Below are 144,179 nucleotides of genomic sequence, written 5' to 3' on the forward strand. Positions count from 1 at the left end.
TCCAGGAAACTCACTTTAATTGTACCAGAACGCTGGCAAACTGATCGGAAGAGAACCTCGTCTTCTTCTCTCGCTGCGCGTGTTCTTCGTTGTTCTCTTGGCGCCGCTTATTCAATGTGGCATTTGCCCCCCTCCAGAGAGCAGCGTCCCGATGCTCTTCTACAAAAGACGGTGGAGTAGATGCATGGTGTAAATCAGTCCGAAAAGTAGGGCTTCATTCGCACAACCTGCACAATTTCTGGTTTTTGCTGGCGAGTTGTCGAGGGGCTGTCAGGAACGACCACGTAATTAACGTCGCTCAGGCGTTGTAAAACTGTGTAGGGGCCAAAATACTTCTTCAGCAATTTTTCGGACAGTCCCCGGCGGCGGATAGGACTCCATACCCAGACTTTGTCGCCGGCCCGATAGACGACATGTCGGTGTCGCAGATTATAACGTTGGGCGTCGTAATTTTGCTGCTGGGTGATTCGGACGCGCGCAAGCTGCCTCGCTTCTTCTGCTCGTTGGGTAAAAGATGCAGCGTCCAAATCAATGTCATTGCAGTCGTGCAGTAACATGGCGTCAAGCATCGTCGTCACTTCACGGCCATGAAGGAGACTGAACGGCGTTCTCCGTGTAGTCTCTTGCTGCGCTGTATTATAGGCGAACGTGATGTACGGTAGAATGTCGTCCCAGTTCTTGTGATCCACGTCAACGTACATACTCAACATGTCAGCAAGAGTCTTGTTGAGGCGTTCTGTTAAGCCGTTGGTTTGTGGATGATAGGAAGTGGTTTTCCGATGGGCTGTTCCACTGAGCTCAAGCACTGTCTTCAGGAGCGTGGCCGCGAAAGCGGCACCTCGATCTGTTATTATGATTGTTGGAGCACCGTGCCTCAGGACGATATTTTCTACGAAGAATCGTGCGGTTTCAATGGCGGTACCACTTGACAAAGCCTTTGTTTCCGCATAGCGCGTAAGATAATCAGTGGCGACTATTACCCACTTGTTGCCAGCATGGGAAGTCGGATATGGTCCAAGGAGATCCATTCCAATTTGGGCAAAAGGTACCGTGGGCACTTGAATTGGTTGTAATAGTCCAGCTGGTTTTAACGGTGGCGATTTTCGTCGTTGGCAATCGAGGCACGTGCGCACGTAATGCTTCACGATGGCGGGAAGTCTTGGCCAGTAGTATTTCTGTTGGATTCTGGCCAATGTGCGTGTGTATCCGAGATGACCAGACGTTGGCTCATCGTGGCAAGCACAAAGTATCTCCTCACGAAGTGACGTCGGAACGACAAGTAGGTGGGTGCTTCCTCTGGGGGAAAAGTTCTTCTTATAGAGAACACCACGACGTAAGCAGAATGACGGCAGGCTCCTTGCAAATCTTCTAGGGACGGTTGTTGTCCGGCCATTCAAAAATTCAATAAGAGGAAGCAACTCACTGTCTTCTTTCTGCTTGCACGAAATCGTAGTGGTGTCAACGACTCCTACAAACGCCATGCTCTCATCGTCTGTGTCATCGTCGCGCTTTATCGGTGACCTTGATAAGCAATCGGCGTCGGCGTGCTGCCGTCCGGACTTATACACGACCGTCATATCAAACTCTTGAAGGCGTAAGCTCCACCGTGCGAGCCGACCAGACGGGTCTTTCAAGTTGGTCAGCCAGCACAGGGAATGATGGTCGCTGACTACGTGGAAGGAACGACCATAGAGGTACGGACGAAACTTCATAACCGCCCATACGACAGCAAGACACTCTTTTTCCGTTGTGGAGTAGTTGGACTCGGCGCGGGAAAGCGTCCTACTAGCATATGCGATCACACGCTCGGCTGAGTCTTGCCACTGGACTAGTACAGCGCCTAAACCCACGTTGCTGGCATCTGTATGGACCATGGTAGGAGCATCTTCATCAAAGTGAGCAAGCACAGGCGGAGTCTGCAGGCGTTGTCGGAGATCGTCAAATGCCACCTGTTGATCGTCGCCCCATGTGAACGAAACGTCGTCTCTTGTGAGTCGTGTTAACGGCGAGGCTATGTGGGAGAAATTGGCAATAAACCTTCGGTAGTATGCGCATAGGCCAAGGAAACGCCTGACTGCTTTCTTGTCTTTTGGTACCGGAAATTTTTTGACGGCTGCAATTTTATCGGGATCAGGTCGAACACCTTCATGGCTCACCACATGGCCTAAAAATTGAAGCTCCTTGAAGCCGAAGTGACACTTCTCGGGTTTCAGTGTCAGGCCGGCAGATCTTATTGCCCTGAATACCGATAGCAGCCTGCTCAGGTGTTCCTCAAATGTTTTTGAAAAAACAATGACGTCGTCCAGATAGACCAGACATGTCTGCCACTTAAGGCCTGACAGAACGGTATCCATCAGTCTCTGAAATGTTGCGGGGGCTGAGCACAATCCAAATGGCAAGACTTTAAATTCATAAAGCCCGTCAGGCGTTACAAAAGCCGTTTTTTCTCTATCTCGCTCGTCGACCTCAATTTGCCAATACCCACTTTTGAGGTCCATTGACGAAAAGTAGCGTGCATACCTCAGCCTGTCGAGTGAATCATCGATGCGCGGTAATGGATATACGTCTTTCTTTGTTACGCGGTTCAGCCTGCGGTAGTCGACACAAAATCGCAAGCTTCCGTCTTTCTTTTTAACCAGCACTACCGGCGATGCCCAAGGACTTCTTGACGGCTGGATGACGTCATCATCGAGCATTTTCTTCACTTGTTCTTGGATTGCTTCACGCTCTTTCGGTGCTACGCGGTATGGGTTCTGTCGTATTGGCCTTGCCGTCTCCTCCGTTATTATCCGATGCTTCGTCAGTGGCGTTTGACTGACCCTCGAGGTCGATGAAAAACAGTCTTTGAACTGGTGCAGAAGATCTACTAGACGCTGTCTCTGCGGTGGTGACAAATCCGAGCTTACGTCAATAGGTGGTGGGGCTGACGTGGCTTGCGGCTCGTCCTGTTTTACTACACAGCACTCGCGGATTTCGGTGATCTCGTCGAAGTAGGCAACTGTAGTGCCTTGTGTAATGTGTCGTCGCTCGTTGGTAAAATTCGTCAACAGAACCTCTGCTTCACCGCACACAACATTGACGATACTTCTGGCAATTGCAACACCGCGAGAGAGTAGGAGCGTCAATACTTGTTCAGCGATTCCTTCTCCAGTATTCTGCTCGCTGCACGTGACTGAAACAAGGCGGCACGATAACGGAGGTACGGTCACATCGTCAATGACTCGTAGGGATTTTCGGTGTAGCGCTGCGCTTTGATCCGCTGAAAAGGTCAGTACACCGTCCGGAATATTGATGATGGCACCATATTCACGCAAGAAATCCATCCCCAAGATTGCCTGCTTGCAACACTCAGAAAGGATAACAAAAGTTGCGACGAAGGATGCATCCCCTATCATTCTTGCGGTGCACTTTCCGGTAGGTGTGAGTAGCTGCCCTCCAGCTCCTCTAATTTGCGGTCCTGTCCATTCCATTCTAACCTTCCTGAGCGTGTCTGCCAGACTTTCACTCATTATTGAGAAGTCCGCGCCAGTGTCGACCAATGCCATGACGTCATGTCCGTCAATCGTAATTGCAACTTCGGCAGTAACAACCCCATCTTTCGTCGATTCATTGAAAATGTGTCTCTCTTCGCTCGGCAGTAATGGGGGATTTTCAGCACTTCGACGATTCGCAACCTTCCCCCCTGAGGTCGCTGCTTTTAGTTTCCCCGGCGTGGACTAGGAGATCTCCCTCTTGGCATGTCAGTGGTGCTCCGTCTAGAAGATGGAGAATAACGCCCAGGAGAGGGTGAGCGTGACCGAAACCCAGGAGGAACATCCCGCGGGGTCATGACATTCGTGTCGACGTCAGGTGTTCCGTTGAAATGGCGGCGAGGAACCGTAGAAGGAAACCCTTGGTACCCTGCGGCGCGATACGGGCAATACCGAACGATGTGGCCTGCTTCCCCACAGTGAAAGCACAGGGGCCTATGATCAGGGGTACGCCAGATGTCAGTTTTGCGAAGTGGTGGCCGCCTCGGCATCGAAGTTTCTCTGTAGTACCAAGGCGCTGTCTGCGGATGTTGCTGGTGGTACTGATGTGGTGTAGGCACGTTCGATGGCTGTCGGCGAACTACGTCTGCATAGCTTGCCCTGGGAGTGCTCGTGTTCGGCTCAGGAAGCGAGAGCGCTTGCCTGATCTCCTGGCGTACAACTTCCGTTACTGAGGCGATCGCGCAGTCGTTCGGTTTGGCGACGAGTTTCTTGACCTCTTCTTGTACGATTTCTCGTATTAGTTGGCGCAAAGAACCTTCGTCGGGTGTTGTTGCTGTGGTAGAGGCTGCCACGCTGATCGGTGCACTGTGGGTTGGGCGGTCATACTGGCGATAACGTAGATGCAGTGCGCGTTCGATAGATGTCGCCTCCTTGGAGAATTCATCCACACTTGTGGGCGGGTTTCGTACGAGACCAGCGAACAGCTGCTCCTTAATGCCCCGCATGAGGTGGCTAACCTTTTTGGCTTCGGGCATATTAGGATCTGCTCGACGAAATAGCCGCGCCATGTCCTCAACAAACATCGTAACGGATTCATTCGGTTTCTGAATCCGTGACTCGAGGAGACGCTGTGCGATTTCTCGTCTTTCAGTGCTCGCGAACGTGTCGAGGAACTTCTGCCGGAACTCGTCCCAAGACGACCACACGCGATTTGTGAACCATGTTCGGGCTCCGTCTTGAAGCGGAAAATAAACGTAGCCCAATTTTTGTGTGGTGTTCCAACCGTTAACATTCGCTGTGTGCTCGAATTCCTCGAGCCAGTCATGTGCATCCTCATATACGTTTCCGTGGAAGTCAACCGGAAGTCGAGGATTCAAAACAGTCACCTGTGTCGTGCTTGGGCTGGACATGTTGGGGCCAGTGCTTCCAGGCGCCGTCATGCTTTCTGGCACAGTCACGCTTTCCGGCAATGGACCAAACTCCGGGCTGAGGCCTAACAGGCGCCGGCTGCTGCGGTGAACGGGGGTGTCGATGCGCGGAAGTCTTTCTTGACCAGATGCGGGGCTGTTGTCGGGCGTCCCGAACATGTACCCAGCTCCTCCACCAGTGTCACAATGCAGAAACACCAGCAGTCGAATCCAGGAAACTCACTTTAATTGTACCAGAACGCTGGCAAACTGATCGGAAGAGAACCTCGTCTTCTTCTCTCGCTGCGCGTGTTCTTCGTTGTTCTCTTGGCGCCGCTTATTCAATGTGGCAATATGACGCGCGGGATGGTGGTAGTCAGAGTGTTCTCTAGATGGACGCACGGACAGACGCATGGACGAACACAGACAGACTGGCAGACAGACGGACAGGTAGACGGACGCGTAAAGTGGCTATGTGCCACCGGGTATGCGAGATGGCGGTAAATTGGGCGTTCTCTAGATTGACGCACGGACGGACGCACGGACGGGCAGACAGACAGACTGGCAGACAGACGGAAATGTAGACGGACGCGTAAAGTGGCTGTTTCACAGGGTATTCGAGATGGCGGTACTTTGAGTGTTCTCTAGATGGACGCACGGATGGACGCACGGACGGACAGACAGACAGACTGGCAGACAGACCGACAGGTAGACGGACGTGTAAAGTGGCTGTTTCACAGGGTATACAAGATGGTGGTACTTTGAGTGTTCTCTAGATGGACGCACGGACGGACGCACGGACTGACAGACAGACAGACAGGCAAACAGATGGACAGCTACACGGATGTGTAAAGTGGCTATGTGCTACAAGGTATGCGAGATGGCGGTACTTTGAGTGTTCTCTTGATTGACGCACGGACGGACGCACGGACGGACAAGCAGACTGGCAGACAGACGAACAGGTAGACGGACGTGTGAAGTGGCTATATGCCACAGGGTATGCGAGATAGTGGTACTTTGAGTGTTCTCTAGATGGACGCACGGACGAACGCACGGACGGGCAGACAGACGGACTGGCAGAGAGACGGACAGGTAGACGGACGTGTAAAGTGGCTGTTTCACAGGGTATACAAGATGGTGGTACTTTGAGTGTTCTCTAGGTGGACGCACGGACGGACGCACGGACGGACAGACAGGCAGACTGGCAGACAGACGCACAGGTAGACGGACGCGTAAAGTGGCTATGTGCCACAGGGTATGCGAGATGGCGGTACATTGAGCGTTCTCTAGATTGACGCATGGACGGACACAAGGACGGACAGACAGAAAGACTGGCAGACAGACGGACAGGTGGACGGACGTGTAAAGCGGCTGGGTGCCCCAGGGTATGCAAGATGGCGGTACATTGAGTGTTCTCCAGATGGACGCACGGACGGACGCACGGACAGACAGATAGACAGACTGGCAGACAGACAGACAGGTAGACAGACGCGTAAAGCGGGTATGTGCCACAGGGTATAGGACGCGCGAGATGGTGGTACTAAGAGTGTTCTCTAGATTGACGCACGAACAGATGCATGGACCAACAGACAGACAGACTGGCAGACAGACGTACAGGTAGACGGACGTGTAAAGCGGCTATGTGCCACAGGGTATGCGAGATGGCAGTACTTTGAGTGTTCTCTAGATGGACGCACGGACGGACGCACGAACGGACGTACGGACGGACGCACGGACGGGCAGACAGACAGACTGGCAGACAGACGGACAGGTAGACGGACGTGTAAAGTGGCTGTTTCACAGGGTATGCGAGATGGCGGTACTTTGAGTGTTCTCTAGATGGACGCACGGATGGACGCACGGACGGACAGACAGACAGGCTGGCAGACAGACGTGTAAAGTGGCTATGTGCCACAGGGTATGCGAGAAGGCGGTACTTTGAGTGTTCTCTAGATGGACGCACGGACGGACAGACAGACAGACTGGCAGACAAACCGACAGGTAGACGGACGTGTAAAGTGGCTGTTTCACAGGGTATACAAGATGGTGGTACTTTGAGTGTTCTCTAGATGGACGCACGGACGGACGCACGGACGGACAGACAGGCAGACTGGCAGACAGACGGACAGGTAGACGTACGCGTAAAGTGGCTACGTGCCACAGGGTATGCGAGATGGCGGTACATTGAGCATTCTCTAGATTGACGCACGGACGGACACAAGGACGGACAGACAGAAAGACTGGCAGACAGACGGACAGGTGGATGGACGTGTAAAGCGGCTATGGGCCACAGGGTATGCAAGATGGCGGTACATTGAGTGTTCTCTAGATGGACGCACGGACGGACGCACGGACGGACAGACAGGCAGACTGGCAGACAGACGGACGAGTAGACGGACGTGTAAAGTGGCTATGTGCCACAATGCGAGATGGCGGTAGTTTGAGTGTTCTCTAGAAGGACCCACGGACGGATGCCCCGACGGACATACAGACAGGCTGGCAGACAGACGGACAGGTAGACAGACGTGTAAAGTGGCTATGCGCCACAGGGTATGCGAGATGGCGGTACTTTGAGTGTTCTATAGATGGACGCACAGACGGACGCACGGACGAATAGACAGACAAGCTGGCAGACAGCCGGACAGGTAGACAGATGTGTGAAGTGGCTGTGTGCCACAGGGTATATGACGCGCGGGATGGCGGTACTCAGAGTGTTCTCTAGATGGACGCACGGACAGACGCATGGACGAACACAGACAGACTGGCAGACAGACGGACAGGTAGACGGATGCATAAAGTGGCTATGTGCCACAGGGTATGCGAGATGGCGGTACATTGAGCGTTCTCTAGATTGACGCACGGACGGACACAAGGACGTAAAAACAGACAGACTGGCAGACAGACGGACAGGTGGACGGACGTGTAAAACGGCTATGTGCCACAGGGTATGCAAGATGGCGGTACATTGAGTGTTCTCTAGATGGACGCACGGACGGACGCACGAACAGACAGATAGACAGACTGGTAGACAGACAGACAGGTAGACAGACGCGTAAAGCGGGTATGTGCCACAGGGTATACGACGCGCGAGATGGTGGTACTAAGAGTGTTCTCTAGATTGACGCACGGACGGATGCAAGGACGGACAGACAGACAGACTGGAACACAGACGGACAGGTGGACGGACGTGTAAAGCGGCTATGTGCCACAGGGTATGCGAGATGGCGGTGCTTTGAGTGTTCTGTAGATGGACGCACGGACGGACGCACGGACGGACAGACAGACAGAGTGGCAGACAGACGTACAGGTAGACGGACGAGTAAAGCGGCTATGTGCCGCAGGGTATGCGAGATGGTGGTACTTTGAGTGTTCTCTAGAAGGACGCACGAATGGACGCATGGACAAACATTCAGCCAGACTGGCAGACAAGCGGAGAGGTAGACCGACGCGTAAAGATGGTATGTACCACTAGGTATGTGACGTGCGAGATGGCGGTACTCAGAGTGTTCTCCAGATTGATGCTCGAACAGACGCATGGACGGAGAGACCAACAGACTGGCAGACGGATAGACAGGTATACGGACGTGTAAAGCGGCTATGTGCCGCAGGGTATTCGAGATGGCGGTACTTTGAGTGTTCTCTAGGTGGACGCACGGACGGACAGATAGACAGACTGGCAGACAGACAGACAGGTAGACGGACGCGTAAACCGGTTTGTGCCACAGGGTATACGACGCGCGAGATGGTGGTACTAAGAGTGTTCTCTAGATTGACGCACGAACAGATGCATGGACGGACAGACAGACAGACTGGCAGACAGACGGACAGGTAGACGGACGTGTAAAGCGGCTATGTGCCACAGGGTCTGCGAGATGGCAGTACTTTGAGTGTTCTCTAGATGGACGCACGGATGGACGCACGGACGGACAGACAGACTGGCACAGACGGACAGGTAGACGGGCGTGTAAAGTGGCTATGTGCCACAGGGTATGCGAGATGGCGGTAGTTTGAGTGTTCTCTAGAAGGACGGACGGAAGGATGCCCGGACAGACAGACAGACAGACTGGCAGACAGACGGACAGGTAGACGGACCTGTAAAGTGGCTATTTGCCACAGGGTATGCGAGATGGCGGTAGTTTGAGTGTTCTCTAGATGGACGCACAGACGGACGCACGGACGAATAGACAGACAAGCTGGCAGACAGCCAGACAGGTAAACAGATGTGTGAAGTGGCTGTGTGCCACAGGGTATACGACGCGCGAGATGGTGGTACTCAGAGTGTTCTCTAGATGGACACACGGACAGACGCATGGACGAACACAGACAGACTGGCAGACAGACGAACAGGTAGACGGACGCGTAAAGCGGGTATGTGACACAGGGTATACGACGAGCAAGATGGCGGTAATCGGATTGTTGTCTAGATTTTGGCAGATAGACGGACAGGTAGACGGAGTTGTAAAGTGGCTATGTGCCACAGGGTATGCGAGATGGCGGTACTTTGAGTGTTCTCTAGATGGTCGCATGGATGGACGGACGCACGGACGGACAGACAGAGAGACTGGGAGACAGATGGACAGGTAGACGGACATGTAAAATGGCTATGTGCCACAGGGTATGCGAGATGGCGGTACTTTGAGTGTTCTCTAGATGGACGCACGGACGGACGCACGGTTGGACAGACAGACAGACTGGCAGAAAGTCGGACAGGTAGACTGACGGGTAAAGTGGCAATGTGTCACAGGGTATTCGAGATGGCGGTACTTTGAGTGCTCTTTAGATGGACGCACGGACGGACAGACAGACAGACGGGCAGACAGACAGACTGGCAGACAGACGGTTAGGTAGACGTGTAAAGTGGTTATCTGGCACCAGGTATTCGAGATGGCTGTACAATGAGTGTTCTCTTGATTGACGCACGGACGGACGCACGGACGGACAGACAGACTGGCAGACAGACGATAAGGTAGACGGACGTGTGAAGTGGCTATGTGCCACAGGGTATGCGAGATAGTGGTACTTTGAGTGTTCTCTAGATGGACGCACGGACGGACGCACGGAGGGGCAGACAGACAGACTGGCAGACAGACGGACAGGTAGACGGACGTGTAAAGTAGCTGTTTCACAGGGTATGCGAGATGGCGGTACTTTGAGTGTTCTCTAGATGGACGCACGGACGGACGCACGGACAGACAAATAGACAGACTGGCAGACAGACAGACAGGTAGACGGACGCGTAAAGCGGGATGTGCCACAGGGTATACGACGCGCGAGATGGTGGTACTAAGAGTGTTCTCCAGATTGACGCACGAACAGATGCATGGACGGACAGACAGACAGACTGGCAGACAGACGGACAGGTAGACGGGCGTGTAAAGCGGCTATGTGCCACAGGGTATGCGAGATGGCAGTACTTTGAGTGTTCTCTAGATGGACGCACGGATGGACGCACGGACGGACAGACAGACTGGCACAGACGGACAGGTAGACGGACGTGTAAAGTGGCTATGTGCCACAGGGTATGCGAGATGGCGGTAGTTTGAGTGTTCTCTAGATGGACGCACAGACGGACGCACGGACGAATAGACAGACAAGCTGGCAGACAGCCAGACAGGTAGACAGATGTGTAAAGTGGCTGTGTGCCACAGGGTATACGACGCGCGAGATGGTGGTACTCAGAGCGTTCTCTAGATGGACGCACGGACAGACGCATGGACGAACACAGACAGACTGGCAGACAGACGAACAGGTAGATGGAAGCGTAAAGCGGGTATGTGACACAGGGTATAAGACGCGCAAGATGGCGGTACTCGGATTGTTGTCTAGATTTTGGCAGATAGACGGACAGGTAGACGGAGTTGTAAAGTGGCTATGTGCCACAGGGTATGCGAGATGGCGGTACTTTGAGTGTTCTCTAGATGGACGCATGGACGGACGCACGGACTGACAGACAGACAGACAGGCAAACAGATGGACAGGTACACGGATGTGTAAAGTGGCTATGTGCTACAAGGTATGCGAGATGGCGGTACTTTGAGTGTTCTCTAGATGAACGCACGGACGGACGCGCGGATGGACAGACAGACAGACTGGCAGAAAGTCGGACAGGTAGACTGACGTGTAAAGTGGCAATGTGCCACAGGGTATGCGAGATGGCGGTACTTTGAGTGCTCTCTAGATGGACGCACGGACGGACAGACAGACAGACGGGCAGACAGACAGACTGGCAGACAGACGGTTAGGTAGACGTGTAAAGTGGTTATCTGCCACCAGGTATTCGAGATGGCGGTACAATGAGTGTTCTCTTGATTGACGCACGGACGGACGCACGGACGAACAGACAGACTGGCAGACAGACGAACAGGTAGACGGATGTGTGAAGTGGCTATGTGCCACAGGGTATGAGAGATAGTGATACTTTGAGTGTTCTCTAGATGGACGCACGGACGGACGTACGGACGGGCAGACAGACGGACTGGCAGACGGACAGGTAGACAGACGTGTAAAGTGGCTGTTTCACAGGGTATGCGAGATGGCGGTACTTTGAGTGTTCTCTAGATGGACGCACGGATGGACGCACGGACGGACAGACAGACAGGCTGGGAGACAGACGGACAGGTAGACAGACGTGTAAAGTGGCTATGTGCCACAGGGTATGCGAGAAGGCGGTACTTTGAGTGTTCTCTAGATGGACGCACGGACGGACAGACAGACAGACTGGCAGACAGACCGACAGGTAGACGGACGTGTAAAGTGGCTGTTTCACAGGGTATACAAGATGGTGGTACTTTGAGTGTTCTCTAGATGGACGCATGGACGGACGCACGGACGGACAGACAGGCAGACTGGCAGACAGACGGACAGGTAGACGGACGCGTAAAGTGGCTATGTGCCACAGGGTATGCGAGATGGCGGTACATTGAGCGTTCTCTAGATTGACGAACGGACGGACGCACGGACAGACAGATAGACAGACTGGCAGACAGACAGACAGGTAGACAGACGCGTAAAGCGGGTATGTGCCACAGGGTATACGACGCGCGAGATGGTGGTACTAAGAGTGTTCTCTAGATTGACGCACGAACAGATGCATGGACCGACAGACAGACAGACTGGCAGTCAGACGGACAGGTAGACGGACGTGTAAAGCGGCTATGTGCCACAAGGTATGCGAGATGGCGGTACTTTGAGTGTTCTCTAGGTGGACGCACGGACGGATGCACGGACGGACGGACAGACAGACTGGCAGAAAGTCGGACAGGTAGACTAACGTGTAAAGTGGCTATGTGCCACAGGGTATGCGAGATGGCGGTACATTGAGCGTTCTCTAGAATGACGCACAGACGGATGCAAGGACGGACAGACAGACAGACTGGCAGACAGACGGACAGGTGGACGGACGTGTAAAGCGGCTATGTGCCACAGGGTATGCAAGATGTCGGTACATTGAGTGTTCTCTAGATGGACGCACGGACGGACGCACGGACAGACAGATAGACAGACTGGCAGGCAGACAGACAGGTAGACAGACGCGTAAAGCGGGTATGTGCCACAGGGTATACGACGCGCGAGATGGTGGTACTAAGAGTGTTCTCTAGATTGACGCACGAACAGATGCATGGACCGACAGACTGACAGACTGGCAGACAGACGGACAGGTAGACTGACGTGTAAAGCGGCTATGTGCCACAGGGTATGCGAGATGGCGGTACTTTGAGTGTTCTGTAGATGGACGCACGGACGGACGCACGGACGGACAGACAGACAGACAGAGTGGCAGACAGACGGACAGGTAGACGGACGAGTAAAGCGCCTATGTGCCGCAGGGTATGCGAAATGGTGGTACTTTGAGTGTTCTCTAGAAGGACGCACGAATGGACGCATGGACAAACATACAGCCAGACTGGCAGACAAACGGAGAGGTAGACCGACGCGTAAAGATGGTATGTACCACTAGGTATACGACGCGCGAGGTGGCGGTACTCAGAGTGTTCTCTAGATTGACACTCGAACAGACGCATGGACGGAGAGACCAAAAGACTGGCAGACGGATAGACAGGTACGCGGACGTGTAAAGCGGCAATGTGCCGCAGGGTATTCGAGATGGCGGTACTTTGAGTGTTCTCTAGATGGACGCACGGACGGACAGATAGACAGACTGGCAGACAGACAGACAGGTAGACGGACGCGTAAACCGGGTATGTGCCACAGGGTATACGACGCGCGAGATGGTGGTACTAAGAGTGTTCTCTAGATTGACGCACGAACAGATGCATGGACGGACAGACAGACAGACTGGCAGACAGACGGACAGGTAGACGGACGTGTAAAGCGGCTATGTGCCACAGGGTATGCGAAATGGCGGTAGTTTGAGTGTTCTCTAGAAGGACGCACGGAAGGATGCCCGGACAGACAGACAGACAGACTGGCAGACAGACGGACAGGTAGACGGACCTGTAAAGTGGCTATTTGCCACAGGGTATGCGAGATGGCGGTAGTTTGAGTGTTCTCTAGATGGACGCACAGACGGACGCACAGACGAATAGACAGACAAGCTGGCAGACAGCCAGACAGGTAGACAGATGTGTAAAGTGGCAATGTGCCACAGGGTATGCGAGATGGCGGTACTTTGAGTGTTCTCTAGATGGACGCATGGACGGACGCACGGACTGACAGACAGACAAGCTGGCAGACAGCCAGACAGGTAGACAGATGTGTAAAGTGGCAATGTGCCACAGGGTATGCGAGATGGCGGTACTTTGAGTGTTCTCTAGATGGACGCATGGACGGACGCACGGACTGACAGACAGACAGACAGGCAAACAGATGGACAGGTACACGGACGTGTAAAGTGGCAATGTGCCACAGGGTATGCGAGATGGCGGTACTTTGAGTGCTCTCTAGATGGACGCACGGACGGACGCATGGACGGACGCACGGACGGACGCACGGACGGGCAGACAGACAGACTGGCAGACAGACGGACAGGTAGACGGACGTGTAAAGTGGCTGTTTCACAGGGTATGCGAAATGGCGGTACTTTGAGTGTTCTCTAGATGGACGCACGGATGGACGCACGGACGGACAGACAGACAGGCTGGCAGACAGACGTGTAAAGTGGCTATGTGCCACAGGGTATGCGAGAAGGCGGTACTTTGAGTGTTCTCTAGATGGACGCACGGACGGACAGACAGACAGACTGGCAGACAGACCGACAGGTAGACGGACGTGTAAAGTGGCTGTTTCACAGGGTATACAAGATGGTGGTAATTTGAGTGTTCTCTAGATGGACGCACGGACGGACGCACGGACTGACAGACAGACAAACAGGCAAACAGATGGACAGGTACACGGATGTGTAAAGTGGCTATGTGCTACAAGGTATGCGAGATGGCGGTACTTTGAGTGTTCTCTTGATTGACGCACGGACGGACGTACGGACGGACAGACAGACTGGCAGACAGACGAACAGGTAGACGGACGTGTGAAGTGGCTATATGCCACAGGGTATGCGAGATAGTGGTACTTTGAGTGTTCTCTAGATGGACGCACGGACGAACGCACGGACGGGCAGACAGACGGACTGGCAGAGAGACGGACAGGTAGACGGACGTGTAAAGTGGCTGTTTCACAGGGTATGCGAGATGGCGGTACTTTGAGTGTTCTCTAGATGGACGCACGGATGGACGCACGGACGGACAGACAGACAGGCTGGCAGACAGACGGACAGGTAGACAGACGTGTGAAGTGGCTATGTGCCACAGGGTATGCGAGAAGGCGGTACTTTGAGTGTTCTCTAGGTGGACGCACGGACGGACAGACAGACAGACTGGCAGACAGACCGACAGGTAGACGGACGTGTAAAGTGGCTGTTTCACAGGGTATGCGAGATGGCGGTACATTGAGCGTTCTCTAGATTGACGCACGGACGGACACAAGGATGGACAGACAGAAAGACTGGCAGACAGACGGACAGGTGGACGGACGTGTAAAGCGGCTAGGTGCCCCAGGGTATGCAAGATGGCGGTACATTGAGTGTTCTCTAGATGGACGCACGGACGGACGCACGGACAGACAGATAGACAGACTGGCAGACAGACAGACAGGTAGACAGACGCGTAAAGCGGGTATGTGCCACAGGGTATAGGACGCGCGAGATGGTGGTACTAAGAGTGTTCTCTAGATTGACGCACGAACAGATGCATGGACCAACAGACAGACAGACTGGCAGACAGACGGACAGGTAGACGGACGTGTAAAGCGGCTATGTGCCACAGGGTATGCGAGATGGCAGTACATTGAGTGTTCTCTAGATGGACGCACGGACGGACGCACGAACGGACGCACGGACGGACGCACGGACGGGCAGACAGATAGACTGGCAGACAGACGGACAGGTAGACGGACGTGTGCAGTGGCTGTTTCACAGGGTATGCGAGATGGCGGTACTTTGAGTGTTCTCTAGATGGACGCACGGATGGACGCACGGACGGACAGACAGACAGGCTGGCAGACAGACGTGTAAAGTGGCTATGTGCCACAGGGTATGCGAGAAGGCGGTACTTTGAGTGTTCTCTAGATGGACGCACGGACGGGCAGACAGACAGACTGGCAGACAAACCGACAGGTAGACGGACGTGTAAAGTGGCTGTTTCACAGGGTATACAAGATGGTGGTACTTTGAGTGTTCTCTAGATGGACGCACGGACGGACGCACGGACGGACAGACAGGCAGACTGGCAGACAGACGGACAGGTAGACGGACGCGTAAAGTGGCTACGTGCCACAGGGTATGCGAGATGGCGGTATATTGAGCGTTCTCTAGATTGACGCACGGACGGACACAAGGACGGACAGACAGAAAGACTGGCAGACAGACGGACAGGTGGATGGACGTGTAAAGCGGCTATGTGCCACAGGGTATGCAAGATGGCGGTACATTGAGTGTTTTCTAGATGGACGCACGGACGGACGCACGAACGGACGCACGGACGGACAGACAGGCAGACTGGAAGACAGACGGACGAGTAGACGGACGTGTAAAGTGGCTATGTGCCACAATGCGAGATGGCGGTAGTTTGAGTGTTCTCTAGAAGGACCCACGGACGGATGCCCCGACGGACATACAGACAGGCTGGCAGACAAACGGACAGGTAGACGGACGTGTAAAGTGGCTATGCGCCACAGGGTATGCGAGATGGCGGTACTTTGAGTGTTCTATAGATGGACGCACGGATGGACGCACGGACGGACAGACAGACAGGCTGGCAGACAGACGTGTAAAGTGGCTATGTGCCACAGGGTATGCGAGAAGGCGGTACTTTGAGTGTTCTCTCGATGGACGCACGGACGGACAGACAGACAGACTGGCAGACAGACCGACAGGTAGACGGACGTGTAAAGTGGCTGTTTCACAGGGTATACAAGATGGTGGTACTTTGAGTGTTCTCTAGATGGACGCACGGACGGATGCACGGACTGACAGACAGACAGACAGGCAAACAGATGGACGGGTACACGGATGTGTAAAGTGGCTATGTGCTACAAGGTATGCGAGATAGTGGTACTTTGAGTGTTCTCTAGATGGACGCACGGACGAACGCACGGACGGGCAGACAGACGGACTGGCAGAGAGACGGACAGGTAGACGGACGTGTAAAGTGGCTGTTTCACAGGGTATGCGAGATGGCGGTACTTTGAGTGTTCTCTAGATGGACGCACGGATGGACGCACGGACGGACAGACAGACAGGCTGGCAGACAGACGGACAGGTAGACAGACGTGTGAAGTGGCTATGTGCCACAGAGTATGCGAGAAGGCGGTACTTTGAGTGTTCTCTAGGTGGACGCACGGACGGACAGACAGACAGACTGGCAGACAGACCGACAGGTAGATGGACGTGTAAAGTGGCTGTTTCACAGGGTATACAAGATGGTGGTACTTTGAGTGTTCTCTAGATGGACGCACGGACGGACGCACGGACGGACAGACAGGCAGACTGGCAGACAGACGCACAGGTAGACGGACGCGTAAAGTGGCTATGTGCCACAGGGTATGCGAGATGGCGGTACATTGAGCGTTCTCTAGATTGACGCACGGACGGACACAAGGACGGACAGACAGAAAGACTGGCAGACAGACGGACAGGTGGACGGACGTGTAAAGCGGCTAGGTGCCCCAGGGTATGCAAGATGGCGGTACATTGAGTGTTCTCTAGATGGACGCACGGACGGACGCACGGACAGACAGATAGACAGACTGGCAGGCAGACAGACAGGTAGACAGACGCGTAAAGCGGGTATGTGCCACAGGGTATAGGACGCGCGAGATGGTGGTACTAAGAGTGTTCTCTAGATTGACGCACGAACAGATGCATGGACCAACAGACAGACAGACTGGGAGACAGACGGACAGGTAGACGGACGTGTAAAGCGGCTATGTGCCACAGGGTATGCGAGATGGCAGTACATTGAGTGTTCTCTAGATGGACGCACGGACGGACGCACGAACGGACGCACGGACGGACGCACGGATGGGCAGACAGACAGACTGGCAGACAGACGGACAGGTAGACGGACGTGTGCAGTGGCTGTTTCACAGGGTATGCGAGATGGCGGTACTTTGAGTGTTCTCTAGATGGACGCACGGATGGACGCACGGACGGACAGACAGACAGGCTGGCAGACAGACGTGTAAAGTGGCTATGTGCCACAGGGTATGCGAGAAGGCGGTACTTTGAGTGTTCTCTAGATGGACGCACGGACGGACAGACAGACAGACTGGCAGACAAACTGACAGGTAGACGGACGTGTAAAGTGGCTGTTTCACAGGGTATACAAGATGGTGGTACTTTGAGTGTTCTCTAGATGGACGCACGGACGGACGCACGGACGGACAGACAGGCAGACTGGCAAACAGACGGACAGGTAGACGGACGCGTAAAGTGGCTACGTGCCACAGGGTATGCGAGATGGCGGTACATTGAGCGTTCTCTAGATTGACGCACGGACGGACACAAGGACGGACAGACAGAAAGACTGGCAGACAGACGGACAGGTGGATGGACGTGTAAAGCGGCTATGTGCCACAGGGTATGCAAGATGGCGGTACATTGAGTGTTCTCTAGATGGAAGCACGGACGGACGCACGGACGGACAGACAGGCAGACTGGAAGACAGACGGACGAGTAGACGGACGTGTAAAGTGGCTATGTGCCACAATGCGAGATGGCGGTAGTTTGAGTGTTCTCTAGAAGGACCCACGGACGGATGCCCCGACGGACATACAGACAGGCTGGCAGACAGACGGACAGGTAGACGGACGTGTAAAGTGGCTATGCGCCACAGGGTATGCGAGATGGCGGTACTTTGAGTGTTCTATAGATGGACGCACAGACGGACGCACGGATGAATAGACAGACAAGCTGGCAGACAGCCGGACAGGTAGACAGATGTGTGAAGTGGCTGTGTGCCACAGGGTATATGACGCGCGGGATGGTGGTACTCAGAGTGTTCTCTAGATGGACGCACGGACAGACGCATGGACGAACACAGACAGACTGGCAGACAGACGGACAGGTAGACGGACGCATAAAGTGGCTATGTGCCACAGGGTATGCGAGATGGCGGTACATTGAGCGTTCTCTAGATTGACGCACGGACGGACACAAGGACGTAAAAACAGACAGACTGGCAGACAGACGGACAGGTGGACGGACGTGTAAAGCGGCTATGTGCCACAGGGTATGCAAGATGGCGGTACATTGAGTGTTCTCTAGATGGACGCACGGACGGACGCACGAACAGACAGATAGACAGACTGGTAGACAGACAGACAGGTAGACAGACGCGTAAAGCGGGTATGTGCCACAGGGTATACGACGCGCGAGATGGTGGTACTAAGAGTGTTCTCTAGATTGACGCACGGACGGATGCAAGGACGGACAGACAGACAGACTGGCAGACAGACGGACAGGTGGACGGACGTGTAAAGCGGCTATGTGCCACAGGGTATGCGAGATGGCGGTACTTTGAGTGTTCTGTAGATGGACGCACGGACGGACGCACGGACGGACAGACAGACAGAGTGGCAGACAGACGGACAGGTAGACGGACGAGTAAAGCGGCTATGTGCCGCAGGGTATGCGAGATGGTGGTACTTTGAGTGTTCTCTAGAAGGACGCACGAATGGACGCATGGACAAACATTCAGCCAGACTGGCAGACAAGCGGAGAGGTAGACCGACGCGTAAAGATGGTATGTACCACTAGGTATGCGACGTGCGAGATGGCGGTACTCAGAGTGTTCTCTAGATTGACGCTCGAACAGACGCATGGACGGAGAGACCAACAGACTGGCAGACGGATGGACAGGTATACGGACGTGTAAAGCGGCTATGTGCCGCAGGGTATTCGAGATGGCGGTACTTTGAGTGTTCTCTAGGTGGACGCACGGACGGACAGATAGACAGACTGGCAGACAGACAGACAGGTAGACGGACGCGTAAACCGGTTTGTGCCACAGGGTATACGACGCGCGAGATGGTGGTACTAAGAGTGTTCTCTAGATTGACGCACGAACAGATGCATGGACGGACAGACAGACAGACTGGCAGACAGACGGACAGGTAGACGGACGTGTAAAGCGGCTATGTGCCACAGGGTCTGCGAGATGGCAGTACTTTGAGTGTTCTCTAGATGGACGCACGGATGGACGCACGGACGGACAGACAGACTGGCACAGACGGACAGGTAGACGGGCGTGTAAAGTGGCTATGTGCCACAGGGTATGCGAGATGGCGGTAGTTTGAGTGTTCTCTAGAAGGACGGACGGAAGGATGCCCGGACAGACAGACAGACAGACTGGCAGACAGACGGACAGGTAGACGGACTTGTAAAGTGGCTATTTGCCACAGGGTATGCGAGATGGCGGTAGTTTGAGTGTTCTCTAGATGGACGCACAGACGGACGCACGGACGAATGGACAGACAAGCTGGCAGACAGCCAGACAGGTAAACAGATGTGTGAAGTGGCTGTGTGCCACAGGGTATACGACGCGCGAGATGGTGGTACTCAGAGTGTTCTCTAGATGGACACACGGACAGACGCATGGACGAACACAGACAGACTGGCAGACAGACGAACAGGTAGACGGACGCGTAAAGCGGGTATGTGACACAGGGTATACGACGAGCAAGATGGCGGTAATCGGATTGTTGTCTAGATTTTGGCAGATAGACGGACAGGTAGACGGAGTTGTAAAGTGGCTATGTGCCACAGGGTATGCGAGATGGCGGTACTTTGAGTGTTCTCTAGATGGTCGCATGGATGGACGGACGCACGGACGGACAGACAGAGAGACTGGGAGACAGATGGACAGGTAGACGGACATGTAAAGTGGCTATGTGCCACAGGGTATGCGAGATGGCGGTACTTTGAGTGTTCTCTAGATGGACGCATGGACAGACGCACGGACTGACAGACAGACAGACAGGCAAACAGATGCACAGGTACACGGATGTGTAAAGTGGCTATGTGCTACAAGGTATGCGAGATGGCGATACTTTGAGTGTTCTCTAGATGGACGCACGGACGGACGCACGGATGGACAGACAGACAGACTGGCAGAAAGTCGGGCAGGTAGACTGACGGGTAAAGTGGCAATGTGTCACAGGGTATTCGAGATGGCGGTACTTTGAGTGCTCTTTAGATGGACGCACGGACGGACAGACAGACAGACGGGCAGACAGACAGACTGGCAGACAGACGGTTAGGTAGACGTGTAAAGTGGTTATCTGGCACCAGGTATTCGAGATGGCGGTACAATGAGTGTTCTCTTGATTGACGCACGGACGGACGCACGGACGGACAGACAGACTGGCAGACAGACGATAAGGTAGACGGACGTGTGAAGTGGCTATGTGCCACAGGGTATGCGAGATAGTGGTACTTTGAGTGTTCTCTAGATGGACGCACGGACGGACGCTCGGACGGGCAGACAGACAGACTGGCAGACAGACGGACAGGTAGACGGACGTGTAAAGTGGCTGTTTCACAGGGTATGCGAGATGGTGGTACTTTGAGTGTTCTCTAGATGGACGCACGGACGGACGCACGGACAGACAGATAGACAGACTGGCAGACAGACAGACAGGTAGACGGACGCGTAAAGCGGGATGTGCCACAGGGTATACGACGCGCGAGATGGTGGTACTAAGAGTGTTCTCCAGATTGACGCACGAACAGATGCATGGACGGACAGACAGACAGACTGGCAGACAGACGGACAGGTAGACGGGCGTGTAAAGCGGCTATGTGCCACAGGGTATGCGAGATGGCAGTACTTTGAGTGTTCTCTAGATGGACGCACGGATGGACGCACGGACGGACAGACAGATTGGCACAGACGGACAGGTAGACGGACGTGTAAAGTGGCTAGGTGCCACAGGGTATGCGAGATGGCGGTAGTTTGAGTGTTCTCTAGATGGACGCACAGACGGACGCACGGACGAATAGACAGACAAGCTGGCAGACAGCCAGACAGGTAGACAGATGTGTAAAGTGGCTGTGTGCCACAGGGTATACGACGCGCGAGATGGTGGTACTCAGAGTGTTCTCTAGATGGACGCACGGACAGACGCATGGACGAACACAGACAGACTGGCAGACAGACGGTTAGGTAGACGTGTAAAGTGGTTATCTGCCACCAGGTATTCGAGATGGCGGTACAATGAGTGTTCTCTTGATTGACGCACGGACGGACGCACGGACGGACAGACAGACTGGCAGACAGACGAACAGGTAGACGGACGTGTGAAGTGGCTATGTGCCACAGGGTATGCGAGATAGTGATACTTTGAGTGTTCTCTAGATGGACGCACGGACGGACGCACGGACGGGCAGACAGACGGACTGGCAGACGGACAGGTAGACAGACGTGTAAAGTGGCTGTTTCACAGGGTATGCGAGATGGCGGTACTTTGAGTGTTCTCTAGATGGACGCACGGATGGACGCACGGACGGACAGACAGACAGGCTGGGAGACAGACGGACAGGTAGACAGACGTGTAAAGTGGCTATGTGCCACAGGGTATGCGAGAAGGCGGTACTTTGAGTGTTCTCTAGATGGACGCACGGACGGACAGACAGACAGACTGGCAGACAGACCGACAGGTAGACGGACGTGTAAAGTGGCTGTTTCACAGGGTATACAAGATGGTGGTACTTTGAGTGTTCTCTAGATGGACGCACGGACGGACGCACGGACGGACAGACAGGTAGACTGGCAGACAGACGGACAGGTAGACGGAGCCGTAAAGTGGCTATGTGCCACAGGGTATGCGAGATGGCGGTACATTGAGCGTTCTCTAGATTGACGCATGGACGGACACAAAGACGGACAGACAGAAATACTGGCAGACAGACGGACAGGTGGACGGACGTGTAAAGCGGCTATGTGCCACAGGGTATGCAAGATGGCGGTACATTGAGTGTTCTCTAGATGGACGCACGGACGGACGCACGGACAGACAGAAAGACAGACTGGCAGACAGACAGACAGGTAGACAGACGCGTAAAGCGGGTATGTGCCACAGGGTATACGACGCGCGAGATGGTGGTACTAAGAGTGTTCTTTAGATTGACGCACGAACAGATGCATGGACCAACAGACAGACAGACTGGCAGACAGACGGACAGGTAGACGGACGTGTAAAGTGGCTATGTGCCACAAGGTATGCGAGATGGCGGTACTTCGAGTGTTCTCTAGATTGACGCACGGACGGACACAAGGACGGACAGACAGAAAGACTGGCAGACAGACGGACAGGTGGATGGACGTGTAAAGCGGCTATGTGCCACAGGGTATGCAAGATGGCGGTACATTGAGTGTTCTCTAGATGGACGCACGGACGGACGCACGGACGGACAGACAGGCAGACTGGAAGACAGACGGACGAGTAGACGGACGTGTAAAGTGGCTATGTGCCACAATGCGAGATGGCGGTAGTTTGAGTGTTCTCTAGAAGGACCCACGGACGGATGCCCCGACGGACATACAGACAGGCTGGCAGACAAACGGACAGGTAGACGGACGTGTAAAGTGGCTATGCGCCACAGGGTATGCGAGATGGCGGTACTTTGAGTGTTCTATAGATGGACGCACGGATGGACGCACGGACGGACAGACAGACAGGCTGGCAGACAGACGTGTAAAGTGGCTATGTGCCACAGGGTATGCGAGAAGGCGGTACTTTGAGTGTTCTCTAGATGGACGCACGGACGGACAGACAGACAGACTGGCAGACAGACCGACAGGTAGACGGACGTGTAAAGTGGCTGTTTCACAGGGTATACAAGATGGTGGTACTTTGAGTGTTCTCTAGATGGACGCACGGACGGATGCACGGACTGACAGACAGACAGACAGGCAAACAGATGGACGGGTACACGGATGTGTAAAGTGGCTATGTGCTACAAGGTATGCGAGATAGTGGTACTTTGAGTGTTCTCTAGATGGACGCACGGACGAACGCACGGACGGGCAGACAGACGGACTGGCAGAGAGACGGACAGGTAGACGGACGTGTAAAGTGGCTGTTTCACAGGGTTTGCGAGATGGCGGTACTTTGAGTGTTCTCTAGATGGACGCACGGATGGACGCACGGACGGACAGACAGACAGGCTGGCAGACAGACGGACAGGTAGACAGACGTGTGAAGTGGCTATGTGCCACAGAGTATGCGAGAAAGCGGTACTTTGAGTGTTCTCTAGGTGGACGCACGGACGGACAGACAGACAGACTGGCAGACAGACCGACAGGTAGATGGACGTGTAAAGTGGCTGTTTCACAGGGTATACAAGATGGTGGTACTTTGAGTGTTCTCTAGATGGACGCACGGACGGACGCACGGACGGACAGACAGGCAGACTGGCAGACAGACGCACAGGTAGACGGACGCGTAAAGTGGCTATGTGCCACAGGGTATGCGAGATGGCGGTACATTGAGCGTTCTCTAGATTGACGCACGGACGGACACAAGGACGACAGACAGAAAGACTGGCAGACAGACGGACAGGTGGACGGACGTGTAAAGCGGCTAGGTGCCCCAGGGTATGCAAGATGGCGGTACATTGAGTGTTCTCTAGATGGACGCACGGACGGACGCACGGACAGACAGATAGACAGACTGGCAGGCAGACAGACAGGTAGACAGACGCGTAAAGCGGGTATGTGCCACAGGCTATAGGACGCGCGAGATGGTGGTACTAAGAGTGTTCTCTAGATTGACGCACGAACAGATGCATGGACCAACAGACAGACAGACTGGGAGACAGACGGACAGGTAGACGGACGTGTAAAGCGGCTATGTGCCACAGGGTATGCGAGATGGCAGTACATTGAGTGTTCTCTAGATGGACGCACGGACGGACGCACGAACGGACGCACGGACGGACGCACGGATGGGCAGACAGACAGACTGGCAGACAGACGGACAGGTAGACGGACGTGTGCAGTGGCTGTTTCACAGGGTATGCGAGATGGCGGTACTTTGAGTGTTCTCTAGATGGACGCACGGATGGACGCACGGACGGACAGACAGACAGGCTGGCAGACAGACGTGTAAAGTGGCTATGTGCCACAGAGTATGCGCGAAGGCGGTACTTTGAGTGTTCTCTAGATGGACGCACGGACGGACAGACAGACAGACTGGCAGACAAACCGACAGGTAGACGGACGTGTAAAGTGGCTGTTTCACAGGGTATACAAGATGGTGGTACTTTGAGTGTTCTCTAGATGGACGCACGGACGGACGCACGGACGGACAGACAGGCAGACTGGCAAACAGACGGACAGGTAGACGGACGCGTAAAGTGGCTACGTGCCACAGGGTATGCGAGATGGCGGTACATTGAGCGTTCTCTAGATTGACGCACGGACGGACACAAGGACGGACAGACAGAAAGACTGGCAGACAGACGGACAGGTGGATGGACGTGTAAAGCGGCTATGTGCCACAGGGTATGCAAGATGGCGGTACATTGAGTGTTCTCTAGATGGAAGCACGGACGGACGCACGGACGGACAGACAGGCAGACTGGAAGACAGACGGACGAGTAGACGGACGTGTAAAGTGGCTATGTGCCACAATGCGAGATGGCGGTAGTTTGAGTGTTCTCTAGAAGGACCCACGGACGGATGCCCCGACGGACATACAGACAGGCTGGCAGACAGACGGACAGGTAGACGGACGTGTAAAGTGGCTATGCGCCACAGGGTATGCGAGATGGCGGTACTTTGAGTGTTCTATAGATGGACGCACAGACGGACGCACGGATGAATAGACAGACAAGCTGGCAGACAGCCGGACAGGTAGACAGATGTGTGAAGTGGCTGTGTGCCACAGGGTATATGACGCGCGGGATGGTGGTACTCAGAGTGTTCTCTAGATGGACGCACGGACAGACGCATGGACGAACACAGACAGACTGGCAGACAGACGGACAGGTAGACGGACGCATAAAGTGGCTATGTGCCACAGGGTATGCGAGATGGCGGTACATTGAGCGTTCTCTAGATTGACGCACGGACGGACACAAGGACGTAAAAACAGACAGACTGGCAGACAGACGGACAGGTGGACGGACGTGTAAAGCGGCTATGTGCCACAGGGTATGCAAGATGGCGGTACATTGAGTGTTCTCTTGATGGACGCACGGACGGACGCACGAACAGACAGATAGACAGACTGGTAGACAGACAGACAGGTAGACAGACGCGTAAAGCGGGTATGTGCCACAGGGTATACGACGCGCGAGATGGTGGTACTAAGAGTGTTCTCTAGATTGACGCTCGAACAGACGCATGGACGGAGAGACCAACAGACTGGCAGACGGATGGACAGGTATACGGACGTGTAAAGCGGCTATGTGCCGCAGGGTATTCGAGATGGCCGTACTTTGAGTGTTCTCTAGGTGGACGCACGGACGGACAGATAGACAGACTGGCAGACAGACAGACAGGTAGACGGACGCGTAAACCGGTTTGTGCCACAGGGTATACGACGCGCGAGATGGTGGTACTAAGAGTGTTCTCTAGATTGACGCACGAACAGATGCATGGACGGACAGACAGACAGACTGGCAGACAGACGGACAGGTAGACGGACGTGTAAAGCGGCTATGTGCCACAGGGTCTGCGAGATGGCAGTACTTTGAGTGTTCTCTAGATGAACGCACGGATGGACGCACGGACGGACAGACAGACTGGCACAGACGGACAGGTAGACGGGCGTGTAAAGTGGCTATGTGCCACAGGGTATGCGAGATGGCGGTAGTTTGAGTGTTCTCTAGAAGGACGGACGGAAGGATGCCCGGACAGACAGACAGACAGACTGGCAGACAGACGGACAGGTAGACGGACTTGTAAAGTGGCTATTTGCCACAGGGTATGCGAGATGGCGGTAGTTTGAGTGTTCTCTAGATGGACGCACAGACGGACGCACGGACGAATAGACAGACAAGCTGGCAGACAGCCAGACAGGTAGACAGATGTGTAAAGTGGCAATGTGCCACAGGGTATGCGAGATGGCGGTACTTTAGTGTTCTCTAGATGGACGCATGGACGGACGCACGGACTGACAGACAGACAGACAGGCAAACAGATGGACAGGTACACGGATGTGTAAAGTGGCTATGTGCTACAAGGTATGCGAGATGGCGGTACTTTGAGTGTTCTCTAGATGGACGCACGGACGGACGCACGGATGGACAGACAGACAGACTGGCAGAAAGTCGGACAGGTAGACTGACGTGTAAAGTGGCAATGTGCCACAGGGTATGCGAGATGGCGGTACTTTGAGTGCTCTCTAGATGGACGCACGGACGGACAGACAGACAGACGGACAGACAGACTGGCAGACAGACGGTTAGGTAGACGTGTAAAGTGGTTATCTGCCACCAGGTATTCGAGATGGCGGTACGATGAGTGTCCTCTTGATTGACGCACGGACCGACGCACGGACGGACAGACAGACTGGCAGACAGACTATAAGGTAGACGGACGTGTGAAGTGGCTATGTGCCACAGGGTATGCGAGATAGTGGTACTTTGAGTGTTTCTAGATGGACGCACGGATGGACGCACGGACGGGCAGACAGACATACTGGCAGACAGACGGACAGGTAAACGGACGTGTAAAGTGGCTGTTTCACAGGGTATGCGAGATGGCGGTACTTTGAGTGTTCTCTTGATGGACGCACGGATGGACGCACGGACGGACAGACAGACAGGCTGGCAGACAGACGGTTAGGTAGACAGACGTCTAAAGTGGCTATGTGCCACAGGGTATGCGAGAAGGCGGTACTTTGAGTGTTCTCTAGATGGACGCACGGACGGACAGACTGACAGACTGGCAGACAGACGGAGAGGTAGACGGACGTGTAAAGTGGCTATGTGCCACAGGGTATGCGAGATGGCGGTAGTTTGAGTGTTCTCTAGATGGACGCACAGACGAACGCACGGACGAATAGACAGACAAGCTGGCAGACAGCCAGACAGGTAGACAGATGTGAAAAGTGGCTGTGTGCCACAGGGTATACGACGCGCGAGATGGTGGTACTCAGAGTGTTTTCTAGATGGACGCACGGACAGACGCATGGACGAACACAGACAGACTGGCAGACAGACGGACAGGTAGACGGACGCGTAAAGCTGGTATGTGACACAGGGTATACGATGAGCAAGATGGCGGTACTCGGATTGTTGTCTAGATTTTGGCAGATAGACGGACAGGTAGACGGAGTTGTAAAGTGGCTATGTGCCACAGGGTATGCGAGATGGCGGTACTTTGAGTGTTCTCTAGATGGACGCATGGACGGATGCACGGACTGACAGACAGACAGACAGGCAAACAGATGGACAGGTACACGGATGTGTAAAGTGGCTATGTGCTACAAGGTATGCGAGATGGCAGTACTTTGAGTGTTCTCTAGATGGACGCACGGACGGACGCACTGATGGACAGACAGACAGACTGGCAGAAAGTCGGACAGGTAGACTGAAGTGTAAAGTGGCAATGTGCCACAGGGTATGCGAGATAGTGGTACTTTGAGTGTTCTCTAGATGGACGCACGGACGAACGCACGGACGGGCAGACAGACGGACTGGCAGAGAGACGGACAGGTAGACGGACGTGTAAAGTGGCTGTTTCACAGGGTATGCGACATTGCAGTACTTTGAGTGTTCTCTAGATGGACGCACGGATGGACGCACGGACGGACAGAGAGACAGGCTGGCAGACAGACGGACAGGTAGACAGACGTGTGAAGTGGCTATGTGCCACAGGGTATGCGAGAAGGCGGTACTTTGAGTGTTCTCTAGATGGACGCACGGACGGACAGACAGACAGACTGGCAGACAGACCGACAGGTAGACGGACGTGTAAAGTGGCTGTTTCACAGGGTATACAAGATGGTGGTACTTTGAGTGTTCTCTAGATGGACGCACGGACGGACGCATGGACGGACAGACAGGCAGACTGGCAGACAGACGGACAGGTACACGGACGCGTAAAGTGGCTATGTGCCACAGGGTATGCGAGATGGCGGTACATTGAGCGTTCTCTAGATTGACGCACGGACGGACACAAGGACGGACAGACAGAAAGACTGGCAGACAGACGGACAGGTGGACGGACGTGTAAAGCGGCTAGGTGCCCCAGGGTATGCAAGATGGCGGTACATTGAGTGTTCTCTAGATGGACGCACGGACGGACGCACGGACATACAGATAGACAGACTCGCAGACAGACAGACACGTAGACAGACGCGTAAAGCGGGTATGTGCCACAGGGTATAGGACGCGCGAGATGGTGGTACTAAGAGTGTTCTCTAGATTGACGCACGAACAGATGCATGGACCAACAGACAGACAGACTGGCAGACAGACGGACAGGTAGACGGACGTGTAAAGTGGCTGTTTCACAGGGTATGCGAGATGGCGGTACTTTGAGTGTTCTCTAGATGGACGCACGGATGGACGCACGGACGGACAGACAGACATGCTGGCAGACAGACGTGTAAAGCGGCTATGTGCCACAGAGTATGCGAGATGGCAGTACTTTGAGTGTTCTCTAGCTGGACGCACGGACGGACGCATGGACGGACGCACGGACGGGCAGACAGACAGACTGGCAGACAGACCGACAGGTAGACGGACGTGTAAAGTGGCTGTTTCACAGGGTATACAAGATGGTGGTAATTTGGGTGTTCTCTAGATGGACGCACGGACGGACGCACGGACTGACAGACAGACAAACAGGCAAACAGATGGACAGGTACACGGATGTGTAAAGTGGCTATGTGCTACAAGGTATGCGAGATGGCGGTACTTTGAGTGTTCTCTTGATTGACGCACGGACGGACGCACGGACGGACAGACAGACTGGCAGACAGACGAACAGGTAGACGGACGTGTGAAGTGGCTATATGCCACAGGGTATGCGAGATAGTGGTACTTTGAGTGTTCTCTAGATGGACGCACGGACGAACGCACGGACGGGCAGACAGACGGACTGGCAGAGAGACGGACAGGTAGACGGACGTGTAAAGTGGCTGTTTCACAGGGTATGCGAGATGGCGGTACTTTGAGTGTTCTCTAGATGGACGCACGGATGGACGCACGGACGGACAGACAGACAGGCTGGCAGACAGACGGACAGGTAGACAGACGTGTGAAGTGGCTATGTGCCACAGGGTATGCGAGAAGGCGGTACTTTGAGTGTTCTCTAGGTGGACGCACGGACGGACAGACAGACAGACTGGCAGACAGACCGACAGGTAGACGGACGTGTAAAGTGGCTGTTTCACAGGGTATACAAGATGGTGGTACTTTGAGTGTTCTCTAGATGGACGCACGGACGGACGCACGGACGGACAGACAGGCAGACTGGCAGACAGACGGACAGGTAGATGGACGCGTAAAGTGGCTATGTGCCACAGGGTATGCGAGATGGCGGTACATTGAGCGTTCTCTAGATTGACGCACGGACGGACACAAGGACGGACAGACAGAAAGACTGGCAGACAGGCGGACAGGTGGACGGACGTGTAAAGCGGCTAGGTGCCCCAGGGTATGCAAGATGGCGGTACATTGAGTGATCTCTAGATGGACGCACGGACGGACGCACGGACAGACAGATAGACAGACTGGCAGACAGAGAGACAGGTAGACAGACGCGTAAAGCGGGTATGTGCCACAGGGTATAGGACGCGCGAGATGGTGGTACTAAGAGTGTTCTCTAGATTGACGCACGAACAGATGCATGGACCAACAGACAGACAGACTGGCAGACAGACGGACAGGTAGACGGACGTAAAAAGCGGCTATGTGCCACAGGGTATGCGAGATGGCAGTACTTTGAGTGTTCTCTAGATGGACGCACGGACGGATGCACGAACGGACGCACGGACGGACGCACGGACGGGCAGACAGACAGACTGGCAGACAGACGGACAGGTAGACAGACGTGTAAAGTGGCTGTTTCACAGGGTATGCGAGATGGCGGTACTTTGAGTGTTCTCTAGATGGACGCACGGATGGACGCACGGACGGACAGACAGACAGGCTGGCAGACAGACGTGTAAAGTGGCTATGTGCCACAGGGTATGCGAGAAGGCGGTACTTTGAGTGTTTTCCAGATGGACGCACGGACGGACAGACAGACAGACTTGCAGACAGACCGACAGGTAGACGGACGTGTAAAGTGGCTGTTTCACAGGGTATACAAGATGGTGGTACTTTGAGTGTTCTCTAGATGGACGCACGGACGGACAGACAGGCAGACTGGCAGACAGACGGACGAGTAGACGGACGTGTAAAGTGGCTATGTGCCACAATGCGAGATGGCGGTAGTTTGAGTGTTCTCTAGAAGGACCCACGGACGGATGCCCCAACGGACATACAGACAGGCTGGCAGACAGACGGACAGGTAGACGGACGTGTAAAGTGGCTATGCGCCACAGGGTATGCGAGATGGCGGTACTTTGAGTGTTCTATAGATGGACGCACAGACGGATGCACGGACGAATAGACAGACAAGCTGGCAGACAGCCGGACAGGTAGACAGATGTGTGAAGTGGCTGTGTGCCACAGGGTATATTGTCACAATGCAGAAACACCAGCAGTCGAATCCAGGAAACTCACTTTAATTGTACCAGAACGCTGGCAAACTGATCGGAAGAGAACCTCGTCTTCTTCTCTCGCTGCGCGTGTTCTTCGTTGTTCTCTTGGCGCCGCTTATTCAATGTGGCATTTGCCCCCCTCCAGAGAGCAGCGTCCCGATGCTCTTCTACAAAAGACGGTGGAGTAGATGCATGGTGTAAATCAGTCCGAAAAGTAGGGCTTCATTCGCACAACGTGCACAATTTCTGGTTTTTGCTGGCGAGTTGTCGAGGGGCTGTCAGGAACGACCACGTAATTAACGTCGCTCAGGCGTTGTAAAACTGTGTAGGGGCCAAAATACTTCTTCAGCAATTTTTCGGACAGTCCCCGGCGGCGGATAGGACTCCATACCCAGACTTTGTCGCCGGCCCGATAGACGACATGTCGGTGTCGCAGATTATAACGTTGGGCGTCGTAATTTTGCTGCTGGGTGATTCGGACGCGCGCAAGCTGCCTCGCTTCTTCTGCTCGTTGGGTAAAAGATGCAGCGTCCAAATCAATGTCATTGCAGTCGTGCAGTAACATGGCGTCAAGCATCGTCGTCACTTCACGGCCATGAAGGAGACTGAACGGCGTTCTCCGTGTAGTCTCTTGCTGCGCTGTATTATAGGCGAACGTGATGTACGGTAGAATGTCGTCCCAGTTCTTGTGATCCACGTCAACGTACATACTCAACATGTCAGCAAGAGTCTTGTTGAGGCGTTCTGTTAAGCCGTTGGTTTGTGGATGATAGGAAGTGGTTTTCCGATGGGCTGTTCCACTGAGCTCAAGCACTGTCTTCAGGAGCGTGGCCGTGAAAGCGGCACCTCGATCTGTTATTATGATTGTTGGAGCACCGTGCCTCAGGACGATATTTTCTACGAAGAATCGTGCGGTTTCAATGGCGGTACCACTTGACAAAGCCTTTGTTTCCGCATAGCGCGTAAGATAATCAGTGGCGACTATTACCCACTTGTTGCCAGCATGGGAAGTCGGATATGGTCCAAGGAGATCCATTCCAATTTGGGCAAAAGGTACCGTGGGCACTTGAATTGGTTGTAATAGTCCAGCTGGTTTTAACGGTGGCGATTTTCGTCGTTGGCAATCGAGGCACGTGCGCACGTAATGCTTCACGATGGCGGGAAGTCTTGGCCAGTAGTATTTCTGTTGGATTCTGGCCAATGTGCGTGTGTATCCGAGATGACCAGACGTTGGCTCATCGTGGCAAGCACAAAGTATCTCCTCACGAAGTGACGTCGGAACGACAAGTAGGTGGGTGCTTCCTCTGGGGGAAAAGTTCTTCTTATAGAGAACACCACGACGTAAGCAGAATGACGGCAGGCTCCTTGCAAATCTTCTAGGGACGGTTGTTGTCCGGCCATTCAAAAATTCAATAAGAGGAAGCAACTCACTGTCTTCTTTCTGCTTGCACGAAATCGTAGTGGTGTCAACGACTCCTACAAACGCCATGCTCTCATCGTCTGTGTCATCGTCGCGCTTTATCGGTGACCTTGATAAGCAATCGGCGTCGGCGTGCTGCCGTCCGGACTTATACACGACCGTCATATCAAACTCTTGAAGGCGTAAGCTCCACCGTGCGAGCCGACCAGACGGGTCTTTCAAGTTGGTCAGCCAGCACAGGGAATGATGGTCGCTGACTACGTGGAAGGAACGACCATAGAGGTACGGACGAAACTTCATAACCGCCCATACGACAGCAAGACACTCTTTTTCCGTTGTGGAGTAGTTGGACTCGGCGCGGGAAAGCGTCCTACTAGCATATGCGATCACACGCTCGGCTGAGTCTTGCCACTGGACTAGTACAGCGCCTAAACCCACGTTGCTGGCATCTGTATGGACCATGGTAGGAGCATCTTCATCAAAGTGAGCAAGCACAGGCGGAGTCTGCAGGCGTTGTCGGAGATCGTCAAATGCCACCTGTTGATCGTCGCCCCATGTGAACGAAACGTCGTCTCTTGTGAGTCGTGTTAACGGCGAGGCTAAGTGGGAGAAATTGGCAATAAACCTTCGGTAGTATGCGCATAGGCCAAGGAAACGCCTGACTGCTTTCTTGTCTTTTGGTACCGGAAATTTTTTGACGGCTGCAATTTTATCGGGATCAGGTCGAACACCTTCATGGCTCACCACATGGCCTAAAAATTGAAGCTCCTTGAAGCCGAAGTGACACTTCTCGGGTTTCAGTGTCAGGCCGGCAGATCTTATTGCCCTGAATACCGATAGCAGCCTGCTCAGGTGTTCCTCAAATGTTTTTGAAAAAACAATGACGTCGTCCAGATAGACCAGACATGTCTGCCACTTAAGGCCTGACAGAACGGTATCCATCAGTCTCTGAAATGTTGCGGGGGCTGAGCACAATCCAAATGGCAAGACTTTAAATTCATAAAGCCCGTCAGGCGTTACAAAAGCCGTTTTTTCTCTATCTCGCTCGTCGACCTCAATTTGCCAATACCCACTTTTGAGGTCCATTGACGAAAAGTAGCGTGCATACCTCAGCCTGTCGAGTGAATCATCGATGCGCGGTAATGGATATACGTCTTTCTTTGTTACGCGGTTCAGCCTGCGGTAGTCGACACAAAATCGCAAGCTTCCGTCTTTCTTTTTAACCAGCACTACCGGCGATGCCCAAGGACTTCTTGACGGCTGGATGACGTCATCATCGAGCATTTTCTTCACTTGTTCTTGGATTGCTTCACGCTCTTTCGGTGCTACGCGGTATGGGTTCTGTCGTATTGGCCTTGCCGTCTCCTCCGTTATTATCCGATGCTTCGTCAGTGGCGTTTGACTGACCCTCGAGGTCGATGAAAAACAGTCTTTGAACTGGTGCAGAAGATCTACTAGACGCTGTCTCTGCGGTGGTGACAAATCCGAGCTTACGTCAATAGGTGGTGGGGCTGACGTGGCTTGCGGCTCGTCCTGTTTTACTACACAGCACTCGCGGATTTCGGTGATCTCGTCGAAGTAGGCAACTGTAGTGCCTTGTGTAATGTGTCGTCGCTCGTTGGTAAAATTCGTCAACAGAACCTCTGCTTCACCGCACACAACATTGACGATACTTCTGGCAATTGCAACACCGCGAGAGAGTAGGAGCGTCAATACTTGTTCAGCGATTCCTTCTCCAGTATTCTGCTCGCTGCACGTGACTGAAACAAGGCGGCACGATAACGGAGGTACGGTCACATCGTCAATGACTCGTAGGGATTTTCGGTGTAGCGCTGCGCTTTGATCCGCTGAAAAGGTCAGTACACCGTCCGGAATATTGATGATGGCACCATATTCACGCAAGAAATCCATCCCCAAGATTGCCTGCTTGCAACACTCAGAAAGGATAACAAAAGTTGCGACGAAGGATGCATCCCCTATCTTCATTCTTGCGGTGCACTTTCCGGTAGGTGTGAGTAGCTGCCCTCCAGCTCCTCTAATTTGCGGTCCTGTCCATTCCATTCTAACCTTCCTGAGCGTGTCTGCCAGACTTTCACTCATTATTGAGAAGTCCGCGCCAGTGTCGACCAATGCCATGACGTCATGTCCGTCAATCGTAATTGCAACTTCGGCAGTAACAACCCCATCTTTCGTCGATTCATTGAAAATGTGTCTCTCTTCGCTCGGCAGTAATGGGGGATTTTCAGCACTTCGACGATTCGCAACCTTCCCCCCTGAGGTCGCTGCTTTTAGTTTCCCCGGCGTGGACTAGGAGATCTCCCTCTTGGCATGTCAGTGGTGCTCCGTCTAGAAGATGGAGAATAACGCCCAGGAGAGGGTGAGCGTGACCGAAACCCAGGAGGAACATCCCGCGGGGTCATGACATTCGTGTCGACGTCAGGTGTTCCGTTGAAATGGCGGCGAGGAACCGTAGAAGGAAACCCTTGGTACCCTGCGGCGCGATACGGGCAATACCGAACGATGTGGCCTGCTTCCCCACAGTGAAAGCACAGGGGCCTATGATCAGGGGTACGCCAGATGTCAGTTTTGCGAAGTGGTGGCCGCCTCGGCATCGAAGTTTCTCTGTAGTACCAAGGCGCTGTCTGCGGATGTTGCTGGTGGTACTGATGTGGTGTAGGCACGTTCGATGGCTGTCGGCGAACTACGTCTGCATAGCTTGCCCTGGGAGTGCTCGTGTTCGGCTCAGGAAGCGAGAGCGCTTGCCTGATCTCCTGGCGTACAACTTCCGTTACTGAGGCGATCGCGCAGTCGTTCGGTTTGGCGACGAGTTTCTTGACCTCTTCTTGTACGATTTCTCGTATTAGTTGGCGCAAAGAACCTTCGTCGGGTGTTGTTGCTGTGGTAGAGGCTGCCACGCTGATCGGTGCACTGTGGGTTGGGCGGTCATACTGGCGATAACGTAGATGCAGTGCGCGTTCGATAGATGTCGCCTCCTTGGAGAATTCATCCACACTTGTGGGCGGGTTTCGTACGAGACCAGCGAACAGCTGCTCCTTAATGCCCCGCATGAGGTGGCTAACCTTTTTGGCTTCGGGCATATTAGGATCTGCTCGACGAAATAGCCGCGCCATGTCCTCAACAAACATCGTAACGGATTCATTCGGTTTCTGAATCCGTGACTCGAGGAGACGCTGTGCGATTTCTCGTCTTTCAGTGCTCGCGAACGTGTCGAGGAACTTCTGCCGGAACTCGTCCCAAGACGACCACACGCGATTTGTGAACCATGTTCGGGCTCCGTCTTGAAGCGGAAAATAAACGTAGCCCAATTTTTGTGTGGTGTTCCAACCGTTAACATTCGCTGTGTGCTCGAATTCCTCGAGCCAGTCATGTGCATCCTCATATACGTTTCCGTGGAAGTCAACCGGAAGTCGAGGATTCAAAACAGTCACCTGTGTCGTGCTTGGGCTGGACATGTTGGGGCCAGTGCTTCCAGGCGCCGTCATGCTTTCTGGCACAGTCACGCTTTCCGGCAATGGACCAAACTCCGGGCTGAGGCCTAACAGGCGCCGGCTGCTGCGGTGAACGGGGGTGTCGATGCGCGGAAGTCTTTCTTGACCAGATGCGGGGCTGTTGTCGGGCGTCCCGAACATGTACCCAGCTCCTCCACCAGTGTCACAATGCAGAAACACCAGCAGTCGAATCCAGGAAACTCACTTTAATTGTACCAGAACGCTGGCAAACTGATCGGAAGAGAACCTCGTCTTCTTCTCTCGCTGCGCGTGTTCTTCGTTGTTCTCTTGGCGCCGCTTATTCAATGTGGCAATATGACGCGCGGGATGGTGGTAGTCAGAGTGTTCTCTAGATGGACGCACGGACAGACGCATGGACGAACACAGACAGACTGGCAGACAGACGGACAGGTAGACGGACGCGTAAAGTGGCTATGTGCCACCGGGTATGCGAGATGGCGGTAAATTGGGCGTTCTCTAGATTGACGCACGGACGGACGCACGGACGGGCAGACAGACAGACTGGCAGACAGACGGAAATGTAGACGGACGCGTAAAGTGGCTGTTTCACAGGGTATTCGAGATGGCGGTACTTTGAGTGTTCTCTAGATGGACGCACGGATGGACGCACGGACGGACAGACAGACAGACTGGCAGACAGACCGACAGGTAGACGGACGTGTAAAGTGGCTGTTTCACAGGGTATACAAGATGGTGGTACTTTGAGTGTTCTCTAGATGGACGCACGGACGGACGCACGGACTGACAGACAGACAGACAGGCAAACAGATGGACAGGTACACGGATGTGTAAAGTGGCTATGTGCTACAAGGTATGCGAGATGGCGGTACTTTGAGTGTTCTCTTGATTGACGCACGGACGGACGCACGGACGGACAAGCAGACTGGCAGACAGACGAACAGGTAGACGGACGTGTGAAGTGGCTATATGCCACAGGGTATGCGAGATAGTGGTACTTTGAGTGTTCTCTAGATGGACGCACGGACGAACGCACGGACGGGCAGACAGACGGACTGGCAGAGAGACGGACAGGTAGACGGACGTGTAAAGTGGCTGTTTCACAGGGTATGCGAGATGCCGGTACTTTGAGTGTTCTCTAGATGGACGCACGGATGGACGCACGGACGGACAGACAGACAGGCTGGCAGACAGACGGACAGGTAGACAGACGTGTGAAGTGGCTATGTGCCACAGGGTATGCGAGAAGGCGGTACTTTGAGTGTTCTCTAGGTGGACGCACGGACGAACAGACAGACAGACTGGCAGACAGACCGACAGGTAGACGGACGTGTAAAGTGGCTGTTTCACAGGGTATACAAGATGGTGGTACTTTGAGTGTTCTCTAGGTGGACGCACGGACGGACGCACGGACGGACAGACAGGCAGACTGGCAGACAGATGCACAGGTAGACGGACGCGTAAAGTGGCTATGTGCCACAGGGTATGCGAGATGGCGGTACATTGAGCGTTCTCTAGATTGACGCATGGACGGACACAAGGACGGACAGACAGAAAGACTGGCAGACAGACGGACAGGTGGACGGACGTGTAAAGCGGCTGGGTGCCCCAGGGTATGCAAGATGGCGGTACATTGAGTGTTCTCCAGATGGACGCACGGACGGACGCACGGACAGACAGATAGACAGACTGGCAGACAGACAGACAGGTAGACAGACGCGTAAAGCGGGTATGTGCCACAGGGTATAGGACGCGCGAGATGGTGGTACTAAGAGTGTTCTCTAGATTGATGCACGAACAGATGCATGGACCAACAGACAGACAGACTGGCAGACAGACGTACAGGTAGACGGACGTGTAAAGCGGCTATGTGCCACAGGGTATGCGAGATGGCAGTACTTTGAGTGTTCTCTAGATGGACGCACGGACGGACGCACGAACGGACGTACGGACGGACGCACGGACGGGCAGACAGACAGACTGGCAGACAGACGGACAGGTAGACGGACGTGTAAAGTGGCTGTTTCACAGGGTATGCGAGATGGCGGTACTTTGAGTGTTCTCTAGATGGACGCACGGATGGACGCACGGACGGACAGACAGACAGGCTGGCAGACAGACGTGTAAAGTGGCTATGTGCCACAGGGTATGCGAGAAGGCGGTACTTTGAGTGTTCTCTAGATGGACGCACGGACGGACAGACAGACAGACTGGCAGACAAACCGACAGGTAGACGGACGTGTAAAGTGGCTGTTTCACAGGGTATACAAGATGGTGGTACTTTGAGTGTTCTCTAGATGGACGCACGGACGGACGCACGGACGGACAGACAGGCAGACTGGCAGACAGACGGACAGGTAGACGTACGCGTAAAGTGGCTACGTGCCACAGGGTATGCGAGATGGCGGTACATTGAGCATTCTCTAGATTGACGCACGGACGGACACAAGGACGGACAGACAGAAAGACTGGCAGACAGACGGACAGGTGGATGGACGTGTAAAGCGGCTATGGGCCACAGGGTATGCAAGATGGCGGTACTTTGAGTGTTCTCTAGATGGACGCACGGACGGACGCACGGACGGACAGACAGGCAGACTGGCAGACAGACGGACGAGTAGACGGACGTGTAAAGTGGCTATGTGCCACAATGCGAGATGGCGGTAGTTTGAGTGTTCTCTAGAAGGACCTACGGACGGATGCCCCGACGGACATACAGACAGGCTGGCAGACAGACGGACAGGTAGACAGACGTGTAAAGTGGCTATGCGCCACAGGGTATGCGAGATGGCGGTACTTTGAGTGTTCTATAGATGGACGCACAGACGGACGCACGGACGAATAGACAGACAAGCTGGCAGACAGCCGGACAGGTAGACAGATGTGTGAAGTGGCTGTGTGCCACAGGGTATATGACGCGCGGGATGGCGGTACTCAGAGTGTTCTCTAGATGGACGCACGGACAGACGCATGGACGAACACAGACAGACTGGCAGACAGACGGACAGGTAGACGGACGCGTAAAGTGGCTATGTGCCACCGGGTATGCGAGATGGCGGTAAATTGGGCGTTCTCTAGATTGACGCACGGACGGACGCACGGACGGGCAGACAGACAGACTGGCAGACAGACGGAAATGTAGACGGACGCGTAAAGTGGCTGTTTCACAGGGTATTCGAGATGGCGGTACTTTGAGTGTTCTCTAGATGGACGCACGGATGGACGCACGGACGGACAGACAGACAGACTGGCAGACAGACCGACAGGTAGACGGACGTGTAAAGTGGCTGTTTCACAGGGTATACAAGATGGTGGTACTTTGAGTGTTCTCTAGATGGACGCACGGACGGACGCACGGACTGACAGACAGACAGTTAGGCAATCAGATGGACAGGTACACGGATGTGTAAAGTGGCTATGTGCTACAAGGTATGCGAGATGGCGGTACTTTGAGTGTTCTCTTGATTGACGCACGGACGGACGCACGGACGGACAAGCAGACTGGCAGAGAGACGGACAGGTAGACGGACGTGTAAAGTGGCTGTTTCACAGGGTATGCGAGATGCCGGTACTTTGAGTGTTCTCTAGATGGACGCACGGATGGACGCACGGACGGACAGACAGACAGGCTGGCAGACAGACGGACAGGTAGACAGACGTGTGAAGTGGCTATGTGCCACAGGGTATGCGAGAAGGCGGTACTTTGAGTGTTCTCTAGGTGGACGCACGGACGAACAGACAGACAGACTGGCAGACAGACCGACAGGTAGACGGACGTGTAAAGTGGCTGTTTCACAGGGTATACAAGATGGTGGTACTTTGAGTGTTCTCTAGGTGGACGCACGGACGGACGCACGGACGGACAGACAGGCAGACTGGCAGACAGACGCACAGGTAGACGGACGCGTAAAGTGGCTATGTGCCACAGGGTATGCGAGATGGCGGTACATTGAGCGTTCTCTAGATTGACGCATGGACGGACACAAGGACGGACAGACAGAAAGACTGGCAGACAGACGGACAGGTGGACGGACGTGTAAAGCGGCTGGGTGCCCCAGGGTATGCAAGATGGCGGTACATTGAGTGTTCTCTAGATGGACGCACGGACGGACGCACGGACAGAAAGATAGACAGACTGGCAGACAGACAGACAGGTAGACAGACGCGTAAAGCGGGTATGTGCCACAGGGTATAGGACGCGCGAGATGGTGGTACTAAGAGTGTTCTCTAGATTGACGCACGAACAGATGCATGGACCAACAGACAGACAGACTGGCAGACAGACGTACAGGTAGACGGACGTGTAAAGCGGCTATGTGCCATAGGGTATGCGAGATGGCAGTACTTTGAGTGTTCTCTAGATGGACGCACGGACGGACGCACGAACGGACGTACGGACGGACGCACGGACGGGCAGACAGACAGACTGGCAGACAGACGGACAGGTAGACGGACGTGTAAAGTGGCTGTTTCACAGGGTATGCGAGATGGCGGTACTTTGAGTGTTCTCTAGATGGACGCACGGATGGACGCACGGACGGACAGACAGACAGGCTGGCAGACAGACGTGTAAAGTGGCTATGCGCCACAGGGTATGCGAGATGGCGGTACTTTGAGTGTTCTATAGATGGACGCACAGACGGACGCACGGACGAATAGACAGACAAGCTGGCAGACAGCCGGACAGGTAGACAGATGTGTGAAGTGGCTGTGTGCCACAGGGTATATGACGCGCGGGATGGCGGTACTCAGAGTGTTCTCTAGATGGACGCACGGACAGACGCATGGACGAACACAGACAGACTGGCAGACAGACGGACAGGTAGACGGATGCATAAAGTGGCTATGTGCCACAGGGTATGCGAGATGGCGGTACATTGAGCGTTCTCTAGATTGACGCACGGACGGACACAAGGACGTAAAAACAGACAGACTGGCAGACAGACGGACAGGTGGACGGACGTGTAAAACGGCTATGTGCCACAGGGTATGCAAGATGGCGGTACATTGAGTGTTCTCTAGATGGACGCACGGACGGACGCACGAACAGACAGATAGACAGACTGGTAGACAGACAGACAGGTAGACAGACGCGTAAAGCGGGTATGTGCCACAGGGTATACGACGCGCGAGATGGTGGTACTAAGAGTGTTCTCTAGATTGACGCACGGACGGATGCAAGGACGGACAGACAGACAGACTGGAACACAGACGGACAGGTGGACGGACGTGTAAAGCGGCTATGTGCCACAGGGTATGCGAGATGGCGGTGCTTTGAGTGTTCTGTAGATGGACGCACGGACGGACGCACGGACGGACAGACAGACAGAGTGGCAGACAGACGTACAGGTAGACGGACGAGTAAAGCGGCTATGTGCCGCAGGGTATGCGAGATGGTGGTACTTTGAGTGTTCTCTAGAAGGACGCACGAATGGACGCATGGACAAACATTCAGCCAGACTGGCAGACAAGCGGAGAGGTAGACCGACGCGTAAAGATGGTATGTACCACTAGGTATGCGACGTGCGAGATGGCGGTACTCAGAGTGTTCTCCAGATTGATGCTCGAACAGACGCATGGACGGAGAGACCAACAGACTGGCAGACGGATAGACAGGTATACGGACGTGTAAAGCGGCTATGTGCCGCAGGGTATTCGAGATGGCGGTACTTTGAGTGTTCTCTAGGTGGACGCACGGACGGACAGATAGACAGACTGGCAGACAGACAGACAGGTAGACGGACGCGTAAACCGGTTTGTGCCACAGGGTATACGACGCGCGAGATGGTGGTACTAAGAGTGTTCTCTAGATTGACGCACGAACAGATGCATGGACGGACAGACAGACAGACTGGCAGACAGACGGACAGGTAGACGGACGTGTAAAGCGGCTATGTGCCACAGGGTCTGCGAGATGGCAGTACTTTGAGTGTTCTCTAGATGGACGCACGGATGGACGCACGGACGGACAGACAGACTGGCACAGACGGACAGGTAGACGGGCGTGTAAAGTGGCTATGTGCCACAGGGTATGCGAGATGGCGGTAGTTTGAGTGTTCTCTAGAAGGACGGACGGAAGGATGCCCGGACAGACAGACAGACAGACTGGCAGACAGACGGACAGGTAGACGGACCTGTAAAGTGGCTATTTGCCACAGGGTATGCGAGATGGCGGTAGTTTGAGTGTTCTCTAGATGGACGCACAGACGGACGCACGGACGAATAGACAGACAAGCTGGCAGACAGCCAGACAGGTAAACAGATGTGTGAAGTGGCTGTGTGCCACAGGGTATACGACGCGCGAGATGGTGGTACTCAGAGTGTTCTCTAGATGGACACACGGACAGACGCATGGACGAACACAGACAGACTGGCAGACAGACGAACAGGTAGACGGACGCGTAAAGCGGGTATGTGACACAGGGTATACGACGAGCAAGATGGCGGTAATCGGATTGTTGTCTAGATTTTGGCAGATAGACGGACAGGTAGACGGAGTTGTAAAGTGGCTATGTGCCACAGGGTATGCGAGATGGCGGTACTTTGAGTGTTCTCTAGATGGTCGCATGGATGGACGGACGCACGGACGGACAGACAGAGAGACTGGGAGACAGATGGACAGGTAGACGGACATGTAAAATGGCTATGTGCCACAGGGTATGCGAGATGGCGGTACTTTGAGTGTTCTCTAGATGGACGCACGGACGGACGCACGGTTGGACAGACAGACAGACTGGCAGAAAGTCGGACAGGTAGACTGACGGGTAAAGTGGCAATGTGTCACAGGGTATTCGAGATGGCGGTACTTTGAGTGCTCTTTAGATGGACGCACGGACGGACAGACAGACAGACGGGCAGACAGACAGACTGGCAGACAGACGGTTAGGTAGACGTGTAAAGTGGTTATCTGGCACCAGGTATTCGAGATGGCTGTACAATGAGTGTTCTCTTGATTGACGCACGGACGGACGCACGGACGGACAGACAGACTGGCAGACAGACGATAAGGTAGACGGACGTGTGAAGTGGCTATGTGCCACAGGGTATGCGAGATAGTGGTACTTTGAGTGTTCTCTAGATGGACGCACGGACGGACGCACGGAGGGGCAGACAGACAGACTGGCAGACAGACGGACAGGTAGACGGACGTGTAAAGTAGCTGTTTCACAGAGTATGCGAGATGGCGGTACTTTGAGTGTTCTCTAGATGGACGCACGGACGGACGCACGGACAGACAAATAGACAGACTGGCAGACAGACAGACAGGTAGACGGACGCGTAAAGCGGGATGTGCCACAGGGTATACGACGCGCGAGATGGTGGTACTAAGAGTGTTCTCCAGATTGACGCACGAACAGATGCATGGACGGACAGACAGACAGACTGGCAGACAGACGGACAGGTAGACGGGCGTGTAAAGCGGCTATGTGCCACAGGGTATGCGAGATGGCAGTACTTTGAGTGTTCTCTAGATGGACGCACGGACGGACGCACGGACTGACAGACAGACAGACAGGCAAACAGATGGACAGGTACACGGATGTGTAAAGTGGCTATGTGCTACAAGGTATGCGAGATGGCGGTACTTTGAGTGTTCTCTAGATGAACGCACGGACGGACGCGCGGATGGACAGACAGACAGACTGGCAGAAAGTCGGACAGGTAGACTGACGTGTAAAGTGGCAATGTGCCACAGGGTATGCGAGATGGCGGTACTTTGAGTGCTCTCTAGATGGACGCACGGACGGACAGACAGACAGACGGGCAGACAGACAGACTGGCAGACAGACGGTTAGGTAGACGTGTAAAGTGGTTATCTGCCACCAGGTATTCGAGATGGCGGTACAATGAGTGTTCTCTTGATTGACGCACGGACGGACGCACGGACGGACAGACAGACTGGCAGACAGACGAACAGGTAGACGGATGTGTGAAGTGGCTATGTGCCACAGGGTATGCGAGATAGTGATACTTTGAGTGTTCTCTAGATGGACGCACGGACGGACGTACGGACGGGCAGACAGACGGACTGGCAGACGGACAGGTAGACAGACGTGTAAAGTGGCTGTTTCACAGGGTATGCGAGATGGCGGTACTTTGAGTGTTCTCTAGATGGACGCACGGATGGACGCACGGACGGACAGACAGACAGGCTGGGAGACAGACGGACAGGTAGACAGACGTGTAAAGTGGCTATGTGCCACAGGGTATGCGAGAAGGCGGTACTTTGAGTGTTCTCTAGATGGACGCACGGACGGACAGACAGACAGACTGGCAGACAGACCGACAGGTAGACGGACGTGTAAAGTGGCTGTTTCACAGGGTATACAAGATGGTGGTACTTTGAGTGTTCTCTAGATGGACGCATGGACGGACGCACGGACGGACAGACAGGCAGACTGGCAGACAGACGGACAGGTAGACGGACGCGTAAAGTGGCTATGTGCCACAGGGTATGCGAGATGGCGGTACATTGAGCGTTCTCTAGATTGACGCACGGACGGACACAAAGACGGACAGACAGAAATACCGGCAGACAGACGGACAGGTGGACGGACGTGTAAAGCGGCTATGTGCCACAGGGTATGCAAGATGGCGGTACATTGAGTGTTCTCTAGATGGACGCACGGACGGACGCACGGACAGACAGATAGACAGACTGGCAGACAGACAGACAGGTAGACAGACGCGTAAAGCGGGTATGTGCCACAGGGTATACGACGCGCGAGATGGTGGTACTAAGAGTGTTCTTTAGATGGACGCACGAACAGATGCATGGACCAACAGACAGACAGACTGGCAGACAGACGGACAGGTAGACGGACGTGTAAAGTGGCTATGTGCCACAAGGTATGCGAGATGGCGGTACTTCGAGTGTTCTCTAGATGGACGCACGGACGGACGCACGGACGGACAGACAGGCAGAGTGGCAGACAGACGGACAAGTAGACGGACGAGTAAAGCGGCTATGTGCCGCAGGGTATGCGAGATGGTGGTACTTTGGGTGTTCTCTAGAAGGACGCACGAATGGACGCATGGACGAACAGACAGCCAGACTGGCAAACAAACGGAGAGGTAGACTGACGCGTAAAGATGGTATGTACGACAGGGTATGCGACGCGCGAAATGGCGGTACTCAGATGTTCTCTAGATTGACGCTTGAACAGACGCATGGACGAACAGACAGCCAGACTGGCAGACAAACGGAGAGGTAGACCGACGCGTAAAGATGGTATGTACCACTAGGTATACGACGCGCGAGATGGCGGTACTCAGAGTGTTCTCTAGATTGACGCTCGAACAGACGCATGGACGGAGAGACCAACAGACTGGCAGACGGATAGACAGGTATACGGACGTGTAAAGCGGCTATGTGCCGCAGGGTATTCGGGATGGCGGTACTTTGAGTGTTCTCTAGATGGACGCACGGACGGACAGATAGACAGACTGGCAGACAGACAGACAGGTAGACGGAAACGTAAAGCGGGTATGTGCCACAGGGTATACGACGCGCGAGATGGTGGTACTAAGAGTGTTCTCTAGATTGACGAACGAACAGATGCATGGACGGATTGACAGACAGACGGACAGGTAGACGGACGTGTAAAGCGGCTATTTGCCACAGGGTATGCGAGATGGCAGTACTTTGAGTGTTCTCTAAATGGACGCACGGATGGACACACGGACGGACAGACAGACAGAGTGGCAGCCAGACGGACAGGTAGACGTGTAAAGTGGCTATCTGCCACAGGGTATTCGAGATGGTGGTACAATGAGTGTTCTCTAGATTGACGCACGGACGGACGCACGGACGGACAGACGGACTGGCAGACAGACGGACAGGTAGACGGACGTGTAAAGTGGCTGTTTGACAGGGTATGCGAGATGGCGGTACTTTGAGTTTTCTCTAGATGGACGCACGGATGGACGCACGGACGGACAGACAGACAGGCTGGCAGACAGACGGACAGGTAGACAGACGTGTAAAGTGGCTATGTGCCACAGGGTATGCGAGAAGGCGGTACTTTGAGTGTTCTCTAGATTAACGCACGGACGGACAGACAGACAGACTGGCAGACAGACGGACAGGTAGACGGACGTGTAAAGTGGCTGTTTGACAGGGTATGCGAGATAGCGGCACTTTGAGTTTTCTCTAGATTGACGCACAAATGGACACATGGACGGAGAGACAGACAGACTGGCAGAAAGACGGACAGGTGGACGGACGTGTAAAGCGGCTGTGCCACAGGGTATGCAAGATGGTGGTACATTGAGTGTTCTCTAGATGGACGCACGGACGGAAGCACGGACGGACAGATAGACAGACTGGAAGACGAACGGAGAGGTAGACCGACGCGTAAAGATGGTATGTACCACAGGGTATACGACGCGCGAGATGGCGGTACTCAGAGTGTTCTCTAGATGGACGCTCGAACAAACGCATGAACTTAGAGACCAACAGACTGGCAGACGGATAGACAGGTATACGGACGTGTAAAGCGGTTATGTGCCACAGGGTATTCGAGATGGTGGTACTTTGAGTGTTCTCTAGATTGACGCACGGACGGACGCATGGACGGACAGACAGACTGGCACAGACGGACAGGTAGACGGACGTGTAAAGTAGATATGTGCCACAGGGTATGCGAGATGGCGGTAGTTTGAGTGTTCTCTAGAAGGACGCACGGACGGATGCCCGGACGGACAGACAGACAGACTTGCAGATAGACGGACAGGTAGACGGACGTGTAAAGTGGCTATGTGCCACAGGGAATGCGAGATGGCGGTAGTTTGAGTGTTCTCTAGATGGACGCACGGACGGACGCACGGACGAATAGACAGACAAGCTGGCAGACAGCCGGACAGGTAGACAGACGCGTAAAGCGGGTATGTGACACAGGGTATACGACGCGCAAGATGGCGGTACTCGGATTGTTGTCTAGATTTACGCATGAAAGGACACATGGACGGACAGAAAGACAGACTGGCAGTAAGACGGACAGGTAGACGGAGTTGTAAAGTGGCTATGTGCCACAGGGTATGCGAGATGGCGGTACTTTGAGTGTTCTCTAGATGGACGCATGGACGGACGGACGCACGAACGGACAGACAGACGGACTGGGAGACAGACGGACAGGTAGACGGACATGTAAAGTGGCTATGTGCCACAGGGTATGCGAGATAGCGGTACTTTGAGTGTTCTCTAAATGGACGCACGGACGGACGCACGGACGGACAGAGAGACAGGCTGGCAGACAGACAGACAGGTAGACAGACGTGTAAAGTGGCTATGTGCCACAGGCTATGCGAGATGGCGGTACTTTGGGTGTTCTCTAGAAGGACGCATGGACGGACGCACGGACGGACAGACAGACAGACTGGCAAACAGATGGACAGGTAGACGGATGTGTAAAGTGGCTATGTGCTACAAGGTATGCGAGATGGCGGTACTTTCAGTGTTCTCTAGATGGACGCACGGACGGACGCACGGACGGACAGACTGCCAGAAAGTTGGACAGGTAGACTGACGTTTAAAGTGGCTATGTGCCACAGGGTAGGCGAGATGGCGGTACTTTGAGTGCTCTCTAGATGGACGCACGGACGGACAGACAGACAGACGGCAGACAGACAGACTGGCAGACAGACGGACAGGTAGACGTGTAAACTGGTTATCTGCCACAGGGTATTCGAGATGGCGGTACAATGAGTGTTCTCTAGATTGACGCACGGATGGACGCAAGGACGGACAGACAGACTGGCAGACAGACGAACAAGTAGACGGACGTGTGAAGTGGCTATGTGCCACAGGGTATGCGAGATAGTGGTACTTTGAGTGTTCTCTAGATGGACGCACGGACGGACGCACGGACGGGCAGACAGACAGGCTGCAAGAGAGACGGACAGGTAGACGGACGTGTAAAGTGGCTGTTTCACAGGGTATGCGAGATGGCGGTACTTTGAGTGTTCTCTAGATGGACGCACGGACGGACGCACGGACGGGCAGACAGACAGACTGCAAGAGAGACGGACAGGTAGACGGACGTGTAAAGTGGCTGTTTCACAGGGTATGCGAGATGGCGGTACTTTGAGTGTTCTCTAGATGGACGCACGGATGGACGCACGGACGAACAGACAGACAGGCTGGCAGACAGACGGACAGGTAGACAGACGTGTAAAGTGACTATGTGCCACAGGGTATGCGAGAAGGCGGTGCTTTGAGTGTTCTCTAGGTGGACGCAAGGAGGGACAGACAGACAGACTGGCAGACAGACGGACAGGTAGACGGACATGTAAAGTGGCTATGTTTCACAGGGTATACGAGATGGTGGTACTTTGAGTGTTCTTTAGATGAACGCACGGAAGGACGCACGGACGGACAGACAGGCAGACTGGCAGACAGACGGACAAGTAGACGGACGTGTACACTGGCTATGTGCCACAGGGTATGCGAGATGGCGGTACTTTGAGTGTTCTCTAGATGGATGCACAAAGGGACGCATGGACGGACAGACAGACAGACTGGCAGAAAGACTGACGTGTACAGTGGCTATGTGCCACAGGGTATGCGAGATGGTGGTACTCAGACTGTTCTCTAGGTGGACGCACGGACGGACGCAAGGACGAACAGACAGACAGGCTGGCAGACAGACGGACAGGTAGACGGACGCGTAAAGCGGGTATGTGACACAGGGTATACGAGCGCGAGATGGCGGTACTCGGAGTGTTCTCTAGAAATAAGCACGAATGGACGCATGGGCGTACAGAAAGACAGACTTGCAGACAGACGGAAAGGTAGACGGACGTGTAAAGCGGCTATGTGCCACAGGGTATGCGAGATGACGGTGCTTTGAGTGTTCTCTAGATGGACGCACGGACGGACAGACACAGACTGGCAGACAGGCGGACAGGTAGACAGACGTGTAAAGTGGCTATGTGCCACAGGGTATACGAGCGCGAGATGGCGGTACTCGGAGTGTTCTCTAGAATTACGCACGAATGGACGCATGGACGTACAGAAAGACGGACTGGCAGACAGACGAACAGGTGGACGGACGTGTAAAGCGGCTATGTGCCACAGGGTATGCAAGATGGCGGTACAATGAGTGTTCTCTAGATGGACGCACGGATGGACAGATAGACAGACTGGCAGACAGACAGACAGGTAGACGGACGCGTAAAGCGGGTATGTGCCACAGGGTATACGACGCGCGAGATGGTGGTACTAAGATTGTTCCCTAGATTTACGCACGAACAGATGCATGGACGGACAGACAGACAGACAGACTGGCAGACAGACGGACAGGTAGACATACGTGTAAAGCGGCTATGTGCCACAGGGTATGCGAGATGGCGGTACTTTGAGTGTTCTCTAGAAGGACGCACGAATGGACGCATGGACGATAAGACAGCCAGACAGGCAGACAAACGGAGAGGTAGACCGACGCGTAAAGATGATATTGCCACGAGGAATTGTTAAGGCGCAGTACAACGCAGACGTTGTTAAAAGAGGAACGCTGACGGCATCGCTACGACTCATGAAGCCCGCCGGAAGGCACGAGCCGGCCCAGCCTGTGCACGAGCTGCTACCGAGCAGCGGAAAAGAAGAGAAGAAGAGGACGACGAGCGTTCGCTGCTTTCTCCCAGCTACTGTGTAGTTCTTTTGGCTTTGGGCACAAGTTCGCCCTTATTAAACCTTGTAAATAGGACGTCCCGGTTGTGAGGTTGTTATATCCGTTACATTTTCTGGTGGAGGCGCTGGGTACATGATTCCGAGCCCCACGCAAGAGCGAAGTCCAAGCACTGACCAGCCGCAACCAGTGGAGCTTACACCGGTGCACCAACGAGTCAGCCGCCGTATCCGAGGAGAGTTGCCAGAATTTGGGCCACTCCCTTCTGTATCAAGGGCATCGGTGACGGAGACAAGCGCCGCCACCACCATGACGAGCCAAGTTACGCCGGCACAACTCATCGTAAGCCAACCGGTCATCCCAAAGGTGTTTCATGGTGACCCATACGAGGACGCCGAAGACTGGTTAGAGCATTTCGAGAGAGTGGGAAATCTAAATCAGTGGAACGAGGAAGGCAAGCTGCGTAACGTCTACATTGCGTTGGAAGACTCTGCACGAGTGTGGTACGAAAACCACGAGGCATCTCTGACGTCGTGGCAAGAGTTTCGGCGGCAGCTACTGAGTACGTTCGCCAACAGTGATCGCCGGGAAAAGGCGGAAGCAGCTCTCCGCACACGGATTCAACGAACGAACGAAACTGTCGCGATGTACATCGAAGACATGTCCCGCCTTTTCAAGCGAGCTGATCCTGGCATGACGGAAGACAAGAAAGTGCGCCACCTCATGCACGGGGTAAAGCAAGAATTGTTCGCGGGACTCATCCGCAATCCGCCCCGTACTGTTGCTGAGTTTCGGTCGGAAGCAACAACCATCGAAACGACGCTTCAGCAGAGAGCCCGACAGTACAACCGCGACGTAGCCGGTGCATCCGCAGGAGTCTACTCAGCAGGCGTCGTGGATAATCTTGACACATTGCGCGAGCTCGTCCGGTCTGTTGTCAGGGAAGAATTAAGGAAACTGCAGTCACCTGATGTCACCCCCGAGCTGTCTCTTGCTGAAGTTGTCCGAGACGAAATTCGACAGGCCATGCGGGAGCCGCGGAGTGATGTGCCGGCGACACGACGGGCGGTAACGTACTCCGAGGTGCTCAGGCGACCTACTCTGCACTGTTCGCCGATCGAGACACCAAGTACTTATGTGCAGACAATGCGCAGCCCGCCTGAAATCGTAGAGGCAACACACACTCCACCTCGTGCGAGAGAGATGATGCCACGGAAGAGCGATGTGTGGCGAGATGCCACACGTAGGCCCTTGTGTTTCCACTGTGGAGAGGCTGGCCACCTGTACCGATTCTGCCGATATCGTCAAGCTGGTCTTAGGGGATTCGCCATCAATGCACCGTGTCCGCGAAACGGCGAAAGACCTTCCGAGATTGAAGAATACCTATGCTCACGTCGGGAATTTGACCCGCCTCGTCGTCATCAACCACGCTCACCATCCCCTATGCGCTACCGCTCGTCTAGCCCACGTCCCTTCCCAAGCACGTCTAGGCAGCGTTCGCCTAGCCCAAATCCGGGAAACTGAAGAGGGCGACCTGTGGAGGCGAGGCCGCTGGCGACTTGGGATATGAAGATCCTCCACTGCGGTACAAGCCTGATAACGACGACTGTTTCCGGGTAAAGGAGTGCAGTACAGAGAAAATTACTTCAGACTTGCCGTTGGTGATTGACGGACTAGAGCTCAATGCTTTGATCGATACTGGTGCGGATTATTCTGTGATAAGTTACGAATTAGCGAAGCGACTCAAGAAAGTTCTGACCGAATGGGGTGGACCTCAAGTACGTACTGCAGGTGGTCACCTCATAACCCCTTCCGGCCGATGTACCGCAAGGGTCATGATACGGGGCTTCACTTACGTCGGTGACTGTCGTCCTGCCTGTGTGCTCGAGGGAAGTGATACTGGGAATGGATTTCCTACAAGCTAATGGTGCGATTATCAATTTACAGAGGTCGAGCGTGTCCTTTTCGACGGAGCAAGCTTTAAAGGTAGCACGATCAGATGAACGATGTACCACTCCACTGCGCGTCGTCGACGATGATGTGACTGTACCGCCACGGAGCAGTATAATGGTTCTCGTGCATAATGATGCATTCAGCGACTACGAGGGTGTGGCGGAGAGCAACGTGGATGTTTTCTTGAAAAGAGGCGTTTGTGTGGCACGAGGGATTATCCAGCTGCGAAACGGGTGCACAGACATCCTCTTGACGAATTTCGGTAACGAATTCCAGCACATCGCAAAAGGGACGGCAATAGCGTTTCTTCATGAGTTCTGTGAAGTGACAGAAATATGCAGTCTTGAAACGACGTCACCGAATGTGAAACTTCCATCTGATGCCTGCGACACAATATACGTAAATCCTAATCTTTCAGAGATTCAACGTCAACAGCTATACGACCTCGTGCGGGAATTTGGCAGCTGTTTCTCCAACAGTTCAAAGGTACGGCGCACGAGCATTACAAAACACAGGATCATAACGGACGAGACAACCAGGCCGGTATGCCAGCACCCGTATCGTGTTTCCCCTAAGGAAAGGGAAGTCATCAAGAAGCAGGTACGAGAAATGCTTGAAGATGATGTTATCCAGCCTTCTAACAGCCCGTGGTCATCTCCCGTGGTGCTTGTCAAGAAGAAGGATAACACGCTACGGTTTTGTGTCGACTACAGGAAACTGAATGCTGTGACTAAACGGGATGTATATCCCCTTCCACGCATCGACGACACGTTAGATCGACTTCGGTGTGCCAAGTTCTTCTCATCACTAGATCTGAAAAGTGGATACTGGCAGATCGAGGTTGATGAACGTGATCGCGAAAAGACTGCTTTTGTTACCCCGGACGGACTTTACGAATTTAAGGCTCTCCCGTTTGGTCTCTGTTGTGCGCCGGCAACGTTCCAACGCATGATGGACACTGTGCTTTCCGGATTGAAGTGGCAGTGTTGCCTAGTGTACCTAGACGACGTGGTCATCTTCGCGGCTACATTTGAGGAGCACATCAAGCGCCTTCGGTCAGTGTTAGAGGCAATCCGTTCGGCAGATTTGACAATCAAGCCAGAGAAGTGCCGATTAGCTTTCGAAGAGCTTCGTTTTCTTGGGCATGTCGTCAGCGCCCAAGGTGTTCGCCCTGATCCTGATAAGACGGCCGCCGTCGCAAGGTTTCCGGTGCCAACAGACAAAAAGTCAGTACGGAGATTTCTAGGTCTATGTGCGTACTATAGACGATTTGTGAGAAATTTTTCAAAGATCGCAGAACCCTTAACGAGACTTACGAGAGAAGATGTGCCTTTCCAGTGGCAAAACGAGCAACAAAGCGCCTTCAACGAATTGAGAAAGAGGTTAGAAAACCCCCCGATTCTTTCTCACTTTGATGAGACAGCCGACACGGAAATACACACAGATGCCAGTAACATCGGCCTTGGATGCGTTCTAATACAGTGGCAGAAAGATGAAGAAAAAGTGATAGCTTATGCCAGTCGGACTCTAACAAAAGCAGAGACAAACTATTCGGCCACGGAAAAAGAATGCCTTGCCGTCGTCTGGGCCATCAGTAAATTTCGGCCGTACCTATATGGTAGACCATTCAAGGCAGTCAGCGATCACCATGCGCTTTGCTGGCTGGCGAACATAAAGGAACCATCTGGACGACTAGCAAGGTGGAGCCTCAGACTGCAAGAATACGATATAACAGTGGTATACCGATCTGGCAAAAAACATACCGATGCCGACTGTTTGTCACGGGCTCCTACAGACACACCACTATCAGCAGAAGACGACTTTCCGTTCGTAGGAATTGTCGAGACCACTCAAATAGCCGAACTCCAACGTACAGACAAAGAATTACTCCCGCTTATCGAACACCTGCAAGGAATTGACGTACAAGTACCCCGTATATTTTCTCGAAGCCTCGCATTGTTCTGCCTCCGAGGAAACGTTCTCTACAAGAGAAACTTCAAGCCCAACCGCGAAAAGTTCCTGCTTGTCGTTCCAGCAACTATGCGACAAGAAATACTTCGAGCGTGTCACGATGAGCCCACATCTGGACATTTGGGTGTGACGCGAACGCTTGCAAGGATCAGTCTCCATTATTATTGGCCCAAGCTACTAGCTTCAGTGCAACACTACGTCAAAACATGCCGCGAGTGCCAAAGACGAAAAACACCACGTTCTAAACCAGCGGGCCTTCTACAACCTATAGATCCACCGAAAGCGCCTTTCCGCCAAGTTGGAATGGACCTCCTTGGACCCTTCCCGACATCTTTACTCGGCAAGAAATGGATCGTTGTGGCCACTGATTATTTAACTAGATACGCCGAAACAGACTCTTTGGAACGAGGAACGGCAGCAGAAGTGGCCCAATTCTTCGTACACAAAATAGTCCTGCGACATGGCGCTCCAACGGTTGTAATCACCGATCGCGGAACGGCTTTCACGGCGCAACTTTTGAAGTGCCTGCTCAACATGACTCACACTGTTCATAGGAAAACCACTGCATATCATCCTCAATGCAATGGCCTGACCGAACGCCTTAACAGAACTTTAGCGGACATGATATCCATGTATGTGGATGTCGAGCACAAAAAGTGGGACGAAATTTTACCATACGTCACTTTCGCCTACAATACGGCTGTGCAAGAGACCACCAAAATCACCCCATTTGAACTAGTTTACGGTCGTGCTGTTACCACAACACTGGATGCTATGTTACCAATAGACCAAGATGACTACCCCCCCGATCTTGACGACTTTCTACAAAGAGCGGAAGAAGCCCGCCAGTTAGCAAGATACCGAATACGCCACCAACACCGCATCGATGCCGACCGCTACAACCGAGGAAGACTTGACACGCGATATGACGTTGGCGACAAAGTGTGGATATGGACTCCAGTACGACGACGAGGCCTCTCCGAAAAACTCATTTCCCGGTATTTTGGCCCCTACGAGATCGTACAGCGACACAATGACCTCGTCTACGAAGTCAAGGCCACCTGCATTCGAGGCGACGCAATCCCACGGAGCGTGTACACATTGTACGGATGAAACCGTACTACGACCGATTCCAAACCTAGCCACCCCAATACCTTGACGTACTGCAACCTCATTTTTACAAACTTGCACACAAAAAAAAAAAAAAAACAGCCTCATCGCAAGCATCGGGGCGATGCCGCTTGAGAGGGGGGATAATGCCACGAGGAATTGTTAAGGCGCAGTACAACGCAGACGTTGTTAAAAGAGGAACGCTGACGGCATCGCTACGACTCATGAAGCCCGCCGGAAGGCACGAGCCGGCCCAGCCTGTGCACGAGCTGCTACCGAGCAGCGGAAAAGAAGAGAAGAAGAGGACGACGAGCGTTCGCTGCTTTCTCCCAGCTACTGTGTAGTTCTTTTGGCTTTGGGCACAAGTTCGCCCTTATTAAACCTTGTAAATAGGACGTCCCGGTTGTGAGGTTGTTATATCCGTTACAATATGTACCACAGGGTATACGACGCGCGAGAAGGCGGTACTCAGAGTGTTCTCTAGATTGATGCTCGAAGAGACTCATGGATGAAGAGACCATCAGACTGGCAGACGGATAGACAGGTAGACGGACGTGTAAAGCGGCTATGTGCCACAGGGTATTCGAGATGGCGGTACTTGTGTTGTCTACATTGACGCATGGATGGACGCACAGACGAACAGACAGACTGGCACAGACGGACAGGTAGACGGACGTGTAAAGTGGCTATGTGCCACAGGGTATGCGAGATGGCGGTAGTTTGAGTGTTCTCTAGAAGGACGCACGGACGGATGCCCGGGCAGACAGACAGACAGACTGGCAGACAGACGGACAGGTAGACGGACCTGTAAAGTGGCTATATGCCACAGGGTATGCGAGATGGCGGTAGTTTGAGTGTTCTCTAGATGGACGCACAGACGGACGCACGGACGAATAGACAGACAAGCTGGAAGACAGCCGGACAGGTAGACAGATGTGTAAAGTGGCTGTGTGCCACAGGGTATACGACGCGCGAGATGGTGGTACTCAGAGTGTTCTCTAGATGGACGCACGGACAGACGCATGGACGAACACAGACAGACTGGCAGGCAGACGCACAGGTAGACGGACGCGTAAAGCGGGTATGTGACACAGGGTATACGACGCGCAACATGGCGGTACTCGGATTGTTGTCTAGATTTTGGCAGATAGACGGACAGGTAGACGGAGTTGTAAAGTGGCTATGTGCCACAGGGTATGCGAGATGGCGGTACTTTGAGTGTTCTCTAGATGGACGCATGGACGGACGCACGGACGGACAGACAGACAGGTAGACGGACATGTAAAGTGGCTATGTGCCACAGGGTATGCGAGTTGGCGGTACTTTGAGTGTTCTCTAGATGGACGCATGGACGGACGCACGGACAGACAGACAGAGAGGCAAACAGATGGACAGGTAGACGGACATGTAAAGTGGCTATTTGCTACAAGGTATGCGAGATGGTGGTACTTTGAGTGTTCTCTAGATGGACGCACGGACGGACGCACGGATGGACAAACAGACAGACTGGCAGAAAGTCGGACAGGTAGACTGACGTGTAAAGTGGCAATGTGCCACACGGTATGCGAGATGGCGGTAGTTTGAGTGTTCTCTAGAAGGACCCACGGACGGATGCCCGGACAGACAGACAGACAGACTGGCAGACAGACGGACAGGTAGACAGACGTGTAAAGTGGCTATGCACCACAGGGTATGCGAGATGGCGGTACTTTGTGTGTTCTCTAGATGGACGCACAGACGGACGCACGGACGAATAGACAGACAAGCTGGCAGACAGCCGGACTGGTAGACAGATGTGTGAAGTGGCTGTGTGCCACAGGGTATACGACACGCGAGATGGTGGTACTCAGAGTGTTCTCTAGATGGACGCACGGACAGACGCATGGACGAACACAGACAGACTGGCAGACAGACGGACAGGTAGACGGACGCGTAAAGCGGGTATGTGACACAGGGTATACGACGCGCAAGATGGCGGTACTCGGATTGTTGTCTAGATTTACGCATGAACGGAGGCATGGACGGACTGAAAGACAGACTGGCAGATAGACGGACAGGTAGACGGAGTTGTAAAGTGGCTATGTGCCACAGGGTATGCGAGATGGCGGTACTTTGAGTGTTTTCTAGATGGACGCATGGACGGACGGACGCACGAACGGACAGACAGACAGACTGGGAGACAGACGGACAGGTAGACGGACATGTAAAGTGGCTATGTGCCACAGGGTATGCGAGATGGCGGTACTTTGAGTGTTCTCTAAATGGACGCACGGACGGACAGACAGACAGGCTGGCAGACAGGCAGACAGGTAAACAGACGTGTAAAGTGGCTATGTGCCACAGGGTATTCGAGATGGCGGTACTTTGGGTGTTCTCTAGATGGACGCATGGACGGACGCACGGACGGACAGACAGACAGACTGGCAAACAGAAGGACAAGTAGACGGATGTGTAAAGTGGCTATGTGCTACAAGGTATGCGAGATGGCGGTACTTTGAGTGTTCTCTAGATGGGCGCACGGACGAACGCATGGACGAATAGACAGACAAGCTGGCAGACAGCCGCACAGGTAGACAGATGTGTAAAGAGCTGTGTGCCACAGGGTATACGACGCGCGAGATGGTGGTACTCAGAGTGTTCTCTAGATGGACGCACGAACAGACGCATGGACGAACACAGACAGACTGGCAGACAGACGGACAGGTAGACGAACGTGTAAAGTGGCTGTTTCACAGGGTATGCGAGATGGCGGTACTTTGAGTGTTCTCTAGATAGACGCACGGATGGACGCACGGACGGACAGACAGACAGGCTGGCAGACAGACGGACAAGTAGACAGACGTGTAAAGTGGCTATGTGCCACAGGGTATGCGAGATGGCGGTACTTTGTGTGTTCTCTAGATGGACGCATGGACGGACGGACGCACCAACGGACAGACAGACAGACTGGGAGACAGACGGACAGGTAGACAGACATGTAAAGTGGCTATGTGCCACAGGGTATGCGAGATTGCGGTACTTTGAGTGTTGTCTAAATGGACGCATGGACGGACGCACGGACAGACAGACAGACAGGCTGGCAGACACACAGACAGGTATACAGACGTGTAAAGTGGGTATGTGCCACAGGGTATGCGAGATGGCAATACTTTGGGTGTTCTCTAGATGGACGCACGGACGGACGCACGGATGGACAGACAGGCAGACTGGCAAACAGCCGGACAAGTAGACGGATGTGTAAAGTGGCTATGTGCTACAAGGTATGCGAGATGGCGGTACTTTGAGTGTTCTCTAGATGGGCGCACGGACGAACGCATGGACGGACGGACAGACAGACTGGCAGAAAGTCGGACAGGTAGACTGACGTGTAAAGTGGCTATGTGCCACAGGGTATGCGAGATGGCGGTACATTGAGCGTACTCTAGATTGGCGCACGGACGGACGCAAGGACGGACAGACAGACAGACTGGCAGACAGACGGACAGGTGGACGGACGTGTAAAGCGGCTATGTGCCACAGGGTATGCAAGATGGCGGTACTTTGAGTGTTCTCTAGATGGACGCACGGACGGACGCACGGACGGACAGACAGACAGAGTGGCAGACAGACGGACAGGTAGACGGACGAGTAAAGCGGCTATGTGCCGCAGGGTATGCGAGATGGTGGTACTTTTAGTGTTCTCTAGATTGACGCACGAATGGACGCATGGACGAAGAGACAGCCAGACTGGCAGACAAACGGAGAGGTAGACCGACGCGTAAAGATGGTATGTACCACAGGGTATACGACGCGCGAGATGGCGGTACTCAGAGTGTTTTCTAGATTGACGCTCGAACAGACGCATGGACGGAGAGACCAACAGACTGGCAGACGGATAGACAGGTGTGATTAGCGAAGAAAACGACAACGACGGAAGTGTGGGGCAAGGCGCGTGTATTGTGCGCGTGGGTGTCAGCGAATCAGCTGATGACCTGTGGTGGCCCATAGAGGTGGCGTGCCACGATTGCGCCACGGGCGACCATCACGTGGAAGTGGGCTTTGTGGCTGGGGACGAGCCGAAGCAGCGGCAGACGGGAGACAGCGGGCCGAAGCGTCGGACGCAGGCGATCCAGGTTCCGGCCAGGGAACGCGGCCGTCCACGCTACTGCCGTCCAACTACCAGCTGGGGCGGCGTTGCCGGCACGAGTACTGCATCTCGGGGCGCGGCCTGGCCTGCTGTTCTTGCCGAGGGCATCGCGGATCTCGGCGAGGCGTCTCCACGGTCAGCCGTTCGACACAGCGAGGGGCTCGCTCGGAGGATTTCAAGCTGGACGGTTGTGCCCTCGCGATCTCCGACTTCAGCGTAGCTCCCGCCGACTGGTTCGCCCTCCGCGGTCTCCTGATGCCGTGCAGCTCTCGCATTGTGGCACCCCTCCCTTGGACTGCTTCGACCGGATCCCCACTTTCCTATCTCCTTCTTTTTTCCTCTCGTTGGCTGGCGGCTTCTTCTCCGTCTATTTTCCTTCTATTCTTTTTATCCCTCCTTCCTTCTCCCTATATCTTTTATTCCCCAAATCCCATTCCTCTGCTGACCTGTTGAGGTGTCCTCGTAAGGAGAGACAGTTACGGGTCGGCACCTTCCTTTTCTTTTCTTCTGATATAACCACTTATATTTCTAGGCGCCCCCCCCTTCCTTTGCTCGCTCTCTCCTTTCTCTTTCCTCTCTTCGCTCAAGTCTATTATCCCCCATTCCCCTTCCCATGTGAACCACTGCTGAGGTGTCGCACTTAGCTGCAGACAGTTGCGGGGTTCACTTTTCTTTTCTTTTCCAATTTTAAGAACCACTTCCCCCCCGACACAGCGATGAACGTGGCCTGGCTAATGGTCACGGATGCGTCGAGCATCGCGTCTCGGCGCACGCTCTTCGCTGGACGGGCTGGCCATGCCCCGCATGGAGCATCGCGTCTCCGATGCTGGTTGACTGCTCCGTGGCCGCACCCATGCCATCAAGCGCCGGTGTCACGAGAGCGTCGCACTTCGGCAAGGGACGAGCGAGATGTTCTGCCGGGCGAGACGCGGGAGTGCGCACAGAGGAGCACGGAGCCGGGTGAGGATTCAGGGTGGCCGAGGATTCAGATGCCAGGGGAGAGACTGACTGAATCTAGGATCGCCGAGCGGTGCCGAGCGACGGGCCAGACTCGGACGTGGGCCACGAGCTGATGAGCTGCAGGGTGCACCCGAGGGTACCTGGCGGTGCCCTGGCCAAGAAGGAACGTGCGGAGAAGAGAGCTCGAGCGTGGAGGCCTCGAAGGCAGACGAAACAGTGCGCCGCTCGAGAAAACGAGTTCCTGGGAGCGTTCCTGAGCCGGACGTGGGACCCGTACGTGTCGGCCAGGTCGAGCTCCGGCGTGTTCGTTCGGGGTCGAGTCCGCCGGCTTGTACAAGGTGCAAGGACGGGGCCTGCTGAACGGCTCCTGCCTGGGTGCAGTGGCCGGGAGCAGGTTCGTGGCGAGGCCTACCGGGCGTGGTCCTCGTGAGCCGGGGCCTGACCCTGAACCTCAGGAGTTGCGACCCTGACTGCTGGCCGCGACGTTTGACTAAACGGCGCTGCACACGGTAGCGTATCCGTGCGTCGTCAGCCGTTCCACCCATGCCATGAAATAAAAAGTTCATGTTAATGATTTCTCGTCCGCTATCAACAAACATAGTGACGAACGTCCCTTAACCATCACAATAATATGGCGAGCCTGCCAGGATCAAGCTCTCGCGTTACCTCTGAGAGCCTCACGTTGTTTGTGTGTGGCGGACGAGAATGGACGACAAGAGAAAGCTAGTTGAGCTAGGGAAGGAGATGGAACTGAGTGGAGAGGCTTTGCTGGCAAGGGTGAGCGCTGAGGAAAAAGAAATGAGGGACCAGAGAGCTCGGAAACGAGGCCCGAGGCCGCGCTGGTCCAGGCATCTCCGCCACCACTGCTCGAGAGTCGTGAGTCCACGGGACTGTTCTTCCTCATCACTGTGTATTGTGAGAAAAGTTGTTTGACTGGAACAACTTTCTTGTGTGGGGGGTTATTGTGATGAGCGAAGAAAACGACAACGACGGAAGTGTGGGGCAAGGCGCGTGTATTGTGCGCGTGGGTGTCAGCGAATCAGCTGATGACCTGTGGTGGCCCATAGAGGTGGCGTGCCACGATTGGGCCACGGGCGACCATCACGTGGAAGTGGGCTTTGTGGCTGGGGACGAGCCGAAGCAGCGGCAGACGGGAGACAGCGGGCCGAAGCGTCGGACGCAGGCAATCCAGGTTCCGGCCAAGGAACGCGGCCGTCCACGCTACTGGCGTCCAACTACCAGCTGGGGCGGCGTTGCCGGCACGAGTACTGCATCTCGGGGCGCGGCCTGGCCTGTTGTTCTTGCCGAGGGCTTCGCGGATCTCGGCGAGGCGTCTCCACGGTCAGCCGTTCGACACAGCGATGAACGTGGCCTGGCTAATGGTCACGGATGCGTCGAGCATCGCGTCTCGGCGCACGCTCTTCGCTGGACGGGCTGGCCATGCCCCGCATGGAGCATCGCGTCTCCGATGCTGGTTGACTGCTCCGTGGCCGCACCCATGCCATCAAGCGCCGGTGTCACGAGAGCGTCGCACTCCGGCAAGGGACGAGCGAGATGTTCTGCCGGGCGAGACGCGGGAGTGCGCACAGAGGAGCACGGAGCCGGGTGAGGATTCAGGGTGGCCGAGGATTCAGATGCCAGGGGAGAGACTGACTGAATCTAGGATCGCCGAGCGGTGCCGAGCGACGGGCCAGACTCGGACGTGGGCCACGAGCTGATGAGCTGCAGGGTGCACCCGAGGGTACCTGGCGGTGCCCTGGCCAAGAAGGAACGTGCGGAGAAGAGAGCTCGAGTGTGGATGCCTCGAAGGCAGACGAAGCAGTGCGCCGCTCGAGAGGACGAGTTCCTGGGAGCGTTCCTGAGCCGGACGTGGGACCCGTACGTGTCGGCCACGTCGAGCTCCGGCGTGTTCGTTCGGGGTTGAGTCCGCCGGCTTGTACAAGGTGCAAGGACGGGGCCTGCTGAACGGCTCCTGCCTGGGTGCAGTGGCCGGGAGCAGGTTCGTGGCGAGGCCTACCGGGCGTGGTCCTCGTGAGCCGGGGCCTGACCCTGAACCTCAGGAGTTGCGACCCTGACTGCTGGCCGCGACGTTTGACTAAACGGCGCTGCACACGGTAGCGTATCCGTGCGTCGTCAGCCGTTCCACCCATGCCATGAAATAAAAAGTTCATGTTAATGATTTCTCGTCCGCTATCAACAAACATAGTGACGAACGTCCCTTAACCATCACAATAATATGGCAACAGGTATGCGGACGTGTAAAGTGGCTATGTGCCGCAGGGTATTCCAGATGGCGGTACTTTGAGTGTTCTCTAGATGGACGCACGGACGGACAGATAGACAGACTGGCAGACAGACAGACAGGTAGACAGACGCGTAAAGCGGGTATGTGCCACAGGGTATACGACGCGCGAGATGGTGGTACTAAGAGTGTTCTCTAGATTAACGCACAAACAGATGCATGGACGGACAGACAGACAGACTGGCAGACAGACGGACAGGTAGACGGACGTGTAAAGCGGCTATGTGCCACAGGGTATCCGAGATGGCAGTACTTTGAGTGTTCTCTAGATGGACGCACGGATGGACGCACGGACGGACAGAGTGGCAGACAGACGGACAAGTAGACGGACGAGTAAAGTGGCTATGTGCCACAGGGTATGCGAGATGGCGGTACTTTGAGTGCTCTCTAGATGGACACACGGACGGACAGACAGACAGACTGGCAGACAGACAGACTGGCAGACAGACGGACAGGTAGACGTGTAAAGTGGCTATCTGCCACAGGGTATTCGAGATGGCGGTACAATGAGTGTTCTCTAGATTGACGCACGGACGGACGCACGGACGGACAGACTGGCAGACAGACGAACAGGTAGACGGACGTATGAAGTGGCTATGTGCCACAGGGTATGCGAGATAGTGGTACTTTGAGTGTTCTCTAGATGGACGCACGGACGGACGCACGGACGGGCAGACAGACAGACTGGCAGACAGACAGACAGGTAAACGGACGTGTAAAGTGGCTGCTTCACAGGGAATGCGAGATGGCGGTACTTTGAGTGTTCTCTAGATGGACGCACGGATGGACGCACGGACGGACAGACAGACAGGCTGGCAGACAGACGGACAGGTAGACAGACGTGTAAAGTGGCTATGTGCCACAGGGTATGCGAGAAGGCCGTACTTTGAGTGTTCTCTAGATGGACGCACGGACGGATAGACAGACAGACTGGCAGACAGACGGACAGGTAGACGGACGTGTAAAGTGGCTTTTTCAAAGGGTATACGAGGTGGTGGTACTTTGAGTGTTCTCTAGATGGACGCACGGACGGACGCACGGACGGACAGACAGGCAGACTGGCAAACAGCCGGACAAGTAGACGGACGTGTAAAGTGGCTATGTGCCACAGGGTATGCGAGATTGCAGTACTTTGAGTGTTCTCTAGATGGACGCACGGACGGATGGACAGACAGACTGGCAGACAGACGGACAGGTAGACGGACGTGTAAAGTGGCTATGTGCCACAGGGTATGCGAGATAGCGGCACTTTAAGTGTTCTCTAGATTGACGCACGAATGGACGCATGGACGGAGAGACAGACAGACTGGCACACAGACGGACAGGTAGACGGACGTGTAAAGTGGCTAAGTGCCACAGGGTATTAGAGGTGGCGGTACTTTGAGCGTTCTCTAGATTGACGCACGGACGGGTGCAAGGACGGACAGACAGACAGACTCGCAGACAGACGGACAGGTGGACGGACGTGTAAAGCGGCTATTTGCCACAGGGTATGCAAGATGGTGGTACATTGAGTGTTCTCTAGATGGACGCACGGAAGGAAGCACGGACGGACAGATAGACAGACTGGAAGACAGACAGACAGGTAGACGGACGCGTAAAGCGGGTATGTTCCAGAGAGTATACGACGCGCGAGATGGTGGTACTAAGAGTGTTCTCTAGATTGACTCACGAACAGATGCATGGACCGACGGACAGACTGGCAGACAGACGGACAGGTAGACGGACGTGTAAAGTGGCTATTTGCCACAGGGTGTGCGAGATGGCGGTACTTTGAGTGTTCTCTAGATGGACGCACAGACGGACGCACGGACGAATAGACAGACAAGCTGGCAGACAGCCGCACAGGTAGACAGATGTGTAAAGAGCTGTGTGCCACAGGGTATACGACGCGCGAGATGGTGGTACTCAGAGTGTTCTCTAGATGGACGCACGAACAGACGCATGGACGAACACAGACAGACTGGCAGACAGACGGACAGGTAGACGGACGTGTAAAGTGGCTGTTTCACAGGGTATGCGAGATGGCGGTACTTTGAGTGTTCTCTGGATGGACGCACGGATGGACGCACGGACGGACAGACAGACAGGCTGGCAGACAGACGGACATTTAGACAGACGTGTAAAGTGGCTATGTGCCACAGGGTATGCGAGATGGCGGTACTTTGAGTGTTCTCTAGATGGACGCATGGACGGACGGACGCACCAACGGACAGACAGACAGACTGGGAGACAGACGGACAGGTAGACAGACATGTAAAGAGGCTATGTGCCACAGGGTATGCGAGATTGCGGTACTTTGAGTGTTCTCTAAATGGGCGCATGGACGGACGCACGGACAGACAGACATACAGGCTGGCAGACAGACAGACAGGTATACAGACGTGTAAAGTGGGTATGTGCCACAGAGTATGCGAGATGGCGGTACTTTGGGTGTTCTCTAGATGGACGCACGGACGGACGCACGGACGGACGCACGGATGGACAGACAGGCAGACTGGCAAACAGCCGGACAAGTAGACGGACGTGTAAAGTGGCTATGTGCCACAGGGTATGCGAGATGGCAGTACTTTGAGTGTTCTCTAGATTGACGCACGAATGGACGCATGGACGGAGAGACAGACAGACTGGCACACAGATGGACAGGTAGACGGACGTGTAAAGTGGCTATGTGCCATAGGGTATTAGAGGTGGCGGTACTTTGAGCGTTCTCTAGATTGACGCACGGATGGGTGCAAGGACGGACAGACAGACAGACTGGCAGACAGACGGACAGGTGGACGGACAGGTAAAGCGGCTATGTGCCACAGGGTATGCAAGATGGTGGTACATTGAGCGTTCTCTAGATGGACGCACGGACGGAAGCACGGACGGACAGATAGACAGACTGGAAGACAGACAGACAGGTAGACGGACATGTAAAGTGGCTATGTGCCACAGGGTATGCGAGATTGCGGTACTTTGAGTGTTCTCTAAATGGGCGCACGGACGGACGCACGGACAGACAGACAGACAGGCTGGCAGACAGACAGACAGGTAGACAGACGTGTAAAGTGGGTATGTGCCACAGGGTATGCGAGATGGCGGTACTTTGGGTGTTCTCTAGATGGACACATTGACGGACGCACGGACGGACGGACAGACAGACTGGCAAACAGATGGACAGGTAGACTGATGTGTAAAGTGGCTATGTGCCACAGGGTATGCGAGATGGCGGTACTTTGAGTGCTCTCTAGATTGACGCACGGGCGGGACAGACAGACAGACTGGCAGACAGACAGACTGGCAGACAGACGGACAGGTAGACGTGTAAAGTGGCTATATGCCACAGGGTATTCGAGATGGCGGTACAATGAGTGTTCTCTAGATTGACGCACGGATGGACGCACGGACGGACAGACAGACTGGCAGACAGACGAAGTAGACGGACGTGTGAAGTGGCTATGTGCCACAGGGTAGGCGAGATGGCGGTACTTTGAGTGTTCTCTAGATGGACGCACGGATGGACGCACGGACGGACAGACAGACAGGCTGGCAGACAGACGGACAGGTAGACAGACGTGTAAAGTGGCTATGTGCCACAGGGTATGCGAGAAGGCGGTACTTTGAGTGTTCTCTAGATGTACGCACGGACAGACAGACAGACAGACTGGCAGACAGACGGACAGGTAGACGGACGTGTAAAGTGGCTATGTGCCACAGGGTAGGCGAGATGGCGGTACTTTGAGTGTTCTCTAGATGGACGCACGGACGGACAGACAGACACACTGGCAGACAGACGGACAGGTAGACGTGTAAAGTGGCTATCTGCCACGGGGTATTCGAGATGGCGGTACAATGAGTGTTCTCTAGATTGACGCACGGACGGACGCACAGACGGACAGACAGACTGGCAGACAGACGAACAGGTAGACGGACGTGTGAAGTGGCTATGTGCCACAGGGTTTGCGAGAGAGTGGAACTTTGAGTGTTCTCTAGATGCACGCACGGACGGACGCACGGACGGGCAGACAGACAGACTGGCAGACAGACGGACAGGTAGACGGACGTGTGAAGTGGCTGTTTCACAGGGTATACGAGATGGTGGTATTTTGAGTGTTCTCTAGAAGGACGCAAGGACGGAGGCACAGACGGACAGTCAGGCAGAAGGGCAGACAGACGGACAAGTAGACGGACGTGTAAAGTGGCTATGTGCCACAGGGTATGCAAGATGGCAGTACTTTGAGTGTTCTCTAGATGGACGCACGGACGGACGGACAGACAGACTGGAAGACAGACGGACAGGTAGACGGACGTGTAAAGTGGCTATGTGCCACAGGGTATTAGAGGTGGCGGTACTTTGAGCGTTCTCTAGATTGACGCACGGACGGACGCAAGGACGGACAGACAGACAGACTGGCAGACAGACGGACAGGTAGACGGACGCGTAAAGCGGGTATGTGCCACAGGGTATACGACGCGCGAGATGGTGGTACTAAGAGTGTTCTCTAGATTGACGCACGAACAGATGCATGGACCGACAGACAGACAGACTGGCAGATAGACGGACAGGTAGACGGACGTGTAAAACGGCTATGTGCCACAGGGTATGCGAGATGGCGGTACTTTGAGTGTTCTCTAGATGGACGCACGGACGGACAGACAGACAGAGTGGCAGACAGACGGACAGGTAGACGGACGAGCAAAGCGGCTATGTGCCGCAGGGTAAGCGAGATGGTGGTACTTTGAGTGTTCTCTAGAAGGACGCACGAATGGACGCATGGACGAACAGACAGCCAGACTGGCAGACAAACGGAGAGGTAGACCGACGCGTAAAGATGGTATGTACCACAGGGTATACGACACTCGAGATGGCGGTACTCAGAGTGTTCTCTAGATTGATGCTCGAACAGACGCATGGACGGAGAGACCAACAGACTGGCAGAAGGTTAGACAGGTATACGGACGTGTGAAGCGGCTATGTGCCGCAGGGTATTCGAGATGGCGGTACTTTGAATGTTCTCTAGATGGACGCACGGACGGACAGATAGACAGACTGGCAGACAGACAGACAGGTAGACGGACGCGTAAAGCGGGTATGTGCCACAGGGTATACGACGCGCGAGATAGTGGTACTAAGAGTGTTCTCTAGATTGACGCACGAACAGATGCATGGACGGACAGACAGACAGACTGGCAGACAGACGGACAGGTAGACGGACGTGTAAAGTGGCTATGTGCCACAGGGTATGCGAGGTGGCAGTACTTTGAGTGTTCTCTAGATGGACGAACGGACGGACAGACAGACAGACTGGCAGACAGACGGACAGGTAGACGGACGCGTAAAGCGGGTATGTGCCACAGGGTATACGAGGCGCGAGATGGTGGTTTTAAGAGTGTTCTCCAGATTGACGCATGAACAGATGCACGGACGGACAGACAGACAGAGTGGCAGACAGACGGACAGGTAGACGGACGAGTAAAGTGGCTATGTGCCACAGGGTATGCGAGATGGCGGTACTTTGAGTGCTCTGAAGATGGACGCACGGACGGACAGACAGACAGACTGGCAGACAGACGGACAGGTAGACGTGCAAAGTGGCTATCTGCCACTGGGTATTCGAGATTGCTGTACAATGAGTGTTCTCTAGATTGAAGCACGGACGGACGCACGGACAAACAGACAGACTGGCAGACAGACGAACAGGTAGACGGACGTGTGAAGTGGCTATGTGCCACAGAGTATGCGAGATAGTGGTATTTTGAGTGTTCTCTAGATGGACGCACGGACGGACGCATGGACGTCGGACAGACAGACTGGCAGACAGACGGACAGGTAGACGGACGTGTAAAGTGGCTATGTGCCACAGGGTATGCGAGAAGGCGGTACTTTGAGTGTTCTCTAGATGGACGCACGGACGGACAGACAGACAGACTGGCAGGCAGACGGACAGGTAGACGGACGTGTAAAGTGGCTGTTTCACAGGGTATACGAGATGGTGGTACTTTGAGTGTTCTCTAGGTGGACGCACGAACGGACGCACGGACGGAGAGACAGGCAGACTGGCAGACAGACGGACAAGTAGACGGACGTGTAAAGTGGCTATGTGCCACAGGGTATGCGAGATGGCAGTACTTCGAGTGTTCTCTAGATGGACGCACGGACGGACGGACAGACAGACTGGCAGGCAGAAGGACGGGTAGACGGACGTGTAAAGTGGCTATGTGCCACAGGGTATGCGAGATAGCGGCACTTTGAGTGTTCTCTAGATTGACGCACGGACGGACGCAAAGACGGACAGACAGACAGACTGGCAGACAGACGGACAGGTGGACGGAAGTGTAAAGCGGCTATGTGCCACAGGGTATGCAAGATGGCGGTACATTGAGTGTTCTCAAGATGGACGCACGGACGGAAGCACGGACGGACAGATAGACTGGCAGACAGACAGACAGGTAGACGGACGCGTAAAGCGGGTATGTTGCACAGGGTATGCGAGATGGCGGTACTTTGATTGTTCTCAAGATGGACGCACGGACGGACGCACGGACGGACAGACAGACAGAGTGGCAGACAGACGGACAGGTAGACGGACGAGTAAAGCGGCTATGTGCCGCAGGGTATGCGAGATGGTGGTAATTTGAGTGTTCTCTAGAAGGACGCACGAATGGACGCATGGACGAACAGACAGCCAGACTGGCAGACAAACGGAGAGGTAGACCGACGCGTAACGATGGTATGTACCACAGGGTTTACGACGCGCTAGATGGCGGTACTCGGATTGTTGTCTAGATTTACGCATGAACGGACGCATGGACGGACAGAAAGACAGACTGGCAGATAGACGGACAGGTAGATGGACATGTAAAGTGGCTATGGGCCACAGGGTATGCGAGATGGCCGTACTTTGAGTGTTCACTAAATGGACGCACAGACGGACGCACGGACGGACAGACAGACAGACTGGGAGACAGACGGACAGGTAGACGGACATGTAAAGTGGCTATGTGCCACAGGGTATGCGAGATGGCCGTACTTTGAGTGTTCTCTAAATGGACGCACAGACGGACGCACGGTCGGACAGACAGACAGACTGAGAGACAGACGGACAGGTAGACGGACATGTAAAGTGGCTATGTGCCACAGGGTATGCGAGATGGCAGTACTTTGAATGTTCTCTAGATGGACGCATGGACGGACGCACGGACGGACAGACAGACTGGCAAACAGATGGACAGGTACACGGATGTGTAAAGTGGCTATGTGCTACAAGGTATGCGAGATGGCGGTACCTTAAGTGTTCTCTAGATGGACGCACGGACGGACGCACGGACGGACAGATAGACAGACTGGCAGACAGACAGACAGGTAGACGGACACGTAAAGCGGGTATGTGCCACAGGGTATACGACGCGCGAGATGGTGGTACTAAGTGTGTTCTCTAGATTGACGCACGAACACATGCATGGACCGACAGACAGACAGACTGGCAGACAGACGGACAGGTAGACGGACGTGTAAAGTGGCTATGTGCCACAGGGTATGCGAGATGGCGGTACTTTGAGTGTTCTCTAGATGGACGCACAGACGGACGCACGGACGGACAGACAGACAGAGTGGCAGACAGACGGACAGGTAGACGGACGAGTAAAGCGGCTATGTGCTGCAGGGTATGCGAGATGGCGGTACTTTGAGTGTTCTCTAGATGGACGCACAGATGGACGCACGGACGAATAGACAGACAAGCTGGCAGACAGCCGGACAGGTAGACAGATGTGTAAAGTGGCTGTGTGCCACAGGGTATACGACGCGCGAGATGGTGGTACTAAGAGTGTTCTCTAGATTGACGCACGAACAGATGCATGGACCGACAGACAGACAGACTGGCAGACAGACGGACAGGTAGACGGACGTGTAAAGCGGCTATGTGCCACAGGGTATGCAAGATGGTGGTACATTGAGTGTTCTCTAGATGGACGCACGGACGGAAGCACGGACGGAAGCACGGACGGACAGATAGACAGACTGGAAGACAGACAGACAGGTAGACGGACATGTAAAGTGGCTATGTGCCACAGGGTATGCGAGATTGCGATACTTTGAGTGTTCTCTAAATGGGCGCACGGACGGACGCACGGACAGACAGACAGACAGGCTGGCAGACAGACAGACAGGTAGACAGACGTGTAAAGTGGGTATGTGCCACAGGGTATGCGAGATGGCGGTACTTTGGGTGTTCTCTAGATGGACACATTGACGGACGCACGGACGGACGGACAGACAGACTGGCAAACAGATGGACAGGTAGACTGATGTGTAAAGTGGCTATGTGCCACAGGGTATGCGAGATGGCGGTACTTTGAGTGCTCTCTAGATTGACGCACGGGCGGGACAGACAGACAGACTGGCAGACAGACAGACTGGCAGACAGACGGACAGGTAGACGTGTAAAGTGGCTATATGCCACAGGGTATTCGAGATGGCGGTACAATGAGTGTTCTCTAGATTGACGCACGGATGGACGCACGGACGGACAGACAGACTGGCAGACAGACGAAGTAGACGGACGTGTGAAGTGGCTATGTGCCACAGGGTAGGCGAGATGGCGGTACTTTGAGTGCTCTGAAGATGGACGCACGGACGGACAGACAGACAGACTGGCAGACAGACGGCCAGGTAGACGTGCAAAGTGGCTATCTGCCACTGGGTATTCGAGATTGCTGTACAATGAGTGTTCTCTAGATTGAAGCACGGACGGACGCACGGACAAACAGACAGACTGGCAGACAGACGAACAGGTAGACGGACGTGTGAAGTGGCTATGTGCCACAGAGTATGCGAGATAGTGGTATTTTGAGTGTTCTCTAGATGGACGCACGGACGTACGCATGGACGTCGGACAGACAGACTGGCAGACAGACGGACAGGTAGACGGACGTGTAAAGTGGCTATGTGCCACAGGGTATGCGAGAAGGCGGTACTTTGAGTGTTCTCTAGATGGACGCACGGACGGACAGACAGACAGACTGGCAGGCAGACGGACAGGTAGACGGACGTGTAAAGTGGCTGTTTCACAGGGTATACGAGATGGTGGTACTTTGAGTGTTCTCTAGGTGGACGCACGAACGGACGCACGGACGGAGAGACAGGCAGACTGGCAGACAGACGGACAAGTAGACGGACGTGTAAAGTGGCTATGTGCCACAGGGTATGCGAGATGGCAGTACTTTGAGTGTTCTCTAGATGGACGCACGGACGGACGGACAGACAGACTGGCAGGCAGAAGGACGGGTAGACGGACGTGTAAAGTGGCTATGTGCCACAGGGTATGCGAGATAGCGGCACTTTGAGTGTTCTCTAGATTGACGCACGGACGGACGCAAAGACGGACAGACAGACAGACTGGCAGACAGACGGACAGGTGGACGGAAGTGTAAAGCGGCTATGTGCCACAGGGTATGCAAGATGGCGGTACATTGAGTGTTCTCAAGATGGACGCACGGACGGAAGCACGGACGGACAGATAGACAGACTGGCAGACAGACAGACAGGTAGACGGACGCGTAAAGCGGGTATGTTGCACAGGGTATGCGAGATGGCGGTACTTTGATTGTTCTCAAGATGGACGCACGGACGGACGCACGGACGGACAGACAGACAGAGTGGCAGACAGACGGACAGGTAGACGGACGAGTTAAGCGGCTATGTGCCGCCGGGTATGCGAGATGGTGGTAATTTGAGTGTTCTCTAGAAGGACGCACGAATGGACGCATGGACGAACAGACAGCGAGACTGGCAGACAAACGGAGAGGTAGACCGACGCGTAAAGATGGTATGTACCACAGGGTTTACGACGCGCTAGATGGCGGTACTCGGATTGTTGTCTAGATTTACGCATGAACGGACGCATGGACGGACAGAAAGACAGACTGGCAGATAGACGGACAGGTAGATGGACATGTAAAGTGGCTATGTGCCACAGGGTATGCGAGATGGCCGTACTTTGAGTGTTCTCTAAATGGACGCACAGACGGACGCACGGACGGACAGACAGACAGACTGGGAGACAGACGGACAGGTAGACGGACATGTAAAGTGGCTATGTGCCACAGGGTATGCGAGATGGCCGTACTTTGAGTGTTCTCTAAATGGACGCACAGACGGACGCACGGACGGACAGACAGACAGACTGGGAGACAGACGGACAGGTAGACGGACATGTAAAGTGGCTATGTGCCACAGGGTATGCGAGATGGCCGTACTTTGAGTGTTCTCTAAATGGACGCACAGACGGACGCACGGACGGACAGACAGACAGACTGAGAGACAGACGGACAGGTAGACGGACATGTAAAGTGGCTATGTGCCACAGGGTATGCGAGATTGCAGTACTTTGAATGTTCTCTAGATGGACGCATGGACGGACGCACGGACGGACAGACAGACTGGCAAACAGATGGACAGGTACACGGATGTGTAAAGTGGCTATGTGCTACAAGGTATGCGAGATGGCGGTACCTTAAGTGTTCTCTAGATGGACGCACGGACGGACGCACGGACGGACAGATAGACAGACTGGCAGACAGACAGACAGGTAGACGGACACGTAAAGCGGGTATGTGCCACAGGGTATACGACGCGCGAGATGGCGGTACTTTGAGCGTTCTCTAGATTGACGCACGGATGGGTGCAAGGACGGACAGACAGACAGACTGGCAGACAGACGGACAGGTGGACGGACAGGTAAAGCGGCTATGTGCCACAGGGTATGCAAGATGGTGGTACATTGAGCGTTCTCTAGATGGACGCACGGACGGAAGCACGGACGGACAGATAGACAGACTGGAAGACAGACAGACAGGTAGACGGACATGTAAAGTGGCTATGTGCCACAGGGTATGCGAGATTGCGGTACTTTGAGTGTTCTCTAAATGGGCGCACGGACGGACGCACGGACAGACAGACAGACAGGCTGGCAGACAGACAGACAGGTAGACAGACGTGTAAAGTGGGTATGTGCCACAGGGTATGCGAGATGGCGGTACTTTGGGTGTTCTCTAGATGGACACATTGACGGACGCACGGACGGACGGACAGACAGACTGGCAAACAGATGGACAGGTAGACTGATGTGTAAAGTGGCTATGTGCCACAGGGTATGCGAGATGGCGGTACTTTGAGTGCTCTCTAGATTGACGCACGGGCGGGACAGACAGACAGACTGGCAGACAGACAGACTGGCAGACAGACGGACAGGTAGACGTGTAAAGTGGCTATATGCCACAGGGTATTCGAGATGGCGGTACAATGAGTGTTCTCTAGATTGACGCACGGATGGACGCACGGACGGACAGACAGACTGGCAGACAGACGAAGTAGACGGACGTGTGAAGTGGCTATGTGCCACAGGGTAGGCGAGATGGCGGTACTTTGAGTGTTCTCTAGATGGACGCACGGATGGACGCACGGACGGACAGACAGACAGGCTGGCAGACAGACGGACAGGTAGACAGACGTGTAAAGTGGCTATGTGCCACAGGGTATGCGAGAAGGCGGTACTTTGAGTGTTCTCTAGATGTACGCACGGACAGACAGACAGACAGACTGGCAGACAGACGGACAGGTAGACGGACGTGTAAAGTGGCTATGTGCCACAGGGTAGGCGAGATGGCGGTACTTTGAGTGTTCTCTAGATGGACGCACGGACGGACAGACAGACAGACTGGCAGACAGACGGACAGGTAGACGTGTAAAGTGGCTATCTGCCACGGGGTATTCGAGATGGCGGTACAATGAGTGTTCTCTAGATTGACGCACGGACGGACGCACAGACGGACAGACAGACTGGCAGACAGACGAACAGGTAGACGGACGTGTGAAGTGGCTATGTGCCACAGGGTTTGCGAGAGAGTGGAACTTTGAGTGTTCTCTAGATGCACGCACGGACGGACGCACGGACGGGCAGACAGACAGACTGGCAGACAGACGGACAGGTAGACGGACGTGTGAAGTGGCTGTTTCACAGGGTATACGAGATAGTGGTATTTTGAGTGTTCTCTAGAAGGACGCAAGGACGGAGGCACAGACGGACAGTCAGGCAGAAGGGCAGACAGACGGACAAGTAGACGGACGTGTAAAGTGGCTATGTGCCACAGGGTATGCAAGATGGCAGTACTTTGAGTGTTCTCTAGATGGACGCACGGACGGACGGACAGACAGACGGGAAGACAGACGGACAGGTAGACGGACGTGTAAAGTGGCTATGTGCCACAGGGTATTAGAGGTGGCGGTACTTTGAGCGTTCTCTAGATTGACGCACGGACGGACGCAAGGACGGACAGACAGACAGACTGGCAGACAGACGGACAGGTAGACGGACGCGTAAAGCGGGTATGTGCCACAGGGTATACGACGCGCGAGATGGTGGTACTAAGAGTGTTCTCTAGATTGACGCACGAACAGATGCATGGACCGACAGACAGACAGACTGGCAGATAGACGGACAGGTAGACGGACGTGTAAAACGGCTATGTGCCACAGGGTATGCGAGATGGCGGTACTTTGAGTGTTCTCTAGATGGACGCACGGACGGACAGACAGACAGAGTGGCAGACAGACGGACAGGTAGACGGACGAGTAAAGCGGCTATGTGCCGCAGGGTAAGCGAGATGGTGGTACTTTGAGTGTTCTCTAGAAGGACGCACGAATGGACGCATGGACGAACAGACAGCCAGACTGGCAGACAAACGGAGAGGTAGACCGACGCGTAAAGATGGTATGTACCACAGGGTATACGACACTCGAGATGGCGGTACTCAGAGTGTTCTCTAGATTGATGCTCGAACAGACGCATGGACGGAGAGACCAACAGACTGGCAGAAGGTTAGACAGGTATACGGACGTGTGAAGCGGCTATGTGCCGCAGGGTATTCGAGATGGCGGTACTTTGAATGTTCTCTAGATGGACGCACGGACGGACAGATAGACAGACTGGCAGACAGACAGACAGGTAGACGGACGCGTAAAGCGGGTATGTGCCACAGGGTATACGACGCGCGAGATAGTGGTACTAAGAGTGTTCTCTAGATTGACGCACGAACAGATGCATGGACGGACAGACAGACAGACTGGCAGACAGACGGACAGGTAGACGGACGTGTAAAGTGGCTATGTGCCACAGGGTATGCGAGGTGGCAGTACTTTGAGTGTTCTCTAGATGGACGAACGGACGGACAGACAGACAGACTGGCAGACAGACGGACAGGTAGACGGACGCGTAAAGCGGGTATGTGCCACAGGGTATACGAGGCGCGAGATGGTGGTTTTAAGAGTGTTCTCCAGATTGACGCATGAACAGATGCACGGACGGACAGACAGACAGAGTGGCAGACAGACGGACAGGTAGACGGACGAGTAAAGTGGCTATGTGCCACAGGGTATGCGAGATGGCGGTACTTTGAGTGCTCTGAAGATGGACGCACGGACGGACAGACAGACAGACTGGCAGACAGACGGACAGGTAGACGTGCAAAGTGGCTATCTGCCACTGGGTATTCGAGATTGCTGTACAATGAGTGTTCTCTAGACTGAAGCACGGACGGACGCACGGACAAACAGACAGACTGGCAGACAGACGAACAGGTAGACGGACGTGTGAAGTGGCTATGTGCCACAGAGTATGCGAGATAGTGGTATTTTGAGTGTTCTCTAGATGGACGCACGGACGGACGCATGGACGTCGGACAGACAGACTGGCAGACAGACGGACAGGTAGACGGACGTGTAAAGTGGCTATGTGCCACAGGGTATGCGAGAAGGCGGTACTTTGAGTGTTCTCTAGATGGACGCACGGACGGACAGACAGACAGACTGGCAGGCAGACGGACAGGTAGACGGACGTGTAAAGTGGCTGTGTCACAGGGTATACGAGATGGTGGTACTTTGAGTGTTCTCTAGGTGGACGCACGAACGGACGCACGGACGGAGAGACAGGCAGACTGGCAGACAGACGGACAAGTAGACGGACGTGTAAAGTGGCTATGTGCCACAGGGTATGCGAGATGGCAGTACTTCGAGTGTTCTCTAGATGGACGCACGGACGGACGGACAGACAGACTGGCAGGCAGAAGGACGGGTAGACGGACGTGTAAAGTGGCTATGTGCCACAGGGTATGCGAGATAGCGGCACTTTGAGTGTTCTCTAGATTGACGCACGGACGGACGCAAAGACGGACAGACAGACAGACTGGCAGACAGACGGACAGGTGGACGGAAGTGTAAAGCGGCTATGTGCCACAGGGTATGCAAGATGGCGGTACATTGAGTGTTCTCAAGATGGACGCACGGACGGAAGCACGGACGGACAGATAGACTGGCAGACAGACAGACAGGTAGACGGACGCGTAAAGCGGGTATGTTGCACAGGGTATGCGAGATGGCGGTACTTTGATTGTTCTCAAGATGGACGCACGGACGGACGCACGGACGGACAGACAGACAGAGTGGCAGACAGACGGACAGGTAGACGGACGAGTAAAGCGGCTATGTGCCGCAGGGTATGCGAGATGGTGGTAATTTGAGTGTTCTCTAGAAGGACGCACGAATGGACGCATGGACGAACAGACAGCCAGACTGGCAGACAAACGGAGAGGTAGACCGACGCGTAACGATGGTATGTACCACAGGGTTTACGACGCGCTAGATGGCGGTACTCGGATTGTTGTCTAGATTTACGCATGAACGGACGCATGGACGGACAGAAAGACAGACTGGCAGATAGACGGACAGGTAGATGGACATGTAAAGTGGCTATGTGCCACAGGGTATGCGAGATGGCCGTACTTTGAGTGTTCTCTAAATGGACGCACAGACGGACGCACGGACGGACAGACAGACAGACTGGGAGACAGACGGACAGGTAGACGGACATGTAAAGTGGCTATGTGCCACAGGGTATGCGAGATGGCCGTACTTTGAGTGTTCTCTAAATGGACGCACAGACGGACGCACGGTCGGACAGACAGACAGACTGAGAGACAGACGGACAGGTAGACGGACATGTAAAGTGGCTATGTGCCACAGGGTATGCGAGATGGCAGTACTTTGAATGTTCTCTAGATGGACGCATGGACGGACGCACGGACGGACAGACAGACTGGCAAACAGATGGACAGGTACACGGATGTGTAAAGTGGCTATGTGCTACAAGGTATGCGAGATGGCGGTACCTTAAGTGTTCTCTAGATGGACGCACGGACGGACGCACGGACGGACAGATAGACAGACTGGCAGACAGACAGACAGGTAGACGGACACGTAAAGCGGGTATGTGCCACAGGGTATACGACGCGCGAGATGGTGGTACTAAGTGTGTTCTCTAGATTGACGCACGAACACATGCATGGACCGACAGACAGACAGACTGGCAGACAGACGGACAGGTAGACGGACGTGTAAAGTGGCTATGTGCCACAGGGTATGCGAGATGGCGGTACTTTGAGTGTTCTCTAGATGGACGCACAGACGGACGCACGGACGGACAGACAGACAGAGTGGCAGACAGACGGACAGGTAGACGGACGAGTAAAGCGGCTATGTGCTGCAGGGTATGCGAGATGGCGGTACTTTGAGTGTTCTCTAGATGGACGCACAGATGGACGCACGGACGAATAGACAGACAAGCTGGCAGACAGCCGGACAGGTAGACAGATGTGTAAAGTGGCTGTGTGCCACAGGGTATACGACGCGCGAGATGGTGGTACTAAGAGTGTTCTCTAGATTGACGCACGAACAGATGCATGGACCGACAGACAGACAGACTGGCAGACAGACGGACAGGTAGACGGACGTGTAAAGCGGCTATGTGCCACAGGGTATGCAAGATGGTGGTACATTGAGTGTTCTCTAGATGGACGCACGGACGGAAGCACGGACGGAAGCACGGACGGACAGATAGACAGACTGGAAGACAGACAGACAGGTAGACGGACATGTAAAGTGGCTATGTGCCACAGGGTATGCGAGATTGCGATACTTTGAGTGTTCTCTAAATGGGCGCACGGACGGACGCACGGACAGACAGACAGACAGGCTGGCAGACAGACAGACAGGTAGACAGACGTGTAAAGTGGGTATGTGCCACAGGGTATGCGAGATGGCGGTACTTTGGGTGTTCTCTAGATGGACACATTGACGGACGCACGGACGGACGGACAGACAGACTGGCAAACAGATGGACAGGTAGACTGATGTGTAAAGTGGCTATGTGCCACAGGGTATGCGAGATGGCGGTACTTTGAGTGCTCTCTAGATTGACGCACGGGCGGGACAGACAGACAGACTGGCAGACAGACAGACTGGCAGACAGACGGACAGGTAGACGTGTAAAGTGGCTATATGCCACAGGGTATTCGAGATGGCGGTACAATGAGTGTTCTCTAGATTGACGCACGGATGGACGCACGGACGGACAGACAGACTGGCAGACAGACGAAGTAGACGGACGTGTGAAGTGGCTATGTGCCACAGGGTAGGCGAGATGGCGGTACTTTGAGTGCTCTGAAGATGGACGCACGGACGGACAGACAGACAGACTGGCAGACAGACGGACAGGTAGACGTGCAAAGTGGCTATCTGCCACTGGGTATTCGAGATTGCTGTACAATGAGTGTTCTCTAGAATGAAGCACGGACGGACGCACGGACAAACAGACAGACTGGCAGACAGACGAACAGGTAGACGGACGTGTGAAGTGGCTATGTGCCACAGAGTATGCGAGATAGTGGTATTTTGAGTGTTCTCTAGATGGACGCACGGACGGACGCATGGACGTCGGACAGACAGACTGGCAGACAGACGGACAGGTAGACGGACGTGTAAAGTGGCTATGTGCCACAGGGTATGCGAGAAGGCGGTACTTTGAGTGTTCTCTAGATGGACGCACGGACGGACAGACAGACAGACTGGCAGGCAGACGGACAGGTAGACGGACGTGTAAAGTGGCTGTTTCACAGGGTATACGAGATGGTGGTACTTTGAGTGTTCTCTAGGTGGACGCACGAACGGACGCACGGACGGAGAGACAGGCAGACTGGCAGACAGACGGACAAGTAGACGGACGTGTAAAGTGGCTATGTGCCACAGGGTATGCGAGATGGCAGTACTTTGAGTGTTCTCTAGATGGACGCACGGACGGACGGACAGACAGACTGGCAGGCAGAAGGACGGGTAGACGGACGTGTAAAGTGGCTATGTGCCACAGGGTATGCGAGATAGCGGCACTTTGAGTGTTCTCTAGATTGACGCACGGACGGACGCAAAGACGGACAGACAGACAGACTGGCAGACAGACGGACAGGTGGACGGAAGTGTAAAGCGGCTATGTGCCACAGGGTATGCAAGATGGCGGTACATTGAGTGTTCTCAAGATGGACGCACGGACGGAAGCACGGACGGACAGATAGACAGACTGGCAGACAGACAGACAGGTAGACGGACGCGTAAAGCGGGTATGTTGCACAGGGTATGCGAGATGGCGGTACTTTGATTGTTCTCAAGATGGACGCACGGACGGACGCACGGACGGACAGACAGACAGAGTGGCAGACAGACGGACAGGTAGACGGACGAGTAAAGCGGCTATGTGCCGCAGGGTATGCGAGATGGTGGTAATTTGAGTGTTCTCTAGAAGGACGCACGAATGGACGCATGGACGAACAGACAGCCAGACTGGCAGACAAACGGAGAGGTAGACCGACGCGTAAAGATGGTATGTACCACAGGGTTTACGACGCGCTAGATGGCGGTACTCGGATTGTTGTCTAGATTTACGCATGAACGGACGCATGGACGGACAGAAAGACAGACTGGCAGATAGACGGACAGGTAGATGGACATGTAAAGTGGCTATGTGCCACAGGGTATGCGAGATGGCCGTACTTTGAGTGTTCTCTAAATGGACGCACAGACGGACGCACGGACGGACAGACAGACAGACTGGGAGACAGACGGACAGGTAGACGGACATGTAAAGTGGCTATGTGCCACAGGGTATGCGAGATGGCCGTACTTTGAGTGTTCTCTAAATGGACGCACAGACGGACGCACGGACGGACAGACAGACAGACTGGGAGACAGACGGACAGGTAGACGGACATGTAAAGTGGCTATGTGCCACAGGGTATGCGAGATGGCCGTACTTTGAGTGTTCTCTAAATGGACGCACAGACGGACGCACGGACGGACAGACAGACAGACTGAGAGACAGACGGACAGGTAGACGGACATGTAAAGTGGCTATGTGCCACAGGGTATGCGAGATTGCAGTACTTTGAATGTTCTCTAGATGGACGCATGGACGGACGCACGGACGGACAGACAGACTGGCAAACAGATGGACAGGTACACGGATGTGTAAAGTGGCTATGTGCTACAAGGTATGCGAGATGGCGGTACCTTAAGTGTTCTCTAGATGGACGCACGGACGGACGCACGGACGGACAGATAGACAGACTGGCAGACAGACAGACAGGTAGACGGACACGTAAAGCGGGTATGTGCCACAGGGTATACGACGCGCGAGATGGTGGTACTAAGAGTGTTCTCTAGATTGACGCACGAACAGATGCATGGACCGACAGACAGACAGACTGGCAGACAGACGGACAGGTAGACGGACGTGTAAAGCGGCTATGTGCCACAGGGTATGCGAGATGGCGGTACTTTGAGTGTTCTCTAGATGGACGCACAGACGGACGCACGGACGGACAGACAGACAGAGTGGCAGACAGACGGACAGGTAGACGGACGAGTAAAGCGGCTATGTGCTGCAGGGTATGCGAGATGGCGGTACTTTGAGTGTTCTCTAGATGGACGCACAGATGGACGCACGGACGAATAGACAGACAAGCTGGCAGACAGCCGGACAGGTAGACAGATGTGTAAAGTGGCTGTGTGCCACAGGGTATACGACACGCGAGATGGTGGTACTAAGAGTGTTCTCTAGATTGACGCACGAACAGATGCATGGACCGACAGACAGACAGACTGGCAGACAGACGGACAGGTAGACGGACGTGTAAAGCGGCTATGTGCCACAGGGTATGCAAGATGGTGGTACATAGAGTGTTCTCTAGATGGACGCACGGACGGAAGCACGGACGGACATATAGACAGACTGGAAGACAGACAGACAGGTAGACGGACATGTAAAGTGGCTATGTGCCACAGGGTATGCGAGATTGCGGTACTTTGAGTGTTCTCTAAATGGGCGCACGGGCGGACGCACGGACAGACAGACAGACAGGCTGGCAGACAGACAGACAGGTAGACAGACGTGTAAAGTGGGTATGTGCCACAGGGTATGCGAGATGGCGGTACTTTGGGTGTTCTCTAGATGGACACATTGACGGACGCACGGACGGACGGACAGACAGACTGGCAAACAGATGGACAGGTAGACTGATGTGTAAAGTGGCTATGTGCCACAGGGTATGCGAGATGGCGGTACTTTGAGTGCTCTCTAGATTGACGCACGGGCGGGACAGACAGACAGACTGGCAGACAGACAGACTGGCAGACAGACGGACAGGTAGACGTGTAAAGTGGCTATATGCCACAGGGTATTCGAGATGGCGGTACAATGAGTGTTCTCTAGATTGACGCACGGATGGACGCACGGACGGACAGACAGACTGGCAGACAGACGAAGTAGACGGACGTGTGAAGTGGCTATGTGCCACAGGGTAGGCGAGATGGCGGTACTTTGAGTGCTCTGAAGATGGACGCACGGACGGACAGACAGACAGACTGGCAGACAGACGGACAGGTAGACGTGCAAAGTGGCTATCTGCCACTGGGTATTCGAGATTGCTGTACAATGAGTGTTCTCTAGATTGAAGCACGGACGGACGCACGGACAAACAGACAGACTGGCAGACAGACGAACAGGTAGACGGACGTGTGAAGTGGCTATGTGCCACAGAGTATGCGAGATAGTGGTATTTTGAGTGTTCTCTAGATGGACGCACGGACGGACGCATGGACGTCGGACAGACAGACTGGCAGACAGACGGACAGGTAGACGGACGTGTAAAGTGGCTATGTGCCACAGGGTATGCGAGAAGGCGGTACTTTGAGTGTTCTCTAGATGGACGCACGGACGGACAGACAGACAGACTGGCAGGCAGACGGACAGGTAGACGGACGTGTAAAGTGGCTGTTTCACAGGGTATACGAGATGGTGGTACTTTGAGTGTTCTCTAGGTGGACGCACGAATGGACGCACGGACGGAGAGACAGGCAGACTGGCAGACAGACGGACAAGTAGACGGACGTGTAAAGTGGCTATGTGCCACAGGGTATGCGAGATGGCAGTACTTTGAGTGTTCTCTAGATGGACGCACGGACGGACGGACAGACAGACTGGCAGGCAGAAGGACGGGTAGACGGACGTGTAAAGTGGCTATGTGCCACAGGGTATGCGAGATAGCGGCACTTTGAGTGTTCTCTAGATTGACGCACGGACGGACGCAAAGACGGACAGACAGACAGACTGGCAGACAGACGGACAGGTGGACGGAAGTGTAAAGCGGCTATGTGCCACAGGGTATGCAAGATGGCGGTACATTGAGTGTTCTCAAGATGGACGCACGGACGGAAGCACGGACGGACAGATAGACAGACTGGCAGACAGACAGACAGGTAGACGGACGCGTAAAGCGGGTATGTTGCACAGGGTATGCGAGATGGCGGTACTTTGATTGTTCTCAAGATAGACGCACGGACGGACGCACGGACGGACAGACAGACAGAGTGGCAGACAGACGGACAGGTAGACGGACGAGTAAAGCGGCTATGTGCCGCAGGGTATGCGAGATGGTGGTAATTTGAGTGTTCTCTAGAAGGACGCACGAATGGACGCATGGACGAACAGACAGCCAGACTGGCAGACAAACGGAGAGGTAGACCGACGCGTAAAGATGGTATGTACCACAGGGTTTACGACGCGCTAGATGGCGGTACTCGGATTGTTGTCTAGATTTACGCATGAACGGACGCATGGACGGACAGAAAGACAGACTGGCAGATAGACGGACAGGTAGATGGACATGTAAAGTGGCTATGTGCCACAGGGTATGCGAGATGGCCGTACTTTGAGTGTTCTCTAAATGGACGCACAGACGGACGCACGGACGGACAGACAGACAGACTGGGAGACAGACGGACAGGTAGACGGACATGTAAAGTGGCTATGTGCCACAGGGTATGCGAGATGGCCGTACTTTGAGTGTTCTCTAAATGGACGCACAGACGGACGCACGGACGGACAGACAGACAGACTGAGAGACAGACGGACAGGTAGACGGACATGTAAAGTGGCTATGTGCCACAGGGTATGCGAGATGGCAGTACTTTGAATGTTCTCTAGATGGACGCATGGACGGACGCACGGACGGACAGACAGACTGGCAAACAGATGGACAGGTACACGGATGTGTAAAGTGGCTATGTGCTACAAGGTATGCGAGATGGCGGTACCTTAAGTGTTCTCTAGATGGACGCACGGACGGACGCACGGACGGACAGATAGACAGACTGGCAGACAGACAGACAGGTAGACGGACACGTAAAGCGGGTATGTGCCACAGGGTATACGACGCGCGAGATGGTGGTACTAAGAGTGTTCTCTAGATTGACGCACGAACAGATGCATGGACCGACAGACAGACAGACTGGCAGACAGACGGACAGGTAGACGGACGTGTAAAGCGGCTATGTGCCACAGGGCATGCGAGATGGCGGTACTTTGAGTGTTCTCTAGATGGACGCACAGACGGACGCACGGACGGACAGACAGACAGAGTGGCAGACAGACGGACAGGTAGACGGACGAGTAAAGCGGCTATGTGCTGCAGGGTATGCGAGATGGCGGTACTTTGAGTGTTCTCTAGATGGACGCACAGATGGACGCACGGACGAATAGACAGACAAGCTGGCAGACAGCCGGACAGGTAGACAGATGTGTAAAGTGGCTGTGTGCCACAGGGTATACGACGCGCGAGATGGTGGTACTAAGAGTGTTCTCTAGATTGACGCACGAACAGATGCATGGACCGACAGACAGACAGACTGGCAGACAGACGGACAGGTAGACGGACGTGTAAAGCGGCTATATGCCACAGGGTATGCAAGATGGTGGTACATTGAGTGTTCTCTAGATGGACGCACGGACGGAAGCACGGACGGACAGATAGACAGACTGGAAGACAGACAGACAGGTAGACGGACATGTAAAGTGGCTATGTGCCACAGGGTATGCGAGATTGCGGTACTTTGAGTGTTCTCTAAATGGGCGCACGGACGGACGCACGGACAGACAGACAGACAGGCTGGCAGACAGACAGACAGGTAGACAGACGTGTAAAGTGGGTATGTGCCACAGGGTATGCGAGATGGCGGTACTTTGGGTGTTCTCTAGATGGACACATTGACGGACGCACGGACGGACGGACAGACAGACTGGCAAACAGATGGACAGGTAGACTGATGTGTAAAGTGGCTATGTGCCACAGGGTATGCGAGATGGCGGTACTTTGAGTGCTCTCTAGATTGACGCACGGGCGGGACAGACAGACAGACTGGCAGACAGACAGACTGGCAGACAGACGGACAGGTAGACGTGTAAAGTGGCTATATGCCACAGGGTATTCGAGATGGCGGTACAATGAGTGTTCTCTAGATTGACGCACGGATGGACGCACGGACGGACAGACAGACTGGCAGACAGACGAAGTAGACGGACGTGTGAAGTGGCTATGTGCCACAGGGTAGGCGAGATGGCGGTACTTTGAGTGTTCTCTAGATGGACGCACGGATGGACGCACGGACGGACAGACAGACAGGCTGGCAGACAGACGGACAGGTAGACAGACGTGTAAAGTGGCTATGTGCCACAGGGTATGCGAGAAGGCGGTACTTTGAGTGTTCTCTAGATGTACGCACGGACAGACAGACAGACAGACTGGCAGACAGACGGACAGGTAGACGGACGTGTAAAGTGGCTATGTGCCACAGGGTAGGCGAGATGGCGGTACTTTGAGTGTTCTCTAGATGGACGCACGGACGGACAGACAGACAGACTGGCAGACAGACGGACAGGTAGACGTGTAAAGTGGCTATCTGCCACGGGGTATTCGAGATGGCGGTACAATGAGTGTTCTCTAGATTGACGCACGGACGGACGCACAGACGGACAGACAGACTGGCAGACAGACGAACAGGTAGACGGACGTGTGAAGTGGCTATGTGCCACAGGGTATGCGAGAGAGTGGAACTTTGAGTGTTCTCTAGATGCACGCACGGACGGACGCACGGACGGGCAGACAGACAGACTGGCAGACAGACGGACAGGTAGACGGACGTGTGAAGTGGCTGTTTCACAGGGTATACGAGATGGTGGTATTTTGAGTGTTCTCTAGAAGGACGCAAGGACGGAGGCACAGACGGACAGTCAGGCAGAAGGGCAGACAGACGGACAAGTAGACGGACGTGTAAAGTGGCTATGTGCCACAGGGTATGCAAGATGGCAGTACTTTGAGTGTTCTCTAGATGGACGCACGGACGGACGGACAGACAGACTGGCAGACAGACGGACAGGTAGACGGACGTGTAAAGTGGCTATGTGCCACAGGGTATTAGAGGTGGCGGTACTTTGAGCGTTCTCTAGATTGACGCACGGACGGACGCAAGGACGGACAGACAGACAGACTGGCAGACAGACGGACAGGTAGACGGACGCGTAAAGCGGGTATGTGCCACAGGGTATACGACGCGCGAGATGGTGGTACTAAGAGTGTTCTCTAGATTGACGCACGAACAGATGCATGGACCGACAGACAGACAGACTGGCAGATAGACGGACAGGTAGACGGACGTGTAAAACGGCTATGTGCCACAGGGTATGCGAGATGGCGGTACTTTGAGTGTTCTCTAGATGGACGCACGGACGGACAGACAGACAGAGTGGCAGACAGACGGACAGGTAGACGGACGAGTAAAGCGGCTATGTGCCGCAGGGTAAGCGAGATGGTGGTACTTTGAGTCTTCTCTAGAAGGACGCACGAATGGACGCATGGACGAACAGACAGCCAGACTGGCAGACAAACGGAGAGGTAGACCGACGCGTAAAGATGGTATGTACCACAGGGTATACGACACGCGAGATGGCGGTACTCAGAGTGTTCTCTAGATTGATGCTCGAACAGACGCATGGACGGAGAGACCAACAGACTGGCAGAAGGTTAGACAGGTATACGGACGTGTGAAGCGGCTATGTGCCGCAGGGTATTCGAGATGGCGGTACTTTGAATGTTCTCTAGATGGACGCACGGACGGACAGATAGACAGACTGGCAGACAGACAGACAGGTAGACGGACGCGTAAAGCGGGTATGTGCCACAGGGTATACGACGCGCGAGATAGTGGTACTAAGAGTGTTCTCTAGATTGACGCACGAACAGATGCATGGACGGACAGACAGACAGACTGGCAGACAGACGGACAGGTAGACGGACGTGTAAAGTGGCTATGTGCCACAGGGTATGCGAGGTGGCAGTACTTTGAGTGTTCTCTAGATGGACGAACGGACGGACAGACAGACAGACTGGCAGACAGACGGACAGGTAGACGGACGCGTAAAGCGGGTATGTGCCACAGGGTATACGAGGCGCGAGATGGTGGTTTTAAGAGTGTTCTCCAGATTGACGCACGAACAGATGCACGGACGGACAGACAGACAGAGTGGCAGACAGACGGACAGGTAGATGGACGAGTAAAGTGGCTATGTGCCACAGGGTATGCGAGATGGCGGTACTTTGAGTGCTCTGAAGATGGACGCACGGACGGACAGACAGACAGACTGGCAGACAGACGGACAGGTAGACGTGCAAAGTGGCTATCTGCCACTGGGTATTCGAGATTGCTGTACAATGAGTGTTCTCTAGATTGAAGCACGGACGGACGCACGGACAAACAGACAGACTGGCAGACAGACGAACAGGTAGACGGACGTGTGAAGTGGCTATGTGCCACAGGGTATGCGAGATAGTGGTATTTTGAGTGTTCTCTAGATGGACGCACGGACGGACGCATGGACGTCGGACAGACAGACTGGCAGACAGACGGACAGGTAGACGGACGTGTAAAGTGGCTATGTGCCACAGGGTATGCGAGAAGGCGGTACTTTGAGTGTTCTCTAGATGGACGCACGGACGGACAGACAGACAGACTGGCAGGCAGACGGACAGGTAGACGGACGTGTAAAGTGGCTGTTTCACAGGGTATACGAGATGGTGGTACTTTGAGTGTTCTCTAGGTGGACGCACGAACGGACGCACGGACGGAGAGACAGGCAGACTGGCAGACAGACGGACAAGTAGACGGACGTGTAAAGTGGCTATGTGCCACAGGGTATGCGAGATGGCAGTACTTTGAGTGTTCTCTAGATGGACGCACGGACGGACGGACAGACAGACTGGCAGGCAGAATGACGGGTAGACGGACGTGTAAAGTGGCTATGTGCCACAGGGTATGCGAGATAGCGGCACTTTGAGTGTTCTCTAGATTGACGCACGGACGGACGCAAGGACGGACAGACAGACAGACTGGCAGACAGACGGACAGGTGGACGGAAGTGTAAAGCGGCTATGTGCCACAGGGTATGCAAGATGGCGGTACATTGAGTGTTCTCAAGATGGACGCACGGACGGAAGCACGGACGGACAGATAGACAGACTGGGAGACAGACGGACAGGTAGACGGACATGTAAAGTGGCTATGTGCCACAGGGTATGCGAGATGGCCGTACTTTGAGTGTTCTCTAAATGGACGCACAGACGGACGCACGGACGGACAGACAGACAGACTGAGAGACAGACGGACAGGTAGACGGACATGTAAAGTGGCTATGTGCCACAGGGTATGCGAGATGGCAGTACTTTGAATGTTCTCTAGATGGACGCATGGACGGACGCACGGACGGACAGACAGACTGGCAAACAGATGGACAGGTACACGGATGTGTAAAGTGGCTATGTGCTACAAGGTATGCGAGATGGCAGTACCTTAAGTGTTCTCTAGATGGACGCACGGACGGACGCACGGACGGACAGATAGACAGACTGGCAGACAGACAGACAGGTAGACGGACACGTAAAGCGGGTATGTGCCACAGGGTATACGACGCGCGAGATGGTGGTACTAAGAGTGTTCTCTAGATTGACGCACGAACAGATGCATGGACCGACAGACAGACAGACTGGCAGACAGACGGACAGGTAGACGGACGTGTAAAGCGGCTATGTGCCACAGGGTATGCGAGATGGCGGTACTTTGAGTGTTCTCTAGATGGACGCACAGACGGACGCACGGACGGACAGACAGACAGAGTGGCAGACAGACGGACAGGTAGACGGACGAGTAAAGCGGCTATGTGCTGCAGGGTATGCGAGATGGCGGTACTTTGAGTGTTCTCTAGATGGACGCACAGATGGACGCACGGACGAATAGACAGACAAGCTGGCAGACAGCCGGACAGGTAGACAGATGTGTAAAGTGGCTGTGTGCCACAGGGTATACGACGCGCGAGATGGTGGTACTAAGAGTGTTCTCTAGATTGACGCACGAACAGATGCATGGACCGACAGACAGACAGACTGGCAGACAGACGGACAGGTAGACGGACGTGTAAAGCGGCTATGTGCCACAGGGTATGCAAGATGGTGGTACATTGAGTGTTCTCTAGATGGACGCACGGACGGAAGCACGGACGGACAGATAGACAGACTGGAAGACAGACAGACAGGTAGACGGACATGTAAAGTGGCTATGTGCCACAGGGTATGCGAGATTGCGGTACTTTGAGTGTTCTCTAAATGGGCGCACGGACGGACGCACGGACAGACAGACAGACAGGCTGGCAGACAGACAGACAGGTAGACAGACGTGTAAAGTGGGTATGTGCCACAGGGTATGCGAGATGGCGGTACTTTGGGTGTTCTCTAGATGGACACATTGACGGACGCACGGACGGACGGACAGACAGACTGGCAAACAGATGGACAGGTAGACTGATGTGTAAAGTGGCTATGTGCCACAGGGTATGCGAGATGGCGGTACTTTGAGTGCTCTCTAGATTGACGCACGGGCGGGACAGACAGACAGACTGGCAGACAGACAGACTGGCAGACAGACGGACAGGTAGACGTGTAAAGTGGCTATATGCCACAGGGTATTCGAGATGGCGGTACAATGAGTGTTCTCTAGATTGACGCACGGATGGACGCACGGACGGACAGACAGACTGGCAGACAGACGAAGTAGACGGACGTGTGAAGTGGCTATGTGCCACAGGGTAGGCGAGATGGCGGTACTTTGAGTGTTCTCTAGATGGACGCACGGATGGACGCACGGACGGACAGACAGACAGGCTGGCAGACAGACGGACAGGTAGACAGACGTGTAAAGTGGCTATGTGCCACAGGGTATGCGAGAAGGCGGTACTTTGAGTGTTCTCTAGATGTACGCACGGACAGACAGACAGACAGACTGGCATACAGACGGACAGGTAGACGGACGTGTAAAGTGGCTATGTGCCACAGGGTAGGCGAGATGGCGGTACTTTGAGTGTTGTCTAGATGGACGCACGGACGGACAGACAGACAGACTGGCAGACAGACGGACAGGTAGACGTGTAAAGTGGCTATCTGCCACGGGGTATTCGAGATGGCGGTACAATGAGTGTTCTCTAGATTGACGCACGGACGGACGCACAGACGGACAGACAGACTGGCAGACAGACGAACAGGTAGACGGACGTGTGAAGTGGCTATGTGCCACAGGGTATGCGAGAGAGTGGAACTTTGAGTGTTCTCTAGATGCACGCACGGACGGACGCACGGACGGGCAGACAGACAGACTGGCAGACAGACGGACAGGTAGACGGACGTGTGAAGTGGCTGTTTCACAGGGTATACGAGATGGTGGTATTTTGAGTGTTCTCTAGAAGGACGCAAGGACGGAGGCACAGACGGACAGTCAGGCAGAAGGGCAGACAGACGGACAAGTAGACGGACGTGTAAAGTGGCTATGTGCCACAGGGTATGCAAGATGGCAGTACTTTGAGTGTTCTCTAGATGGACGCACGGACGGACGGACAGACAGCCTGGCAGACAGACGGACAGGTAGACGGACGTGTAAAGTGGCTATGTGCCACAGGGTATTAGAGGTGGCGGTACTTTGAGCGTTCTCTAGATTGACGCACGGACGGACGCAAGGACGGACAGACAGACAGACTGGCAGACAGACGGACAGGTAGACGGACGCGTAAAGCGGGTATGTGCCACAGGGTATACGACGCGCGAGATGGTGGTACTAAGAGTGTTCTCTAGATTGACGCACGAACAGATGCATGGACCGACAGACAGACAGACTGGCAGATAGACGGACAGGTAGACGGACGTGTAAAATGGCTATGTGCCACAGGGTATGCGAGATGGCGGTACTTTGAGTGTTCTCTAGATGGACGCACGGACGGACAGACAGACAGAGTGGCAGACAGACGGACAGGTAGACGGACGAGTAAAGCGGCTATGTGCCGCAGGGTAAGCGAGATGGTGGTACTTTGAGTGTTCTCTAGAAGGACGCACGAATGGACGCATGGACGAACAGACAGCCAGACTGGCAGACAAACGGAGAGGTAGACCGACGCGTAAAGATGGTATGTACCACAGGGTATACGACACGCGAGATGGCGGTACTCAGAGTGTTCTCTAGATTGATGCTCGAACAGACGCATGGACGGAGAGACCAACAGACTGGCAGAAGGTTAGACAGGTATACGGACGTGTGAAGCGGCTATGTGCCGCAGGGTATTCGAGATGGCGGTACTTTGAATGTTCTCTAGATGGACGCACGGACGGACAGATAGACAGACTGGCAGACAGACAGACAGGTAGACGGACGCGTAAAGCGGGTATGTGCCACAGGGTATACGACGCGCGAGATAGTGGTACTAAGAGTGTTCTCTAGATTGACGCACGAACAGATGCATGGACGGACAGACAGACAGACTGGCAGACAGACGGACAGGTAGACGGACGTGTAAAGTGGCTATGTGCCACAGGGTATGCGAGGTGGCAGTACTTTGAGTGTTCTCTAGATGGACGAACGGACGGACAGACAGACAGACTGGCAGACAGACGGACAGGTAGACGGACGCGTAAAGCGGGTATGTGCCACAGGGTATACGAGGCGCGAGATGGTGGTTTTAAGAGTGTTCTCCAGATTGACGCACGAACAGATGCACGGACGGACAGACAGACAGAGTGGCAGACAGACGGACAGGTAGACGGACGAGTAAAGTGGCTATGTGCCACAGGGTATGCGAGATGGCGGTACTTTGAGTGCTCTGAAGATGGACGCACGGACGGACAGACAGACAGACTGGCAGACAGACGGACAGGTAGACGTGCAAAGTGGCTATCTGCCACTGGGTATTCGAGATTGCTGTACAATGAGTGTTCTCTAGATTGAAGCACGGACGGACGCACGGACAAACAGACAGACTGGCAGACAGACGAACAGGTAGACGGACGTGTGAAGTGGCTATGTGCCACAGGGTATGCGAGATAGTGGTATTTTGAGTGTTCTCTAGATGGACGCACGGACGGACGCATGGACGTCGGACAGACAGACTGGCAGACAGACGGACAGGTAGACGGACGTGTAAAGTGGCTATGTGCCACAGGGTATGCGAGAAGGCGGTACTTTGAGTGTTCTCTAGATGGACGCACGGATGGACAGACAGACAGACTGGCAGGCAGACGGACAGGTAGACGGACGTGTAAAGTGGCTGTTTCACAGGGTATACGAGATGGTGGTACTTTGAGTGTTCTCTAGGTGGACGCACGAACGGACGCACGGACGGAGAGACAGGCAGACTGGCAGACAGACGGACAAGTAGACGGACGTGTAAAGTGGCTCTGTGCCACAGGGTATGCGAGATGGCAGTACTTTGAGTGTTCTCTAGATGGACGCACGGACGGACGGACAGACAGACTGGCAGGCAGAATGACGGGTAGACGGACGTGTAAAGTGGCTATGTGCCACAGGGTATGCGAGATAGCGGCACTTTGAGTGTTCTCTAGATTGACGCACGGACGGACGCAAGGACGGACAGACAGACAGACTGGCAGACAGACGGACAGGTGGACGGAAGTGTAAAGCAGCTATGTGCCACAGGGTATGCAAGATGGCGGTACATTGAGTGTTCTCAAGATGGACGCACGGACGGAAGCACGGACGGACAGATAGACAGACTGGCAGACGGACAGACAGGTAGACGGACGCGTAAAGCGGGTATGTGCTACAGGGTATGCGAGATGGCGGTACTTTGATTGTTCTCAAGATGGACGCACGGACGGACGCACGGACGGACAGACAGACAGAGTGGCAGACAGACGGACAGGTAGACGGACGAGTAAAGCGGCTATGTGCCGCAGGGTATGCGAGATGGTGGTAATTTGAGTGTTCTCTAGAAGGACGCACGAATGGACGCATGGACGAACAGACAGCCAGACTGGCAGACAAACGGAGAGGTAGACCGACGCGTAAAGATGGTATGTACCACAGGGTTTACGACGCGCTAGATGGCGGTACTCGGATTGTTGTCTAGATTTACGCATGAACGGACGCATGGACGGACAGAAAGACAGACTGGCAGATAGACGGACAGGTAGATGGACATGTAAAGTGGCTATGTGCCACAGGGTATGCGAGATGGCTGTACTTTGAGTGTTCTCTAAATGGACGCACAGACGGACGCACGGACGGACAGACAGACAGACTGGGAGACAGACGGACAGGTAGACGGACATGTAAAGTGGCTATGTGCCACAGGGTATGCGAGATGGCCGTACTTTGAGTGTTCTCTAAATGGACGCACAGACGGACGCACGGACGGACAGACAGACAGACTGAGAGACAGACGGACAGGTAGACGGACATGTAAAGTGGCTATGTGCCACAGGGTATGCGAGATTGCAGTACTTTGAATGTTCTCTAGATGGACGCATGGACGGACGCACGGACGGACAGACAGACTGGCAAACAGATGGACAGGTACACGGATGTGTAAAGTGGCTATGTGCTACAAGGTATGCGAGATGGCGGTACCTTAAGTGTTCTCTAGATGGACGCACGGACGGACGCACGGACGGACAGATAGACAGACTGGCAGACAGACAGACAGGTAGACGGACACGTAAAGCGGGTATGTGCCACAGGGTATACGACGCGCGAGATGGTGGTACTAAGAGTGTTCTCTAGATTGACGCACGAACAGATGCATGGACCGACAGACAGACAGACTGGCAGACAGACGGACAGGTAGACGGACGTGTAAAGCGGCTATGTGCCACAGGGTATGCGAGATGGCGGTACTTTGAGTGTTCTCTAGATGGACGCACAGACGGACGCACGGACGGACAGACAGAGTGGCAGACAGACGGACAGGTAGACGGACGAGTAAAGCGGCTATGTGCTGCAGGGTATGCGAGATGGCGGTACTTTGAGTGTTCTCTAGATGGACGCACAGATGGACGCACGGACGAATAGACAGACAAGCTGGCAGACAGCCGGACAGGTAGACAGATGTGTAAAGTGGCTGTGTGCCACAGGGTATACGACGCGCGAGATGGTGGTACTAAGAGTGTTCTCTAGATTGACGCACGAACAGATGCATGGACCGACAGACAGACAGACTGGCAGACAGACGGACAGGTAGACGGACGTGTAAAGCGGCTATGTGCCACAGGGTATGCAAGATGGTGGTACATTGAGTGTTCTCTAGATGGACGCACGGACGGAAGCACGGACGGACAGATAGACAGACTGGAAGACAGACAGACAGGTAGACGGACATGTAAAGTGGCTATGTGCCACAGGGTATGCGAGATTGCGGTACTTTGAGTGTTCTCTAAATGGGCGCACGGACGGACGCACGGACAGACAGACAGACAGGCTGGCAGACAGACAGACAGGTAGACAGACGTGTAAAGTGGGTATGTGCCACAGGGTATGCGAGATGGCGGTACTTTGGGTGTTCTCTAGATGGACACATTGACGGACGCACGGACGGACGGACAGACAGACTGGCAAACAGATGGACAGGTAGACTGATGTGTAAAGTGGCTATGTGCCACAGGGTATGCGAGATGGCGGTACTTTGAGTGCTCTCTAGATTGATGCACGGGCGGGACAGACAGACAGACTGGCAGACAGACAGACTGGCAGACAGACGGACAGGTAGACGTGTAAAGTGGCTATATGCCACAGGGTATTCGAGATGGCGGTACAATGAGTGTTCTCTAGATTGACGCACGGACGGACAGACAGACTGGCAGACAGACGAAGTAGACGGACGTGTGAAGTGGCTATGTGCCACAGGGTAGGCGAGATGGCGGTACTTTGAGTGTTCTCTAGATGGACGCACGGATGGACGCACGGACGGACAGACAGACAGGCTGGCAGACAGACGGACAGGTAGACAGACGTGTAAAGTGGCTATGTGCCACAGGGTATGCGAGAAGGCGGTACTTTGAGTGTTCTCTAGATGTACGCACGGACAGACAGACAGACAGACTGGCAGACAGACGGACAGGTAGACGGACGTGTAAAGTGGCTATGTGCCACAGGGTAGGCGAGATGGCGGTACTTTGAGTGTTCTCTAGATGGACGCACGGACGGACAGACAGACAGACTGGCAGACAGACGGACAGGTAGACGTGTAAAGTGGCTATCTGCCACGGGGTATTCGAGATGGCGGTACAATGAGTGTTCTCTAGATTGACGCACGGACGGACGCACAGACGGACAGACAGACTGGCAGACAGACGAACAGGTAGACGGACGTGTGAAGTGGCTATGTGCCACAGGGTATGCGAGAGAGTGGAACTTTGATTGTTCTCTAGATGCACGCACGGACGGACGCACGGACGGGCAGACAGACAGACTGGCAGACAGACGGACAGGTAGACGGACGTGTGAAGTGGCTGTTTCACAGGGTATACGAGATGGTGGTATTTTGAGTGTTCTCTAGAAGGACGCAAGGACGGAGGCACAGACGGACAGTCAGGCAGAAGGGCAGACAGACGGACAAGTAGACGGACGTGTAAAGTGGCTATGTGCCACAGGGTATGCAAGATGGCAGTACTTTGAGTGTTCTCTAGATGGACGCACGGACGGACGGACACACAGACTGGCAGACAGACGGACAGGTAGACGGACGTGTAAAGTGGCTATGTGCCACAGGGTATTAGAGGTGGCGGTACTTTGAGCGTTCTCTAGATTGACGCACGGACGGACGCAAGGACGGACAGACAGACAGACTGGCAGACAGACGGACAGGTAGACGGACGCGTAAAGCGGGTATGTGCCACAGGGTATACGACGCGCGAGATGGTGGTACTAAGAGTGTTCTCTAGATTGATGCACGAACAGATGCATGGACCGACAGACAGACAGACTGGCAGATAGACGGACAGGTAGACGGACGTGTAAAACGGCTATGTGCCACAGGGTATGCGAGATGGCGGTACTTTGAGTGTTCTCTAGATGGACGCACGGACGGACAGACAGACAGAGTGGCAGACAGACGGACAGGTAGACGGACGAGTAAAGCGGCTATGTGCCGCAGGGTAAGCGAGATGGTGGTACTTTGAGTGTTCTCTAGAAGGACGCACGAATGGACGCATGGACGAACAGACAGCCAGACTGGCAGACAAACGGAGAGGTAGACCGACGCGTAAAGATGGTATGTACCACAGGGTATACGACACGCGAGATGGCGGTACTCAGAGTGTTCTCTAGATGGATGCTCGAACAGACGCATGGACGGAGAGACCAACAGACTGGCAGAAGGTTAGACAGGTATACGGACGTGTGAAGCGGCTATGTGCCGCAGGGTATTCGAGATGGCGGTACTTTGAATGTTCTCTAGATGGACGCACGGACGGACAGATAGACAGACTGGCAGACAGACAGACAGGTAGACGGACGCGTAAAGCGGGTATGTGCCACAGGGTATACGACGCGCGAGATAGTGGTACTAAGAGTGTTCTCTAGATTGACGCACGAACAGATGCATGGACGGACAGACAGACAGACTGGCAGACAGACGGACAGGTAGACGGACGTGTAAAGTGGCTATGTGCCACAGGGTATGCGAGGTGGCAGTACTTTGAGTGTTCTCTAGATGGACGAACGGACGGACAGACAGACAGACTGGCAGACAGACGGACAGGTAGACGGACGCGTAAAGCGGGTATGTGCCACAGGGTATACGAGGCGCGAGATGGTGGTTTTAAGAGTGTTCTCCAGATTGACGCACGAACAGATGCACGGACGGACAGACAGACAGAGTGGCAGACAGACGGACAGGTAGACGGACGAGTAAAGTGGCTATGTGCCACAGGGTATGCGAGATGGCGGTACTTTGAGTGCTCTGAAGATGGACGCACGGACGGACAGACAGACAGACTGGCAGACAGACGGACAGGTAGACGTGCAAAGTGGCTATCTGCCACTGGGTATTCGAGATTGCTGTACAATGAGTGTTCTCTAGATTGAAGCACGGACGGACGCACGGACAAACAGACAGACTGGCAGACAGACGAACAGGTAGACGGACGTGTGAAGTGGCTATGTGCCACAGGGTATGCGAGATAGTGGTATTTTGAGTGTTCTCTAGATGGACGCACGGACGGACGCATGGACGTCGGACAGACAGACTGGCAGACAGACGGACAGGTAGACGGACGTGTAAAGTGGCTATGTGCCACAGGGTATGCGAGAAGGCGGTACTTTGAGTGTTCTCTAGATGGACGCACGGACGGACAGACAGACAGACTGGCAGGCAGACGGAGAGGTAGACGGACGTGTAAAGTGGCTGTTTCACAGGGTATACGAGATGGTGGTACTTTGAGTGTTCTCTAGGTGGACGCACGAACGGACGCACGGACGGAGAGACAGGCAGACTGGCAGACAGACGGACAAGTAGACGGACGTGTAAAGTGGCTATGTGCCACAGGGTATGCGAGATGGCAGTACTTTGAGTGTTCTCTAGATGGACGCACGGACGGACGGACAGACAGACTGGCAGGCAGAAGGACGGGTAGACGGACGTGTAAAGTGGCTATGTGCCACAGGGTATGCGAGATAGCGGCACTTTAAGTGTTCTCTAGATTGACGCACGGACGGACGCAAGGACGGACAGACAGACAGACTGGCAGACAGACGGACAGGTGGACGGAAGTGTAAAGCGGCTATGTGCCACAGGGTATGCAAGATGGCGGTACATTGAGTGTTCTCAAGATGGACGCACGGACGGAAGCACGGACGGACAGATAGACAGACTGGCAGACAGACAGACAGGTAGACGGACGCGTAAAACGGGTATGTGCTACAGGGTATGCGAGATGGCGGTACTTTGATTGTTCTCAAGATGGACGCACGGACGGACGCACGGACGGACAGACAGACAGAGTGGCAGACAGACGGACAGGTAGACGGACGAGTAAAGCGGCTATGTGCCGCAGGGTATGCGAGATGGTGGTAATTTGAGTGTTCTCTAGAAGGACGCAGGAATGGACGCATGGACGAACAGACAGCCAGACTGGCAGACAAACAGAGAGGTAGACCGACGCGTAAAGATGGTATGTACCACAGGGTTTACGACGCGCTAGATGGCGGTACTCGGATTGTTGTCTAGATTTACGCATGAACGGACGCATGGACGGACAGAAAGACAGACTGGCAGATAGACGGACAGGTAGATGGACATGTAAAGTGGCTATGTGCCACAGGGTATGCGAGATGGCCGTACTTTGAGTGTTCTCTAAATGGACGCACAGACGGACGCACGGACGGACAGACAGACAGACTGGGAGACAGACGGACAGGTAGACGGACATGTAAAGTGGCTATGTGCCACAGGGTATGCGAGATGGCCGTACTTTGAGTGTTCTCTAAATGGACGCACAGACGGACGCACGGACGGACAGACAGACAGACTGAGAGACAGACGGACAGGTAGACGGACATGTAAAGTGGCTATGTGCCACAGGGTATGCGAGATGGCAGTACTTTGAATGTTCTCTAGATGGACGCATGGACGGACGCACGGACGGACAGACAGACTGGCAAACAGATGGACAGGTACACGGATGTGTAAAGTGGCTATGTGCTACAAGGTATGCGAGATGGCGGTACCTTAAGTGTTCTCTAGATGGACGCACGGACGGACGCACGGACGGACAGATAGACAGACTGGCAGACAGACAGACAGGTAGACGGACACGTAAAGCGGGTATGTGCCACAGGGTATACGACGCGCGAGATGGTGGTACTAAGAGTGTTCTCTAGATTGACGCACGAACAGATGCATGGACCGACAGACAGACAGACTGGCAGACAGACGGACAGGTAGACGGACGTGTAAAGCGGCTATGTGCCACAGGGTATGCGAGATGGCGGTACTTTGAGTGTTCTCTAGATGGACGCACAGACGGACGCACGGACGGACAGACAGACAGAGTGGCAGACAGACGGACAGGTAGACGGACGAGTAAAGCGGCTATGTGCTGCAGGGTATGCGAGATGGCGGTACTTTGAGTGTTCTCTAGATGGACGCACAGATGGACGCACGGACGAATAGACAGACAAGCTGGCAGACAGCCGGACAGGTAGACAGATGTGTAAAGTGGCTGTGTGCCACAGGGTATACGACGCGCGAGATGGTGGTACTAAGAGTGTTCTCTAGATTGACGCACGAACAGATGCATGGACTGACAGCCAGACAGACTGGCAGACAGACGGACAGGTAGACGGACGTGTAAAGCGGCTATGTGCCACAGGGTATGCAAGATGGTGGTACATTGAGTGTTCTCTAGATGGACGCACGGACGGAAGCACGGACGGACAGATAGACAGACTGGAAGACAGACAGACAGGTAGACGGACATGTAAAGTGGCTATGTGCCACAGGGTATGCGAGATTGCGGTACTTTGAGTGTTCTCAAAATGGGCGCACGGACGGACGCACGGACAGACAGACAGACAGGCTGGCAGACAGACAGACAGGTAGACAGACGTGTAAAGTGGGTATGTGCCACAGGGTATGCGAGATGGCGGTACTTTGGGTGTTCTCTAGATGGACACATTGACGGACGCACGGACGGACGGACAGACAGACTGGCAAACAGATGGACAGGTAGACTGATGTGTAAAGTGGCTATGTGCCACAGGGTATGCGAGATGGCGGTACTTTGAGTGCTCTCTAGATTGACGCACGGGCGGGACAGACAGACAGACTGGCAGACAGACAGACTGGCAGACAGACGGACAGGTAGACGTGTAAAGTGGCTATATGCCACAGGGTATTCGAGATGGCGGTACAATGAGTGTTCTCTAGATTGACGCACGGATGGACGCACGGACGGACAGACAGACTGGCAGACAGACGAAGTAGACGGACGTGTGAAGTGGCTATGTGCCACAGGGTAGGCGAGATGGCGGTACTTTGAGTGTTCTCTAGATGGACGCACGGATGGACGCACGGACGGACAGACAGACAGGCTGGCAGACAGACGGACAGGTAGACAGACGTGTAAAGTGGCTATGTGCCACAGGGTATGCGAGAAGGCGGTACTTTGAGTGTTCTCTAGATGTACGCACGGACAGACAGACAGACAGACTGGCAGACAGACGGACAGGTAGACGGACGTGTAAAGTGGCTATGTGCCACAGGGTAGGCGAGATGGCGGTACTTTGAGTGTTCTCTAGATGGACGCACGGACGGACAGACAGACAGACTGGCAGACAGACGGACAGGTAGACGTGTAAAGTGGCTATCTGCCACGGGGTATTCGAGATGGCGGTACAATGAGTGTTCTCTAGATTGACGCACGGACGGACGCACAGACGGACAGACAGACTGGCAGACAGACGAACAGGTAGACGGACGTGTGAAGTGGCTATGTGCCACAGGGTATGCGAGAGAGTGGAACTTTGAGTGTTCTCTAGATGCACGCACGGACGGACGCACGGACGGGCAGACAGACAGACTGGCAGACAGACGGACAGGTAGACGGACGTGTGAAGTGGCTGTTTCACAGGGTATACGAGATGGTGGTATTTTGAGTGTTCTCTAGAAGGACGCAAGGACGGAGGCACAGACGGACAGTCAGGCAGAAGGGCAGACAGACGGACAAGTAGACGGACGTGTAAAGTGGCTATGTGCCACAGGGTATGCAAGATGGCAGTACTTTGAGTGTTCTCTAGATGGACGCACGGACGGACGGACAGACAGACTGGCAGACAGACGGACAGGTAGACGGACGTGTAAAGTGGCTATGTGCCACAGGGTATTAGAGGTGGCGGTACTTTGAGCGTTCTCTAGATTGACGCACGGACGGACGCAAGGATGGACAGACAGACAGACTGGCAGACAGACGGACAGGTAGACGGACGCGTAAAGCGGGTATGTGCCACAGGGTATACGACGCGCGAGATGGTGGTACTAAGAGTGTTCTCTAGATTGACGCACGAACAGATGCATGGACCGACAGACAGACAGACTGGCAGATAGACGGACAGGTAGACGGACGTGTAAAACGGCTATGTGCCACAGGGTATGCGAGATGGCGGTACTTTGAGTGTTCTCTAGATGGACGCACGGACGGACAGACAGACAGAGTGGCAGACAGACGGACAGGTAGACGGACGAGTAAAGCGGCTATGTGCCGCAGGGTAAGCGAGATGGTGGTACTTTGAGTGTTCTCTAGAAGGACGCACGAATGGACGCATGGACGAACAGACAGCCAGACTGGCAGACAAACGGAGAGGTAGACCGACGCGTAAAGATGGTATGTACCACAGGGTATACGACACGCGAGATGGCGGTACTCAGAGTGTTCTCTAGATTGATGCTCGAACAGACGCATGGACGGAGAGACCAACAGACTGGCAGAAGGTTAGACAGGTATACGGACGTGTGAAGCGGCTATGTGCCGCAAGGTATTCGAGATGGCGGTACTTTGAATGTTCTCTAGATGGACGCACGGACGGACAGATAGACAGACTGGCAGACAGACAGACAGGTAGACGGACGCGTAAAGCGGGTATGTGCCACAGGGTATACGACGCGCGAGATAGTGGTACTAAGAGTGTTCTCTAGATTGACGCACGAACAGATGCATGGACGGACAGACAGACAGACTGGCAGACAGACGGACAGGTAGACGGACGTGTAAAGTGGCTATGTGCCACAGGGTATGCGAGGTGGCAGTACTTTGAGTGTTCTCTAGATGGACGAACGGACGGACAGACAGACAGACTGGCAGACAGACGGACAGGTAGACGGACGCGTAAAGCGGGTATGTGCCACAGGGTATACGAGGCGCGAGATGGTGGTTTTAAGAGTGTTCTCCAGATTGACGCACGAACAGATGCACGGACGGACAGACAGACAGAGTGGCAGACAGACGGACAGGTAGACGGACGAGTAAAGTGGCTATGTGCCACAGGGTATGCGAGATGGCGGTACTTTGAGTGCTCTGAAGATGGACGCACGGACGGACAGACAGACAGACTGGCAGACAGACGGACAGGTAGACGTGCAAAGTGGCTATCTGCCACTGGGTATTCGAGATTGCTGTACAATGAGTGTTCTCTAGATTGAAGCACGGACGGACGCACGGACAAACAGACAGACTGGCAGACAGACGAACAGGTAGACGGACGTGTGAAGTGGCTATGTGCCACAGGGTATGCGAGATAGTGGTATTTTGAGTGTTCTCTAGATGGACGCACGGACGGACGCATGGACGTCGGACAGACAGACTGGCAGACAGACGGACAGGTAGACGGACGTGTAAAGTGGCTATGTGCCACAGGGTATGCGAGAAGGCGGTACTTTGAGTGTTCTCTAGATGGACGCACGGACGGACAGACAGACAGACTGGCAGGCAGACGGACAGGTAGACGGACGTGTAAAGTGGCTGTTTCACAGGGTATACGAGATGGTGGTACTTTGAGTGTTCTCTAGGTGGACGCACGAACGGACGCACGGACGGAGAGACAGGCAGACTGGCAGACAGACGGACAAGTAGACGGACGTGTAAAGTGGCTATGTGCCACAGGGTATGCGAGATGGCAGTACTTTGAGTGTTCTCTAGATGGACGCACGGACGGACGGACAGACAGACTGGCAGGCAGAAGGACGGGTAGACGGACGTGTAAAGTGGCTATGTGCCACAGGGTATGCGAGATAGCGGCACTTTGAGTGTTCTCTAGATTGACGCACGGACGGACGCAAGGACGGACAGACAGACAGACTGGCAGACAGACGGATAGGTGGACGGAAGTGTAAAGCGGCTATGTGCCACAGGGTATGCAAGATGGCGGTACATTGAGTGTTCTCAAGATGGACGCACGGACGGAAGCACGGACGGACAGATAGACAGACTGGCAGACAGACAGACAGGTAGACGGACGCGTAAAGCGGGTATGTGCTACAGGGTATGCGAGATGGCGGTACTTTGATTGTTCTCAAGATGGACGCACGGACGGACGCACGGACGGACAGACAGACAGAGTGGCAGACAGACGGACAGGTAGACGGACGAGTAAAGCGGCTATGTGCCGCAGGGTATGCGAGATGGTGGTAATTTGAGTGTTCTCTAGAAGGACGCACGAATGGACGCATGGACGAACAGACAGCCAGACTGGCAGACAAACGGAGAGGTAGACCGACGCGTAAAGATGGTATGTACCACAGGGTTTACGACGCGCTAGATGGCGGTACTCGGATTGTTGTCTAGATTTACGCATGAACGGACGCATGGACGGACAGAAAGACAGACTGGCAGATAGACGGACAGGTAGATGGACATGTAAAGTGGCTATGTGCCACAGGGTATGCGAGATGGCCGTACTTTGAGTGTTCTCTAAATGGACGCACAGACGGACGCACGGACGGACAGACAGACAGACTGGGAGACAGACGGACAGGTAGACGGACATGTAAAGTGGCTATGTGCCACAGGGTATGCGAGATGGCCGTACTTTGAGTGTTCTCTAAATGGACGCACAGACGGACGCACGGACGGACAGACAGACAGACTGAGAGACAGACGGACAGGTAGACGGACATGTAAAGTGGCTATGTGCCACAGGGTATGCGAGATGGCAGTACTTTGAATGTTCTCTAGATGGACGCATGGACGGACGCACGGACGGACAGACAGACTGGCAAACAGATGGACAGCTACACGGATGTGTAAAGTGGCTATGTGCTACAAGGTATGCGAGATGGCGGTACCTTAAGTGTTCTCTAGATGGACGCACGGACGGACGCACGGACGGACAGATAGACAGACTGGCAGACAGACAGACAGGTAGACGGAAACGTAAAGCGGGTATGTGCCACAGGGTATACGACGCGCGAGATGGTGGTACTAAGAGTGTTCTCTAGATTGACGCACGAACAGATGCATGGACCGACAGACAGACAGACTGGCAGACAGACGGACAGGTAGACGGACGTGTAAAGCGGCTATGTGCCACAGGGTATGCGAGATGGCGGTACTTTGAGTGTTCTCTAGATGGACGCACAGACGGACGCACGGACGGACAGACAGACAGAGTGGCAGACAGACGGACAGGTAGACGGACGAGTAAAGCGGCTATGTGCTGCAGGGTATGCGAGATGGCGGTACTTTGAGTGTTCTCTAGATGGACGCACAGATGGACGCACGGACGAATAGACAGACAAGCTGGCAGACAGCCGGACAGGTAGACAGATGTGTAAAGTGGCTGTGTGCCACAGGGTATACGACGCGCGAGATGGTGGTACTCAGAGTGTTCTCTAGATGGACGCACGGACAGACGCGTGGACGAACACAGACAGACTGGCAGACAGACGGACAGGTAGACAGACGTGTAAAGTGGCTATGTGCCACAGGGTATACGACGCGCGAGATGGCGGTACTCGGATTGTTGTCTAGATTTACGCATGAACGGACGCATGGACGGACAGAAAGACAGACTGGCAGATAGACGGACAGGTAGACGGAGTTGTAAAGTGGCTATCTGCCACAGGGTATGCGAGATGGCGGTACTTGGAGTGTTCTCTAGATGAACGCATGGACGGACGGACGCACGAACGGACAGACAGACAGACTGGGAGACAGACGGACAGGTAGATGGACATGTAAAGTGGCTATGTGCCACAGGGTATGCGAGATGGCCGTACTTTGAGTGTTCTCTAAATGGACGCACAGACGGACGCGCGGACGGACAGACAGACAGACTGGGAGACAGACGGACATGTAAAGTGGCTATGTGCCACAGGGTATGCGAGATGGCAGTACTTTGAATGTTCTCTAGATGGACGCATGGACGGACGCACGGATGAACAGACAGACTGGCAGAAAGTCGGACAGGTAGACTGACGTGTAAAGTGGCTATGTGCCACAGGGTATGCGAGATGGCGGTACTTTGAGTGCTCTCTAGATGGACGCACGGACGGACAGACAGACAGACTGGCAGACAGACGGACAGGTAGACGTGTGAAGTGGCTATCTGCCACGGGGTATTCGAGATGGCGGTACAATGAGTGTTCTCTAGATTGACGCACGGACGGACGCACGGACGGACAGACAGACTGGCAGACAGACGAACAGGTAGACGGACGTGTGAATTGGCTATGTGCTACAGGGTATGCGAGATAGTGGTACTTTGAATGTTCTCTAGATGGACGCACGGACGGACGCACGGACGGGCAGACAGACAGACTGGCAGACAGACGGACAGGTAGACGGAAGTGTAAAGTGGCTATTTCACAGGGTATGCGAGATGGCGGTACTTGAGTGTTCTCTAGATGGACGCACGGACGGACAGACAGGCACCCTGGCCGACAGACGGACAAGCGGGACGTGTAAAGCGGCTATTTGCCACAGGGTATGCGAGATGGCAGTACTTTGAGTGTTCTCTAGATGGACGCACGGACGGACGGACAGACAGACTGGCAGACAGACGGACAGGTAGACGGACGTGTAAGTGGCTATGTGCCACAGGGTATGCAAGATGGCGGTACATTGAGTGTTCTCTAGATGGACGCACGGACGGACGCACGGACGCACAGATAGACAGACTGGCAGACAGACAGACAGGTAGACGGACGCGTAAAGCGGGTATGTGCCAAAGGGTATACGACGCGCGAGATGGTGGTACTAAGAGTGTTCTCTAGATTGACGCACGAACAGATGCATGGACCGACAGGCAGACAGACTGGCAGACAGACGGACAGGTAGACGGACGTGTAAAGCGGCTATGTGCCACAGGGTATGCGAGATGGCGGTACTTTGAGGGTTCTCTAGAAGGACGCACGAATGGACGCATGGACGAACAGACAGCCAGACTGGCAGACAAACGGAGAGGTAGACCGACGCGTAAAGATGGTATGTACCACAGGGTATACGACGCGCGAGATGGCGGTACTCAGAGTGTTCTCTAGATTGACGCTCGAACAGACGCATGGACGGAGAGATCAACAGACTGGCAGACGGATAGACAGGTATACGGACGTGTGAAGCGGCTATGTGCCACAGGGTATTCGAGATGGCGGTACTTTGAGTGTTCTCTAGATTGACGCACGGACGGACAGACAGACTGGCGCAGACGGACAGGTAGACGGACGTGTAAAGTGGCTATGTGCCACAGGGTATGCGAGATGGCGGTACTTTGAGTGTTCTCTAGATGGACGCACAGATGGACGCACGGACGAATAGACAGACAAGCTGGCAGACAGCCGGACAGGTAGACAGATGTGTAAAGTGGCTGTGTGCCACAGGGTATACGACGCGCGAGATGGTGGTACTCAGAGTGTTCTCTAGATGGACGCACGGACAGACGCATGGACGAACACAGACAGACTGGCAGACAGACGGACAGGTAGACAGACGTGTAAAGTGGCTATGTGCCACAGGGTATGCGAGATGGCGGTACTTTGGGTGTTCTCTAGATGGACGCATGGACGGACGCACGGACGGACAGGCAGACAGACTGGCAAACAGATGGACAGGTAGACGGATGTTCAAAGTGGCAATGTGCTGCAAGGTATGCGAGATGGCGGTACTTTGAGTGTTCTCTAGATGGACGCACAGATGGACGCACGGACGAATAGACAGACAAGCTGGCAGACAGCCCGACAGGTAGACAGATGTGTAAAGTGGCTGTGTGCCACAGGGTATACGACGCGCGAGATGGTGGTACTCAGAGTGTTCTCTAGATAGACGCACGGACGGACGCACGGACGGACAGACACACAGACCGGCAGAAAGTCGGACAGGTAGACTGACGTGTAAAGTGGCTATGTGCCACAGGGTATGCGAGATGGCGGTACTTTGAGTGCTCTCTAGATGGACGCATGGACGGACAGACAGACAGACTGGCAGACAGACAGACTGGCAGACAGACGGACAGGTAGACGTATAGAGTGGCTATCTGCCACAGGGTATTCGAGATGGTGGTACAATGAGTGTTCTCTAGATTGACGCACGGATGGACGCACGGACGGACAGACAGACTGGCAGACAGACGAACAGGTAGACGGACATGTGAAGTGGCTATGTGCCACAGGGTATGCGAGATAGTGGTACTTTTTGTGTTCTCTAGATGGACGCACGGACGGACGCACGGACGGGCTGACAGACAGACTGCAAGACAGACGGACAGGTAGACGGACGTGTAAAGTGGCTGTTTCACAGAGTATGCGAGATGGCGGTACTTTGAGTGTTCTCTAGATGGACGGACGGACAGACAGACAGGCTGGCAGCCAGACGGACAGGTAGACAGACGTGTAAAGTGGCTATGTGCCACAGGGTATGCGAGAAAGCGGTACTTTGAGTGTTCTCTAGATGGACGCACGGACGGACAGACAGGTAGACTGGCAGACAGACGGACAGGTAGACGGACGTGTAAAGTGGCTATGTTTCACAGGGTATACGAGATAGTGGTACTTTGAGTGTTCTCTAGATGGACGCAAGGACGGACGCACGGACGGACAGACAGGAACACAGACGGACAAGTAGATGGACGTGTAAGCTGGCTATGTGCCACAGGGTATGCAAGATGGCGGTACTTTGAGTGCTCTCTAGATGGATGCACGGACGGACAGACAGACTGGCAGACAGACGGACAGGTAAACGGACGTGTGAAGTGGGTATGTGCCACAGGGTATGCGAGATGGCGGTACTTTGAGTGTTCTCCAGATGGACGCACGGACGGACGCACGGACGGACAGACAGACAGAGTGGCAGACAGACGGACAGGTAGACGGACAAGTAAAGCGGCTATGTGCCGCAGGGTTTGCGAGATGGTGGTACTTTGAGTGTTCTCTAGAAGGACGCACGAAGGGACGCATGGACGAACAGACAGGCAGACTGGCAGACGAACGGAGAGGTAGACCGATGCGCAAAGATGGTATGTACCACAGGGTATACGACGCGCGAGATGGCGGTACTCAGAGTGTTCTCTAGATTGATGCTCGAACAGACGCATGGAAGGAGAGACCAACAGACTGGCAAACGGATAGACAGGTAGACGGACGTGTAAAGCGGCTATGTGCCACAGAGTATTCGAGATGGCGGTACTTTAAGTGTTCTCTAGATTGACGCACGGATGGACGCACAGACGGACAGACAGACTGGCACAGACGGACATGTAGACGGACGTGTAAAGTGGCTATGTGCCACAAGGTATGCGGGATGGCGGTAGTTGTAGTGTTCTCTGGAAGGACGCACGGACGGATGCGCGGACAGACAGACAGACACACAGACAGACAGACTGGCAGACAGACGGACAGGTAGACGGACCTGTAAAGTGGCGATGTGCCACAGGGTATGCGAGATGGCGGTAGTTTGAGTGTTCTCTAGATGGACGCACGGACGGACGCACGGACGGACAGACAGGCAGACTCGCAGACAGACGGACAAGTAGACAGACGTGTAAAGCGGCTATGTGCCCCAGGGTATGCGAGATGGCAGTACTTTGAGTGTTCTCTAGATGGACGCACGGACGGACGGACAGACAGACTTGCAGACAGACGGACAGGTAGACGGACGTGTAAAGTGGCTATGTGCGACAGGGTATGCAAGATGGCGGTACATTGAGTGTTCTCTAGATGGACGCACGGACGGACGCACGAACGGACAGATAGACAGACTAGCAGACAGACAGACAGGTAGACTTACGTGTAAAGTGGCTATGTGCCACAGGGTATGCGAGATGGCGGTTCTTTGAGTGCTCTCTAGACGGACGCACGGACGGAGAGACAGACAGACTGGCAGACAGACAGACTGGCAGACAGACGGACAGGTAGACGGACGCGTAAAGCGGGTATGTGACACAGGGTATACGACGCGCAAGATGGCGGTACTCGGATTGTTGTCTAGATTTACGCATGAACGGACGCATGGACGGACAGAAAGACAGACTGGCAGATAGACGGACAGGTACACGGAGTTGTAAATTGGCTATGTGGCACAGGGTATGCGAGATGGCGGTACTTTGAGTGTTCTCTAGATGGACGCATGGACGGACGGACGCACCAACGGCCAGACAGACAGACTGGCAGACAGACAGACAGGTAGACAGACGTGTAAAGTGGCTATGTGCCACAGGGTATGCGAGATGGCGGAACTTTGGGTGTTCTCTTGATGGATGCATGGACGGACGCACGGACGGACAGACAGACAGACTGGCAAAGAGATGGACAGGTAGACGGATGTGTAACGTGGCTATGTGCTACAAGGTATGCGAGATGGCGGTACTTTGAGTGTTCTATAGATGGACGCACGGACGGACGCACGGACGGACAGACAGACAGACTGGCAGAAAGTCGGACAGGTAGACTTACGTGTAAAGTGGCTATGTGCCACAGGGTATGCGAGATGGCGGTTCTTTGAGTGCTCTCTAGACGGACGCACGGACGGACAGACAGACAGACTGGCAGACAGACAGACTGGCAGACAGACGGACAGGTAGACGTGTAAAGTGGCTATCTGCCACAGGGTATTCGAGATGGCGGTACAATGAGTGTTCTCTAGATTGACGCACGGATGGACGCACGGATGGACGCACGGACGGACAGACAGACTGGCAGAGAGACGGACAGGTAGACGGACGTGTAAAGTGGCTATGTGCCACAGGGTATGCGAGATAGCGGCGCTTTGAGTGTTCTCTAAATGGACGCATGGACGGACGCACGGATGGATTGACAGACAGGCTGGCAGACAGACAGGTAGACAGACGTGTAAAGTGGCTATGTGCCACAGGGTATGCGAGATGGCGGTACTTTGAGTGTTCTCTAGATTGACGCACGAACGGACGCACGGACGGACAGACAGACAGACTGGCAGAAAGTCGGACAGGTAGACTTACGTGTAAAGTGGCTATGTGCCACAGGGTATGCGAGATGGCGGTTCTTTGAGTGCTCTCTAGACGGACGCACGGACGGACAGACAGACAGGCTGGCAGACAGACAGACTGGCAGACAGACGGACAGGTAGACGTGTAAAGTGGCTATCTGCCACAGGGTATTCGAGATGGCGGTACAATGAGTGTTCTCTAGATTGACGCACGGATGGACGCACGGACGGACAGACAGACTGGCAGACAGACGGACAGGTAGACGGACGTGTAAAGTGGCTATGTGCCACAGGGTATACGAGATAGCGGCGCTTTGAGTGTTCTCTAAATGGACGCACGGACGGACGCACGGATGGATTGACAGACAGGCTGGCAGACAGACAGACAGGTAGACAGACGTGTAAAGTGGCTATGTGCCACAGGGTATGCGAGATGGCGGTACTTTGAGTGTTCTCTAGATTGACGCACGAACGGACACATGGACAGAGAGACAGACAGACTGGCAGACAGACGGACAGGTAGACGGACGTGTAAAGTGGCTATGTGCACAGGGTATTAGAGATGGCGGTACTTTGAGTGTTCTCTAGATTGACGCACGGACGGACGCACGGATGGACAGACAGACTGGCACAGACGGACAGGTAGACGGATGTGTAAAGTGGCTATGTGCCACAGGGTATGCAAGATGGCGGTAGTTCGAGTGTTCTCCAGAAGGACGCACGGACGGATGCCCGGACGGACAGACAGACTGGCAGACAGACGACAGGCAGACAGACGTGTAAAGTGGCTATGTGCCACAGGGTATGCGAGATGGCGGTACTTTGAGTGTTCTCTAGATGGACGCACAGACGGACGCACGGACGAATAGACAGACAAGCTGGCAGACAGCCGGACAGGTAGACAGATGTGTAAAGTGGCTGTGTGCCACAGGGTATGCGAGATGGCGGTACTTTGAGTGTTCTCTAGATGGACGGATGGACGGACGGACGCACGGACGGACAGACAGACAGACTGGCAGGCAGACAGACAGGTAGACAGACGTGCAAAGTGGCTATGTGCCACAGGGTATGCGAGATGGCGGTACTTTGAGTGTTCTCTAGATGGACGCATGGACGGACAGACGCACGGACGGACAGACAGACAGACTGGCAAACAGTTGGACAGGTAGACGGATGTGTAAAGTGGCTATGTGCTACAAGGTATGCGAGATGGCGGTACTTTGAGTGTTCTCTAGATGGACGCACGGACAGACGCATGGACGGACAGACAGACAGACTGGCAGAAAGTCGGACAGGTAGACTGACGTGTAAAGTGGCTATGTGCCACAGGGTATGCGAGATGGCGGTACTTTGAGTGCTCTCTAGATGGACGCACGGATGGACAGACAGACAGACTGGCAGACAGACAGACCGGCAGACAGACGGACAGGTAGACGTGTAAAGTGGCTATCTGCCACAGGGTATTTGAGATGGCGGTACGGTACAATGAGTGTTCTCTAGATTGACGCACGGACGGACGCACGGACGGACAGACAGACTGGCAGACAGACGAACAGGTAGACGGACGTGTGACGTGGCTATGTGCCACAGGGTATGCGAGATAGTGGTACTTTGAGTGTTTTCTAGATGGACGCACGGACGGACGCACGGACGGGCAGACAGACAGGTTGGCAGACAGACTGACAGGTAGACAGACATGTAAAGCGGCTATGTGCCACAGGGTATTCGAGGAGGCGGTACTTTGAGTGTTCTCTAGATGGACGCACGGACGGACAGACAGACAGACTGGCAGACAGACGGACAGGTAGACGGACGTGTAAAGTGGCTATGTTTCACAGAGTATACGAGATGGTGGTACTTTGAAAGTTCTCTAGATGGACGCACGGACGGACAGACAGGCAGACTGGCAGACAGACGGACAAGTAGACGGACGTGTAAACTGGCTATGTGCCACAGCGTATGCGAGATGGCAGTACTTTGAGTGTTCTCTAGATGGACACACGGACGGACGCACGGACAGACAGACAGACAGAGTGGCAGAGAGACGGACAGGTAGACGGACGAGTAAAGCGGCTATTTGCCACAGGGTATTCGAGATGGCGGTACTTTGAGTGTTCTCTAGATTGACGCACGGACGGACGCAAGGACGAACAAACAGACAGACTGGCAGACACACGAATAGACAGACAAGCTGGCAGACAGCCGGACAGGTAGACAGATGTGTAAAGTGGCTATGTGCCACAGGGTATAAGACGCGCGAGATGGTGGTACTCAGAGTGTTCTCTAGATGGACGCACGGACAGACGCATGGACGAACACAGACAGACTGGCAGACAGACGGACAGGTAGACGGACGCTTAAAGCGGGTATGTGACACAGGGTATACGACGCGCAAGATGGCGGTACTTAGATTGTTGTCTAGATTTACGCACGATAGGACGCACGGACGGACAGACAGATAGACTGGCAGACAGACGGACAGGTAGACGGAGTTGTAAAGTGGCTCTGTGCCACAGGGTATGCGAGATAGCGGCACTTTGAGTGTTCTCTAGATGGACGCACGGACGGACGCATGGACAGACAGACAGACAGACTGGCAGAAAGTCGGACAGGTAGACTGACGTGTAAAGTGGCTATGTGCCACAGGGTATGCGAGATAGTGGTACTTTGAGTGTTCTCTAGATGGACGCACGGACGGACGCACGGACGGGCAGACAGACAAGTTGGCAGACAGACTGACAGGTAGACAGACATGTAAAGCAGCTATGTGCCACAGGGTATGCGAGAAGGCGGTACTTTGAGTGTTCTCTAGATGGACGCACGGACGGACAGACAGACAGACTGGCAGACAGACGGACAGGTAGACGGACGTGTAAAGTGGCTATGTTTCACAGAGTATACGAGATGGTGGTACTTTGAGTGTTTCTAGATGGACGCACGGACGGACAGACAGGCAGACTGGCAGACAGACGGACAAGTAGACGGACGTGTAAACTGGCTATGTGCCACAGTGTATGCGAGATGGCAGTACTTTGAGTGTTCTCTAGATGGACGCACGGACGGACCGACGGAGAGACTGGCAGACAGACGGACAGGTAGACGGACGTGTAAAGTGGCTCTGTGCCGCAGGGTATGCGAGATAGCGGCACTTTGAGTGTTCTCTAGAATGACGCACGAACGGACGCATGGACAGAGAGACAGACAGACTGGCAGACAGACGGACAGGTAGACGGACGTGTAAAGTGGCTATGTGCCACAGGGTAGTAGAGATGGCGGTACTTTGAGTGTTCTCTAGATTGACACACGGACGGACGCACGGACGGAGAGACAGACTGGCACAGGCGGACAGGTAGACGGACATGTAAAGTGGCTATGTGCCACAGGGTATTAGAGATGGCGGTACTTGGAGTGTTCTCTAGATTGAGCACGGACGGACGCACGGACGGACAGACAGACTGGCACAGACAGACAGGTAGACGGACGTGTAAATTGGCTAGGTGCCACAGGGTATGCGAGATGGCGGTAGTTTGTGTGTTCTCTAGAAGGACGCACGGATGGATGCCCGGACAAACAGACAGACTGGCAGACAGACGGACAGGTAGATGGACGTGTAAAGTGGCTATGTGCCACAGGGTATGCGAGATGGCGGTAGTTTGAGTGTTCTTTAGAAGGACGCTCGGACGGATGCCCGGATGGACTGACAGACAGACTGGCATACAGACGGACAGGTAGACAGACGTGTAAAGTGGCTATGTGCCACAGGGTATGCGAGATGGCGGTACTTTGAGTGTTCTCTAAATGGACGCACGGACGGACGCACGGACGGACAGACAGACAGGCTGGCAGACCGACAGACAGGTAGAGAGATGTGTAAAGTGGCTATGTGCCACAGGGTATGCGAGATGGCAGTACTTTGAGTGTTCTCTAGATGGACGCATGGACGGACGCACGGACAGACAGACAGACAGACTGGCAGACAGACGGACAGGTAGACGGACGTGTAAAGTGGCTATGTGCCACAGAGTAAGCGAGATGGCGGTACTTTGAGTGTTCTCTAGATTGACGCACGGACGGACGCACGGACGAATAGACAGACAAGCTGGCAGACAGCCGGACAGGTAGACAGATGTGTAAAGTGGCTGTGTGCCACAGGGTATACGACGCGCGAGATGGTGGTACTCAGAGTGTTCTCTAGATGGACGCACGGACAGACGCATGGACGAACACAGACAGACTGGCAGACAGACGGACAGGTAGACGGACGCGTAAAGTGGGTATGTGACACAGGGTATACGACGCGCAAGATGGCGGTACTCGGATTGTTGTCTAGATTTACGCATGAACGGACGCATGGACGGACAGAAAGACAGACTGGCAGATAGACGGACAGGTAGACGGAGTTGTAAATTGGCTATGTGGCACAGGGTAGGCGAGATGGCGGTACTTTGAGTGTTCTCTAGATGGACGCATGGACAGACGGACGCACGAACGGCCAGACAGACAGACTGGGAGACAGACGGACAGGTAGACGGACATGTAAAGTGGGTATGTGCCACAGGGTATGCGAGATGGCAGTACTTTGAGTGTTCTCTAAATGGACGCACAGACGGACGCATGGACGGAAAGACAGACAGGCTGGCAGACAGACAGACAGGTAGACAGACGTGTAAAGTGGCTATGTGCCACAGGGTATGCGAGATGGCGGTACTTTGGGTGTTCTCTAGATGGACGCATGGACGGACGCACGGACAGACAGACAGACAGACTGGCAAACAGATGGACAGGTAGACGGATGTGTAACGTGGCTATGTGCTACAAGGTATGCGAGATGGTGGTACTTTGAGTGTTCTATAGATGGACGCACGGACGGACGCACGGACGGACAGACAGACAGACTGGCAGAAAGTCGGACAGGTAGACTGACGTGAAAAGTGTCTATGTGCCACAAGTTATGCGAGATGGCGGTTATTTGAGTGCTCTCTAGACGGACGCACGGACGGACAGACAGACAGACTGGCAGACAGACAGACTGGCAGACAGACGGACAGGTAGACGTGTAAAGTGGCTATCTGCCACAGGGTATTCAATGATGGCGGTACAATGAGTGTTCTGTAGATTGACGCACGGATGGACGCACGGACGGATTGAAGGACAGGCTGGCAGACAGACAGACAGGTAGACAGACGTGTAAAGTGGCTATGTGCCACAGGGTATGCGAGATGGCGGTACTTTGAGTGTTCTCTAGATTGACGCACGAATGGACACATGGACAGAGAGACAGACAGACTGGCAGACAGACGGACAGGTAGACGGACGTGTAAAGTGGCTATGTGCACAGGGTATTAGAGATGGCGGTACTTTGAGTGTTCTCTAGATTGACGCACGGACGGACGCACGGATGGACAGACAGACTGGCACAGACGGGCAGGTAGACGGATGTGTAAAGTGGCTATGTGCCACAGGGTATGCAAGATGGCAGTAGTTTGAGTGTTCTCTAGAAGGACGCACGGACGGATGCCCGGACAGACAGACAGAATGGCAGACAGACGGACAGGTAGACAGACGTGTAAAGTGGTTATGTGCCACAGGGTATGCGAGATGGCGGTACTTTGAGTGTTCTCTAGACGGACGCATGGACGGACGGACGCACGGACGGACAGACAGACCGACTGGCAGCAGACAGACAGGTAGACAGACGTGTAAAGTGGTTATGTGCCACAGGGCATGCGAGATGGCGTTACTTTGAGTGTTCTCTAGATGGACGCATGGACGGACAGACGCACGGACGGACAGACAGACAGACTGGCAAACAGTTGGACAGGTAGACGGATGTGTAAAGTGGCTATGTGCTACAAGGTATGCGAGATGGCGGTACTTTGAGTGTTCTCTTGATGGACGCACGGACGGACGCATGGACGGACAGACAGACAGACTGGCAGAAAGTCGGACAGGTAGACTGACGTGTAAAGTGGCTATGTGCCACAGGGTATGCGAGATGGCGGTACTTTGAGTGCTCTCTTGATGGACGCACGGATAGACAGACAGACAGACTGGCAGACAGACAGACCGGCAGACAGACGGACAGGTAGACGTGTAAAGTGGCTATCTGCCACAGGGTATTTGAGATGGCGGTACGGTACAATGAGTGTTTTATTTATTTATTTATTTATTAGAATACCCTCAGGGCCCGTAGGGCATTACAGAGGGGGTGGGTACAACATATATAACACACAAGAAAAAAGACAAAATAAAGAAACAAGTATCAGATGCGCAAATCAGGAAGGCAACATAAGTCAACTAAAAATGTATAAGAATTCAAGCACATACAAGACAATGATAGATAATGGGAACTGCGTATAGTTACAAGCATTGCTGAGAAATTGCAGTCTTGAATAACAAAGGGTCTGTTATTGATACAACGGAGTGTTCTCTAGAATGACGCACGGACGGACGCACGGACGGACAGACAGACTGGCACACAGACGAACAGGTAGACGGACGTGTGACGTGGCTATGTGCCACAGGGTATGCGCGATAGTGGTACTTTGAGTGTTCTCTAGATGGACGCACGGACGGACGCACGGACGGGCAGACAGACAGGTTGGCAGACAGACTGACAGGTAGACAGACATGTAAAGCGGCTATGTGCCACAGGGTATGCGAGAAGGCGGTACTTTGAGTGTTCTCTAGATGGACGCACGGACGGACAGACAGACAGACTGGCAGACAGACGGACAGGTAGACGGACGTGTAAAGTGGCTATGTTTCACAGAGTATACGAGATGGTGGTACTTTGAGTGTTCTCTAGATGGACGCACGGACGGACAGACAGGCAGACTGGCAGACAGACGGACAAGTAGACGGACGTGTAAACTGGCTATGTGCCACAGCGTATGCGAGATGGCAGTACTTTGAGTGTTCTCTAGATGGACGCATGGACGGATGGACGGAGAGACTGGCAGACAGACGGACAGGTGGACGGACGTGTAAAGTGGCTCTGTGCCACAGGGTATGCGAGATAGCGGCACTTTGAGTGTTCTCTAGAATGACGCACGAACGGACGCATGGACGGAGAGACAGACAGACTGGCAGACAGACGGACAGGTAGACGGACGTGTAAAGTGGCTATGTGCCACAGGGTATTACAGATGGCGGTACTTTGAGTGTTCTCTAGATTGACACACGGACGGACGCACGGACGGACAGACAGACTGGCACAGGCGGACAGGTAGACGGACATGTAAAGTGGCGATGTGCCACAGGGTATGCGAGATGGCGGTACTTTGAGTGTTCTCTAAATGGACGCACGGATGGATGCCCGGACAAACAGACAGACTGGCAGACAGACGGACAGGTAGATGGACGTGTAAAGTGGCTATGTGCCACAGGGTATGCGAGATGGCGGTAGTTTAGGTGTTCTCTAGAAGGACGCTCGGACGGATGCCCGGATGGACAGACAGACAGACTGGCATACAGACGGACAGGTAGACAGACGTGTAAAGTGGCTATGTGCCACAGGGTATGCGAGATGGCGGTACTTTGAGTGTTCTCTAAATGGACGCACGGACGGACAGACAGACAGGCTGGCAGACCGACAGACAGGTAGAGAGACGTGTAAAGTGGCTATGTGCCACAGGGTATGCGGGATGGCGGTACTTTGAGTGTTCTCTAGATGGACGCATGGACGGACGCACGGACGGACAGACAGACAGACAGACTGGGAGACAGACGGACAGGTAGACTGACATGTAAAGTGGCTATGTGCCACAGGGTATGCGAGATGGCAGTACTTTGAGTGTTCTCTAAATGGACGCACGGACAGACGCACGGACGGACAGACAGACAGGCTGGCAAACAGACAGACAGGTAGACAGACGTGTAAAGTGGCTATGTGCCGCAGGGTATGCGAGATGGCGGTACTTTGAGTGTTCTCTAGATGGTCGCAGGGACGGACGCACGGACGGACAGACAGACAGACTGGCAAACAGATGGACAGGTAGACGGATGTGTAAAGTGGCTATGTGCTACAAGGTATGCGAGTGCGGTACTTTGAGTGTTCTCTAGATAGACGCATGGACGGACGGACGCACGGACGGACAGACAGACAGACTGGCAGACAGACGGACAGGTGGACGGACGTGTAAAGTGGCTCTGTGCCACAGGGTATGCGAGATAGCGGCACTTTGAGTGTTCTCTAGAATGACGCACGAACGGACGCATGGACGGAGAGACAGACAGACTGGCAGACAGACGGACAGGTAGACGGACGTGTAAAGTGGCTATGTGCCACAGGGTATTACAGATGGCGGTACTTTGAGTGTTCTCTAGATTGACACACGGACGGACGCACGGACGGACAGACAGACTGGCACAGGCGGACAGGTAGACGGACATGTAAAGTGGCGATGTGCCACAAGGTATGCGAGATGGCGGTACTTTGAGTGTTCTCTAAATGGACGCACGGATGGATGCCCGGACAAACAGACAGACTGGCAGACAGACGGACAGGTAGATGGACGTGTAAAGTGGCTATGTGCCACAGGGTATGCGAGATGGCGGTAGTTTAGGTGTTCTCTAGAAGGACGCTCGGACGGATGCCCGGATGGACAGACAGACAGACTGGCATACAGACGGACAGGTAGACAGACGTGTAAAGTGGCTATGTGCCAGAGGGTATGCGAGATGGCGGTACTTTGAGTGTTCTCTAAATGGACGCACGGACGGACAGACAGACAGGCTGGCAGACCGACAGACAGGTAGAGAGACGTGTAAAGTGGCTATGTGCCACAGGGTATGCGGGATGGCGGTACTTTGAGTGTTCTCTAGATGGACGCATGGACGGACGCACGGACGGACAGACAGACAGACAGACTGGGAGACAGATGGACAGGTAGACTGACATGTAAAGTGGCTATGTGCCACAGGGTATGCGAGATGGCAGTACTTTGAGTGTTCTCTAAATGGACGCACGGACAGACGCACGGACGGACAGACAGACAGGCTGGCAAACAGACAGACAGGTAGACAGACGTGTAAAGTGGCTATGTGCCGCAGGGTATGCGAGATGGCGGTACTTTGAGTGTTCTCTAGATGGTCGCAGGGACGGACGCACGGACGGACAGACAGACAGACTGGCAAACAGATGGACAGGTAAACGGATGTGTAAAGTGGCTATGTGCTACAAGGTATGCGAGATGGCGGTACTTTGAGTGTTCTTTAGATGGACGCACGGACGCACGCATGGACGGACAGACAGACAGACTGGCAGAAAGTCGGACAAGTAGACTGACATGTAAAGTGGCTATGTGCCACAGGGTATGCGAGATGGCGGTACTTTGAGTGCTCTTTAGATGGACACACGAATGGACAGAGAGGCAGACTAGCAGACAGACAGACTGGCAGACAGACGGACAGGTAGACGTGTAAAGTGGCTATCTGCCACAGGGTATTCGAGATGGTGGTAGGGTACAATGAGTGTTTTCTAGATTGACGCACGGACGGACGCATGGACGGACAGACAGGCTGACAGACAGACGAAGAGGTAGACGGACGTGTGAAGTGGCTATGTGCCACAGGGTATGCGAGATAGTGGTACTTTGAGTGTTCTCTAGATGGACGCACGGACGGACGCACGGACGGGCAGACAGACAGAATGGCAGACAGACGGACAGGTAGACGGACGTGTAAAGTGGCTGTTTCACAGGGTATGCGAGGAGGCGGTACTTTGAGTGTTCTCTAGATGGACGCACGGACGGATGCACGGACGGACAGACAGGCAGACTGGCAGACAGATGGACAAGTAGACGGACGTGTAAACTGGCTATGTGCCACAGGGTGTGCGAGATGGCAGTACTTTGAGTGTTCTCTAGATGGACGCACGGACGGACGGACAGACAGACTGGCAGACAGACGGACAGGTAGACGGACGTGTAAAGTGGCTCCGTGCCACAGGGTATGCGAGATAGCGGCACTTTGAGTGTTCTCTAGATTGACGCACGAACGGACGCATGGACGGAGAGACAGACAGACTGGCAGACAGACGGACAGGTAGACGGACGTGTAAAGTGGCTATGTGCCACAGGGTATTAGAGATGGCGGTACTTTTAGTGTTCTCTAGATTGACGCACGGACGCACGAACGGAGAAACAGACAGACTGGCGCAGACGGACAGGTAGACGGACATGTAAAGTGGCTATGTGCCACAGGGTATGCGAGATGGCGGTACTATGAGTGTTCTCAAAATGGACGCACGGACGGACGCATGGACGGACAGACATACAGGCTGGCAGACAGACAGACAGGTAGACAGACGTGTAAAGTGGCTATGTGCCACAGGTATGCGAGGTGGCGGTACTTTGAGTGTCCTCTAGATTGACGCACGGACGGACGCACGGACGAACAGACAGACTGGCACAGACGGACAGGTAGACGGACGTGTAAAGTGGCTATGTGCCACAGGGTATGCGAGATGGCGGTAGTTTGAGTGTTCTCTAGAAGGACGCATGGACGCATGCCCGGACGGACAGACAGACTGGCAGACAGACGGACAGGTAGACGGACGTGTAAAGTTGCAATGTGCCACTGGGTATACGAGATGGCGGTAGTTGGAGTGTTCTCTAGAAGGACGCACGGACGGATGCCCCGACAGACAGACAGACAGACCGGCAGACAGACGGACAGGTAGACGGAGTTGTAAAGTGGCTATGTGCCACAGGGTATGCGAGATGGCGGTACTTTGAGTGTTCTCTAGATAGACGCATGGACGGACGGACGCACGGACAGACAGACAGACAGACAGACTGGGAGACAGACGGCAGGTAGACTGACATGTAAAGTGGCTATGTGCCACAGGGTATGCGAGATGGCGGTACTTTGAGTGTTCTCTAAATATACGCACGGAGGGACGCACGGACGGACAGACAGAGAGGCTGGCAGACAGACAGACAGGTAGACAGACGTGTAAAGTGGCTATGTGCCACAGGGCATTCGAGATGGCGGTACGGTACAATGAGTGTTCTCTAGATTGACGCACGGACGGACGCACGGATGGACAGACAGACTGGCAGACAGACGAACAGGTAGACGGACGTGTGAAGTGGCTATGTGCCACAGGGTATGCGAGATAGTGGTACTTTGAGTGTTCTCTAGATGGACACACGGACGGACCCACGGACGGGCGGACAGACAGACTGGCAGACAGACGGACAGGTAGACGGACGTGTAAAGTGGCTCTTTCACAGGGTATGCGAGATGGCGGTACTTTGAGTGTTCTCTAGATGGACGCACGGATGAATGCTCGGACGGACAGATAGACAGGCTGGCAGACAGACGGACAGGTAGACAGACGTGTAAAGTGGCTATGTGCCCAGGGTATGCGAGAAGGTGGTACTTTGAGTGTTCTCTAGATGGACGCACGGACGGACAGACAGACAGACTGGCAGACAGACGGACAGATAGACGGACGTGTAAAGTGGCTATGTTTCACAGGGTATACGAGATGGTGGTACTTTGAGTGTTCTCTTGATGGACGCACGGACGGACGCACGGACAGACAGACAGGCAGACTGGCAGACAGACGGACAAGTAGACGGACGTGTAAAGTGGCTATGTGCCACAGGGTATGCGAGATGGCAGTACTTTGAGTGTTCTCTAAATGGACGCACGGACGGACGAACAGACAGACTGGCAGACAGACGGACAGGTAGACGGACATGTAAAGTGGCTATGTGCCACAGGGTATTAGAGATGGCAGTACTTTGAGTGTTCTCTATATTGACGCACGGACGGACGCACGGACGGACAGACAGACAGACTGGCAGACAGACGGACAGGTAGACGGACGGGTAAAATGGCGATGTGCCACAGGGTATGCGAGATGGCGGTACTTTGAGTGTTCTCTAGATGGACGCACGGACGGACGCACTCACGGACAGACAGACAGAGTGGCAGACAGACGGACAGGTGGACGGACGTGTAAAGTGGTTATGTGCCACAGGGTATGCGAGCTGGCGGTACTCAGAGTGTTCTCTAGATGGACGCACGGATGGACGCATGGACGAACAGACAGACAGATTGGCAGACAGGCGGAAAGGTAGACGGATGCGTAAAGCGGCTATGTGCCACAGGGTATGCAAGATGGCGGTACATTGAGTGTTCTCCAGATGGACGCACGGACGGACGCACGGACGGACAGATAGACAGACTAGCAGACAGACAGACAGGTAGACGGACCCGTAAAGCGGGTATTGGCCACAGGGTATACGACGAACAAGATGGTGGTACTCAGAGTGTTCTCTAGATTGACGCATGAACAGATGCATGGACGGACAGACAGACAGACTGGCAGACAGACGGACAGGTAGACGGAGTTGTAAAGTGGCTATGTTTCACAGGGTATACGAGATGGTGGTACTTTGTTTGTTCTCTAGATGGACGCACGGACGGACGCACGGACGGACAGACAGGCAGACTGGCAGACAGATGGACAAGTAGACGGACGTGTAAACTGGCTATGTGCCACAGGGTATGCGAGATGGCAGTACTTTGAGTGTTCTCTAGATGGACGCACGGACGGACGGACAGACAGCCTGGCAGACAGACGGACAGGTAGACGGACGTGTAAAGTGGCTCTGTGCCACAGGGTATGCGAGATAGCGGCAATTTGAGTGTTCTCTAGATTGACGCACGAACGGATGCATGGACGGAGAGACAGACAGACTGGCAGACAGAGGGACAGGCACGTGTAAAGTGGCTATGTGCCACAGGGTATTAGAGATGGCGGTACAATGAGTGTTCTCTAAATTGACGCACGGACGGACGCACCGAGGGACAGACAGACTGGCACAGACGGACAGGTAGACGGACATGTAAAGTGGCTATGTGCCACAGGGTATGCGAGATGGTGGTACTATGAGTGTTCTCAAAATGGACTCACGGGCGGACGCACGGACGGACAGACAGACAGGCTGGCAGACAGACAGACAGGTAGACAGACGTGTAAAGTGGCTATGTGCCACAGGTATGCGAGATGGCGGTACTTTGAGTGTTCTCTAGATTTACGCACGGACGGACGCACGGACGGACAGATAGACTGGCACAGACGGACAGGTAGACGGACGTGTAAAGTGGCTATGTGCCACAGCGTATGCGAGATGGCGGTAGTTTGAGCGTTCTCTAGAAGGACGCATGGATGCATGCCCGGACGGACAGACAGACTGGCAGACAGGCGGACAGGTAGACGGACGTGTAAAGTTGCAATGTGCCACTGGGTATGCGAGATGGCAGTAGTTTGAGTGTTCTCTAGATGGACGCACGGACGGATGCCCCGACAGACAGACAGAAAGACTGGCAGACAGACGGACAGGTAGACAGACGTGTAAAGTGGCTATGTGCCACAGGGTTTGCGAGATGGCGGTAGTTTGAGTGTTCTCTAGATGGACGCACGGACGGATGCCCCGACAGACAGACAGAAAGACCGGCAGACAGACGGACAGGTAGACAGACGTGTAAAGTGGCTATGTGCCACAGGGTTTGCGAGATGGTGGTAGTTTGAGTGTTCTCTAGATGGACGCACAGACGGACGCACGGACGAATAGACAGACAAGCTGGCAGACAGCCGGACAGGTAGACAGATGTGAAAAGTGGCTGTGTGCCACAGGGTATACGACGCGCGAGATGGTGGTACTCAGAGTGTTCTCTAGATGGACGCACGGACAGACGCATGGACGAACACAGACAGACTGGCAGACAGACGGACAGGTAGACGGACGCGTAAAGCGGGTATGTGACACAGGGTATACGACGCGCAAAATGGCGGTACTCGGATTGTTGTCTAGATTTACGCCCGAACGGACGCATGGACGGACAGAAAGACAGACTGGCAGATAGACGGACAGGTAGACGGAGTTGTAAAGTGGCTATGTGCCACAGGGTATGCGAGATGGCGGTACTTTGAGTGTTCTCTAGATGGACGCATGGACGGACGGACGCACGGACGGACAGACAGACAGACTTGGAGACAGACGGACGGGTAGAGCGACATGTAAAGTGGCTATGTGCCACAGGATATGCGAGATGGCGGTACTTTGAGTGTTCTCTAAATGGACGCACGGACGGACGCATGGACGGACTGACGGACAGGCTGGCACACAGACAGACAGGTAGACAGACGTGTAAAGTGGCTATGTGCCACAGGGTATGCGAGATGGCGGTACTTTGAGTGTTCTCTAGATGGACGCATGGACGGACGTACGGACGGACAGACAGACAGACTGGCAAACAGATGGACAGGTAGACGGATGTGTAAAGTGGCTATGTCCTACAAGGTATGCGAGTGCGGTACTTTGAGTGTTCTCTAGATAGACGCATGGACGGACGGACGCACGGACGGACAGACAGACAGACTGGGAGACAGACGGCAGGTAGACTGACATGTAAAGTGGCTATGTGCCACAGGGTATGCGAGATGGCGGTACTTTGAGTGTTCTCTAAATGGACGCACGGAGGGACGCACGGACGGACAGACAGAGAGGCTGGCAGACAGACAGACAGGTAGACAGACGTGTAAAGTGGCTATGTGCCACAGGGCATTCGAGATGGCGGTACGGTACAATGAGTATTCTCTAGATTGACGCACGGACGGACGCACGGATGGACAGACAGACTGGCAGACAGACGAACAGGTAGACGGACGTGTGAAGTGGCTATGTGCCACAGGGTATGCGAGATAGTGGTACTTTGAGTGTTCTCTAGATGGACACACGGACGGACCCACGGACGGGCGGACAGACAGACTGGCAGACAGACGGACAGGTAGACGGACGTGTAAAGTGGCTCTTTCACAGGGTATGCGAGATGGCGGTACTTTGAGTGTTCTCTAGATGGACGCACGGATGGATGCTCGGACGGACAGACAGACAGGCTGGCAGACAGACGGACAGGTAGACAGACGTGTAAAGTGGCTATGTGCCCCAGGGTATGCGAGAAGGTGGTACTTTGAGTGTTCTCTAGATGGACGCACGGACGGACAGACAGACAGACTGGCAGACAGACGGACAGGTAGACGGACGTGTAAAGTGGCTATGTTTCACAGGGTATACGAGATGGTGGTACTTTGAGTGTTCTCTTGATGGACGCACGGACGGACGCACGGACAGACAGACAGGCAGACTGGCAGACAGACGGACAAGTAGACGGACGTGTAAAGTGGCTATGTGCCACAGGGTATGCGAGATGGCAGTACTTTGAGTGTTCTCTAAATGGACGCACGGACGGACGAACAGACAGACTGGCAGACAGACGGACAGGTAGACGGACATGTAAAGTGGCTATGTGCCACAGGGTATTAGAGATGGCGGTACTTTGAGTGTTCTCTATATTGACGCACGGACGGACGCACGGACGGACAGACAGACAGACTGGCAGACAGACGGACAGGTAGACGGACGGGTAAAATGGCTATGTGCCACAGGGTATGCGAGATGGCGGTACTTTGAGTGTTCTCTAAATGGACGCACGGACGGACGCACGGACGGACAGACAGACAGGCTGGCAGACCGACAGACAGGTAGAGAGATGTGTAAAGTGGCTATGTGCCACAGGGTATGCGAGATGGCGGTACTTTGAGTGTTCTCTAGATGGACGCATGGACGGACGCACGGACGGACAGACAGACAGACTGGCAGACAGACGGACAGGTAGACGGACGTGTAAAGTGGCTATGTGCCACAGAGTAAGCGAGATGGCGGTACTTTGAGTGTTCTCTAGATTGACGCACGGACGGACGCACGGACGAATAGACAGACAAGCTGGCAGACAGCCGGACAGGTAGACAGATGTGTAAAGTGGCTGTGTGCCACAGGGTATACGACGCGCGAGATGGTGGTACTCAGAGTGTTCTCTAGATGGACGCACGGACAGACGCATGGACGAACACAGACTGGCAGACAGACGGACAGGTAGACGGACGCGTAAAGTGGGTATGTGACACAGGGTATACGACGCGCAAGATGGCGGTACTCGGATTGTTGTCTAGATTTACGCATGAACGGACGCATGGACGGACAGAAAGACAGACTGGCAGATAGACGGACAGGTAGACGGAGTTGTAAATTGGCTATGTGGCACAGGGTAGGCGAGATGGCGGTACTTTGAGTGTTCTCTAGATGGACGCATAGACGGACGGACGCACGAATGGCCAGACAGACAGACTGGGAGACAGACGGACAGGTAGACGGACATGTAAAGTGGGTATGTGCCACAGGGTATGCGAGATGGCAGTACTTTGAGTGTTCTCTAAATGGACGCACAGACGGACGCATGGACGGAAAGACAGACAGGCTGGCAGACAGACAGACAGGTAGACAGACGTGTAAAGTGGCTATGTGCCACAGGGTATGCGAGATGGCGGTACTTTGGGTGTTCTCTAGATGGACGCATGGACGGACGCACGGACAGACAGACAGACAGACTGGCAAACAGATGGACAGGTAGACGGATGTGTAACGTGGCTATGTGCTACAAGGTATGCGAGATGGTGGTACTTTGAGTGTTCTATAGATGGACGCACGGACGGACGCACGGACGGACAGACAGAAAGACTGGCAGAAAGTCGGACAGGTAGACTGACGTGAAAAGTGTCTATGTGCCACAAGTTATGCGAGATGGCGGTTATTTGAGTGCTCTCTAGACGGACGCACGGACGGACAGACAGACAGACTGGCAGACAGACAGACTGGCAGACAGACGGACAGGTAGACGTGTAAAGTGGCTATCTGCCACAGGGTATTCGAGATGGCGGTACAATGAGTGTTCTGTAGATTGACGCACGGATGGACGCACGGACGGATTGAAGGACAGGCTGGCAGACAGACAGACAGGTAGACAGACGTGTAAAGTGGCTATGTGCCACAGGGTATGCGAGATGGCGGTACTTTGAGTGTTCTCTAGATTGACGCACGAATGGACACATGGACAGAGAGACAGACAGACTGGCAGACAGACGGACAGGTAGACGGACGTGTAAAGTGGCTATGTGCACAGGGTATTAGAGATGGCGGTACTTTGAGTGTTCTCTAGATTGACGCACGGACGGACGCACGGATGGACAGACAGACTGGCACAGACGGGCAGGTAGACGGATGTGTAAAGTGGCTATGTGCCACAGGGTATGCAAGATGGCGGTATTTTGAGTGTTCTCTAGAAGGACGCACGGACGGATGCCCGGACGGACAGACAGAATGGCAGACAGACGGACAGGTAGACAGACGTGTAAAGTGGTTATGTGCCACAGGGTATGCGAGATGGCGGTACTTTGAGTGTTCTCTAGATGGACGCATGGACGGACGGACGCACGGACGGACAGACAGACCGACTGGCAGCAGACAGACAGGTAGACAGACGTGTAAAGTGGCTATGTGCCACAGGGCATGCGAGATGGCGGTACTTTGAGTTTTCTCTAGATGGACGCATGGACGGACAGACGCACGGACGGACAGACAGACAGACTGGCAAACAGTTGGACAGGTAGACGGATGTGTAAAGTGGCTATGTGCTACAAGGTATGCGAGATGGCGGTACTTTGAGTGTTCTCTTGATGGACGCACGGACGGACGCATGGACGGACAGACAGACAGACTGGCAGAAAGTCGGACAGGTAGACTGACGTGTAAAGTGGCTATGTGCCACAGGGTATGCGAGATGGCGGTACTTTGAGTGCTCTCTTGATGGACGCACGGATAGACAGACAGACAGACTGGCAGACAGACAGACCGGCAGACAGACGGACAGGTAGACGTGTAAAGTGGCTATCTGCCACAGGGTATTTGAGATGGCGGTACGGTACAATGAGTGTTTTATTTATTTATTTATTTATTAGAATACCCTCAGGGCCCGTAGGGCATTACAGAGGGGGTGGGTACAACATATATAACACACAAGAAAAAAGACAAAATAAAGAAACAAGTATCAGATGCGCAAATCAGGAAGGCAACATAAGTCAACTAAAAATGTATAAGAATTCAAGCACATACAAGACAATGATAGATAATGGGAACTGCGTATAGTTACAAGCATTGCTGAGAAATTGCAGTCTTGAATAACAAAGGGTCTGTTATTGATACAACGGAGTGTTCTCTAGAATGACGCACGGACGGACGCACGGACGGACAGACAGACTGGCACACAGACGAACAGGTAGACGGACGTGTGACGTGGCTATGTGCCACAGGGTATGCGCGATAGTGGTACTTTGAGTGTTCTCTAGATGGACGCACGGACGGACGCACGGACGGGCAGACAGACAGGTTGGCAGACAGACTGACAGGTAGACAGACATGTAAAGCGGCTATGTGCCACAGGGTATGCGAGAAGGCGGTACTTTGAGTGTTCTCTAGATGGACGCACGGACGGACAGACAGACAGACTGGCAGACAGACGGACAGGTAGACGGACGTGTAAAGTGGCTATGTTTCACAGAGTATACGAGATGGTGGTACTTTGAGTGTTCTCTAGATGGACGCACGGACGGACAGACAGGCAGACTGGCAGACAGACGGACAAGTAGACGGACGTGTAAACTGGCTATGTGCCACAGCGTATGCGAGATAGCGGCACTTTGAGTGTTCTCTAGAATGACGCACGAACGGACGCACGGATGGAGAGACAGACAGACTGGCAGACAGACGGACAGGTAGACGGACGTGTAAAGTGGCTATGTGCCACAGGGTATTACAGATGGCGGTACTTTGAGTGTTCTCTAGATTGACACACGGACGGACGCACGGACGGACAGACAGACTGGCACAGGCGGACAGGTAGACGGACATGTAAAGTGGCGATGTGCCACAGGGTATGCGAGATGGCGGTACTTTGAGTGTTCTCTAAATGGACGCACGGATGGATGCCCGGACAAACAGACAGACTGGCAGACAGACGGACAGGTAGATGGACGTGTAAAGTGGCTATGTGCCACAGGGTATGCGAGATGGCGGTAGTTTAGGTGTTCTCTAGAAGGACGCTCGGACGGATGCCCGGATGGACAGACAGACAGACTGGCATACAGACGGACAGGTAGACAGACGTGTAAAGTGGCTATGTGCCACAGGGTATGCGAGATGGCGGTACTTTGAGTGTTCTCTAAATGGACGCACGGACGGACAGACAGACAGACAGACTGGGAGACAGACGGACAGGTAGACTGACATGTAAAGTGGCTATGTGCCACAGGGTATGCGAGATGGCAGTACTTTGAGTGTTCTCTAAATGGACGCACGGACAGACGCACGGACGGACAGACAGACAGGCTGGCAAACAGACAGACAGGTAGACAGACGTGTAAAGTGGCTATGTGCCGCAGGGTATGCGAGATGGCGGTACTTTGAGTGTTCTCTAGATGGTCGCAGGGACGGACGCACGGACGGACAGACAGACAGACTGGCAAACAGATGGACAGGTAAACGGATGTGTAAAGTGGCTATGTGCTACAAGGTATGCGAGATGGCGGTACTTTGAGTGTTCTTTAGATGGACGCACGGACGGACGCATGGACGGACAGACAGACAGACTGGCAGAAAGTCGGACAAGTAGACTGACATGTAAAGTGGCTATGTGCCACAGGGTATGCGAGATGGCGGTACTTTGAGTGCTCTTTAGATGGACACACGAATGGACAGACAGGCAGACTAGCAGACAGACAGACTGGCAGACAGACGGACAGGTAGACGTGTAAAGTGGCTATCTGCCACAGGGTATTCGAGATGGTGGTACGGTACAATGAGTGTTTTCTAGATTGACACACGGACGGACGCATGGACGGACAGACAGGCTGGCAGACAGACGAAGAGGTAGACGGACGTGTGAAGTGGCTATGTGCCATAGGGTATGCGAGATAGTCGTACTTTGAGTGTTCTCTAGATGGACGCACGGACGGACGCACGGACGGGCAGACAGACAGAATGGCAGACAGACGGACAGGTAGACGGACGTGTAAAGTGGCTGTTTCACAGGGTATGCGAGGAGGCGGTACTTTGAGTGTTCTCTAGATGGACGCACGGACGGATGCACGGACGGACAGACAGGCAGACTGGCAGACAGATGGACAAGTAGACGGACGTGTAAACTGGCTATGTGCCACAGGGTATGCGAGATGGCAGTACTTTGAGTGTTCTCTAGATGGACGCACGGACGGACGGACAGACAGACTGGCAGACAGACGGACAGGTAGACGGACGTGTAAAGTGGCTCCGTGCCACAGGGTATGCGAGATAGCGGCACTTTGAGTGTTCTCTAGATTGACGCACGAACGGACGCATGGACGGAGAGACAGACAGACTGGCAGACAGACGGACAGGTAGACGGACGTGTAAAGTGGCTATGTGCCACAGGGTATTAGAGATGGCGGTACTTTTAGTGTTCTCTAGATTGACGCACGGACGCACGAACGGAGAAACAGACAGACTGGCGCAGACGGACAGGTAGACGGACATGTAAAGTGGCTATGTGCCACAGGGTATGCGAGATGGCGGTACTATGAGTGTTCTCAAAATGGACGCACGGACGGACGCACGGACGGACAGACATACAGGCTGGCAGACAGACAGACAGGTAGACAGATGTGTAAAGTGGCTATGTGCCACAGGTATGCGAGATGGCGGTACTTTGAGTGTTCTCTAGATTGACGCACGGACGGACAGACAGACTGGCACAGACGGACAGGTAGACGGACGTGTAAAGTGGCTATGTGCCACAGGGTATGCGAGATGGCGGTAGTTTGAGTGTTCTCTAGAAGGACGCATGGACGCATGCCCGGACGGACAGACAGACTGGCAGACAGACGGACAGGTAGACGGACGTGTAAAGTTGCAATGTGCCACTGGGTATACGAGATGGCGGTAGTTGGAGTGTTCTCTAGAAGGACGCACGGACGGATGCCCCGACAGACAGACAGACAGACCGGCAGACAGACGGACAGGTAGACAGACGTGTAAAGTGGCTATGTGCCACAGGGTTTGCGAGATGGCGGTACTTTGAGTGTTCTCTAGATGGACGCACAGACGGACGCACGGACGAATAGACAGACAAGCTGGCAGACAGCCGCACAGTTAGACAGATGTGTAAAGTGGCTGTGTGCCACAGGGTATACGATGCGCGAGATGGTGGTACTCAGAGTGTTCTCTAGATGGATGCACGGACAGACGCATGGACGAACACAGACAGACTGGCAGACAGACGGGCAGGTAGACGGACGCATAAAGCGGGTATGTGACACAGGGTATATGACGCGCAAAATGGCGGTACTCGGATTGTTGTCTAGATTTACGCACGAACGGACGCATGGACGGACAGAAAGACAGACTGGCAGATAGACGGACAGGTAGACGGAGTTGTAAAGTGGCTATGTGCCACAGGGTATGCGAGATGGCGGTACTTTGAGTGTTCTCTAGATAGACGCATGGACGGACGGACGCACGGACAGACAGACAGACAGACTGGGAGGCAGACGGCAGGTAGACTGACATGTAAAGTGGCTATGTGCCACAGGGTATGCGAGATGGCGGTACTTTGAGTGTTCTCTAAATATACGCACGGAGGGACGCACGGACGGACAGACAGAGAGGCTGGCAGACAGACAGACAGGTAGACAGACGTGTAAAGTGGCTATGTGCCACAGGGCATTCGAGATGGCGGTACGGTACAATGAGTGTTCTCTAGATTGACGCACGGACGGACGCACGGATGGACAGACAGACTGGCAGACAGACGAACAGGTAGACGGACGTGTGAAGTGGCTCTTTCACAGGGTATGCGAGATGGCGGTACTTTGAGTGTTCTCTAGATGGACGCACGGATGGATGCTCGGACGGACAGACAGACAGGCTGGCAGACAGACGGACAGGTAGACAGACGTGTAAAGTGGCTATGTGCCCCAGGGTATGCGAGAAGGTGGTACTTTGAGTGTTCTCTAGATGGACGCACGGACGGACAGACAGACAGACTGGCAGACAGACGGACAGGTAGACGGACGTGTAAAGTGGCTATGTTTCACAGGGTATACGAGATGGTGGTACTTTGAGTGTTCTCTTGATGGACGCACGGACGGACGCACGGACAGACAGACAGGCAGACTGGAACACAGACGGACAAGTAGACGGACGTGTAAAGTGGCTATGTGCCACAGGGTATGCGAGATGGCAGTACTTTGAGTGTTCTCTAAATGGACGCACGGACGGACGAACAGACAGACTGGCAGACAGACGGACAGGTAGACGGACATGTAAAGTGGCTATGTGCCACAGGGTATTAGAGATGGCAGTACTTTGAGTGTCCTCTATATTGACGCACGGACGGACGCACGGACGGACAGACAGACAGACTGGCAGACAGACGGACAGGTAGACGGACGGGTAAAATGGCTATGTGCCACAGGGTATGCGAGATGGCGGTACTTTGAGTGTTCTCTAGATGGACGCACGGACGGACGCACTCACGGACAGACAGACAGAGTGGCAGACAGACGGACAGGTGGACGGACGTGTAAAGTGGTTATGTGCCACAGGGTATGCGAGCTGGCGGTACTCAGAGTGTTCTCTAGATGGACGCACGGATGGACGCATGGACGAACAGACAGACAGATTGGCAGACAGGCGGAAAGGTAGACGGATGCGTAAAGCGGCTATGTGCCACAGGGTATGCAAGATGGCGGTACATTGAGTGTTCTCCAGATGGACGCACGGACGGACGCACGGACGGACAGATAGACAGACTAGCAGACAGACAGACAGGTAGACGGACCCGTAAAGCGGGTATGTGCCACAGGGTATACGACGAACAAGATGGTGGTACTCAGAGTGTTCTCTAGATTGACGCATGAACAGATGCATGGACGGACAGACAGACAGACTGGCAGACAGACGGACAGGTAGACGGAGTTGTAAAGTGGCTATGTTTCACAGGGTAAACGAGATGGTGGTACTTTGTTTGTTCTGTAGATGGACGCACGGACGGACGCACGGACGGACAGACAGGCAGACTGGCAGACAGATGGACAAGTAGACGGACGTGTAAACTGGCTATGTGCCACAGGGTATGCGAGATGGCAGTACTTTGAGTGTTCTCTAGATGGACGCACGGACGGACGGACAGACAGACTGGCAGACAGACGGACAGGTAGACGGACGTGTAAAGTGGCTCTGTGCCACAGGGTATGCGAGATAGCGGCAATTTGAGTGTTCTCTAGATTGACGCACGAACGGATGCATGGACGGAGAGACAGACAGACTTGCAGACAGAGGGACAGGCACGTGTAAAGTGGCTATGTGCCACAGGGTATTAGAGATGGCGGTACAATGAGTGTTCTCTAAATTGACGCACGGACGGACCCACCGAGGGACAGACAGACTGGCACAGACGGACAGGTAGACGGACATGTAAAGTGGCTATGTGCCACAGGGTATGCGAGATGGTGGTACTATGAGTGTTCTCAAAATGGACTCACGGGCGGACGCACGGACGGACAGACAGACAGGCTGGCAGACAGACAGACAGGTAGACAGACGTGTAAAGTGGCTATGTGCCACAGGTATTCGAGATGGCGGTACTTTGAGTGTTCTCTAGATTTACGCACGGACGGACGCACGGACGGACAGATAGACTGGCACAGACGGACAGGTAGACGGACGTGTAAAGTGGCTATGTGCCACAGCGTATGCGAGATGGCGGTAGTTTGAGTGTTCTCTAGAAGGACGCATGGACGCATGCCCGGACGGACAGACAGACTGGCAGACAGACGGACAGGTAGACGGACGTGTAAAGTTGCAATGTGCCACTGGGTATGCGAGATGGCGGTAGTTTGAGTGTTCTCTAGATGGACGCACGGACGGATGCCCCGACAGACAGACAGAAAGACTGGCAGACAGACGGACAGGTAGACAGACGTGTAAAGTGGCTATGTGCCACAGGGTTTGCGAGATGGCGGTAGTTTGAGTGTTCTCTAGATGGACGCACGGACGGATGCCCCGACAGACAGACAGAAAGACCGGCAGACAGACGGACAGGTAGACAGACGTGTAAAGTGGCTATGTGCCACAGGGTTTGCGAGATGGTGGTAGTTTGAGTGTTCTCTAGATGGACGCACAGACGGACGCACGGACGAATAGACAGACAAGCTGGCAGACAGCCGGACAGGTAGACAGATATGTAAAGTGGCTGTGTGCCACAGGGTATACGACGCGCGAGATGGTGGTACTCAGAGTGTTCTCTAGATGGACGCACGAACAGACGCATGGACGAACACAGACAGACTGGCAGACAGACGGACAGGTAGACGGACGCGTAAAGCGGGTATGTGACACAGAGTATACGACGCGCAAAATGGCGGTACTCGGATTGTTGTCTAGATTTACGCCCGAACGGACGCATGGACGGACAGAAAGACAGACTGGCAGATAGACGGACAGGTAGACGGAGTTGTAAAGTGGCTATGTGCCACAGGGTATGCGAGATGGCGGTACTTTGAGTGTTCTCTAGATGGACGCATGGACGGACGGACGCACGGACGGACAGACAGACAGACTTGGAGACAGACGGACGGGTAGACCGACATGTAAAGTGGCTATGTGCCACAGGATATGCGAGATGGCGGTACTTTGAGTGTTCTCTAAATGGACGCACGGACGGACGCATGGACGGACTGACGGACAGGCTGGCACACAGACAGACAGGTAGACAGACGTGTAAAGTGGCTATGTGCCACAGGGTATGCGAGATGGCGGTACTTTGAGTGTTCTCTAGATGGACGCATGGACGGACGTACGGACGGACAGACAGACAGACTGGCAAACAGATGGACAGGTAGACGGATGTGTAAAGCGGCTATGTGCTACAAGGTATGCGAGTGCGGTACTTTGAGTGTTCTCTAGATAGACGCATGGACGGACGGACGCACGGACGGACAGACAGACAGACTGGGAGACAGACGGCAGGTAGACTGACATGTAAAGTGGCTATGTGCCACAGGGTATGCGAGATGGCGGTACTTTGAGTGTTCTCTAAATGGACGCACGGAGGGACGCACGGACGGACAGACAGAGAGGCTGGCAGACAGACAGACAGGTAGACAGACGTGTAAAGTGGCTATGTGCCACAGGGCATTCGAGATGGCGGTACGGTACAATGAGTGTTCTCTAGATTGACGCACGGACGGACGCACGGATGGACAGACAGACTGGCAGACAGACGAACAGGTAGACGGACGTGTGAAGTGGCTATGTGCCACAGGGTATGCGAGATAGTGGTACTTTGAGTGTTCTCTAGATGGACACACGGACGGACCCACGGACGGGCGGACAGACAGACTGGCAGACAGACGGACAGGTAGAGGGACGTGTAAAGTGGCTCTTTCACAGGGTATGCGAGATGGCGGTACTTTGAGTGTTCTCTAGATGGACGCACGGATGGATCCTCGGACGGACAGACAGACAGGCTGGCAGACAGACGGACAGGTAGACAGACGTGTGAAGTGGCTATGTGCCCCAGGGTATGCGAGAAGGTGGTACTTTGAGTGTTCTCTAGATGGACGCACGGACGGACAGACAGACAGACTGGCAGACAGACGGACAGGTAGACGGACGTGTAAAGTGGCTATGTTTCACAGGGTATACGAGATGGTGGTACTTTGAGTGTTCTCTTGATGGACGCACGGACGGACGCACGGACAGACAGACAGGCAGACTGGAACACAGACGGACAAGTAGACGGACGTGTAAATTGGCTATGCGCCACAGGGTATGCGAGATGGCAGTAGTTTGAGTGTTCTCTAAATGGACGCACGGACGGACGAACAGACAGACTGGCAGACAGACGGACAGGTAGACGGACATGTAAAGTGGCTATGTGCCACAGGGTATTAGAGATGGCAGTACTTTGAGTGTTCTCTATATTGACGCACGGACGGACGCACGGACGGACAGACAGACAGACTGGCAGACAGACGGACAGGTAGACGGACGGGTAAAATGGCTATGTGCCACAGGGTATGCGAGATGGCGGTACTTTGAGTGTTCTCTAGATGGACGCACGGACGGACGCACTCACGGACAGACAGACAGAGTGGCAGACAGACGGACAGGTGGACGGACGTGTAAAGTGGTTATGTGCCACAGGGTATGCGAGCTGGCGGTACTCAGAGTGTTCTCTAGATGGACGCACGGATGGACGCATGGACGAACAGACAGACAGATTGGCAGACAGGCGGAAAGGTAGACGGATGCGTAAAGCGGCTATGTGCCACAGGGTATGCAAGATGGCGGTACATTGAGTGTTCTCCAGATGGACGCACGGACGGACGCACGGACGGACAGATAGACAGACTAGCAGACAGACAGACAGGTAGACGGACCCGTAAAGCGGGTATGTGCCACAGGCTTTACGACGAACAAGATGGTGGTACTCAGAGTGTTCTCTAGATTGACGCATGAACAGATGCATGGACGGACAGACAGACAGACTGGCTGACAGACGGACAGGTAGACGGAGTTGTAAAGTGGCTATGTTTCACAGGGTAAACGAGATGGTGGTACTTTGTTCTCTAGATGGACGCACGGACGGACGCACGGACGGACAGACAGGCAGATTGGCAGACAGATGGACAAGTAGACGGACGTGTAAACTGGCTATGAGCCACAGGGTATGCGAGATGGCAGTACTTTGAGTGTTCTCTAGATGGACGCACGGACGGACGGACAGACAGACTGGCAGACAGACGGACAGGTAGACGGACGTGTAAAGTGGCTCTGTGCCACAGGGTATGCGAGATAGCGGCAATTTGAGTGTTCTCTAGATTGACGCACGAACGGATGCATGGACGGAGAGACAGACAGACTGGCAGACAGAGGGACAGGCACGTGTAAAGTGGCTATGTGCCACAGGGTATTAGAGATGGCGGTACAATGAGTGTTCTCTAAATTGACGCACGGACGGACCCACCGAGGGACAGACAGACTGGCACAGACGGACAGGTAGACGGACATGTAAAGTGGCTATGTGCCACAGGGTATGCGAGATGGTGGTACTATGAGTGTTCTCAAAATGGACTCACGGGCGGACGCACGGACGGACAGACAGACAGGCTGGCAGACAGACAGACAGGTAGACAGACGTGTAAAGTGACTATGTGCCACAGGTATGCGAGATGGCGGTACTTTGAGTGTTCTCTAGATTTACGCACGGACGGACGCACGGACGGACAGATAGACTGGCACAGACGGACAGGTAGACGGACGTGTAAAGTGGCTATGTGCCACAGCGTATGCGAGAGGGCGGTAGTTTGAGTGTTCTCTAGAAGGACGCATGGACGCATGCCCGGACGGACAGACAGACTGGCAGACAGACGGACAGGTAGACGGACGTGTAAAGTTGCAATGTGCCACTGGGTATGCGAGATGGCGGTAGTTTGAGTGTTCTCTAGATGGACGCACGGACGGATGCCCCGACAGACAGACAGAAAGACTGGCAGACAGACGGACAGGTAGACAGACGTGTAAAGTGGCTATGTGCCACAGGGTTTGCGAGATGGCGGTAGTTTGAGTGTTCTCTAGATGGACGCACGGACGGATGCCCCGACAGACAGACAGAAAGACCGGCAGACAGACGGACAGGTAGACAGACGTGTAAAGTGGCTATGTGCCACAGGGTTTGCGAGATGGTGGTAGTTTGAGTGTTCTCTAGATGTACGCACAGACGGACGCACGGACGAATAGACAGACAAGCTGGCAGACAGCCGGACAGGTAGACAGATGTGTAAAGTGGCTGTGTGCCACAGGGTATACGACGCGCGAGATGGTGGTACTCAGAGTGTTCTCTAGATGGACGCACGGACAGACGCATGGACGAACACAGACAGACTGGCAGACAGACGGACAGGTAGACGGACGCGTAAAGCGGGTATGTGACACAGGGTATACGACGCGCAAAATGGCGGTACTCGGATTGTTGTCTAGATTTACGCCCGAACGGACGCATGGACAGACAGAAAGACAGACTGGCAGATAGACGGACAGGTAGACGGAGTTGTAAAGTGGCTATGTGCCACAGGGTATGCGAGATGGCGGTACTTTGAGTGTTCTCTAGATGGACGCATGGACGGACGGACGCACGGACGGACAGACAGACAGACTTGGAGACAGACGGACGGGTAGACCGACATGTAAAGTGGCTATGTGCCACAGGATATGCGAGATGGCGGTACTTTGAGTGTTCTCTAAATGGACGCACGGACGGACGCATGGACGGACTGACGGACAGGCTGGCACACAGACAGACAGGTAGACAGACGTGTAAAGTGGCTATGTGCCACAGGGTATGCGAGATGGCGGTACTTTGAGTGTTCTCTAGATGGATGCATGGACGGACGTACGGACGGACAGACAGACAGACTGGCAAACAGATGGACAGGTAGACGGATGTGTAAAGTGGCTATGTGCTACAAGGTATGCGAGTGCGGTACTTTGAGTGTTCTCTAGATAGACGCATGGACGGACGGACGCACGGACGGACAGACAGACAGACTGGGAGACAGACGGCAGGTAGACTGACATGTAAAGTGGCTATGTGCCACAGGGTATGCGAGATGGCGGTACTTTGAGTGTTCTCTAAATGGACGCCCGGAGGGACGCACGGACGGACAGACAGAGAGGCTGGCAGACAGACAGACAGGTAGACAGACGTGTAAAGTGGCTATGTGCCACAGGGCATTCGAGATGGCGGTACGGTACAATGAGTGTTCTCTAGATTGACGCACGGACGGACGCACGGATGGACAGACAGACTGGCAGACAGACGAACAGGTAGACGGACGTGTGAAGTGGCTATGTGCCACAGGGTATGCGAGATAGTGGTACTTTGAGTGTTCTCTAGATGGACACACGGACGGACCCACGGACGGGCGGACAGAGAGACTGGCAGACAGACGGACAGGTAGACGGACGTGTAAAGTGGCTCTTTCACAGGGTATGCGAGATGGCGGTACTTTGAGTGTTCTCTAGATGGACGCACGGATGGATGCTCGGACGGACAGACAGACAGGCTGGCAGACAGACGGATGGTTAGACAGACGTGTAAAGTGGCTATGTGCCCCAGGGTATGCGAGAAGGTGGTACTTTGAGTGTTCTCTAGATGGACGCACGGACGGACAGACAGACAGACTGGCAGACAGACGGACAGGTAGACGGACGTGTAAAGTGGCTATGTTTCACAGGGTATACGAGATGGTGGTACTTTGAGTGTTCTCTTGATGGACGCACGGACGGACGCACGGACAGACAGACAGACAGACAGGCAGACAGACGGACAAGTAGACGGACGTGTAAAGTGGCTATGTGCCACAGGGTATGCGAGATGGCAGTACTTTGAGTGTTCTCTAAATGGACGCACGGACGGACGAACAGACAGACTGGCAGACAGACGGACAGGTAGACGGACATGTAAAGTGGCTATGTGCCACAGGGTATTAGAGATGGCGGTACTTTGAGTGTTCTCTATATTGACGCACGGACGGACGCACGGACGGACAGACAGACAGACTGGCAGACAGACGGACAGGTAGACGGACGGGTAAAATGGCTATGTGCCACAGGGTATGCGAGATGGCGGTACTTTGAGTGTTCTCTAGATGGACGCACGGACGGACGCACTCACGGACAGACAGAGTGGCAGACAGACGGACAGGTAGACGGACGTGTAAAGTGGCTATGTGCCACAGGGTATGCGAGATGGTGGTACTTTGAGTGTTCTCTAAATGGACGCACGGAGGGACGCACGGACGGTCAGACAGAGAGGCTGGCAGACAGACAGACAGGTAGACAGACGTGTAAAGTGGCTATGTGCCACAGGGCATTCGAGATGGCGGTACGGTACAATGAGTGTTCTCCAGATTGACGCACGGACGGACGCACGGATGGACAGACAGACTGGCAGACAGACGAACAGGTAGACGGACGTGTGAAGTGGCTATGTGCCACAGGGTATGCGAGATAGTGGTACTTTGAGTGTTCTCTAGATGGACACACGGACGGACCCACGGACGGGCGGACAGACAGACTGGCAGACAGACGGACAGGTAGACGGACGTGTAAAGTGGCTCTTTCACAGGGTATGCGAGATGGCGGTACTTTGAGTGTTCTCTAGATGGACGCACGGATGGATGCTCGGACGGACAGACAGACAGGCTGGCAGACAGACGGACAGGTAGACAGACGTGTAAAGTGGCTATGTGCCTCAGGGTATGCGAGAAGGTGGTACTTTGAGTGTTCTCTTGATGGACGCACGGACGGACGCACGGACAGACAGACAGGCAGACTGGCAGACAGACGGACAAGTAGACGGACGTGTAAAGTGGCTATGTGCCACAGGGTATGCGAGATGGCAGTACTTTGAGTGTTCTCTAAATGGACGCACGGACGGACGAACAGACAGACTGGCAGACAGACGGACAGGTAGACGGACATGTAAAGTGGCTATGTGCCACAGGGTATTAGAGATGGCGGTACTTTGAGTGTTCTCTATATTGACGCACGGACGGACGCACGGACGGACAGACAGACAGACTGGCAGACAGACGGACAGGTAGACGGACGGGTAAAATGGCTATGTGCCACAGGGTATGCGAGATGGCGGTACTTTGAGTGTTCTCTAGATGGACGCACGGACGGACGCACTCACGGACAGACAGACAGACTGGCAGACAGACGGACAAGTAGACGGACGTGTAAAGTGGCTATGTGCCACAGGGTATGCGAGATGGCAGTACTTTGAGTGTTCTCTAAATGGACGCACGGACGGACGAACAGACAGACTGGCAGACAGACGGACAGGTAGACGGACATGTAAAGTGGCTATGTGCCACAGGGTATGCGAGCTGGCGGTACTCAGAGTGTTCTCTAGATGGACGCACGGATAGACGCATGGATGAACAGACAGACAGATTGGCAGACGGACAGATAGGTAGACGGACGTGTAAAGCGGCTATGTGCCACAGGGTATTCGAGATGGCGGTACTTTGAGTGTTCTCTAGATTGACGCACGGACGGACGCAAGGACGAACAAACAGACAGACTGGCAGACAGACGAATAGACAGACAAGCTGGCAGACAGCCGGACAGGTAGACAGATGTGTAAAGTGGCTATGTGCCACAGGGTATGCAAGATGGCGGTACATTGAGTGTTCTCTAGATGGACGCACGGACGGACGCACGGACGGACAGATAGACAGACTAGCAGACAGACAGACAGGTAGACGGACCCGTAAAGCGGGTATGTGCCCAGGGTATACGACGAACAAGATGGTGGTACTCAGAGTGTTCTCTAGATTGACGCATGAACAGATGCATGGACGGACAGACAGACAGACTGGCAGACAGACGGACAGGTAGACGGACGTGTAAAGCGGCTTTGTGCCGCAGGGTATGCGAGATGGTGGTATTTTGAGTGTTCTCTAGAAGGACGTACGAATGGACGCATGGACGAACAGACAGACAGACTGGCAGGCAGACAGACAGGTAGACGGACGCGTAAAGCGGTTATGTGCCACAGGGTATACGACGCGCGAGATGGTAGTACTCAGAGTGTTCTCTAGATTGACGCTTGAACAGACGCATGGACGGAGAGACGAACACACTGGCAGACGGACAGATAGGTAGACGGACGTGTAAAGCGGCTATGTGCCACAGGGTATTCGAGATGGCGGTACTTTGAGTGTTCTCTAGATTGACGCACGGACGGACGCAAGGACGAACAAACAGACTGGCAGACAGACGAATAGACAGACAAGCTGGCAGACAGCCGGACAGGTAGACAGATGTGTAAAGTGGCTATGTGCCACAGGGTATACGACGCGCGAGATGGTGGTACTCAGAGTGTTCTCTAGATGGACGCACGGACAGACGCATGGACGAACACAGACAGACTGGCAGACAGACGGACAGGTAGACGGACGCTTAAAGCGGGTATGTGACACAGGGTATACGACGCGCAAGATGGCGGTACTTAGATTGTTGTCTTCATTTACGCACGATAGGACGCACGGACGGACAGACAGACAGACTGGCAGACAGACGGACAGGTAGACGGAGTTGTAAAGTGGCTATGTTTCACAGGGTATACGAGATGGTGGTACTTTGAGTGTTCTCTAGATGGACGCACGGACAGACGCACGGACGGACAGACAGGCAGACTGGCAGACAGATGGACAAGTAGACGGACGTGTAAACTGGCTATGTGCCACAGGGTATGCGAGATGGCAGTACTTTGAGTGTTCTCTAGATGGACGCACGGACGGACGGACAGACAGACTGGCAGACAGACGGACAGGTAGACGGACGTGTAAAGTGGCTCTGTGCCACAGGGTATGCGAGATAGCGGCACTTTAAGTGTTCTCTAGATTGACGCACGAACGGATGCATGGACGGAGAGACAGACAGACTGGCAGACAGACGGACAGGTAGACGGACGTGTAAAGTGGCTATGTGCCACAGGGTATTAGAGATGACGGTACTTTGAGTGTTCTCTAAATTGACGCACGGACGGACGCACCGAGGGACAGACAGACTGGCACAGACGGACAGGTAGACGGACATGTAAAGTGGCTATGTGCCACAGGGTATGCGAGATGGTGGTACTATGAGTGTTCTCAAAATGGACTCACGGGCGGACGCACGGACGGACAGACAGACAGGCTGGCAGACAGACAGACAGGTAGACAGACGTGTAAAGTGGCTATGTGCCACAGGTATGCGAGATGGCGGTACTTTGAGTGTTCTCTAGATTTACGCACGGACGGACGCACGGACGGACAGACAGACTGGCACAGACGGACAGGTAGACGGACGTGTAAAGTGGCTATGTGCCACAGCGTATGCGAGATGGCGGTAGTTTGAGTGTTCTCTAGAAGGACGCATGGACGCATGCCCGGACGGACAGACAGACTGGCAAACAGACGGACAGGTAGACGGACGTGTAAAGTTGCAATGTGCCACTGGGTATGCGAGATGGCGGTAGTTTGAGTGTTCTCTAGATGGACGCACGGACGGATGCCCCGACAGACAGACAGAAAGACTGGCAGACAGACGGACAGGTAGACAGACGTGTAAAGTGGCTATGTGCCACAGGGTTTGCGAGATGGCGGTAGTTTGAGTGTTCTCTAGATGGACGCACGGACGGATGCCCCGACAGACAGACAGAAAGACCGGCAGACAGACGGACAGGTAGACAGACGTGTAAAGTGGCTATGTGCCACAGGGTTTGCGAGATGGTGGTAGTTTGAGTGTTCTCTAGATGGACGCACAGACGGACGCACGGACGAATAGACAGACAAGCTGGCAGACAGCCGGACAGGTAGACAGATGTGTAAAGTGGCTGTGTGCCACAGGGTATACGACGCGCGAGATGGTGGTACTCAGAGTGTTCTCTAGATGGACGCACGGACAGACGCAAGGACGAACATAGACAGACTGGCAGACAGACGGACAGGTAGACGGACGCGTAAAGCGGGTATGTGACACAGGGTATACGACGCGCAAAATGGCGGTACTCGGATTGTTGTCTAGATTTACGCACGAACGGACGCATGGACGGACAGAAAGACAGACTGGCAGATAGACGGACAGGTAGACGGAGTTGTAAAGTGGCTATGTGCCACAGGGTATGCGAGATGGCGGTACTTTGAGTGTTCTCTAGATGGACGCATGGACGGACGGACGCACGGACGGACAGACAGACAGACTTGGAGACAGACGGACGGGTAGACCGACATGTAAAGTGGCTATGTGCCACAGGATATGCGAGATGGCGGTACTTTGAGTGTTCTCTAAATGGACGCACGGACGGACGCATGGACGGACTGACGGACAGGCTGGCACACAGACAGACAGGTAGACAGACGTGTAAAGTGGCTATGTGCCACAGGGTATGCGAGATGGCGGTACTTTGAGTGTTCCCTAGATGGACGCATGGACGGACGTACGGACGCACAGACAGACAGACTGGCAAACAGATGGACAGGTAGACGGATGTGTAAAGTGGCTATGTGCTACAAGGTATGCGAGTGCGGTACTTTGAGTGTTCTCTAGATGGACGCACGGACGGACGCAATAACGGACAGACAGACAGACTGGCAGACAGACGGACAGGTAGACGGACGTGTAAAGTGGCTATGTTTCACAGGGTATACGAGATGGTGGTGCTTTGAGTGTTCTCTTGATGGACGCACGGACGGACGCACGGACCGACAGGCAGGCAGACTGGCAGACAGACGGACAAGTAGACGGACGTGTAAAGTGGCTTTGTGCCACAGGGTATGCGAGATGGCAGTACTTTGAGTGTTCTCTTTATGGACGCACGGACGGACGCATGGACGGAGAGACAGACAGACTGGCAGACAGACGGACAGGTAGACGGACGTGTAAAGTGGCTATGTGCCACAGGGTATTAGAGATGGCGGTACTTTGAGTGTTCTCTATATTGACGCACGGACGGACGCACGGACGGACAGACAGACAGACTGGCAGACAGACGGACAGGTAGACGGACGGGTAAAGTGGCTATGTGCCGCAGGGTATGCGAGATGGCGGTACTTTGAGTGTTCTCTAGATGGAC

This window comes from Rhipicephalus microplus, chromosome 2 (genome assembly GCF_043290135.1).
Source record: "Rhipicephalus microplus isolate Deutch F79 chromosome 2, USDA_Rmic, whole genome shotgun sequence".
NCBI classification, from domain to species: domain Eukaryota; kingdom Metazoa; phylum Arthropoda; class Arachnida; order Ixodida; family Ixodidae; genus Rhipicephalus; species Rhipicephalus microplus.